General features: G+C 36.2%; 7 protein-coding genes and 3 long non-coding RNA genes across 12 annotated transcripts; 4 read left to right on the forward strand and 6 right to left on the reverse strand.

Moving 5' to 3' along the window:
- Positions 1–7,690: 7,690 nt before the first annotated feature.
- Positions 7,691–21,143, reverse strand: LOC126812377 (RWD domain-containing protein 1). 2 transcript variants are annotated; one of them, XM_056098707.1, is made up of 7 exons: positions 20,942–21,143; positions 16,331–16,408; positions 15,968–16,095; positions 15,224–15,367; positions 11,688–11,814; positions 8,746–8,808; positions 7,691–7,836 (listed from the first exon to the last, which is right to left on the reverse strand). In XM_056098707.1, exons 1-7 carry the CDS (start codon positions 21,012–21,014, stop codon positions 7,745–7,747), a joined length of 705 nt encoding a protein of 234 aa, XP_055954682.1. In that variant the 5' UTR covers positions 21,015–21,143; the 3' UTR covers positions 7,691–7,744. The 2 variants fall into 2 exon arrangements, with proteins under 2 accessions (XP_055954682.1, XP_050394700.1); XM_050538743.2 differs by having other exon boundaries at positions 7,691–7,839.
- Positions 21,144–21,659: 516 nt separating this feature from the next.
- LOC126812376 (trafficking protein particle complex subunit 3) lies at positions 21,660–34,607 on the forward strand. The gene is made up of 5 exons (XM_050538742.1): positions 21,660–21,773; positions 27,106–27,203; positions 30,240–30,339; positions 32,386–32,568; positions 33,194–34,607. The coding sequence occupies exons 1-5, from the start codon at positions 21,732–21,734 to the stop codon at positions 33,311–33,313; spliced, it is 543 nt and encodes a 180-aa protein (XP_050394699.1). The 5' UTR covers positions 21,660–21,731; the 3' UTR covers positions 33,314–34,607.
- An 8,596-nt stretch (positions 34,608–43,203) lies between these two features.
- Positions 43,204–46,250, reverse strand: LOC126809481 (sialate O-acetylesterase-like). The gene is made up of 5 exons (XM_050534088.1): positions 46,177–46,250; positions 45,215–45,381; positions 44,482–44,664; positions 43,930–44,068; positions 43,204–43,445 (listed from the first exon to the last, which is right to left on the reverse strand). The coding sequence occupies exons 1-5, from the start codon at positions 46,238–46,240 to the stop codon at positions 43,204–43,206; spliced, it is 795 nt and encodes a 264-aa protein (XP_050390045.1). The 5' UTR covers positions 46,241–46,250.
- Positions 46,251–47,116: 866 nt separating this feature from the next.
- On the reverse strand, positions 47,117–56,400 carry LOC126809480 (sialate O-acetylesterase). Its single transcript, XM_050534087.2, has 10 exons — positions 56,379–56,400; positions 54,579–54,769; positions 52,510–52,692; positions 51,851–51,989; positions 51,000–51,186; positions 49,033–49,127; positions 48,417–48,544; positions 48,104–48,261; positions 47,783–47,978; positions 47,117–47,408 (listed from the first exon to the last, which is right to left on the reverse strand). The coding sequence occupies exons 1-10, from the start codon at positions 56,398–56,400 to the stop codon at positions 47,166–47,168; spliced, it is 1,542 nt and encodes a 513-aa protein (XP_050390044.1). The 3' UTR covers positions 47,117–47,165.
- LOC126812369 (sialate O-acetylesterase) lies at positions 56,387–66,819 on the reverse strand. 2 transcript variants are annotated; one of them, XM_050538741.2, is made up of 9 exons: positions 66,640–66,819; positions 62,649–62,824; positions 60,318–60,500; positions 58,906–59,044; positions 58,481–58,679; positions 58,067–58,155; positions 57,834–57,961; positions 57,226–57,579; positions 56,387–56,675 (listed from the first exon to the last, which is right to left on the reverse strand). In XM_050538741.2, exons 1-9 carry the CDS (start codon positions 66,662–66,664, stop codon positions 56,424–56,426), a joined length of 1,545 nt encoding a protein of 514 aa, XP_050394698.1. In that variant the 5' UTR covers positions 66,665–66,819; the 3' UTR covers positions 56,387–56,423. The 2 variants fall into 2 exon arrangements, with proteins under 2 accessions (XP_050394698.1, XP_050394697.1); XM_050538740.2 differs by lacking the exon at positions 66,640–66,819 and adding an exon at positions 62,965–63,043.
- Positions 66,820–70,332: 3,513 nt separating this feature from the next.
- On the reverse strand, positions 70,333–78,315 carry LOC126812368 (sialate O-acetylesterase). The gene is made up of 10 exons (XM_050538739.2): positions 78,231–78,315; positions 77,310–77,476; positions 76,978–77,157; positions 76,401–76,539; positions 74,270–74,438; positions 73,837–73,946; positions 73,275–73,405; positions 72,079–72,233; positions 71,110–71,308; positions 70,333–70,608 (listed from the first exon to the last, which is right to left on the reverse strand). Exons 1-10 carry the CDS (start codon positions 78,298–78,300, stop codon positions 70,333–70,335), a joined length of 1,596 nt encoding a protein of 531 aa, XP_050394696.1. The 5' UTR covers positions 78,301–78,315.
- A 6,010-nt stretch (positions 78,316–84,325) lies between these two features.
- On the reverse strand, positions 84,326–91,718 carry LOC126812367 (sialate O-acetylesterase). The gene is made up of 9 exons (XM_050538738.1): positions 91,635–91,718; positions 91,014–91,351; positions 90,771–90,909; positions 90,311–90,497; positions 89,946–90,055; positions 89,581–89,729; positions 87,796–87,953; positions 86,956–87,148; positions 84,326–84,623 (listed from the first exon to the last, which is right to left on the reverse strand). The coding sequence occupies exons 1-9, from the start codon at positions 91,690–91,692 to the stop codon at positions 84,351–84,353; spliced, it is 1,605 nt and encodes a 534-aa protein (XP_050394695.1). The 5' UTR covers positions 91,693–91,718; the 3' UTR covers positions 84,326–84,350.
- Positions 91,719–97,921: 6,203 nt separating this feature from the next.
- Positions 97,922–99,958, forward strand: LOC126812370 (uncharacterized). Its single transcript, XR_007675897.2, has 5 exons — positions 97,922–98,004; positions 98,367–98,486; positions 99,020–99,098; positions 99,333–99,500; positions 99,857–99,958. It is a non-coding gene; the product is annotated as an uncharacterized LOC126812370 (long non-coding RNA).
- A 2,514-nt stretch (positions 99,959–102,472) lies between these two features.
- Positions 102,473–105,577, forward strand: LOC126812375 (uncharacterized). Its single transcript, XR_007675902.2, has 5 exons — positions 102,473–102,604; positions 102,781–102,897; positions 103,191–103,269; positions 104,755–104,919; positions 105,468–105,577. It is a non-coding gene; the product is annotated as an uncharacterized LOC126812375 (long non-coding RNA).
- Positions 105,578–111,670: 6,093 nt separating this feature from the next.
- Positions 111,671–116,952, forward strand: LOC126812374 (uncharacterized). Its single transcript, XR_007675901.2, has 4 exons — positions 111,671–111,738; positions 112,204–112,282; positions 116,511–116,675; positions 116,835–116,952. It is a non-coding gene; the product is annotated as an uncharacterized LOC126812374 (long non-coding RNA).
- The last annotated feature ends 27,227 nt before the right edge of the window (positions 116,953–144,179 follow it).

The raw sequence follows: 144,179 nt of genomic DNA on the forward strand, positions 1-144,179 counted from the left end.
AATCACTAGATTTCGAAGTGGGGTTTCTTGAGAACTTCACAAGACTTAAAATTACTGGGCGCATGCATGAACTGACTGTCGTTTCAACAGAATATAATAGCTCTAGCGTCCAAAGTCATAGAAAATGAGACCATCCCAGAAATGACATGCTTCTTTCTGACAAAGAATTAAACATGTGAGCTGTCATTGGTAAATGGCTATACGAACACTACAACGTTCACTTAAGGTTTTCTTTTTAAATTACAGATTCAGTTGGTCATTTGTGATACGGCTGGTCAAAAGGAATACGATTCATTACGGCCATCTTTGTATTTTCATAGTGACGTAATCGTCGTCTGTTTTTCTATGGACAATCCCAACAGCCTTGCCAATATTCGTGATCGATGGAAGGCGGAGATATGCCGATTTTGTGATGATGTACCAATTCTTTTGGTAGGCACGAAATCCGACTTAGCCTCTGAAACAACCAACACCAATATAAAGCGATGCTGTGAAAAATGCCGCCTCGTTTCAAGATTTGGAGATGCAATGGCGACTTTAATAGGCGCTGAGAAGTACATTGAATGTTCGGCATTGGCAGATAATGGAGTGACAGATATATTCGAGGAAGCACTTAGTTTAGCCCTAGCAAATGACGTAAAATTAAGACGAAAATCTAGTTTCAAACGCAGAGGCAGTTTGTTTGACACCTTGGCTCTTCTTGTGAAATAACATTTCCATCTTTAACGAATATCCACGAAGAGAATAACAACTAAGATGGCTTAAAGTTGCAATTTCATATTTTTACGTTATATTTTTAAAATTTATTAAAATAAAGCCTTAAAATAGATGGTATCTATAAACAGTCCTACCTTGTTAAAGAATAATCCTATAATTCACTATTGCCAGTTGAGAAATTGGCAAAAATATCATTTTCCTCTTCAAATTCAAACGTTTGAGGATAGCTACTCCATGGTAGAGAATAGAAAACAAGGGGGTAATTGTGTTATTATTTTCGGTGTAAATGAGTTTTAAGTGTGAGAATGACACCTATGATCGTATAATAGTGAGTTGACAACCTATTGAGCAAAAGACATATAAATAATTATGTTTTGACTTTCTTAGAAAATATGAAAATCGAGCAATATGTGGGTTTGTGTACAGCCATTGTAAAAATAAACTTCTTCGTCTCAAGCATGTGGCATGTTTTAAGCACGATAGGTACATAATTAAGTTGAGTGGTATTTTGATGTACGGTACGAGTTACATATATTTTGTACATAATTTCCGTATTTCTTACACCAGTGTACACAATTGTGATATTTTATGTACCACTTATAAAATAACGCTGTGCATAATATGTCGTATTTTTTATACCAGTTATAACAACGTTGTACATAATTGTCGTATTTTACGTTCCAGTTACGATAACGTTGTACATGTACATTGTCGTATTTTACGTTCCAGTTACGATAATGTTGTACATGTACATAATTGTCTTATATAAGTACAAGAGGGCCTACTATAAATAACACGTTTTGTGGTATTTCATATACCAGTTATAATAATAGTGTATGAATTATGTTTTTGCGATATTCTATGATAATACTGTAGTTACACAATTAGAATGTGTGTAATAAACCAACGTGTTCATTGGCAGATATCAGATTTTGTACAGAATACAAAGTAAGACTAAAGAGGGCAGACATTATATTTATGTAAATAATAATAAAACTAACCAGTTTATGATATTATATGCCGAACACTCATTAAAACTCCACTTTTTATATTTTTGAATCTTATTAATCATTAATGCATCATTTTAACAATTCATTCTTAAAATGTACATTATTGAATCTCAACCTACTCATATAAGCAATAAAACAGATTTCATGAGCGTTTCAATTTATGTATGTATTTTAACACACTCACGAGGCGAAATGGTTAGGTATTGGATGTATTATCACTTTCCTTTGTTAAAAGAGCCAGAAAAAGCTTTGGTGAATTTTTATTAAAACCACTCTTCCTTTTTCTGTCGATCCGTAAACCTTTGGGTCAGTTCATTTCTAGGGTTAAGGCAAGGGCGCACAAACATATTTTCCCAGGGTGGTGCGCCATCAAAAAATCGGCCCACTCAGCATTTGAAAATTAATTATAACCCCCAATTAGGTCGAAAAGTAGTTAATAAGTATAGCATTATGTGATTTTTAAATGACTCAGTTGAATATTTATTTGTACGTCTCATTTTGGTTTTATTGAATGTTTTAGAGACCATTTTCCCGGAAAAAAAACCCGACCCACTCAGCAAAAAATTTACGCATTTGCCTATCTGGACTAAGCTCACGGGGATGCCGCACAAATACTTTAATACTAAACTTTAGTGTTTAATAAATATTTCAGTTCAAGTCATTTGTGAAACAGATATCAGACGACAAAAACTAACATATTTTGAATACTTTCAAATTTCATTTTTAAAGCTAAAGATATGTTGATCAAAGGCTTTCCTATTGACTCCCCCTCCTGCCATTATCTTTACTTCTAAACACTTTTAGCATCGAAAATTAAAAACAAATGTCCAAATCAATTTCATTTTTAAAGCTAAAGATATGTTGATCAAAGGCTTTCCTATTGACTCCCCCTCCTGCCATTATCTTTACTTCTAAACACTTTTAGCATCGAAAATTAAAAACAAATGTGCAAATCAATTCTTGGTATTGGATGACTCTTTTATAGTTCCTTCCTTTAATTTTCTACTATCGATACAAAACATAAACTGTTGTCCTTTTTTCGGAAAAGTACAACTGGAGAACGCCATGGGCTAACCGCGGACCCAATAATTCCCTTATGTTCCTTTTCTATATCAGACTTCTAAAGATACATTATGGGAGATTAGATAAAGAGCTGGCAGTTCTCACTATAATAGTTAAAAACTAGATAATGTAAAGGGAATTTGCTGAAAATTTTAGTGATTGAATTGGGTCTAGCCTCAATTATTATTACTAAAGTCGGTACGATTAAAAAACATAGCCTCGATTATCCATTTTTTTAATTTAATTATCAATGAGCTTTAAGCAGCAGATAGGATTCTAATCCAGAAAATATCGCAGGCTAGCGATGACATCGAGAGTTGATTATGGTCTGGATAAGTTAATTAAATACATTATGCAAGAGCTAGATCTGTCTATTGCAGGTCTTTCTTGAGGCATGAAATGTTATCTAAATTATTAATTAAGACTTTAATTAACTTATCCAGGCCATAATCAACTCTCGGTAGCATCGTTCATTGGATTAGGTTCCGATTTGCTGTTCGACTTCCATTCATAATTTAATCATGAAATGGTTAATCGAGACTGTTTTTTTTATCCTACCGACTGTAGTAATGATGATCGAGGCTAGGCCGAAAATTCAATTGCTAAAATCTCGGTTCATAGTGGATCAATTTGACTGAAATTTTCAGCAAATTCCCTTTACAATATCTAGTTTTTAACTAGTATAGTGAGAACTGTCAGCTCTTTATCTAATCTCCCATAATGTATCTTTAATGTCTAATTAATAATTTAGATAACATTTCAGGCCTAAAGAAAGGCGCGCAATTGGCAGATTTAGCTCTTGCATTTAGCTCTTGTTTTATTCATTCTACACTTAATAAAAACATGGTTCTATCACATATGTAACTAGAACTGCGATGCAGTAATGACGGGTTTCACCGGTGCCACGTTACCCTAAACATATGTCACTTCCGGTACCAATGAAACCATTAAACAGGTTTCCACCTTATCATTGCACACATCAAATAAAATGGAAGCCGAATCAACCAAATCCAGCAATGTCAATTCATTTTATACATTTGTTACATGTAAGTGTACAGTACTTCCGGTGATAATGAAAATATTAATTAGTTTTATGAAATCAGAAATGGCATAAGGCATCACATGGTGAAAATTTTATGTAAATCGAATAATAATTGCCACTTTTATAGACCAAAAACCTTGAAAAGTGACTTGTAGAAAACCGTCTATTCCTTTGCAACCGTACAAGTTAGAAACCATTTTCTGGTATCTGTATGATCGTATTGGTTCATTCTATTTGTTGATTGGAATCAAATATCATAATTTTAAAAACATAACTCAGATTCATTTGAATAAAATATCTGTTTTGAAGGCTAAAAATACAGTTTTTGCCAAAATGACGTTACTTCCGGTGATAATGAAAATCTTAAATTACTTGTATGAAATCGTAAATGGCATTATGTATCACATAGTGACAATTTCATGAAAATCGAATATTAATTGACACTTTTATGGACAAAAAACCTTGAAAAGTGACCTGTTGAAAATTTCCTATTTCTCCGCAACTGAACAAGTTAGAAACCATTTTGTGATATCTATATGATCGTATGGGTTCATTCTATTAGTTGATTAGAATCAAATATCAAAATTTTTAAACAAACAACAAATACGACTCATTTGAATAAATTATTTGTTTTGAAGGCTATAAATACAGTTTTTGCCCAAATTTCGTCATTTCCGGTGACATTGAAAATGTTAAATTGAGTTGAACTAGTCACAATTGACATTACGCATCGAATGGTGTCACTTTTATGAAAATCCAATAGTAAGTGACTCATGCATTATTGACCATTTCTCGACAACTGCTCATATAACAAACTAATTTTGAGATAGATTCTCTTCGTATGGATTAATGCTACAAGTTTATGAAAGTTGCGAAGAAATATTTTAAAATATGAAAAGCCTGAATGGGTTGTAAATAGCTCATTTTTTCATCTTTTTTCACCTTTAAATCAAAATGACCCGAAAACGAAATTAAAAAATCTGAGCCCGATGTTTTACAGGGCACACACTTTCAGTCATACCAGATTTGAAAAAAATAATATTTGCTTTCAAAAAGTGGTACCGAACTGTTAAAATGGGATTTTGGATCACGGAGCATATGAACTTTGTTTTATACAAATCGAGCAATAAATAATTAATCCATACTGAAAAACTGAATTAGCCAATGGCGGCCAAGGAAAATTACAATGACAAAAAATGGTGCCATTTTTGGTCAAATCAGATGACTCTTTAACCCTGGGTAAAATACCACATTAAAATATTCATAAATAAAAAAGTTTTTTGTAAAAATTTAAATTTTCAAAATTTGGCGCCTAATATCTCCGACGATTCGTGGAAAATCAAAAATCTTAAGAACCATGGCTATGTGCCTTGTCTCTGGCTATGTCAAAATGTATCCAATTTTAAAATCCGACGATTATTGTTAATATTACGGCAATATTTCAAAAATCGACAAATTCGACGATTTCGGACATTTCGCATTGTCGCAGAACGTTCGAAATAGCTTTAATCTCTAAATCACACCCACTTTTCCAGTAAAACCGAAGACATCGAATCAATCTGACAAGTAGTTTCTGAGATACAATCAAGAGAGAGAGAGAAATGGGGTTTAACGTCCACTCGACACAAACTAGGTCATTTCAGGACTAACATATGGTTTAATTTTATTTACATAATTCGCTTGCGCGTAGGGGTCTTTAGCAGTGGGAGGAACCGGAGGACCCGGAGAAAACCCACGAGGTTGGACAGGCGACCCTACTCCTTGCGAGATACAATCAAATTGGAAAAAAATAAATAATAAGAATAATAATAAGAATAATTTTAACAAAAACAATAGTGTTTCACACAAGCTACGCAGTGTGAAACCCTAATAATGACTGACACCAATATTGTCCTTTAACAATGATTACCTTGTATGGACAGGTTTTGCAAAAAAGGGGCATAACTCTAAAAACATATTTCGATTTTGAAGACAAGAAATAGTATTAGATCAATATGATAAGGAATACTTCAAGTTTGGTCAAAGTCACAAGATGTAAACAGGGCTAGCTCTAATCCCAACCCTAAATTTAACCCTGGACCTAGCCCAAGTCTTACCCTAACCTACAATCTCGCCAACAATCATGTGCCCTAGCCTTATTTACATCTCATTTACATTACATTGACGAAAATTGAGTTGGCCTTAACAAATAGATCTAGCCCATGAAAATGAGTTACCATCTTGTTATAATACAAGTTTCCTAAAATCTGATAAAACTTGTGTGGACGTACCAACGGATGAAAAGAGTGATTACAATATACGTCCACATTAACATGTGGGCATATATACTATTCAAAAAAAGTAGGGGATATTTGATTTTGGGGGCATAATACTAAAATATGCAAATGACTACGAAAAAAGTCACTATAGAACCTAACAGAAGAAACATTTCCAGTTACATGTGACGCCCAAACGCACCAATAGCTACCGCATGGAATGCAGGTGATGCTTGGGATCATCATGGGGGTCCAACCCAAGATTTGCACGACTCTGACTTTGAATGTTACAGTCATTGTGGCATTGAATTCCAGGGTGGAAACATCAGTTTAATTGTTTTAGTGACCAGAAAACAAATTTTGATATGCGTCGGCTTACCCAAAATGAAAGGTTACGTGCCCTTGGCATGCTACAGATCGGCACAACACAGGCGGTTGTGGCGCGGACGATGAATGTTTCTCAGTCTGTCATAAGCAGGCTATGGTCCAGATACCGTGATACACAATCTGTACAGGACAGACCACGCTCAGGTCGACCAAGGGCGACAACTCAAGCCCAGGATCGATTTATCCGTACCTTGGCCTTGAGAAATCGTGTCATCACAGCAAATCAGATCAGCGCTCGTCTTCAAACAGACACTGGTGTGAGAGTGAGTGGCCAGACGATTCGGAATCGACTGCATAGGGGTCACCTTCGCGCCCGACGCCCTCGCGTGATCCCTTGTTTGAGAGATCATCACATTCAGGCAAGACGTCGTTGGTGTAGGGATCGTCAACACTGGGATAATCGACGCTGGAGCAATGTGATGTTTTCAGATGAGTCAAGGTTCACTGTTGATTTTTTGGACAGACGTAGGAGGGTGTGGCGTCGTCGAAACGAGCGCTTCCAAGACGTTAACGTCATCAGACATGATCGATTTGGGGGTTGTTCTGTTATGGTGTGGGGAGGCATCACTGTTGCTGGAAGAACGGCTTTACATGTTGTTGCAGGGCGTGTTACAGGCCAGTACTACCGGGACAACATCTTGGCAGTCCATGTTGTGCCGTTCGCACGACGTCATGGCCGCCGTTTCATCTTCCAGGATGACAACGCAAGATGTCATAGGGCCAGGATCGTTACAGGTTACCTCCAACAACAGAACATCACCACATTACCTTGGCCAGCACTGAGTCCCGACCTCTCCCCCATCGAGCATGTCTGGGACATGCTTGGACAGAGGTTACGTCAACGTCAACAACGTCCTGCCAATGTCCAAGAACTTGCTGCTGCGTTGCAACAGGAATGGGACAATCTGGACCAAAATGACCTTAGACGTCTCATTAGGAGTATGCCACGTCGGATCAATGCTTGTTTGGCAAACAGAGGAGGATTTACCCATTACTGACTTGGTTGTGATGCTGTGGTAACTTTGCTGTTTGACCCCGGGTATCATTTTACCCTTATAATGGTCAGTCTGTGATCATTTGGAATAAATCGATGAATGTGAACTTCATTTCATTTTGTCATTTGTTCTTCGTCAGTTTCATTAGGTGACTTTAATAACACTTAAAAATCAAATATCCCCTACTTTTTTTGAATAGTATAGAAATGAACAACAAAAAAATCAGCAATAAAATAACGTTTATTTACAGAGATTAACTTAAAAGGACGGTTAGCATCAATCATCATCATCATCAATATCTAATTCTTCATCAAGATCTAAATCATCCAAATCTTGAAATAATGATTCATCAACTTCAACAGCATTTTCTTCTAGAAAGTATTTAAAACATGTACTAGTATAGAAATAATCAAGATTTCAACAAAGGAAAGAAACAGAAGATACCTTTTACTGATAACAATAGTTAAACATATCAATTACGATAAAATTACTTAAGATCTGTCAGATAGGAGAATATGCTTTTTCGATCACCGACTTTTAATGTCTCATATATAGGCCCTTAAGATGATTATATTTAAACTGGTATTATTCAAGACAACTTAAACTGTACAAATTTCTACATTCATCTGCATATTCAACAATTAGTATGATTTAAATCTGATTTACGACGACAAATAATTCTGGCTTGGGTTGTTGACTTATTACTACTTTGAAGGTTAGCATTTATTAACATGGGCACATGCATATGTCATCATTTTTTCAGGAAGATAATTTACTACTAGAGCCCACGTTTTCAAGCCAACCAGTTCATGATCAACATAAACCAGTTTTTTAAAGAAAAGCCTGCTCGAAGACCGGTAGAGCTGGGGAACCTTGGAGTAATAATGTGTTTTTACTACCATCGAGATCTGGTAGTAAGGTTGAGTTAGGTTGATTTGTGATATATGACAGTAGGTCAGCCCTCGTTAACTGCACCTTATCTCTTTTGACAATTCATGTGATTAGGACATTGAATTCAGTAATCATTATGTGTCTAGACACACAAATTGTTTTTTTTATTAGTTTGCAGTGATACAAACATTATCCCAGTCACATTTTGTCAAATCAAATGATACACATTTTTTTCAGGATCATTTCAAGCTGAAAAATTCAGACACTGTATAGGGACTATTACTTCACATTTTGTATTTTGATTTTCATACATGATTACACTGGGAAGTTTTCTTTAACAAAGAAATAAATATTAATTATTTCTTCAACTTTTAACTTTAACGTACCTGAAGGTAAGAAATTGATATCTGATTCGTTGAGTGATTGATCCTCTAAAAATAACTGTCGACCTATAAATCAATATATATATAAAAGTTATAACAACTTCATAGCTATAGTAAATCTCTGCACTTAAACAGTGCAGCATAGATCTATCATTTTAAGACACTAGATCATGGCCAGTTGATTCTACATCTGCACGCAAAGAATAGTTTTCCAAGTAACTAATTGTATACAAAATTCTATGGGGGGGGGGGGGGGGAAGATAACAGATACATTGATCATAATTTATTTCTAACATTCAATATCTATAGTAAGTACATTGTGTTTTATAATAATCAGTAATGAAATCCAGTGCGTTATATGTAACTAGAACAAGTCAACAGTGAGGCTGATATACCCTGCCCAATTGAAAAAGTAATTAGATGACACACATTTTTTAATTGCATGTTTATCTTTTTATAAAGCATCCTAATATTGCTTATCAAAGTTTAATGTGAGCATTTTCACCGAATTAGAATCAGTAGTGTTGAGCTCCAAAGTCTCGACCAATCAAATCGCTCATCATCGAACTTTGTCATGGTATTAATGTACTGAAACTATACTCCAAGTTTGATGTACTGAAAGTATACTCCAAGTTTCACCACTCTTACACAATTGGAATCAAGGTTATCATGTCCCAAAACATTGATGCAGAAAATGTTCATTATTGAACTCAGTGGAGGTTCTGATGTAATGAAACTATAGGAAATGTGCATTATCGAACTAAGTCAAGGTATTGATGTAATAATATATGCCAATTCTCAATCAGAATCAAAGTTGTCGAGCTCCAAAGTCTCGACCAATCAAATTGCTTATTACTCTACTTAACTTGAGCTCAAAATTCTCATTATCGAACTTAGTCAAGGTGACCAAAACTCCCCAAAGCATAGCCCAATCAAATTGTTTATCCTAAGCCGAAAATGTTCACTAACAAGTGAAATGTTTGCAGGGTTGCAAATCTTTCCATTCTGTTTGCCAGATTACTATGTCTTCTACATCACAGTTGCATAATATTTAGAGGTGGAACACCCAATATTCCTCTAAGAGTTTTTAAGATTTTAATTTGAAACTAGATGGGATTATATAGCTAACTACTGATAATGAGGAACCCTATCAAAATTCAGTCATAGATAGGTTTTATATAGTATCTTGGATATGCCATTGACACACTGCCCTATTGCACTTATTAATTTGGTGTTCCAAAGATACTATACTAAGCAGCAAAAGAAATGTCACTCTGAATAGACGCATGCATAAAACTTGCCAAATGTTTTTATTGTATATTTGTGAGCACATCTCCAACTTCACCTGAGTACTAAGGCTCCTTCTCAAACACAGAATTGAACCCAGGAAATGTTCTCAAAAACGCAACCTGACTTCTGAGATGGTAATGTGTTCTCCATGATTTTCATTTAACTCATGCTGCACGTGCTGTTCACCGGGACCAACCGTATAAAATGCACCCTCATACCTGGTTGAATCATTCACACTACAACGTCAGCAGCATGTCACAACTCTTGGTAGCTCAGAGGAATCAGGTGCTTGGAAGACTTGACGCTGGCCACACTGCCCAAGCCGTTGCCAATCACTTCCAGGTCAATGTTCGGACCATCTACAGGCTTCAGCAACGCTTTCGAGCCACCAACACCATTGATGATCGCCCCCGAACTGTTGGACCAAGGGCTACCACAAGGCGACAAGACTGCCATGTTGTGCAACAACATGTGCAGAATCCCTTCACACAGGCATCTGAGACAGCACGGCAGACAGTGGGAACACACAGAAGACTCATAAGTACCGATACAGTGCGCTGACGTCTCATCAGAGAGAACATCTATTGTCATAGATCTTACCGTGGACCGATCCTCACCATCGACGTGAATGTCTACAGTTTGCCCAACAACACTAGAACTGGCGACACAGTCAATGGAGAACTGTTCCGTTCACAGATTAGTCGGTATTGCGTATCAACTGCAGATGGCAGGACCACAATATGGCGTCGACGTGGCCAGCGCTATTCTGACCAATGTGTCATGGAACGAGACTCATGGTTTGGGGTAGAATCGGCATGAACCAAAGAGGGTTTCCTGTGGTGTTCCAAAATCTTGGTCCAGGGAGACGGCAGCATCACAGCAAAGCGCTACATCGATCAAACTCTCAGACCCCATGTCATACCCCATTTTGCACGTCATCGAAACATCGTTTTCCAGCATGACAATGCCCGTGCCCACACTGCCAGAGTTACTCGGGACTTTCTACAGCAGAACGGTGTCAACATTATGCACTGGCCGGCCCTTAGTCCGGACTTAAACCCCATTGAACATCTTTGGGATGAAATTCAGAGGAGACTTAATAACGTCGTACTGAGACCAAACACAGCCGATGGATTGCGCCAGGCTTTTCTGAGAGTATGGTTCCAGGTGCCAATGACGTTCATCAATCGCCTGGTCAACTCCATGTACAGACGCTGCGCTGCTTTTATTGACACTCGCGGTGGTCACGCCAGATACTGATGTATAGACTGTGTACATACTCTAAACCTTCTCGTAATGTCTTGGAATTGTGATAAATAAATCACTTATGTGTCAACATACTGTTCACAAAAAATTGCTTTGATCCATTAGTATTAGCTTACGCATTACTAGCTTAGGAATTAGAATTATGAAGGATATTCCACTCCATAGTTTTCTAGAATGATTTGATTAAAGTGCCTCTCTGATTTTGAAATTGTACGGACTTTTTTTTCGCTGTTTAGTATATATGTTTGTTCGGCTACAGGCTCCTTTTATAGTGGCTCCTCCTCCAACACACCTACCACTCTTCTAAATGACCAATTGATTTATTACACTGGTTTGAACAATCTGTAATAATGTCAAGAGAGAAATAATAATGCCAGTTTTCGGTATACCTGTTTTCTTCTTTGATGATGATTCTTTACTTTGTTTTTTCTGCTTTAATTCAGCCATCTCTGCATCAAACTTTGCTTTCCATGCTAAAAAATTTTCTATCGTAACCCGAGTTCCTTGAAACTTTTTCTGAAACATACAAAAAAAACATTTAGTGCAGATGTAAATTATAACTATGAGAGTGACATAGTAGGAATATTGTTATTTTGAGTGTTATCCTGAAGGTTACAAAATAAGATTAACATATGGTACTGTAAAGAAAGAAAACTTTACATGCATTCACATTTACATGTTTTATTTTATATGTAAATATAAAAGCCAATAGTGAGGCTGATGTCTAATGCCGAAATCCCAAAATAAATAGATGACACATTTTAATTTATCGCACATTTATTTTTTCAAAAGTATCAAGCAATCAAACTGATTATCAACTATACACTAAGTTTCATCACTCTATCAGATAGAATCAAAGTTATCTTGTCCTAAAGCATCGACCATTGAAATTGCTTAGCTCTGCTTAGCTTTAGCTCGAAATGTTAATCATTGAACTCAGTCAAGACTTTCACCTAATGAACATCTACATCAAGTTTAAACATTTTACCTCAATAAAAAGCAGAGTTGTTATGTTCCAAAGTCTTGACCAATCAAATTGCTTATCACTCCTTGGCTTAAGCAGAAAATTCTCATCATCGAACTTAGTCAAGGTAATGATATAATGAATCTATACTCGGGAGTTTCATCACTCTCACTTAATTATAACAAAAGTTATCGTGCCCCAAAGCATCAGCCAATCAGATTGCTTATCTCTGCTTACTGTAAGCAGACAAATGTTTATTATGGAACTAGATCAAGGCATTCACCTAACGAACACCTACACCAAGTTTGAACATTCTACCTCAATTAGAAGGAGAGTTACTGTGTTCCAAAGTCTTGGCCAATCAAACTGCTTATCGCTCTGCTTACCCTGAGCAGAAAGTGCTCATTATCGAATTTATAGTCAAGGTATTGATGTAATAAAACTATACACCAAGTTTCATCACTAAAGTTATCGTGTCCCAAAGCATCAAACAATCAAATTGCCTATCTCTGCTTACCCTAAGCAGAAAATGCTCATCTTGGAACTCCACCAAGGCATTGACCTAATAAACCCCTACACCAAGTTTAAACATTCTAGTCCAATTAGAAAGAGAGTTATTGTGTTCCAAAGTCTCGGCCAATGAAATTGCTTATCGCTCTCCTTACGCTGAGCAGAAAATGCTCATTGTCGAATTTATAGTCAAGGTATTGATGTAATAAAACTATACACCAAGTTTCATCACTCTCACTTAAATAGAACTAAGTTATCGTGTCCCAAAGCATCAACCTATCAAATTGCTTATCTCTGCTTACCCTAAGCAGAAAATGCTCATCTTTGAACTCCATCAAGGCATCGACCTAATAAACACCTACACAAAGTTTGAACATTCTAGCTCAATTAGAACGTGAGTTATTGTGTTCCAAAGTCTCGACCAATCAAATTGCTTATCACTCTGCTTACCATGAGCAGAAAATGCTCATTATCGAACTTAGTCAAGGTATTGATGTAATGAAACTATACACCAAGTTTCATCACTCTCACTTAATTTGAATTAGAGTTATCGTGTCCCAAAGCATCAACCAATCAAATTGCTTATCTCCTTTTTCCCTAAGCCGAAAATGCTCATCTTCGAACTCCATCAAGGCATTGACCTAATAAACACCTACACCAAGTTTGAACATTCTAGCTCAATTAGAAGGAGAGGTATTGTGTCAAAAAAAGTGTCACGGACAGACAGACAGACAGACGAACCCATTTTAATAGTACTCTGCTTTCTTCGAAAGGTGGGGGACAATTAGTATTCTGAGAGTATTACTAAGTTCCAACAAATTTATACAATCTGTAAAAGGCTGATTCTGTGAAAATATTTCTTTGAATATATAATCCAAATATATATAGATGGAATAAATTTTGAAAAACTGATTTTCACAGAAATGTTTAATTCTGCTATGAGTGTACCAACCCTCAATAAAACAGCTCAAAGTTAAACTTAAAATAATTCTGGAAAAAAGAGTTTTATTTTAAGCAAAAATATAAAGGAATCCCACCAAGAAAAGCAAATTTGATCTGTAACTCTGCTATATACAAGAGTGTACCCTTGATCAAATACCTCAAAACTTTATAGAAGAAATGTCTATATAGACGAATTTTCCTTGTTTTTAAATCAACAAAGGAACCTAACTTTGACGGAATCCCAAGAACTTGATCTGTAAATTTGCAATACCGGGTATACAGCACTCTACTAAAATTCAATCAAATATCTCAATGTTAAATTTTAAAAAATTCCAAGAAACAAAATGACAGGACGGTGAGAAAACCTATAGTCTCCCCCCTATTTCACAGGTACATGTAAGGACTGAAAATGATTGTTTACATAATGGAGTTTCTTCCCTTGCAATTGATCACAAAACTGAGTTCTTCCATTCATGCTTATTATTAGATAGTAATTTGAGCATTGATTGTATTTATCTATTAATTTTATTTTGATAACGGCATGGCTTTGAAATTAAAAGCATTTAGTATGCAATCTGATTAAAACAAAGATCCTATTTCGTTTTTTATAGTTCAAAATTTTGTTTTACTGGTCTTCAAGGATCTGGAAGTGTTGCAATCTGATTAAAATACAGATCTATATTCCGTTTCGTTTTTTATACTTTCGATGGCCTACGCTACATGAAGATCTGACCAGTTGTTTTGGGAGGTCGCGTCAGAGGTTATACGAGCGGCTTTTGACCTTATGACGTCAGACACTTGATTAACCAATCAGCATTGATGTTTCTAGTGGATAACTCACAGTTTCGTTTACAGTTTCGTGCACCACACGCCAAAGGCTCGCTGTAACAGACCGTTTCCTTGGCTAATCCCTCACATCATCCAGAACACGTCAATGATAATAACTCTTGCAGATCCTAGTGTAGTAAAGACAAGTAAAACGAAATTTTGAACTATAAAAAACGAAACGAAATCTGTGTTTTAATCAGATCGGAAGTGTTGTTAAATAACCCACGTTCTCTGTGATGTGATGGATTAGCCAATCAAGGGGTTTATTGAATCGACTTCTTATGTGGCACGCAGAACTGTGGTTTGACATTCACAAAAAAGAAAACAAAGCGTCTGGTGAATGCCATCGAAAGTATAAACATGATACAAAATACAGATCTGTATTTTAATCCAATTGTTATAGTATAGTTGACTGTACAACATTCAAGCCACTGGTAATATTGTCCAGCTTTCTCTACTTAATTAGTTGGCTTCTCTGTTGATCCTACCTCATTTCCAAATTAATGAACATCACTGGTTACAGCCAATAGCAATAATTTCATGTCATATTTATGTTTACACATTGTCTATTGCAATAATTTCATGCAGTTATCTTGTCTCACAATTTATCTTTACTTTTACCTCTCCAGCAGTGAGAGGAAACTTTCAATCATGCAAAAAAAAAGAAAGAAGAAATCTTACAAAAGCTATCTCTTCCTCTTCTTTTAATTTTCTTTCTTTTTCCTGCAGTATTTTCTCTTTAGCTTCTTCAATAAGATTTCCTAATTTTTCTTGTACAGCAGAAACAATTGTGAAAACCATAACCATACCCAGATTTTCTTCAGCCTATAAATGGAGTAGAAATAGTCACTATGGTTGGTCAACATTATCAGTGATGTGATACTATCACATGAGGTCAATGTTATTTAAAGGCATTTTAATACTGTGTTTTACAAATCTCACTCCAATGATTAAGTTTAAGAATAATTTGTCAAAATTTATGACAACTGTCTTATTGTACTCCTTTATTATAGAGCTAAAGTTATATCTATTTATGATGTTCAATGATCAACATTAAGTCTGCTAAATGTGTACTGTTAGTGTTACTGATATTTATTTTAAAAAAATTGGCACAACCATACTATCAAGTGAAAAAGCAAATACATAAAAAATTGACATTAAAGTTTTGAACAATGGTAGTGAAATTCATGTCTCAAAATATTCAGGTGACTGATGGATTGACCAATAGATAGGTATGGCACGTAAATGTATCTAAGAGATATGTTCATGCAAAGAAATCACAACAACCAGGCTAGCATATCCTGATACTACCAAACATCTGAATTGCTGTTGCATTAAAGTTAAATATATGTTAACCTTAAAACTCTTTATTTTAATTACCAGTATTTTTGATTAATTAGAAATAATATGGTAGTAAAATCTTACTGTTTCTCTCATAAATCTATTTAATTCTTTTGTCTGATCAAAATCTAAATTTTCACTTTCTGTTATTTCTATCTGAGGAGCCTCATCAGGGTATTTTGGGGTATATGTAAATTGTAGAGTACAGGTAACTAGATGAAATAATACACAAACATTAATTAGTATATCATTTACAAAGATACTGACTCAAAAAGTACATAGCTTTTCCAATAATCAATAATGCTTTGCAAATCATTCATAAATGGTAGACAACTTCCTTTAAGAAATAAATTTTGATTATTCATACACAATGCATAAAGTTTATGGTTGATCATTCTGTTACAATTAACATGGGAAAATGAATAAATGTCTAAGTCTTAGACCTACTTGTATCATCTTGGGGTTCTTCTCCAGCAGCTGAGGATAACTCTAATGCAAATACATAGTATGGTTCTATTTCTATCACTGGAAATATAGGAAAAGAAAATATCGATCATAAACAACATTTAATTATCTTACACGTTTGCAGTTGATCTTTTTTTTCCATATTTAATGTAAAAACAATAATGTTTGTTCTGACCAGATTCCATACTAATTTGTACAGATATCCATCCACAGGCACTTGAAATGATTAAAATTTCTTACATTATCTTGTCTGGCACACTACAATAAGGTATATCACGTGCCATATTGTTTTGACTCGCTGAAGATATTTCTTCGTTAATTATCTCACAATACTCACTACATGTAACACTCTCCTTCCGTTTTATGGCAGACTACACTTTATTTAATTCTTATACAACCTCCAATATTACTAATTTCATAGCGTTATTGTTTATAAATCCAACTTTATGTTTGGTTCTACATGTACATGTATGTCCCAACGAATTCACTGCAACTTTATATAAAATCATATTTTGTTCTGATTTAAAATTTTTGAGACATCATGATGTACATGTAGGCCAACCTATTGAAACAGGGTGTAGGAAAATGTTATTTTCGATAAACTTGTTTTACTGGACAAATTTTGTTTGTCAATGTCAGTGTGTTTTATTGTTGTTCAATAATGGCTCACTGAATAAGCTCTGACATGCATGTTTAATTATTTACCGATTGACGCCTTTCATCTTGCATTTAATATGCTAAAATTTCAGTCGCACTTTGTGTGCTGGTAAACCTACTAGAGCGAAGTATGTTACGTGTGAACTTAGTGTGGGTCAGTTCATCCCACGACCGTTTAATACTGGGCTGTTTCATACCAACCTCATTTCTTATGGAGCTGTTTCATCCCCCTTGTTATTATAATATAATTAAATACTTGAGTTGTACATCAAACTTATTGTTAAATAAACTGCTAAACACTTACTTATTGTTAAATAAACACTCAATTAATCATTTATTGTTAATTAAACATGTAATTAATTGTTATGGATTAATAATAAAAATACGCAAATAACTGGAGTGAGAGAGTTGAGTTGTATTTACACATAAATAGGAAGCATGGGAAACAGACACAAATGAAAAGATATTTAATGCATCAGCAGAATGTATAATTATAAATAAAATATTAAAAAATCATGTAATACAGTTGTTTTTTTTAATTTGTGGGATGAAACCACCCCTGTAAATTTGGGATGAAAGGTAAACCGGTCGCGCGATGAAAGACACCCCCCCCCCCACACACACACAGATTACATGTCATTTGGGACTCGCGTCATTTGGGACTCAAAAAAATATGACCACGACATTTGGGACTTTGGTATACGTCGTTTGGGACTCGGGTATACAACGTTTGGGACTCGGGTATACAACGTTTGGGACTCGGGATAATTTATTAGAAATAGGCCAATTCAAAACACGAAAGAAAATATTTATTAACATGAAACATGTGGTTAGTAAAAGGCTCAACCAAACGATAAGAAATGGCAACGATCAAAGCGGGATAATTAAAGCTGATTAACTGATAATCCCGATGTTATTGCAGAATGTTCAAAGAAACCTAACGGTTCTTTGGTGGATGAAAAAAAACGTGATTGTCAATCATCGAGAATGGCGGCCATGTGTTGATTGTAGTTATACCGTTTCACGAAAAAAACATTAGCAGTGGTCGGTCAATCAAGCTCGTTTACTATTTGATAAAAGAGAAACAACGAAGTATTACTAAATATACACAAATTTTCAACAATATATTATATTATTGTCAAGTTTTATACTCGCAGATAAAACAAAACAAAGGAGAAGTTTTATACTCGCAGATAAAACAAATCAAAGGAGAACTAGCAGTGTTAATCGCGGTCTCAACAATCGCCGATCAACTAAATAAAACGAAAGACAACTAAGACAGCTGTTATTATATATCATATATCTCATAAATAAATAGTCCCAACTGTCGTTTATATTGAGTCTCAAATGTCGTTTGTGTTGAGTCCCAATTGACGCCAATCAAGTCCCAAACGTCGTCAACTGAGTCCCAAATGTCGTTTATGTTGAGTCCCAAATGACAGGGGTCCAAAATGTCGTGAGTGCCCCCACACACACACAATGTGTGAAAGGTATGCCTACTGTCTGATTCATCGTAAATTTTAAACGGATTTCTTCGATTATGAACAAACTACTTAACGTTGGTTATTATAAACTTACCTGTGTGTTTGTAATGAACTCCCATTCGATAAAATCCATTGCACAACTAATTATCACAACGATGAAAACAAGTTCTCTCTTGAAAAATTGAAATATCACAAACTTTTCCCAGAGAAAAATACCAATATGGAAGATGGTTACGTCACTCTGCGGAAGATATCATTTCGTATTAGGGGTGACAGTATAGGAAATTCAAGTACAATTACGACAAGAATCCATGACCACTCGGACCAAAGATCACTCGGTTCAAGACCAGTCGGACCAAGTGATAGACCACTCAGCCCAAACAAATAGACTACTCTGACCATACAAAAAGACTATTCGGACCCAACAGAAAGACGACTCGGACCAATAATAAAATGTTGTTTTAATAAATTGATAATTGCGTTTGTTTTAATATAATTACTCGAACCAATAATAAAGTGTTATTTTAATAAATTGATAATTGTGTTTATTTTAATATGACTACTCGAACCAATAATAAAGTTTTATTTGAATAAATTGATAACTGTGTGTGTTTTAATATGACTACTCGAACTAATAATAACGTGTTGTTTGAATAAATTGATAATTGTATTCCAAATCGCAAAATATCGAGAACCACACTTGTAGTCACGATTAAAAAGGGGCATATAAACGTCCGGTCTTCGTATTATTATGTGCTGTTTATATTAACGCATCAAGGGCGGATAACTTGAAAACGTGTCTCCACCCCCCCCCCCATATATAGTAACCCAGGGGTTAGTGGGGTAGAACGGAATGAAACCACTGGGGATACAGCGAATGTGGAAAAAGTAAAATTAGGCTATCAGACAAGAACAGTATACCCGTATATGTAGAAACTGTCAAAAGTCTGGAAATACCGAGTCTCATTGCAAGAGTAAAGAAAAATTAGATTGATATTTTTTTTTTGCACCATTATTAATTAATTTTAAAACTAATCGTTGATTTATTTACGTACACAAAATTGAACCAAACAACTCTAAATATAAGAATTCCGTATAAGAATTATTTGCTTCTTTGTATTGTGATTTAATAATAAATAAATAGCATATTGTCTAGCCTTATAATATAATTTAATTGGTCCGACTGGTCTTGTTTTGGTCCGACTGGTCTTAGTCCGAGTAGTCTTTGGTCCGAGTGGTCTGGATACCTACGACAATTGGCATTGAGTTTGAGCGTTCGCACACATAACTACCCGCATTCCTGTATTTAGTTACCGTCTTTTACATTCTAGTAAAATCTCTGCAAATTTTATAGCTTTACTTTTTGAAATATTTTGTTCTAATTATTTGATTAGCGACTCGGATGGGATTATTTACTTTTGAACACGCATGCCGCACAAACACAACTATACATTCGTTTTACGGGCTTTATCACACTTCGATCAAAACTGTCGAATCGAGAATTAATGTTCCGCTTCTTACGGGGTCATACGGGCTTAGTAGCATTATATACCCACCCGGGCACCCAATACGGCAATAGACACGCTGAGGGCTGCCGCAACACGCTTAAAGATGTTACTGAAGCGGTTATTATTCGATCGAAAGAATGCGTATAAAATTAAAAATACACTCAGAGAATTCGGAGGTAAGCTTCATGATCCTAATTGTTAAATTATTTATAACATAAAGAAGATAGGATATTTATAGTTTATTCATGACTTTATTTTTACGAGTATCCGTGCAATCAGTGATATTTTAATTGTGAAGAAAATTTGATAGACTGGCGATCAATGGTTTCCATATAAATCTCCTATGTAATTGCCTTCAATTGATATTTTTCGTCGCCCAAACCCATATACGATCAAAATGATCGCGCTGTCAAACTATCTTTCAATGTTAACCAACCCCCGCAACAGGTATATTGGATTCGACCAATACGTCACGAAGACATTGGTGACATCGCCTCTGTCGAAATTACAAGTAAATTTTCAAATTTTTCAAGAGAGAAATTGTTCTCATCGTTGTGATAATTAGTTGTGCAATGGATTTTATCGAATGGGAGTTCATTACAAACACACAGGTAAGTTTATAATAACCAAAGTTAAGTAGTTTGTTCATAATCGAAGAAATCCGTTTAAAATTTACGATGAATCAGACAGTAAACTATAAATAAAGTCAGACCATGGACCTTATAATGTCAGACTTCTGTATTCTGTATGCAGCGTGGTCAATTTTTTCAATTAAGTTGAGCTAAATCATAAGGTCGTAATGAATATAATTTAGAAAAAATTACACGGAATGGCTTGCCCTCTGATGAAAATCTCGGTTCCCGAAACGTTCTCGGTCAGTACAAACTACAACAAAACATTCTTTTTTAGGCGATATCTGAATACTGAAAATTAATAATAATTACCCTCTAATTCTTCCGAGTATATTGACTGCAATGCTTCTATCTCATTATTCTGTTCTTCTTTGTAGTCTGTCATTTCTACAGAGTGGTGTTGAACTGTTAATTACTCTAGTTAATTAGCTGTCAAGTTTATTTAGTTCGCGTGATGAACATGTGCACTATTTTTCATCGTCGTCGCCATGCCACTTCCGGCTAAATGGCGATCTTATGGCTACAGATCACCAATGATTTCCCCATTGACTTTAGTGTTAATTCTCGTCTCTTAGATCGGCTCTAAATTTTTCCCAAATTTTCGTTGGGTAGAACGCTTTCTACCACAGATGGAGCAACATGTGGTCACCTCTTGTCCAAAAGCACGTATGAGGTTCATCATGAAAAACTTGAGATACACAACCTGGAAGTAGAGATAATTAAACATGCAATTTTCCGCCCTACATTTCAACCTAACCAACTTCTTAACTCTTGTATCCTTCCGCCTCAAAATCATGAATATTCACCAAAACCTGACAGAAAATGTATATTCAAACCCTTTTCTTCAATTCTACACCAAAATGTCAACAAAGACCGCCATGCAAAAGGGAGAAAAAGCGAAAGGGTGTGTGTTTTGGGAAAGTGGGTGGGGGAGGGAACTAAACATAGCTTTAGCCCTTGATTTTTGAACCAATCAAATTTAATATGTTTAACGCTAAGGAAAATAAAAGTAGCACATCCGATATCTGTACTTCCGGCTTGGCATCTCACTTCCGATCAAAATAATAAATTCGTAGGAGGTGTTTTAGGATCTGAAGCAAAAATGTCAAGACAGGCAGCCAGAGGCACAGATATCAGAAAAGTTGTAAGTATAAAAATACCGTTATCCTGTAGACCAATCTTATTTAGAATGATATCATTAAAATGATATCATTCTAAGTAAGATTGCTCTACACTTATTCATTGCAATATATAAACACTGTAACCCAGGTATCATTTAATCTTCATCTTGTGTATGTAGCATTAATTTCTTTGACATTCTTTAATATCAACTCTTTGTTTAAAAATGGTAAAAATCGTTTAAAAAACACCAACAATCATCTAAATTGTACTTGCGTCCAGTTTAAAGCTGACTGATTAATTTTGATTATGAGTGTCCAATTTACAAGTTTTTAATTTCCTATTGTTAACGATTCTGAATAACTGTAGATATTTACTAGGGCTGTGTCGATACAGTTCATTTTCGATACGATACGTATTGACGATACGACAACCCGATACACGATACGTGTCGCGATATGATGACATCACGAATTATGCCCAAAATAATCTCAAACTACATTCTGTTTCAATATGTTGGAGATGGGTAAGCATCAGGGTTCTTAATCCATTTTGAAACAAACCGGCCAGATTGGGTCAATTGAGGTCCCATAAGATATGGGTTAATTATAAGCTCCATTCCCTTTAATATAACTAGACTTCAACAAAAATAATTCTTGGTAATTTGTTGTGGAGAATGTCGTATTTAAATGTATGTGATTACCACAAAAATAACAACAGGTACACCTTTTGAAAATTTTCCTTATTTAATTCACATACTATCTTGAAGTTCGAGTAATATTCCAGAATAAATTAATTACTGTCTTCGTTTATTCGATGAAACGTTCACTTTTCATAAGTCGATGATCTAAAATATTAGCATTTTTCAACTATTGCCAGTATCAGAAAATGTCGTACGTACACAAAATAAGCTGATATGGCACCATGGCAATTCTTCATAACACAATTTGTAGTCTTTGTCTATCAGTTAACTAGCCACGTAACTTGGCAAAAGTTTTTATTCATTCGTCAATTGATAGACACACGTACGGCACAATTGTCACATGACAATCATACTTGAAATTGCTTTAAAATAAAACTTCCGTACGATTATGATATAGCCTTCAATAAAAACAATATTTTTTAAATTAAGCCTTTGTCAGAATGTGTATAAAAAAAAAAAAAATCATAACGGTAAGCGCTATTTAGAACTGGTTTGTTGACGTAAAGCGATATTCTATCAGGAAAATATATTATTAAATGACTGTTTCTGGTGTATTCAGTGTTCTGTCAGGGGATTATATTCAATGAAGATTTAAATTTACCTAACAACTGTTCAGTGAATCCATCAATGTATGATCCAGTTACTATCTTAATATCTGCCGGTACCTGGAATTCATAACAGAGCGCGGAAGACGCTCAATTGGCAAACCATGCTGAGATCGTCTTCTTTCGCCACTTGGGTTTCTTGGTCTTTCTTAACTGAAGAATTTTTTCAACGATACGGCTATATTACGTATTGATATAAATATCGCTGGAACGTATCGATACATATCGGTGTATCGATATATCGACACAGCCCTAATATTTACCTATTTAGTTGTTACAGCAGCTTTAGAAAATTAAATTCATTTTGTTTTTTAATTTGCTTTAATATTAACTATGCCATTAGGAGCAACATCTTTTGGTTTAGTACAATTTAATATCTCCGAAACACTGGGGTTCGACAACAACAGGATACTAGACAGTTACTAGTAGTATTTTCCTTTTGGTTTTACAAGGTTCCCAAAACAATCGTTGAGTTGCCTAACTGATCACTTGTTACTAAATTAGATTTCTTGATCTACCTGTCTGTAATGTTTCGGAGAAAATAGCCTTGGTTATTCAGACCTGTCAATTAGTCAGAAAACGACCAGTAGACTGGTTTAGCTTAACCTAAAATACATTTTGTAATATTACAAATTTTGTAATATTGTAACATGATATTGTAATTTGTAATTATAACTTTCAACACAATACATGTTTTTTTCTCTTTCGAAGAAAGCAGGGGACTATTAAAATGAGTTCGACTGTCTGTCGATCCGCCTGTCTGTCTGTCCGTCACACTTTTTGGGACACAATAACTCTCTTTCTAATTGAGCTAGAATGTAGGTGTTTATTAGGTCAATGCCTTGATGGCGTTTGAAGATGAGCATTTTCTGCTTAGGGTAAGCAGAGATAAGCAATTAGATTGGTTGATGCTTTGGGACACGATAACTTTAGTTCTAATTAAGTGAAAGTGAGGGCACTTGGTGTATAGCTTTATTATATCAATATCTTGACTAAGTTCGATAATGAACATTTTTTGCTAAGGGTAAGCAGAGTGATAAGCAATTTGATTGGTCGAGACTTTGGAACACAATAACTCTCCTTCTAATTGAGGTAGAATGTTCAAACTTGGCGTAGGTGTCTATAGGTGAATGTTTAAACTTGATGTAGATGTTCATTAGGTGAATGTCTTGACTGAGTTCAATGATTAACATTTCGAGCTGAAGCTAAGCAGAGCTAATCGATTTCATTAGTCGATGGTTTGGGACAAGATAATCTTGATTCTATCTGATAGAGAGTGATGAAACTTAGTGAAAAAAATAAATGTGCAATTAATTTAGTTACAACAATAAATGAATATTTTTTCACTGTAGATTGTGAAATAGTACCATCAGTTAGAAAAGGCATCCAATAGTATAAGGAACAAATACACAAAACCTAGCGAACTGGGATAAATTTCTGTTTGGTCATGTTTTAGATAAATGTAATCTTGTAAAATACCTTTCCTACATCATCGCACATGCTATTTTTTCGCACATGGTTAGTTTGTTCTGTGGCTGACAATTCGTGAATGTAAAACATATTCCAGTCAATGCAGCATATCCCACTCACACCAAATTGATATTTATTACATTATTCATTGGCCTGTTGTGGATTTTAAAGATTGATTGCCAGGCGACGAAACATACGCCCACAGTAGCTAAGTCGTCTGCGCAGTCAATAAGGGGTGTCACATATTTATTTCCTTTGTCGGTAAGGAGAGAGAAATGGGGTTTAACGTCAGATTGACATAAACTAGGTCATTTCGGGACATGGTTCAATTTAATTTCAAAAATTCGCCTGCGCATAGGGGTCTTTAGCAGTGGGAGGAAACCGGAGGACCCGGAGATAACCCACGAGGTTGGACGGGCTACCCAACTCCTTGTCACGTACAAACTACAACCAGGAAATCGAAACCACGTGTCACGTACAAACTACAACCAGGAAATCGAAACCACGCCAGTTGACTCATTGACAGACCTTATGATACAACACGCACGTGCTAACCATTCGGCCATCGAACCCCCCTTGTCGGTAAGGAAAACATTTACAACACACACAAATATAATTACGAATAACAAACCCATTAAGTAATTGTCATAATTGTTTGGCCTCTAATTCTGCCCTATACATGTACTGACGTTGAGTACTAAAAACATTAAATATCAAGGTCCATAAATCTGGAAGTCATTATGGAAAATCATTGAAAATCAATAGGATTCTTCGTCTCATGACCACAATTGTAAGCCTCCAGAGCATGGACACCGGACGGGAGCGACGACAATATACGACATGTTGGCGTATAAAAAGTGCCGAAAACCGGAAATCAGCAAATAGGCTTAAAATACATTTACCAATCCACATTTCTTAAAATTGTATTTCAAAAATCTGACATTGGAATGATCTGATTCGTATGCATCGTAAATAAACAGGTATATTCAGCTATATTCATTTTAATGACCCACTCCCCAATCTGCTGAGTAAACAACAATATATTATGACGGCAAAATAAAGTATTGATACCTGTTACAGACGAATCGGTAAAATTATTTTGTGTGATAAAGTGCCTGTGATAAACTTGCGTCTCTCTTGTATCTGCCCATTTTCATTGATTCATTCAACTTCTTACACAGAGAATCCAGTGTGTAAGTCAGTTATTGACCTTCGACCCTCGGGGTCAAGTTAGATGAACACCCGAGCTAGCGCAATTGAACACTTCGAACGCTGATGCGTTCTCAGTGTACAACCTTGCATGAGCTCGGGTGTTCATCTAACTTGAACCCCTCTGTCTCAGTCGATAACCCTTACATGATGTTTATCTCATATATCACCTAATCTAATCAGAGGATGTGAAGTACCTAATTAGGGATTATCCAATCAGTTGATTAATTAGTACGCACCTCTTTCCCTTGAATTACAATTACACTTTACAGCATGTAATTTTCCGGGTTGGCTTGGGTTGTTATGCCTCCAGGACACATGGTTTGTATAACTGTAGCACCACATCGATGTTTTGTTTAAATATATTATTTTTCATTAAATTAAAAATGTTTGGCCATTACGACTAAAATTTTTGGCCATTATGACCAAATTTATTGGCTGTTATTACCAAATTGTTTTGACCAAACCTATTTTTGGCCGTCATGGCATTGGGCCATTATGACCACATCCCTTTAGGTGCGACTAATTTCAAACCAAGGGCATGTAACCTATTTTGTACTCACAAATGCCTCGATATAATGTCTACATGTTGTTTACCTTTTCAGTCTATTGAAGTTTAAATAATTATAACTTGTTAAATACAACATGAATGTTTATTTAGTGACGATAAACATAAGAAACTAAATTAAGACTTTTTGAATATTGTGGTACCGGTATATGTATAATTGTCGGTATGTTAGGAGATAATTATGTATTGGGGGACACACACATGGAATCTGAACACAGACCTACTTTGTTACAGAATAATCCTATATATGTATCTTTATAATTCACTATTGTCATTATTGGGCCTAATAAAAATTACCTGATGACTTTTTGAGTATGCAACTGCAACTTTAGGTTCACACTGAACATATTCAACTCTAACAATTAATGCCTTGAATATGTTCAGTGTGACAATTAATGTCTTTGAAGCAGGAAAAATTTGGCAGGTGACATAGAACCGAAATGTTTTTTATACCAGTATCCTGATCCTCCATATACATGTAAGTCTATCAAGACTGATTGGTGCAGAGAAGTAGGGTGTTAAACCCCATTTCATTTCTAAAGCAGGGCTGGGTTAAAACATTCATGGTTGCCTTTTTAATGTCTGTTGAACAGGTTTATATAGGTAATCGGGAATGGTAATTAATCGCTTTCAATGTAATGGTGTAATTAATCACTTTCAATGTAATAGTGTAAATAATGAGCCTACATGGCCAAACATGGAAAACTATTATTGACTAAGCTTAACATATATCAATACCCAATATACTTTGAGAAGAAACTTTGCAGACAGTGACACTAATTCTTTGTTTTTGTTTTAATAGAATGGGGAATTATTTACTTTGACATATGGGGCACTGGTTTCACAACTTATGAAGGATTATGAAAATGATGAAGAAGTTAATAAACAGCTGGAGAAAATGTAAGACTATATTAGGTTACGTACATGTACATGCTGTTACAGGGTAGATCAGTGGTTCTCAACCTTTTTTGGCCGACGACACACCTTGGAACACATGACAAATTAGCGACACACCTGGCTAAATATATATGAAACATATTTGAATTTTGCAAAGTCAGACGACATACAACTGTAGACAGAGAGTAGTCATAGAAACATAGAATGACTCAAACTAAATATCAGTAGACACCAGTGAATACTCAATTGGGATCACATGGTTTTTCGCATTTTGCGACACACTTAGGGTGTGCCGCGGCACACTGGTTGAGAATCACTGGGGTAGATAAACAATGTGGTATTCATACTGGCATAAAACAATATGGTACATGTATCCATATTTAAATAAGTACACAAGTTATGTCAATGATTTTTCAGGTAAAATGTTGAAATGTGGTGTACATGTATGTGTTTGTTAGGACAATGTCTTTTCTGAGTTTAATTAGGAGCATCTTCTCCTGAGGCTAACCAGCTGTCTTTGTGTCTGTCTATCACATCTTTCGGAACACAAAAACTCTGCAATTTAATCAAGTTAGAATGTTCAAACTTGGTGTAGATGTTAGTTACATGTAGGTGAATCTCTTAACTCATTTCAATGATGAGCATTTTTTGCTTAGATATAAAGCAGGGATAAACAGTGTGAATTAGCGAGATTTTAGAACACGATAACTTTACTTCAAATTAAATTGAGGAAGTACATGTATGTTCAAATTTTGAAGTAGATGTTCATTATGGTAAACACTGTCTCTGATTTGGAACAAACTGATTCTAACTTAGTGTATAGTTTCATTACAGCAGATATAAACAATTTGATTGATCAGATACCTTGAATAAGTTTGGTATTCAGCTTAGGCATATTTATAATAATAATAAAATAAAACCAAGTACGAACAATCCAAACCATAAGACAGAATTCAAAGTCCTAAAAAACGTTATAGGCAAAATAGTGTATTCGAGCTAAATAGTGTAATCAGCAAATGGACTGCTCCTCGTGTACAAAATACACGACAAACAGTGGTAACAGGTGTCCGGAAGAGTAAGCTTACCCTGCCTGGCGCCACACCCGCCATAGCTGCATCCAAACTATTAGGCGAAATGTCGGTAAAATAGCGTGATTGGCCAATGAACTATCGGTATGCAAAATGCACGCGATGAAATGTGTTAACGATGTAATAGACATTATCAGGGAGATAGTAATAGTATACGTGTCAATTAAATATATCTAGAATAACGAATTAGCTGAGATACAAACACTCCATAATTTGATTATTCAAAGCTTTACAAAAAGACAAATATGCAAGTAATGATAAGTGCCATCTATCTATACTCAGCCAAATTAAAAACTTGACACTCGGAATTTTTGGGACTAGATTTTTAATATTTGGTTTAAGGCAACTATTTTAGTGTTATGTTGTGCACAGACGACCTTGACATCAACAGAAAGCAAGAATACGTCTCGCCGAAAGTCCTTGACATTGATAACGTTCGTGATGTCACAGTACCCCCCAAAATGAAATTCACAGACTTGTAGAACAATCGGAATAAAGTGTTTAGTAACGGTTGTGGCCTCCTCTAGCGTCTCATACTGCCACACAACGTCTTCTCATGGATCTCAGAACATTAGTAAACACTACCCGAGGAAGACGTCGCCACTGCTCAGCAAGAGCATGTTGAAGGTCCTGCAACGTCAGTGGTGGATTCACTTGCTGACGAACACGTCGACCCAGTTCGTCCCAGATGTGTTCAATAGGATTAAGGTCGGGCCTAAGCGACGGCCAATCCAGGACTTGGACACCGGTATTTCTTAAAAAATTCTTTGTAGCAATTGCTGTATGGGGTCGAGCATTATCTTGTTGAAACGTTAGTCCAGGCCCATGTCTCTGCATAAACGGAAGAACAGGTTGCAAAATCTGATCCCTGTACTGGACAGCATTTAAGTTCCCTTGGACAACAACAAGAGGAGAACGTCCATGTGCACAAAAAGAACCCCAAACCATGACGCTGCCGCCACCAAATCGGTCAACTTCTTTGACGCATACTTGAGCGTAGCGTTCACCTCGTCTGCGGTACACTCGGGCCCTGCTATCGGCAAATCTGAAATTGAATCGAGATTCGTCACTAAAGACAACAGAATTCCACTGTCTTTGAGTAAATCTTATGTGTCTTGTGGTCCACACAAGTCGGTTAGGGCGATGAAGAGGTGTCAATATTGGTCCATTATAGGGCCTCCGAGCTCGAAGACCAGCAGCCTGCAAGCGATTTCGAACAGTTTGTGCAGTTACCCTTCCACCAAACATCTCTCTACTTGTGGAGGTTGCAGTGACAAATCTGTTTCTAAGATGACGTAATCGTATTGCTTGATCTTCCTGAAGTGACGTCACACGTGGCGCTCCCGCCCTTGGGCGGTCGGCAATAGTTCCAGTTTGAAGCACTCTCATTCTAAGATTAATTATTGTCTGGCGTGAACAATTAAAGGCTCTTGCAACAGTGACCACAGACTGACCAGCATAGAGCCTACCTATAGCACGTAGACGTTCTACATTTGAAAGGCGCAGCAGTTTCTAACAAAGATGAAAATAACAATTTTAATTTGTTTTTCCAGTTCAAGTTACGTGTGCGTGTTCAGTTTAAGCAAACTTGCATCGATTGACCTCATGAGTTTGTGTTTGCACATGTTTTTCATCTTTATATGCTCAAAAGTCACGTGATTCACGTGACTTTACAATTTTATGAAATTAAAGGCTTCTTACTACTTACTATCGTTAGAAACACTTTAAAATTTATTTGACTTAGCAGAAAAAAAAATTTGTTGAAATTCATCAGTGTCAAGTTTTTAATTTGGCTGAGTATATTTATTTTGGGATTGAGGTGACTTGTTAACACTATGTAGAGACTCCAATTAACATACAATACTTTTGAAATATTTTATAAGGTTATATAATGAGGGGATCACAGTGCTACTGGGTGTATGTTTTGTTGTCTATATTTGTTTATTTTTAGGGGATACAATATCGGTGTTCGATTGATAGAAGATTTTCTAGCCAGAGCTAATATCGGAAGATGTAACGACTTTAGAGAGACAGCAGATATTATATCCAAGGTCAGTTTTAGCAAGTATTTACTTTTGTAATAAGGATTGGGGGGGGGGGGGGTGCTGGGGGTGGTGTGGAATTCTGATTTTAACTCAAATCAGCTTATTTGATGCGACACAATAATAGAATTTTCCTGGAAAATTTGAAACTTGTTGTCTGCTGTACAAGAAAATTTAGATCATTGTTCAAAGATGGCGACAAAACGGAAGTTATCTACTTGCACCAAAACAGAAGTTGTCTATTCCACGAACTAGAGCTTGAAATGTGCCTTTGAATCAATTATTACCTGTCTCTTGCAGTTTATTTCTAACTGAGCTAAGATTGAATTTGGGTCTTCGGCTTACTCGGATCTTCGCTTAACTCGGATAAAATTTGTCAGTCCACTTAGATCCGACTTATGCGAAGTTTACTGTAGTAAATGATCTGCAATTTCTTCACTAGAGCGTAATGACTAGAGTGATGTTTTGACAAATCTGCGTAATCCCCAATCGTCATGCTTTCCAGTACAATAGTTATAATAATTAAAAATTTTAGAAACTTTTTCCAATTTCCATGTTTGTGGGAAGTGGCACATTGTTCATCAGCCAGAGGTCCCAAGTACTCCCTTTAAATGAGCTAAATCGCTTATATTTGGGACCTAGATATTGACACAAATGGGTCGCAACGCATGCTACGAAAACATAGCTAAAAACGTTGAGATATACTGATGTGCTTGTTTTTAGCTACGATTGGGTGCCTTTGGTTTCACCTGGCAAAATTAATTTCTTTATTAATGCATGTAACATCTTAAACATAAGTTAATTTTATACTATTAGAACTTATTAGACATACATGTACGCAGCCCAATCTACTGAAACAACTTTCATTTATCAGCAAATATTGTCACTAATATTGGCATGTATCGGATCGAAATTTCATGGATTATGGCCCCTGAAGGTACGAAAATTCACATTTTTAGCTTGTGGACACTCTAGACGTCACAATTTCCATCTGATTTTGATGAAACTTGAAATGCTTGTTTATAACCTAAAGATATTGGTTCATTTTGATATTTGCGCATGTTGGATTGTAACTTCCTGAATTATGGCCCCTGATTGTACGGAAAATAACTGAATTTCGTGAAAATCGGACCAAAACTGCCGGACAAATTGGCCGCCCCTCGTACGCAAATAATGTAAATATATGGTATATCAAGGTTGTGGACCCTCTAGAGGACACAATTTTGATCCGATTTTGATGAAACCTGAAATACATCTTTATAACCGAAAGATCTTGGTTCCTTTCGATATTCGCGCATAGCAGATCTTAACTTCCTGAATTATGGCCCTTGATTGTACGAATAATCACGTTTTTAGCTTGTGGTCCCTCTAGAGGTCACAATTTTTATATCACAGTTACACCCTAATGATGGTTGAGTTCGAATTTTGTGAAAATCGAACTGAAGCTGCCCAAAAAATGGCCGCTTCTTGCAATCAAATTGTATAGAAGTATGTAATACGAAGGTTGTGGACCCTATAGAAGTCACAATTTTTGTCTGATCTTGATGAAACTTAAAATATATCTTTATAACCCAAAGATCTCAGTCCCTTTCAATATCCGCGTATTTCAGACCATAACTTCTTGGATTATGGCCCCTGATTGTATGAAAAATCGTGTGGTTACACCCTAATGATGGTTGAGTTCGAATCTTGTGAAAATCGAACTGAAGCTGCCCGACAAAATGGCCGCTTCTTGCAATTAAATTGTATAGAAGTATGTAATACGAAGGTTGTGGACCCTATAGAAGTCACAATTTTTGTCTGATTTTGATAAAACTTAAAATATATCTTTATATCCCAAAGATCTCAGTCCCTTTCAATATCCGCATATTTCAGACCATAACTTCTTGGATTATGGCTCCTGATTGTATGAAAAATCGTGTGGTTTTTATTTTTTAGCTTGCTCTCTATCCATCTCTTGCAAAATGTGGGCGTATCTTGCCTGACAGCTGCTGGTTTAGTCTATACTCTTACACCCCTGGGTAATTTATTTACTATGAAAGTTTTGTATTTCAGGTAGCGTTTAAAATGTATCTTGGTATAACACCTGTTATTAGTAACTGGAGTCCATCTGGAGATGAATTCTCTCTATTAATAGAAAATAATCCACTTATAGATTTTGTAGAACTACCTGATGGTCACAATGCATTGAATTATTCCAATCTTTTAACTGGTGTTTTAAAAGGAGCATTAGAAATGGTATGTAGAATTCTGTTGCATACCCGGAATATATGTTACACTGTTAAAAGCATAGAATTTCCTGAATTCAAAATCTGTTGCGGATTGAAAGAACCATTTTCATTCATCATGCCTACAGTTAGTTTGTACTGGTCAGGGGTAATGACTGCAAGGCTGACAGTACGTGTACGGTAGTACCTGTAGTTCCACTTGTTAAAAATCAGAGGTCTGGTGTCAGATTGGTACATGTAGTTCTGATACATGTAAGTTGTCAGTGGCATAGTAAGCGAGGCAAAATTATACTCCCTTGCATAGATATAATTGTTACCATATGTTAGGCTTAAAATGATAGAAATATTGTGTTGACAGTAAATCCTATTCCATTCCTATTAAGAGAATAAACTATTTTATGATGAGTTAACAGGGGCGAATGATTGCGAATCTAAGTGAACCCAAACCCATTGTCTCCATTGTGGCTTTTTTTTATTCAGACCTCCTAAAAATGAGAGTATCTAAACCCCAAATTAACAACATATTTACTAGAAATCTATCATCTCATTCAGCTCACCTGATGACCTTTTGGGACATTTCTATGTTTATTTTGTCACATAAATATTTGATTCTTATAATTTTTTTTTGTGCTCAGGTGCAGATGGATGTAGATGTACGATTTGTTCAAGATCAGTTAAAGGGGGATAATTTAACTGAATTACGGTTAAAGTTTGTAAAAAGATTAGAAGATGCAATACCTGCAGGAGAAGATTAATGAATTATACATATATATGTCAGTGTGTTTTATTCTATGTATTATAGGTTGTAAATATTGATTATTTATCATACATAATCTATGTGTCATTCATAAATATCATGCAGTATGTACTTTAATAGACATGGAATGCTATATACTCTAAAACAAAATATCTTAGTTGGTTTTACATAGGCTTTAGTCTTCCTAAAAGGGTTTTTTTTTTTCCTTGAAAAGTGTGACAGGGCAGCAGACTTGAGAACCAACTCGGGTGGCACAAACTCGAGCTATGCCATTGCACATTAGCTATCTATGGTCCTTAGTCTGAAAAAAATATGTATAATATGTATTCTTTTTTTTGTAATTATATACAAAAAATCTTTAGTGTGTGAAAGGCCAAAAAGAGCAAAATATACATGTATGGAAGTAACATTGTTTTTATAATTCGGTTTATAATACAGTAAAATTGAGAACTACTATAACACCTACCTACAACCATTCCAGAATAAAAGTTAGACATATTGGTTAAGATCACACACAATCAAAAGTAATGTAAAAAGTTCTCCAAGTTATGGCCATTTAAAGTTGACATCGGTTTCTATTGATTTCTCATCAACATCTTAGTATGTGTCTTAGGCATATAAAGTAATAACAATTTTGCTTTCTCTTTCGTCCAAGCTAGGCCATTCTTAATAAAGTATTTTTTTCATACTACTAGATGTACTTTATTATTGATTATATAACAATAAGATTATTCACATAAAAATAGTACATATTTTGACTTTCAAGATTTGTGAAATTTCAGTCTTTTTTTTGTGTCTTTACTGTCAGTTACAAGGCACATATAGTTGAAGTTCTGGTCCTTCATCATTCAAAAACATTAAAAATTTTAACCTATGTGATCAATCCAGGTATTTTAGGATAAGAAATGTAAGGTAAGAGAATTATCAGAGAATAGTTTTGTACTGTTGTTTTTTAATGGATTGATCTTTATTAATATAGAATGTGGTTCTCTTAAAGGTTTATTAAGTTTATGGATATTACTGTTGACTTCATTTCAGTTATAGGGCTGTTAAATACTAAGTTACAGAATATGTGCAATATAGATCCTTATTACTGTATTTTAATTCACTGTAGGGGTTTTTTTTTTGCTGAAATTATAACAAGTAGGCTGTAAAATTTTCCACTTTTTGACTGAAATTATTGTAAAAGCATTATGATTAGTTAAACATATTATGTTAATAAACTAATTGTTTTAAAGCTCATTATGTCTCCATTGTTAAAAAAATAAATCTTACCTAGATTTAGAAATTTACTTGTGGTGTTATTTTATAGGAATTCTGTATTGAATATTCATGGTTTACAGGTGGCAACTAAGGTTTATCACTAAAAATACATAATTAAAATAGTCTTTTTCATACTCATTACAGGGATATGGTTCTGGACATGTACAAATGACAAACAAAGTAATAAGTATAAGGACTTTATCTGTTAATCAGGATCCATCCACAGGATTTTCAGTGTGTTTTTTAATACGCTCACATTTTCATGTGGACGTATATTGTCGTCTCCCCTGTCCGTCCGGACATCCGTCCGTCCACAATTTGTTTGTGGACACTCAACAGGTCACAATTATAGTCTATCTCCGAAAGATCTTGGTTCCTGTCGATATTGGCATATATTGGACCATAACTTCATGGATAATGGCCCCTGATTGTACGAAAATCACATTTTTAGCTTGTGGACACTCTAGAGGTCACAATTTTCATCTGATTTTGATGAAACTTGAAATGCATGTTTATAACCCAAAGATCTTGGTTCCTTTCCCTGATCCGCCCTTGATTAGGTTCATGTCTTGATGGTTCGGTAATGAGCATTTTCTTCTTAGACTAAGCAGCGATAAGCTATTTGATTGGTTGATGGTTTAGGACAAAATAACTTTGATTCTAATTAAGTGAGAATAACAAAATTGGTGTATTGTTTCATTACACCAATACTTGAGGTTCGATAATGAGCATCTTCTACCCATGTTTAGCATAGTGATAAGTAGTTGGATTGGCCCAGACGTTGGAGCACGATGACTTTGATTCTAATTGAGTGATACTGGGTGTATAGTGTAGTTTCATTACCTTGACTAAGTTCGATGATGAGCATTTTCTGATAAGGTTAAATAATGGTAAGCAATTTGATTGGTCAAGATTATGGCACACAATAACTCTAACTTTGCTTGTAGAATATTCATACTTGGTGTAGATGTTCATTCGGTGAATGTCTTGACCGAGTTCGATGATTAACATTTTGTGCCAAGGCTAAGCAGAAATAAGCAAATTGATTGGCCAATCCTTTAGGATACGATAACTTTGTTTCTAATTGGATAAGAGTCGCGAGGTTAGCCTAGCTGAAAAGTGTACCAATTTTCACATATATGGTATCAAAGCATTCATATCTGGTATTATCAGAATGTAAGTCTGCCGAGTATCTGGTGGTGGGTGTGGCTGTGAGGGCTGGGATTCTGGGCATGAATTCTTGATGCCACCCTGGGGAAATTTTAATATTCAAGATGGCCGTCATGAGACATTTTCTGGTTATTTACTTTAATTTAGTGGGGTAAAATTCGGGAGAGATTCTCTCGAACCTTGATATGAAGGTAGTTTCTATAAGAATTTGACCCATTGAATACGACGAGCTTGGGTGTTCCTCCTAAAAGTGACTGCTAATTCCACTAGGAAGCCAAATTCACAGTGGGGGCTCATTTTTGAAGGAAACTCATAATGTTCCCTAAAACGGCGTGTAATATATTGAAATATAGGGTTTCGTTGTCAATTACTTCAAATATAAACATAAAAAACATGTTTCGACCAAAAGGTATTCCAATCCGATGATATCCTTTCCCTTGTATTCTTATAAGGACACAAATTATACACGGTCAAACAGAATCAACCATCGGGCGATGCATCGTGAGTCGAAAGCAAATGTCTATAAAAGCTAACTGGGGCTTGTCCAACCTCATGTAAAAGTCTATCTTACGCTCGCTTGAATCACTTGAATACTCGCAATCAGTATAACAGTCTGATTCTTCCGCTTTCATCAGTATAATGCAACGGGGTGAACCTTGTCTTGACAGTTATAAGGTCACTCATACGCGCCTGTAAAGCTGAGGTTGGCAAACATTTTCCACCCCTTCTTCCCCTCAGTGACCGCGACTGGTGTCATAGTGGATCATAATGTATGCTTGACAATTCGCTCTATGAATTCGGCGAATCAGAAAACCTATAGTTTAAAACATTACTAACATCGTTATGTCTCGCCAAAATTGACCGCCATTTTGAATATGACCTCAACCTGGAATACCCTTTGGTCGGAACATGTTTTTATGTTTATATCTGAAGTAACTGACACTGAAAACCTATATTTTAATATACTGCACACCTTTGTTAGGGGACTATGGGTTTTCCTCCAAAATAAGCCTCCATTTTGAATTTGGCCCCCTAGCGGAATTAGCCATCACTTTTAGGAGGAATAGCAAAATTCATTGGATTCAGCGGGTCAAATTACGATAGAAACCAGCTTCATACCGAGGTCCGAGAGAATCTGTCCCGACTTTTACCCCACTAAATTAAAGTAAATAACCAGAAAATATCTCATGTCGGCCATCTTGAATATTTAAATTTTCCTAAGGGTTCCAGGGTGGCATTACCCAGATTCTGAATCTACACATATTAAAGACATATAATCCACTCAAAACCTACATTTCAATATATTGCACATCTTTTTAGTGAACTTTATGAGTTTCCCTCTAAAATGAGCCTCCATTTTGCATTTGGCCCTCTAGCGAAATTAGCCATCACTTTCAGGAGGAATACCCTAGCTCATTGGATTCAGCGGGTCGAATTCTTCTATAAACATATTCAAACCGAGGTCCGAGAGCAGCTGTCGCATATTTTACCCCACTAAATAACCAGAAACCGCCTCATGTCGGCCATCTTGAATATATAAAATTTCCCCAATTCTGAATCAACAAATATAGACATTAGGTGGACTATATTTCCATGTCAAGGCTTAAAATGGGGTTTGGCAACCGGACTTTATGGTTCGTATGTCAGTGGTCACTGAGTTGAACCACTACTTATTATTCATCATACGATTACTTAATCTTTAATAGATATTACATACTCATGAAAATATGTAATACCCAGAATTCTCAATAAGTCTGACCCAGCTGATAAAGCCGAATTTTTGGGAGGGGGCGCTTGGCTGTCGTGTCTTATGGGAGAACCCCACCAAACAAACTCTAGCAATGGGCAGTGTGATCCCTGGGGTGCTGAACAATTTCCAAGCAGTTTTAAGTGGTGCACACTTCAGCTACTCTAGCCTAATTGCGAGGCGTGTCATTTTAGGCGTGTCTGTTAGGGGTAACCCACCGTACAATCGGTTTGACAGTGATCATTCATGATTCCTGCGATGGTGCTGAACAACACCAAAGCAGTTATAAGTGGTACATATTTCAGCTAATCTAGCCTAGTTGCGGGACGGGGCATTTTGGGCGTTTCTTTCAGGGGTACCCAACCGCAATATCTGTCTGGCAGTGGTAATTCATGATCCCTGTGGTGGTGCTGAACAACATCCAAGCACTTTTAGGTGGTACGGACTTCAGCTTATCTAGCCTAGTTGGGGGTGGGGGGGGGGGCGTGGTATTTTCGTCGTGCCTGTCAGTTTAACCCACCGCACAAATTGTCTGGCAGTAATCATTCATGGTTCCTGTGGTGGTGCTGAACAACTTCCAAGCAGTTTTAAGTGGTACAGATTTCAGCTAATCTAGCCTAGCTGTGGTCTGGCAATTACATAACTCTGTCGGGGGTACCCCACCACTAGATATGTCTGTCAGAGTGTTTTTGTAATATTTGAAGATGTAAGGTACACTGCTGTACCATTTTCATGTAGTACACTTTTGAGCTAATCTAGCTCCAGAATTCATACCCAGAATCGCAGCCCTCACAACCACACCCACCACCAGATACCCGGCAGACTTACATTCTGATGATACCAGATATGCATGCATTAATACTATACTATTCAAAAAAAGTAGGGGATATTTGATTTTTAAGTGTTATTAAAGTCACTGACGAAGAAACAAATGACAAAATGAAATGAAGTTCACATTCATCGATTTATTCCAAATGATCGTTAGACTAAGTAAGACACAGACTGACCATTATAAGGGTAAAATGATACCCGGGGTCAAACAGCAAAGTTACCACAGCATCACAACCAAGTCAGTAACGGGTAAATCCTCCTCTGTTTGCCAAACAAGCATTGATCCGACGTGGCATACTCCTAATGAGACGTCTAAGGTCATTTTGGTCCAGATTGTCCCATTCCTGTTGCAACGCAGCAGCAAGTTCTTGGACATTGGCAGGACGTTGTTGACGTTGACGTAACCTCTGTCCAAGCATGTCCCAGACATGCTCGATGGGGGAGAGGTCGGGACTCAGTGCTGGCCAAGGTAATGTGGTGATGTTCTGTTGTTGGAGGTAACCTGTAACGATCCTGGCCCTGTGACATCTTGCGTTGTCATCCTGGAAGATGAAACGGCGGCCATGACGTCGTGCGAACGGCACAACATGGACTGCCAAGATGTTGTCCCGGTAGTACTGGCCTGTAACACGCCCTGCAACAACATGTAAAGCCGTTCTTCCAGCAACAGCGATGCCTCCCCACACCATAACAGAACCACCCCCAAATCGATCATGTCTGATGACGTTAACGTCTTGGAAGCGCTCGTTTCGACGACGCCACACCCTCCTACGTCTGTCCAAAAAATCAACAGTGAACCTTGACTCATCTGAAAACATCACATTGCTCCAGCGTCGATTATCCCAGTGTTGACGATCCCTACACCAACGACGTCTTGCCTGAATGTGATGATCTCTCAAACAAGGAATCACGCGAGGACGTCGGGCGCGAAGGTGACCCCTATGCAGTCGATTCCGAATCGTCTGGCCACTCACTCTCACACCAGTGTCTGTTTGAAGACGAGCGCTGATCTGATTTGCTGTGATGACACGATTTCTCAAGGCCAAGGTACGGATAAATCGATCCTGGGCTTGAGTTGTCGCCCTTGGTCGACCTGAGCGTGGTCTGTCCTGTACAGATTGTGTATCACGGTATCTGGACCATAGCCTGCTTATGACAGACTGAGAAACATTCATCGTCCGCGCCACAACCGCCTGTTTTGTGCCGATCTGTAGCATGCCAAGGGCACGTAACCTTTCATTTTGGCTAAGCCGACGCATATCAAAATTTGTTTTCTGGTCACTAAAACAATTAAACTGATGTTTCCACCCTGGAATTCAATGCCACAATGACTGTAACATTCAAAGTCAGAGTCGTGCAAATCTTGGGTTGGACCCCCATGATGATCCCAAGCATCACCTGCATTCCATGCGGTAGCTATTGGTGCGTTTGGGCGTCACATGTAACTGGAAATGTTTCTTCTGTTAGGTTCTATAGTGACTTTTTTCGTAGTCATTTGCATATTTTAGTATTATGCCCCCAAAATCAAATATCCCCTACTTTTTTTGAATAGTATATATAGGTGAACATTGGTACAATTTTCAGCTAGGTTGACCCCCTGGGCTCCTGCTCTATCTAGGTGACTGGTCACCTCTGGCTTGCGGTTGTGGTTTTCGATCCCAGGTGTGAGCTATGTGGCTTGAAGATAGGCGTGCCTTCTCAACCTCGTGGGTTTACGTCGGGTACTCCGGTTTCCTCCTACAGGAAAGACCCCTGTGCGTGTGCTAAGATAATCAAAATAATACAACTTGTCTGCGATATCACTTGGGGAAAGCGGATATTAAACACTAAAAACAACATCATTTTCTGTTTAGGTTAAATTTGATTGCGGGATGTTTTACAAAAAGATAATTTTGCAATTAATAAATATGTGTCATCTATTTATTACGGGATTCTGGCCAGGGACTCACTTTTGGCTTGTTTTTTTGGCAAAACAAATGTTATTACAAACACAGATGTTAAAACAACATGAACCAACTGTTATAAATGTATATTTCACTTTCTACAGTTACTTGGATAACATCATTTTAAAAGGTGGCCCAGGCAGTTCATTAACTACACTATAAACAGCACATTGTTTATATGGACAGGGAGATTCTCTCCAAGCATATCTTAACATATGCATTTGTTGATTACTGCAAGATGTTGGAACATTTAACGTCACAGATGTTGATGAACTTGTTAAAGACGTTACAGGAAACCACGACGTTAATGATGCTGTTTCACAGACAGCAACATCACTTGATGCACTGCAACAAAACTGAAAGAAAGAAAAACGGTGTTAAAAAAAAATCAGAGCGATTGACGTGTAAATTCTTAATAAATCATATTTGTTGTGGTACTATTAGTCAGCTACAGTTACAGACCCTATATGTGTTGGTGTTATCTAAGACCAATCTTAAACGCTTTGAAGTTCACATATATTTTGGTGCTACCCACTGGGGCCAGGACAATTATTATTGTCAACAACAATAGAGATGTCTACACATTTTAACGCAGCCACCGTTATATAGTATTTTATTTGCAAGACGAATAATGGATGAGTCACAAGTGGGTAATATGAAAGCAGACTCATTGCTTGACGTTCTGCAATAATTAACTTGGCTTATTAGGCAATCCAATCTATAATTCAATCTATATTAGGCCTGTTCATCACAGATAAATACTTTCAGATAAAATAAAAAGAGTTGAGAGGGTAGGCCCAAGCATTCCCCAGGAAATATTTCTGTAAAACAGTTACTAGTATTTATGGATAAGAGCTAAATAAATAATATCTCTTGTCTCGTAATTTATAACATGCAATCGAGATACTTACCTCAAATCCGTTCTGAGATCTTGTTGTTATAACTGTTTGTCCCATGTCGTATGTAATAATTAACTTCGTATTTTGTTCATCAAAAGCTACATTGGACGGAAAAGGTCCCTGGAACTTTTCGGGTATGCTATAAGCAACAGCAAGTCCGGATAGAGTCAAACGGGTAGCTACTGTTTGTTTATCTCGTGGATGGACACTGGTTAAAATAATTATTGAACATAAAATGGCGGATTTCGTCAATTAAACATAATACAATAATGATACATCTGATTTAAATGATAATTAGTGTCGCCTATGCCCCATACCCAACCCGGTGGTTTCACTCGTAGTTCCCCGGTTTCATCCCATTACTAAAAAGCCTTGTCATATTTTGGTTCCGAAATGACGTAGTTTCTCTCTATCATTAACATTATTTTATCCAAACACCGACCCAGTAGGTATTTTGTATATCTGGAATACTACAGATAATCAAACGAGGGACGCGTGTGCTAATTCAAAATACTTTTCATTGAAGCCCAATTATGACGATGACCACCTTCTTGGTGAAGTGGACGATGGTTTGAACGGTCATTAAAATCACCACTTGTACTTAAGCGGTTGATGCAAGATACGCCCACAGTTTGCAAGAGATGGACGGATAATACGGAAAATCGATATGACTCTGGCATTTCCCAATGCTTCACATCGAATATGAAAAAAAAAACCCGTTAATATGAAAATGTAGCCTCTATTTTCAGGCAATCATAGACACTAATCTAGAAAGTGACGGACTGATATGTGTAAAAATCTAATACTACCGACATCCCGGTTATGTACCCGATTTTCTTGCAATCGAGGGCAAACAAATATGAACGTCGACGTCCGCGACGGCATATTAATGTGATAATTGAATGGGATTACCAGATAAAAGGTGATTTAAATTCTGGAAGATCTATAGCAATTACGCCAAGAAAGTTCAGGGCCGTCCTTCCGGTCCGATTTATATAAAATACAACCAATTACCTGCCAAAAGGTGATTTATAATCTGGAAGATCCATAGCAACTGCCATAAATACATTTTCCATTGTAGGATTTGGCACCATTCCATAACTTGCTGTTTGAGACCATCTTATTCCTGGAAATCCTGTTGAGATTGAAGCATCATCACGGTCTGCAGCCAACTGTAATAGTGTATAATTGTAGAAGTGGGTGAAATACGTGTACCGTCGTTATATATCAAGATAAACGGAAATAAAATGTAATTTTTAACGTGAACAAACAGAAAAATGTCTAATTTCAAATTTGAGGATTCGTGTACAGTATAATATATCCCTATCCCCATCGTTACATCCGTCAGTGAATTCCTTTAAAGGTTGAAAACACGATTGTACTTTCTACTCATTTCACTCCAAGTTGACAAGATTTTATCACCCTTAGTGAATGTATTATATTTTCAATTGTCCTTTACGGTCGACAATACTTTATTGTTTGTTGACATACATGCGCCATACATTTGTATCGTTGAAAAAAAGTAATATTTACCTGTACAAACCCAAATGGGAAGTTACTGGACGTTTGTGCTTTATTTTCGCTAAACTTCACTCTCCAGTCATCAATCATGGCGGGGAAAGTACAGTTATAAAGAGATGGATTCCCAGCATTGGCTTCACCTTTATAATGACAATAAAACAATTCTATAACTACCTGGATAGTCTGGTCAAATACTCAGGGGTTGATTTACATAATAAAATTCTATTAACCTTATTGAAGCATATATAGTATTACCTTGATACCAAATAGCTCCATATATAGTGTAATTTAAAAAAGGATGGATCATCGCATTCCATAATTGAGAGTGGCCTGTTGGTACTGCATTAACTTGCTCGCTAAAACACAAAAAATAACATACAGAAAGGGTAGTAATTACTGTACAATCGTTGTACATACAAATACAACTTAGACTTAAAAGGGGGCGCGTCTTTATTCTGAGATATCTGAACTCCACCCCCTTTCTTTCTTGACTATTTATTTTATCTGACACAAATTATGCACGTCTTTGAATATAGTTCTGTAATACATTAACATACTCCGGGTCGGGGTCTGTGTTTGAGTCTTCTGTAAGTCCACATTTTTCAAGCGCATCCGTTGAAGACCAAGTTTCTATTGGAGTTCCTCCCCAATCAGAAGCAACCAGACCAATAGGATAGTTGAGTTTCTGGTACAGATATTTACCATATAACCAACAAACAGCAGAGAAATATGTCCAGTTACCATGTCCTACACTGGCTGAAATTAAACCAAAGTTCTAGTTTGATAGACCTTAACAATTTACTTTTATGGTTGATCCAAGGTCCGGTTTCCCCTGTTATCCAATCAGGTCATCGTGTGATGTAACCAATGGACTAATATTCTCAGGTACGTAATTTTATCTATCAATATTCTGAGTTGAAAATTGCGGACAAGTTAATAGAGTACTTCTTTACAGCTTGATTTGAACCCTCTGAATTCCCCTTAAGTGCCATTCCTACTGACATATTTCGTTTGGAGATTGATGTATTTTTTTTTCGATCGCCTTATAATCTTTTTGGTGTACTGAAACGATAATTGTCTTATATTATTACTAATAGCAGCGAACTGTTGTCGAGAAATACTTAGAAATGGCCTCAAACGATCAAAATTTTGTTTAAACTAGCGTGATTGGCTCAGTCTACTCATTATGTCCGACTGATATGGTCTTTAGAATAAAACATACATGATAATTGTGACTCACCAGGACTAGCTACTGACCATGGTTCTTCCACACTTATAAAATCATACTGGGGAACAGTAGCAGTTTCCATAGCAACAGTAAACACTCTTATATTAGGAAAAGATGCTGCGTCGGCTATTTCAGCAGTTGCATTGAAGGCCTGTTGTAGAGAAAAAGTATGTTTACACACATTTGTACAAATATTTTGCGCACTTACTATTGTCACAGGAATAAAATGTGCGCATTATAGTAATTTTGCAATAAAAAAAATAGAGGGAGCATTGCCTGTTATCTATGCAAGTAATTGGTTCTATTTTAGGTTTGTATTGCCTAACGTTGCCAGTGTCCTCCCACTTCTAAAGAACCAAGCTCGTAAGCGTTGTATTGTAATACAAAATATATTAGTTCCGGAGTTGGTAAACCCCATTCTCCGTCACACCAACCAGGTGGTATACATATTTCCTAATTCCCCAAACAGATTTGAGGATTCACAATGCTTTTAGAAACAATTTTGGAGGACGTTTTAATGATTTTAGTAACCTTATTAACATGTAAATGGTAATATATATATACCCCAGCAACAGTAAACTGCATATTACTTTGACCAGAACAGACCCATACATCACCAAACAGTACATCATTAATGGTTATACTATCACCATGGCTGTTATAAATTTTGATAGAATAAGGACCACCAGCGCCAACAGGCGACAGCAATACCTTCCACACACCTTTACCTTCTGGTCCCATCCTTACCTAGAATTTTTTAAAAAAGGAAAATCAAAATCAGAACATAAAACCTCTATTTATTTTAGATACCCAATGTACAACAAGAAATATTTATCTTCGCCGCACAAAGCGTCAATTATTTTTAACCATAAAACTTTTCCCGTTAAGTAGATTTTGTTTTTTCTTAGTCCTTACTGGGAGTAGGTGATACGTTTCCTCGTATTCTTTCTCAACTCCAATTTGCAAGTGTGTACAAGGGCGGACTTGTGTTTTCGGTATCGAACGACCGTTAATGGAGCTAAGCCTCTATGTTTTAGATGAAAATGAAATATTTAATTTCATTTTAATCAATGATGGAGCAAGCTCTATACAATCATGTACTTTCCTTGTTCACATCTTAAACGGTCATTTCGAGAAGTGGTAACCGGGATTGAAACGCGCCCTATGTTCTAGTTGGCGTGTCAGTGGTCTAACTTAGGACTAGTTAAGACTTGAGATGAATATAGGGATAATAATAATACTATAAATATTATGGTTTGAAATTATGACAATAATACTGTTGCTATTGCTACTCAACTGTTGTTTGTATTTGCTGCATAATTTTAGTATTAAGCAGTTGGACGGTTATAACATCGCCCACGTTAGAAGAGTATCCCCAGATACCAGGAAATGCTGGTGCTTTCTGAAGAACCATGTGATCACCGTAGGATGATGCCAGTGATAAGGTGGCATCTTTAATGGAACCTGTTAAAATAAAATAAATCAACATTAATGGAGATTGTAAAGAAATGATACAGGTGTGAAAATGACAAATCAGATTACGATTCTGTTTCTTCCTTTTCCTTCCAATTTTTACCATACAGTAAGCCAACATGCTTTCAATCAGGGGCAGTTCTGGGTCGTGTTCTAAATGGTTTCGTACACTCATCCAATATGATTCATTCTCATACCCATAAATACCCATAGTTCACAGCAATACGAAATGTGTCAGCAATGCTGTACAACATTAAAAATAAAACGAAACGTGCAAGCGTTTAAAGCGAAACCTAATTGACTCGGATTTTAATCACATTGGCGAAAAATATGCTTGCTTTTGGCATCATGTAGAAAAACATCAAAAAAAAAATAAAACGACACGTAATTGAAATGTTTATTGACACTCGTTATTTTTTCATTGTTGAATGGAAACTTAATTTAGACTATACCAGGTTTACATCGTCGTAACGATTTTCTGACTGAAAGTCAATAGTCTAAACGGTGAATTTGGATTGAATTACCATACAATCTGAGTCCTACCCAGATCAAACAGGGGAATTAAACCTTTATGATGCAAATTCGATAGTGTAAATTCCCCATAAGATTTCAGAAGTCAGTGATATTGGGAACCAGTGGTCACCAGCTGAGTCACCCATCAAGTTGTTAAAGTACAATAAACAGAAGTGTTGTATGTATGTATCAGACATAATTTTCAAGTGTAAGCATATATAAACTATACTATAGTATGATACTTTGATTGCTATTAATTAAGTTGTGTATTACCTTTTTGTCCCTGGCTACCTTTAAAATACAAAAAAATGAAGCACACAGTAAATAGCACCTTCATTATGGGATTTGTAGACCTCTGCCGAGGATAAAAATAACACTAAGATATAGTCGGCGAAATATGTGTTTCAGGTCATGGTCCTTTTTAGATAAGATATTGAGAAGAGTGGAAAGTAGGCAAATAAGTGCCACGTTTTACAAGTTCAATCTTGTTTTTATTCTACATAATAGCACCATAGCCACGACACGTCGCCATGACTAACCTATATAATTTTCACTTGATATAGAAACGACACGTCGCCATGACTAACCTATATAATTTTCACTTGATAATACTGTACAGATTATTGTCAAGAATAATGCTGTTAGTAATATAATTCTATCCAGTTAAATCCATGTATCTCTTTTTAAAAGGTTTACTATTTTAAAGCTAATAATATAAATAATACTTGCTTCATTTCATGCTACGGCACATTAAATAGGGCCGGATCCAGGAATTTTTGCAGGAGGGGTTTGTCCGATTCTTGTTAAACATACATTATGCATGAGGTAAATCTGCCTATTGCAAATCTTTATTTAGGTTTCAGAATGATCACGTACAATTGTTGATCATAGTGAATCGCCTATAAACTGTTATGTGCAATGCGTCATCTATTTATTTTGGAATTCAGGCGGTGGACACCAACCTCATTGTTGTCTTGTTTTGCTTTCATGGTAACAAGTCAAAATGAATTCCTTTAGTCTTAGTATGCATTTTCGACATTTGGGTAAGTCTAGGGTTAATTCAAATACAAAAATAATATAATTTCATATAAACTGCATTTATTGTCTAAGGGAGAGTGATATTACACCTTTAACATATACACATATATTCCTAACAATGCTATTTTAAAAAAATTGCATGATAACCGAAATGGAAAGTCTCTTTATATTTGGTATAAATGAAGTTATATTCATGTTTATGTCTAATTGCAAGCTAGCCAGTATTAAATAAGAGATATTTGAAAAGGTGGCCCAGGTAATTCATTGACTGAACCATAAACAGCACATTGTTTATATGGACAGGGTGATTCTCTCCAAGCATATCTTACAACTTGAACAGTTTTATTATTACAAGATGTTGGTACTTCTAGTGTCACCGTTGTCGATGTACTTGTCATGGTTGTAACAGCATACCATGACGTCAGCGATGGCAGATCACAAACAGCCAATGATAAACTACAACAGAACTGAAATAAAGCAAAAGAAAATTTTAATACCCGTAACTAATTGATTTACATTGATTTAAAAGATGGATGTATATTAATCTGAATTATTTTTAACGCTACCATGGAAGTAATACAATTTTGAGATAATTATAACCAATTTTACTCCCAGGAATCAACAGGTTTAGCTACAAACTAAACGTACCCTACTCACTTTGAAATATAACCGTATGATGCTTACCCAATGACTAAAGAATTAACACAAACAGATCAAAACACTCCAATGATTTATTTTTGCTCTACGCCCTTTAAACTGAGTAAGTATCCTTTATATAGAGGGTTGTTTTTAGTTTAAAATAGTGAGATATAGAGGAAGATTCCATCTATTCTTATCTTACCTCGAAGCCATTTTGAGATTTTATGAGTAGATTCGCTTGTCCCATATCATAAATAATAGATAACTGATTGTTAAGTCGGGAAAAGATCACATGAGAAGGAAATGGACCCTGGTATTTTTCTGCTTTCCCATAAGCAACAGCAAGTCCGGATAACGCTAAACGGCTAGCCACTGTCTCTTTGTCTCTCGGGTGAACGCTAAAAAGTAAGTTTAATTCTTTTAAGATTGGTATTGAACGATGTACCTCAAATGTATCTGGTTCACAGAATAGTGGTTTCTTTAATCTTTAAAAACCACCCCGTAAAATCATGAGGAAACATACCTATAAAAAGGAGAAGTATAATCCGGCAGATCCATAGCAACTGCCATGAAAACATTTTTCTGACGTGGATTCGGCACTGACCCGTAGCCAGTTGTTTGAGACCACCTGATCCCTGGGTAGCCAGTAGAAATAGAAGGGTCGTTTCTGTTGGCTGCTAACTGAATTATAAAATAATTCATTGATTGGTAGATTTTGGATACTACTCCGCTTTTTCTTCACATAAACACCCGGCCCTGTATTCAGAAAATATTTTGAAGGTAGTTCGCTTTCATTAATTGCAATGGATATACATGTACATGCAGTATTTCTTTACCTGAACGAATCCAAAAGGGAATGAACTTGAGGTCTGGGGGTTGCTTTCACTGAACTTCACTCTCCAATCATCAATCATAGCAGGAAAACTACAGTTATAACCCAAAGGATTCCCAGCATTGGCTTCCCCTATTAAACCAAGAAGTATATTTACAGATACATTACGTAAGATTTAGATAAAGAGCTGACCATTCTTATAATAGCTCAAAAATAGATAATGTCAAATGAAAATATTGAAAATTTCATTCAAATTACTTCATTCTGAACCAAGTTATCACTGTGTGTAGTTTTGACAAGATGTGTGCATAGTGGTAACCAGGCGCTGGTAAATTCGAGACTTAGCCTCGCTTTCCCATTTTTAAATTAAATTTTTAAATGGCGAACCGTTCTAATCTAGTTAAAATCTCGAGTATCCGATGCCACCGAGAGTTGATTATGGTCTTGTTTTGTTAATAAATGTCAAATTAATAGTTTATATAAAGAAAGACCTGCAATAGGCCGATTTAGCTCTTGCATAATGCATATTTAAAGCTGTTCAGTCATGTCATTACAAATCTGCTGAACACTCCATTTACAGTGACTTTATATTTTGAATGCTGTTGAAGGCATTTCATTACCTTGATACCATATTACTCCATATATCGTGTAGTTTAAAAACGGATGCATCATCGCATTCCAAAGTACAGAATATGCTGTAGGCCACGGAACGTCACTGAAAACATAAATTAGGTCCATTGTAATAGACAAAATACGGCCCTAAGACCATTGTAACCTTACTGATCTAATGTATCTGGTTACGACGATATGAGTTTTAGATCTGACTCTATTGATTCGTCGTTGTTATCGTAATTGTCTATTTACAAACATATTTATACAGACACTATTTCCGTACATTGCAAAACACTATATATTCATATTTCATTGTTCGAGTTTATTAGATTTTAATTAGTCTTTATGGCAAAACATTTAACTATTAAGAAATTTGTAGATCCGCTTTTAATGTACTATTCAAAAAAAGTAGGGGATATTTGATTTTTAAGTGTTATTAAAGTCACCTAATGAAACTGACGAAGAAACAAATGACAAAATGAAATGAAGTTCACATTCATCGATTTATTCCAAATGATCGTTAGACTAAGTAAGGCACAGACTGACCATTATAAGGGTAAAATGATACCCGGGGTCAAACAGCAAAGTTACCACAGCATCACAACCAAGTCAGTAACGGGTAAATCCTCCTCTGTTTGCCAAACAAGCATTGATCCGACGTGGCATACTCCTAATGAGACGTCTAAGGTCATTTTGGTCCAGACTGTCCCATTCCTGTTGCAACGCAGCAGCAAGTTCTTGGACATTGGCAGGACGTTGTTGACGTTGACGTAACCTCTGTCCAAGCATGTCCCAGACATGCTCGATGGGGGAGAGGTCGGGACTCAGTGCTGGCCAAGGTAATGCGGTGATGTTCTGTTGTTGGAGGTAACCTGTAACGATCCTGGCCCTGTGACATACTGGAAGATGAAACGGCGGCCATGACGTCGTGCGAACGGCACAACATGGACTGCCAAGATGTTGTCCCGGTAGTACTGGCCTGTAACACGCCCTGCAACAACATGTAAAGCCGTTCTTCCAGCAACAGTGATGCCTCCCCACACCATAACAGAACCACCTCCAAATCGATCATGTCTGATGACGTTAACGTCTTGGAAGCGCTCGTTTCGACGACACCACACCCTCCTACGTCTGTCCAAAAAATCAACAGTGAACCTTGACTCATCTGAAAACATCACATTGCTCCAGCGTCGATTATCCCAGTGTTGACAATCCCTACACCAACGACGTCTTGCCTGAATGTGATGATCTCTCAAACAAGGGATCACGCGAGGACGTCGGGCGCGAAGGTGACCCCTATGCAGTCGATTCCGAATCGTCTGGCCACTCACTCTCACACCAGTGTCTGTTTGAAGACGAGCGCTGATCTGATTTGCTGTGATGACACGATTTCTCAAGGCCAAGGTACGGATAAATCGATCCTGGGCTTGAGTTGTCGCCCTTGGTCGACCTGAGCGTGGTCTGTCCTGTACAGATTGTGTATCACGGTATCTGGACCATAGCCTGCTTATGACAGACTGAGAAACATTCATCGTCCGCGCCACAACCGCCTGTTTTGTGCCGATCTGTAGCATGCCAAGGGCACGTAACCTTTCATTTTGGCTAAGCCGACGCATATCAAAATTTGTTTTCTGGTCACTAAAACAATTAAACTGATGTTTCCACCCTGGAATTCAATGCCACAATGACTGTAACATTCAAAGTCAGAGTCGTGCAAATCTTGGGTTGGACCCCCATGATGATCCCAAGCATCACCTGCATTCCATGCGGTAGCTATTGGTGCGTTTGGGCGTCACATGTAACTGGAAATGTTTCTTCTGTTAGGTTCTATAGCGACTTTTTTCGTAGTCATTTGCATATTTTAGTATTATGCCCCCAAAATCAAATATCCCCTACTTTTTTTGAATAGTATATTTCAAAATAAAGCCATAATTTAGTAATAAGAGATTATTTTAGGAGGTAGATAAAATATTACCTTGTCTTCGGTTTTTCGGATATTCCACATCTTTCTAGAGCATCTGGGGAAGACCATGTTTCAATAGCAGTTCCTCCCCAATCTGATGCAACCAGACCAATAGGATATTTGAGTTTCTGGTATAGATATTTACCATATAACCAACAAACAGCAGAGAAATATGTCCAATTACCATTTCCCACACTTCCTAGAAAATTGGCATCGAAATTATTATTGGATGAATCTCTTTTTCTGTCGGAGCTCATATAGCAATATATACTCTTCAAAAAAAAAGTAAGGGATATTGAAATGCAAATACCTATGCAGGTTGTGATATGATAAATAGTCATGGACACTTGACATGCTTTGAGAGTATGTTCACAGATAAAGAACTTATCGCCCCGACAGAACCACTGAGCTGCATGTGCGACACGCAATAGCGCCATACACGTGGGAGGGGTTCATTGTCAAATTTGATACTTCTAGGAAAGGTTGATGAAAACTGCCGCTTGCTGGTTTATCCTATCCATGTTTGCTTACCTATCGGTTCTTGCATAAGATTTACTGTTTAGCGTATCTTTGCTTTAGTGTGTTACGTTTAATTTATTATTTTTAACAGTGTACGATATTAAATAATCATAGCACACATCTTGTTTAAACAGTGATAACCTGGCTCAGAATAAAGTAATTTGAATGAAATTTTCAATATATTCATTTTCCTTTATGTAGTTTTTAACTATTATAGCAAAAACGAATAGCACTTTATCTAAATCTTACATACTGTATCTTTAAAAAGCATGGTCACTCGGCACTTACAATATTACCACATTTGCGATGGAAAATCGACCACTGATAACAATGACATTACTTACGTGGCGATGCTACTGACCAAGGTTGCTCTACACTTATAAAATCGTACTGTGGTTCATGGGCTGTTTCCATAGCTACGGTAAACAATCTTATATCAGGATAGTAAGAAGATTCAGCTATTTCTTCAGATGAGTTGAAGGCCTGAAAAATAAAATGTGGATATGCATTACACCGTTCTTATTCTTGTTGGATCATTAACCGTTGCTACATCATAGATAATGGGTGTTTGTTTTCATTGGTTTCCTAATCATGGCCTACCGATTGTTAAGGAGTTATTAATACTCTTGATATCACTTGGGGGGGGGGGGGGCGAATGGTTAGCACGTGCGCGCTGTATCATAAGTCCTGTCATTGAGTCAACTGGCGTGGTTTCGAATCCCCGGTTGTACGTGACAAGGAGTAGGGTCGCCTGTCCAACCTCGTGGGTTTTCTTCTGGTCCTCCGGTTTCTTCCCACTGCTAAAGACCCCTACGCGCAAGCGAATTATTGAAATAAAATTAAACCATATGTTAGTCCCGAAATGACCTAGTTTGTGTCGAGTGGAGTTAAACCCCATTTCTCCCTCTATCTCTCTAATATCACTGCTTCAGTAATCTGGACATAACTATACAGCTAATCAATATGGCGTTGTTCATAATAAAATTAAATGTCGAAAACTCACCATAGGAAGAGTAAACTGCATATTACTTTGACCTGAACAGATCCACACATCACCAAAGAGTACATCATTAATTGTGATCATGTTTCCAAAACTGTTAGAAATATTGATAGAATAAGGACCACCAGCTTCATTCGGTGGCAGCAACACGCTCCACACACCTTTACCTTCTGGTCCCATCCATACCTGTAGTAATAGTAAGTACACAATCCTCAAATTTATCCATGTATCCAAACAGTCACATCATTAAAGCTGTTTAGATTTAATTACGCTAGTATGAATAAAATAAAACCAAGTACGAACAATCCAAACCATAAGACAGAATTCGAAGTCCTAAAAAACGTTAAAGGCAAAATAGTGTATTCAAGCAAAATAGTGTAATCAGCAAATGGACTGCTCCTCGTGTACAAAATACACGACAAACAGTGGTAACAGGTGTCCGGAAGAGTAAGCTTACCCTGCCTGGCGCCACACCCGCCATAGCTGCATCCAAACTATTAGGCGAAATCTCGGTAAAATAGCGTGATTGGCCAATGGGCTAACGTCAATGTAAATGGAAGGGGTTTAGCGTTCTTCTTTCAACACCAACCGGGATAATGAGAGAGGTTTTCCTTGCCAGGCCCTCGATCCTACTTCATTGAGAAGAGGAAACAAGGCTGGAAAATGCCGCAGTTCTTTCCGTACAAACACCGAGATTGTGAACCAGGATTTCTTGGTTAATAAGCCTCCGCGACTCCAAAATATGAGCATCTATATACACAAGAAAGATTTATATCACCCAAATAATTAAATTTGTCAATGAAGAGACTCTCAATAATTGGAGCGATTTTCTCATTAACAGATTTCCCAACAGTTGTAGAAATCACATAATCCTTAACGAGGCTCTCCTCAAAATCAAGATTATCTTCACCCCCATTTTCCTGAGCCATGGCCGGTAAATCATCTAGTATTTCGTCAATTTGAGCAGTGACATCATTGTCTGCCTTATCCGATAACTTCGGAATCTTAAAACGTGTTTGAGTGAGTTCCATAATCGGTTCGTTATCCTCCGACTCATCTCCTGAATCATAAACACCGGTAGTATTAGATGAAGTTTGTTTACTTCCGTCTGAATGACGTCGCTTCCTGTAATTTGGAGACGAAGAACTATTCAGCATCCCCGACAGCATATATCTAATTTCGTCCTTGAAGTTATCCATTTCAGACCTGAAGTTACCCAATTCATCGGCTTTCTTTGAAAAAGAATTTTCTCCCGTAACCGGCAAAGTTTGACAAGCCGATGTCAGCTCAGATGTATGGCTATTTTTAGTAACATCAACTGGGTCATCTCTCTTCCGAGTTAGACTAGCAGACGCCTTTTTGTCGTAGGGAGAGGAAGCAGTTTTATCTTTGCTATTACCTCGCTTCTTTCTCGAATTTTCCTTTTCCGGCTTTGTTTTGTCAAAAATCATTCCAGCGAAGTTAAAATCTTCAACCTCACTACTTGTACTTGGTCTGCTGGGCTTCGATTTTGAGCTAATACTATTAGTATTAGTGACCATGGACTCAGCCATTTTATTTGAGTGATTCGTCTGATTTCAATGACGAGAAAAGCACAAAAACCTTGAGAGCTGAGCTCTATTTCTTTACGTTATCACAAACCAACGTAAGAAGTTGCCTTAGGAATAAATTCCTATCTGTTTAAGAAACAGTCAAAAGAGGCGACAAATTTTTAAATTTGTAGATTGAATGGTGAACGATGTTACTCGTTCAAAAGCTAGCACGCTAATGGTAAAATGTGGCGCGCGCATCTCAAAGGACCGCCAAGATTACGTCATAGAGAAAGGTAAAATTCTTGGTTAATAAGCCTCCGCGACTCCAAAATATGAGCATCTATATACACAAGAAAAATTTATATCACCCAAAAAATTAAATTTGTCAAAAATTATTTAACTCGACCAAATCTAACGTCGTGTTCCCACTTCAACATCAGACATTATTGTTTTAGTGCCCTTCCCTTCAGTTTGATAACAACTCACATGAAAAATAACTTTTCAGTGTTTTATTTTCAAAAAGAGAAAATACCACTCAACTATTCCCTGTTCTTGTTGAATTTCTTGGGTGTTTATGAGTTTAACCAGGATAACGTCACCGATATTGGAAGAGTATCCCCATAAACTAGCTGCGGCAGGTGCTTTCTGTAGAACCATGTGATCACCGTAGTATGACGCCACTGATAAAGGGACATCTCTGCTTAAATTGAATGCGTTTCCGGCATTAACATCTACTGAAAAATATACATTTATATACACCAATGTGCCTTAAATTTTCAAGCCATCGGACCCATAAATAACCCAAATTATGATTTTCACATCTAAAAGGCGCCCTTAGTCTTTATGTGTAAAGCTATGCTAAATTTGTGTAAAATCCCGACTGTGCTATGAGGGAAATTTTGCCCGGACAGCCGCTCTTCGGCCTACTCTTACATCGAATTCCAACTGCCAATGGTTCTTTTACGTGCACGTCAATTTGTACACGGGATCTCGGTATTTCGTCCCATCCGACCGACTTTACGTTGCCCCTTGCCAGGTCCTCCGTCCTGCACCACTGACAGGGGAACCGCGCCGGAAAATCCCGATGAACTTTCTCGGTCAACACAGGGATCGAGCATGGGACCGCAGGTTAGCGAGCCAACGTCTTACTCGCTGAGCCTCCGTGGCACCGAAATTTATCTTCGGATGAGCTTAACAACACACAGTAATTCAATAATGGTCAGATTATGATGGAAATGAAAATGATCTACGTTTTTGCACCGACTGGGCTAATGAAGATAGGTTAGACCTGAACGGCTAGACAATGTCCTTGTCATGCCCTCCGTCCTGCACCACTCACAATCGGGAAACACGTCGGAAAATCCCGAGGAACTTCCTCGGCCAACACCCGGAGAGAACCCGAGACCTCAGCATACTGGCTAGCGAGCCAGCGTCTTTCTCACTGAACCATCGCGGTCCTCGAATTATAATTGAACCATTTAAAATGCTAACAAAATATTGCAGCCTATAGTGTGTTAAAACTAGATTTCGCAATAAAGTGGCATATCTAAAAATGGACCAACAGCGATAACGACAATTAAAATGTGGACGTGTACAAATTGTGTCCTACGGATAGTCGTTGTGTTAGCTATGAGATTACCGTCAATCTGTGCATAAAATATACGAAGTTGATCATAAAAACCTAAAAAATAGCATATTCTCAATACCTGACCGCCCATCTGATGTTTTTAAATACAGTAAAACGAGAAGCAGAAAATATTTCCCCTTCATTTTGACTACAAGCTGAATAAGTTATGATAAGCCCTCGTAAATTTGCATAGCTTCTTATTAGTGATAAGAAGTTACAAAAATAGGTCGCCCTTGTTTGTAAAGTGTTCATATTATCATTTTAAAACGAGTAATGGGTGCGAACAAATTACACCCACATTGGCATTCAATCAAACAAGGACAATCGCCTAATGAAAGTTGCCAGATGATCATTTATTTTCTTTATGACCTTAAATCAACAAATCTCACTTAAAGTGTGCAAAAACTTTAAAATTATTACTGTTTATTTATTCAGCTTCCTTTTCATGAAATCTCAGTTGTAAAGGGTTCTCTTCCGACGAATCTCGGTGTTTCAACATCAGCTACTTATGAAATGATGCAATTGGGTTCGAACAGTTCCGTAACCTTCGGTGTGGGATACTTAGCTAGCGACCAATGCATTTTAAAGCTCGGACCTCGTCGGTTTAGGGAAGGCCAGTTCATGTGATCAGGAAACAATTGTTTCATGATTTGAGCAACGATATTCTTTCTATATATTCCCAAATGAATATTCACCTTTAATAAAACACTCACTAGTCACACCACACAAACACATTACAGCCGATAAGTTTATTGACATTATACAATAAGAGATATTTTAAAGGGGGGCCCAGGGAGTTCATTGACCACACTATAAACAGCACATTGTTTATACGGACAAGGAGATTCTCTCCAAGCATATCTAATCAAAAGAATGTGTTGGTTAGTGCAAGATGCAGGTACATCTAGTATTAGGGTTGTTGGTGTACTGGCCAATGTTGTAACAGGAAACCACGAATTAAGAGATGGTTGATCACAGACAGTTTTATCTTGGGACGAACTACAACAAAACTGAAAAAAATACACAGTAGTTATTATAACATAACCTTGATAGGTACATCAAGTATTCGTATAATTCATGGTACCCAAAGAAAGAATAAGGGTTGTCTACAGATAGCAATATTGTATATTGAGGTAATTGACTTCTGAGAAGGATACCTCTGCAGTATATGGAATGAAATGGGATTTAACGTCCTACTGTTCCGAATCGACTGGGCTAATGAAGACGGGCATATTATGTTATGCAATGTGCTATACGGGGCAGTTTTGCCCAGACAGCGGCACTTCAGCCTACTGTTATTTCAAATTCCCAATAACAAATAACGAAACACGATTTAACTTCACACTGTCGACACTGATACTAGAACTACGGTGGTGCACAGCCTTTGCCTACTATTATTGGGTATATTTTGAGGAGAAATTTGTGGTGTCTTTCATCAATCTAAATCACAAGGCAACTATATAATACAGTTCTGCAGACCGACACTTAAATTCAATGGTTTAATAACTTATAATGATTTTACCGCACCGCAGTTGAAAACCTAAAAAATAAAATTATTACCTCAAATCCCTTAGCCGATCTTACTTCAATGTTTGTCAAACCCATATCATAAGTAATGGTCAACTGTTTGTTCCCTTGCGAAAATTTTACATCCGATGGATAAGGTCCTTGAAATTTTTCGACCTTTCCATAAGCAACCGCAAGTCCCGATAAAGTTAATCGACTTGCCACTGTCTCTTTATCTCGTGGATGAACACTTTGGAAAGGTGAAGTAAAATCTGGAAGATCCATAGCAAGTGCCATAAAGACGTCTTTCATTCTAGGGTTCGGTACTGTGCCATAGCCAGCTGTTTGGGACCATCGAATATCTGGATATCCCGTTGTAATTGAAGAGTCGTTTAGTCTAGGTGCTAACTAAAACGAACAATATTATTTTATATAATTAAAGGTTATGTCGATACGGGGTGTCGCTCATCACTTTGTTTGACTTTCACAGATCTCTGTTAATCATAATATTATATGCTTTGGTGACAGTTGTTCTGCATGGGGTGGGATGTACTTACTCTTGTTAAAGCGCCTGACACGGAGCATAACAAGGTTTTATTATACGCCTGTACCAAAACAGCTATTGGATATTTGGATATGAAATGATATTCCTTAACGCTAACCTGAACGAATCCAAACGGGAATGAACTTGAGGTCTGGGGGTTGCTTTCACTGAACTTCAATCTCCAATCATCAATCATAGCAGGAAAACTACAGTTATAACCCAGGGGGTTGCCCGAGTTCAACTCTCCTTTAAAATTAAAATAAAATCACATAAGTGGCGAAATTTTCATATTCATGTCAGTTTTTGTCATGGTTACCATTTAGAAATAAAGCAAAGTGCATCGCAACTTACCTTGATACCAAATAGTCCCATATATTGTATAGTTTAAAAATGGGTGAATCATCGCATTCCATAAAACTGAATGAGCTGTGGGTGCAACACTGAAAAACACAAATTAGCGTGTAATGTATGTTCATATTTATGTTTCATCATATTTAACTTTTATTTAAATATTAAAATATTTCCTATACGTTATTAAATGATATGGTATAGGTATCATTAAAGTCCATTCCACTTCATGCTCGTTCCGGATAGTTAGATTTTCGACGGCCATCTTGAGGTACGTAGCATACATTATAATATTTAGGTACCAACATACTACAATACTTCACCCCACGCTCTTTATTTTATTCAACCTCTCAATTCAACTTCTTCTACAGTATATTTTTTTTGGAAAATATGAGTATGTATTATTTGCGTAATCACTTTAAATCTGACTTAGTTGTAGAGTTATCTTTTATCTGGCATTTTTTCAAGGCATCGGGTGATGACCAAACTTCAATAGCAGTACCTCCCCAATCAGAAGCAACCAGACCAATAGGATATTTGAGTTTCTGGTACAGATCTTTACCATATAAATAACAGACAGCAGAGAAATATGTCCAGTTACCATTGCCTACACTACCTTAAACACAAGGGAATTTGAGATTATATGTATGTATCAAATCTGGATACCACCTCTAGAAATAATTAAAGGGTCCCCGACTAAAAATAAGTAAAGCTAATGATCATCCATCTATTCCAATACTTCTTACATGAGGACTGAATTAATACAAATGATGTATGGTTTACTAAATTTCTGGAATGTACGTCTAATACAATTAATCTGTAACATACATGAAGAGTCTTACTTGGTGAAGCTACAGACCAGGTCTCCTCGACACTGATGAAATCATATTGTGGAGTATCTGCTGTTTTCAAAGATGCAGTAAACAATCGTATATCTGGATATGCTGCTGCTTCAGCTACTTCTTTAGATCCGTTGTAAGCCTATTATTGTAGTACACAATTATGTTAGGACAGCGTCTTAATTCGTTCTTTAACTTACCGTTTTTTTAAATTGTGTTCTATGACGAGATCATTTGTTGGCTTAGTTTTGTATTTGCGTTGGCGTTCCTATTTAATCTTGATAGGTGTCTATGAATATAACGTGTACTTTTGCCCCGGCTTTATCAGACAGTTTGGTTACATTGTCTGGTAGAATTCACAACATTATTGTTTCATTCAATCTCATACGCCTTGGGGCTTATAGATATAGATACAAATATAAGAATTCGGGATGACATTCACGCCACAGGTGATTAAAACAGAAATATGAAATTAAGTGAAATGGGGTTTAACGTTTTACACCAATCGGGCTAATAAAGAGCAGGTGGTTAAATCAGAGGGCTTATGAAAGTAAAAAAGTTTGAAAAGAGAAGAATTATGTTAACTGCAAATTTTGCAATAAAATACTTTAATCATGATTAATTACCCAGCAAAGGAATCGACAGTTTGGTTACATTGTCTGGTAGAATTCACAACATTATTGTTTCATTCAATCTCATACGCCTTGGGGCTTATAGATATAGATACAAATATAAGAATTCGGGATGACATTCACGCCACAGGTGATTAAAACAGAAATATGAAATTAAGTGAAATGGGGTTTAACGTTTTACACCAATCGGGCTAATAAAGAGCAGGTGGTTAAATCAGAGGGCTTATGAAAGTAAAAAAGTTTGAAAAGAGAAGAATTATGTTAACTGCAAATTTTGCAATAAAATACTTTAATCATGATTAATTACCCAGCAAAGGAATCGACACTTTGGTGTGAGGATTGTGTCTTTTAATATAAATATTATATATAATATAGTTGATCCACGTCTTAACAGCTCTGCTAATTATTATTTTCATAGATATATGTAAGTATTGTGGACCCCCACGTAAAATGGACCAGCTAACGTGTACGTGTTTAACTTTTAATTGGCTTTAAATTACAAATATATCGCCATATCTAAATAATGTGTCATTTGGCAATATAAACCACAATTTACAGTGTACGGATCCTGTTATGTTCTTCACGTGGGGAATCACGCCAGCGGGCGGCCAGCAGGCGGCCAGCAGGCGGGGCTTTTGCTACGAGACAACTGCCTCAGTGAATATTTTGTTGAACATATCATTGATATCACTTCGGCTACATTATGTTTCTGACTAGGCGCTAATTGAATATTACGTGTTCGAGTGTTACTAAATACAACAATATTTTTGTAATAACATGTACCATAGGAAGAGTAAATTGCATGTTACTTTGGCCTGAACAGACCCACACATCCCCAAACAGAACATCGTTGATTGTAAGAGCAGAACCATGATCGCTTTCAACTACAACACTGTAAGGACCACCGGCTTTGACAGGTTCTAGGAAGACTTTCCACACCGCTTTATTTTCCGGTCCAATATAAACCTGTAAAGTGAGAAAAGTTAAAATCATAAATAATATGATTTGGTTCTGCATTTTGTTGAACCAAGTACTAAAACTTTATACTTACACTTGCGTAACCCTGTCAATAACGTGCGAATCTGCAATGATTCGGCGATGTTAGTTTCATCAAAAATGCAAGTTACCCCCCTCGCCCACTGGCTTTTTATTTATGATTGTATTTGACTGGTCGATAAAAATAGCACAATTATCAAGGGCGGATTAATGGAGTAGAACGGCGATGCCACTAGGAATACCAAGAATGTGATACGTGAGGCAACTCGCTCTTACTACAACCAGAAAGACTGAAATGTTTTTCTTTGTTTATTACAAATGGCGCCTGAGACAATAGCATACACGACCCGTGTAGTTTTAAAAATATTTTATTCACAAACGAATGGGATTGAGCAACCTATATCATCTCTTTCCATAGATACAAAAGTAATAAAGAGGAATATGTTTAAAGAATGTACAAACATTAGAATTAATAAACATATAACATACAAAAGTTGTGTGGAAGTGTATTTTGCACTGATTTTGAAATTAAAATCTATGACTTTGTTTGATACAACAATATTAACTACGGAAGCGTATAGGGGTCATACAAAATTTTGTAGAAGACCTCGAGATCCTAATTTAATGTTCTCGAGATCCCCTAAAAACTTTCTCGAGATTCTCCCATCCTGTGTTAACGATCTCGAGAATTCAAGTTAATTTTCTCGGGATCTTGACATCCTGTGTAAATTTTACCGAGATTTTGAGTATTTTTATACTCTCGACTTACAGCGCCCGCATCGTTCTGGAGTTACCCCCCCACCCCTTTTCCCGAAAACCCTGTTAACGCAATAGAGGCTGTAGTTTTTTAAAACTGATTTTGTTTTTCAAATGTGTTGTGATTTTCAGTACTCCACGAACTTTTGTTACAAACGTTTGCTGCGTGAGCGTCTTTTGAAGCATTGGTATCATGAGTACGGATAGAAGCTAGATTTCTGGAGGGATTGTCGCAACTAGAGAATGGACCTTATTGATTTGCAGCGCTCTCCGACTTTTCGTTATAGCGTTATTCATATTTTTCCGTTTGGTGAACGCGAGAGTTTTTCAAGATTTTTGTTTTAAAATCCACCGCGAAGCATTTGGGCCACAAAACAATAAACCATGTGTCTAGCTATATTCTAAAAGAAATATGACCAGAAAACCATGCAAATTACGACATTTTCAATAAACTTCGCCCACACATTAAATTGAAATAATTTAACAAGCAAGTCTGTAATTCCATGCTTCACACATTCCAAGCTAACGCAGTAAGGTTTTGATTTTCATGGTATGAAAATAAAGCATTGGGACAATAAGAGAATGGATGGACCTAATCGATTGTCTGTTTATTCTTTCATTAGTTAGCAGTGCGTCACATTTGAAAAACAAAATCAGTTAAAAAAAAAAATTAGCCTCTATCGCGGTAACAGGGTATTCGGAAAAAAAGGGGTGGGGGAGGGGTAACTCCAGAACGATGCGGGCGCTGTAAGTCGAGAGTATAAAAATACTCATGATCTCTGGAAATTTACACAGGATGTCAAGGTCCCGAGTATATTAACTTGAATTCTTGAGATCGTTAACACAGGATGGGAGAATCTCAAGAAATTTTTTAGGGGATCTCGAGAACATCTCGAGGTCTTCTACAAAACTTTGCATGAACCCTATACGCTTCCGTAGCCTTGCCTGTTGTTCAATCCTTTTAAAATGAATACAATATTGTTTAAACTAAACTAGCCTTATAAAATGAATTACTAGAGCTAAATTTCAAGCTTTTAGCAATGCTACGCTTCTACTTCTAAGTGCCACAGCCCACTATTGTGTGTTTGTCAAATTATGTTCATAAGAAATGTATTTTTATAATCTATTGTCAAGATAATCTATTATTCTGCGTGTGTATAAAATTGTATGGCTTATGATTTGATATATTAGTGACTGGCATTTTTAATTTGGCATATATTTTATTTATGTATTTATCTACGGTAAACATAGAAGTACTATGACTTATCTACTTTTGATATACATATAAGAACAAGGGTCGATAAATCAAACAGTATTGTGTTATTAAAAGTCTGTATTTTAAATAGTACAATAATACTTTACCACTGTTGCTGAAAACTGGACAACTCTTGCACCCGTATCCAGGAGTGAAACAACTATGACGTCATCACCAATGGTAGAATATCCCCATATACTGGCGTAAGCCGGGGCCTTTTGTAAAACCATGTGGTCATCAAAATACGAAGGAAGAGATAACGTACCGTTCGATTTTCTTGTACCTGTAAAAACGTTGAAAGAGAACAACAACAGATTAGCCCAAACATTTAAACACATAGAGCAGTTGTGCTTGTCAATTCAAATAAATGTTCCTTACATATATTCCCTATTTTTTATTCATTACATTGAAATATTCTAATACCTGAAAATGCTTTAATACACACAAACTGCAGAAAAATAACACACACTATGAGTATCTTCATGTTGCCACATTTGTCGGATACCCAGTCTGTAGTAGGTTATAGGTCACGTGACGTTTGAAGAGATTAAGGCCAAGGTAATCAGATAAGACTCTTAATAAATAAATTGTTTCAATGACATTTAGTAATTGAACTAGTGTATACAGGTCACAATTCGATGGAATACAATTACTTCTTATTACTGAGCGACGTTTCGACTAGGCTTCTCTAGTCAATATCAAGCATTGCTTGATTGCTTGTATACTCTTAAGGGCAAGGTAAAGTGACAAAAATTGTCACAACACCTGAAATGGGGGGGGGGGGGGTCCTAAAAAAATCATTCACAACACCTTTAGTGCCTTTATTTTGGTGTCTAAACGTGCTTGAGATGAAACTGAACAATAAAAAATGGATGACAATCAAAAATAATGACTTTGGAATTTGTAACTTTGGAAAATATAAAACAAATATACCATTCAGCACTGCGCAGCTACAGGGTAAACAACTCAGCATGGGAAATCACAGAGATACCTGAATATATACACTACAACCATCAAGACTTCAAATTTCGAAAACTATGTTTGTTTTAGCACACAACGTCCATATAATTAAACTTTTTTTTTTCAAGGGATTACTTTCAGACTTTTTTGTATGGAGTACCATCATAAACATCATTTGGATTAAATGTTTCGGGTCTGTATGGAAAATTGAAACTGCTTTTGGTTTTCAGCAATTTTTTGTAATGAATACACATTGTTATCATTTGTATTACTTCTTAATTTACCCCTTGAAGATGCACTGACAATTAAACATTGAACATTTTTACCAAGTTTTACAGTAAAATAATTTGTTATAAATTTTATTCAATATTTATTCACACTCAACATATTGTTTAATCTTAGATTGTACACTATTGAATGTGGAAATGTCCAGCCGAATGACTGATTGGAAAATATGATGGGTTTCAAATGGTACTCCATAGAAATGAATTTGCCCCATAAAAATTATATCTAGGGAACAAATTCTATATCAGACCCTCAAAATGATTATTATTCTAACATAAATGAATAACAATCTATCCAAAATTTAGAAACAAGCCTTTTTGCTAACATTTACCAACACTTGACAACGGAAGCCATGATAGCTTAGATTTTGACAGTTCTGTTTTCATCAATTTACAGAACGGTCCATATGAAAAATGTTGATATTAAAAGATGTGACAGTTCTTGCAAATGAAGCGCAATAGTCTATAATATTACGATTTACCACCTGATGTAAGGATAATTGTGATAGTATAAGTCAAAATGTATTTCCTGCATTTTTGTTTACCTTTCTGCGTCGAATTACCGCCCAAAGGAAGTGTTGCTCGCATCAATGAGTTCATGCATGACATATTTTTTTCATATTAACAAATCCCGTACATGACACCTTTTTTGTATTTTGATATGAATTAATCGTATTCCCCGCAGTTGTTTTAATTAAAAAATTAAAAATTTGTATTTTAAATTAACGCTTTGCTCATTGATATTCGCATAAGGTCAAGATTGAAAAAGAAAATGGCGGATCCTAACCCCGTGGTAGTAAGGCCGTGCAAATTTCACACTACAAGGAAATGGGAAAGCAACCAGAAAATCTAAGACTCGACTACTGTACTACATTGATCAGAGTATAAATAGAGAGATAATAGCTGTCCCCAAGTTTTATCGTTTTGTCTGTAGGTGTAACCGCGATTGGACACGATGAAACTGAAATTTTCGTTTACGTGATAACACGCGGATGTACGAATTAAAGGGATATTGACAGTGAAATAGTGTATTGTGAGTAACAGAGTTTATTTTGGACGATTGTATCCAAGGGCCACTATTCTGTGTTGGGAAATAATATCTTCAGCCTTGTTGGTGTTGAGACTACTATGGTGTCACTTTACCTTGCCCTTAATAAATAGATGAAATATTGTCTTATCCTGTATTCAAATGGGTCAAATATTGTCTTATTCTGTATTCAGTAGTAAATAAACCATCTGTCTTAAGAAACACTTAAACGTTTTTCCTTAAACCCCTGTCACACTCACCCTCGATAACGCCCCCAAAGTATGAAAGCAAGAGACAAAGGACAGTAAATTTTTGGGGATTAAACGAATTTGTGGAAACGGTCAAAACAAGCGCAGTGGGTCGACGCTCTGACGAGAACGGTGTAAAGGCCCGTTTATACTGAGCGGAAACGCGACCGCGACGACAGAATTCGATTGCTTAAATGCTATTTCAATGCAGTCGTTTATACCGACGGTGAACGCGAACGCGATCAAATTTTTGTTCGCGCGGAAAACTGCAGAGATTGCCCCCAGAGCGACTTTTTAAAGAAAATTCGCGCGAACGATTGTCATTAGCCAATCAGAGTACGAGGTCAAAAGTCATACATGTGACGTATCTGTGGCAGCTGATTCGAGACGGCTTCGCGACCACTTTCAGTACGATCGATGAATCGCGCGGAAAATCGCAGAGGTCACAGTTCGCTCATGGATCTGTGAATCACATTAAGTTGTTGTGTTTTGTATTTGATCGATGCTAGCCTCTATCTCACACTGAACTGGAAAATAATCAGAGTCATCAAACTGTCCAACCTTAAAGGACAATATTGACGCCAGTCATTATCACATATGTGATAGAGCTGGTTAAACACATTCCAAATACAATTTTAACACAGAGATCATTGCTAGGATAGCTGAGTAATACAGGTTTCCTGAATCGGAAGTGACGAACGCCAAAGGAAAACACGAGTCATGCCTCTATATAACTGACTGATGTGACGAGTGATAACAGATACACGGCCGAATTTCTGCTCACTAATAATTCCTTCGAAGACCAAAAGTTGTTATACGGGACTGTAAGAGGATACCTGACAATTCAATAAAGTAATTGGATGTCATTAGATAAGAGAACACGAGAAAAAATAGAAAAAGTCCATACATTCCCATGTTTATATTCATTCTATACCTTATAAAAACATGGTAATGCACGGACTTTTTCTGTTTTTCTTTCGTGTTCTCTTATCTAGTGGCAGTCAATTCTGTCCGTCTGTCTGTCCGTCACACCTTTTGGGACACAACAACTCTCTTTCTAATTAAGCTACAATGTTTAAACTTGGTGGAGGTGTTTATTAGGCCAATGCCTTGATGAAGTTCGAAGATGAGCATTTTCGGCTTAGGATAAGCAGAGATAAGCAATTTGATTGGTTGATGCTTTGGGAACGATAACTTTAGTTCTAATTAAGTGAGAGTGATGAAACTTGGTGCATAGTTTCATTACACCAGTACCTTGACTAAGTTTGATAATGAGCATTTTCTGCTCAGGGTAAGCAGAGCGATAAGCAATTTGATTGGTCGAGACTTTGGAACACAATAACTCTCATTCTAATTGAGTTAGAATATTCACACTTGGCATAGGTGTCTATTAGGTGAATGCATTGATGGAATCTTTGAATGGCATTTAGCGATTGAACATAATATAACACAACACAGTTCTATGGATAACAATCACTATATTATATACACACGACGTTTCGACAAGAATTCACTGGTCGTTATCAAGCATACAAATTACAAATGAGGAAAAAATTGTGACAGTGTTATATATACGTACCTTGAACAATGATAAGAGAAACCATAAGTTAGCAATCATGAAACCCTAGCTTAATTGGGTTATCAAAGTAAGTATGCTAAGATTAATTATGATAGCACATAGTATAGTAAAAACTATCCCGCTCTCTAATCCCGCACAGTTCGTCCTTCCGTCATAAACCGTCCACGATATACCTATGAAACATTGGTGCCTTTTGTTAATAAGAAATTTCTCCGTTGAATAGCAACATAATTCTACCAACAATATATACTTAAAAGATTTAAAGCTATTTGTGTTCTTGGCAACCGGATATCAATCACGTGCGTGGGTGTGGGGTCCGTTCTGTCCTATTTTCGAAAATCGTATTAACTTGAAGATGACGATAACATCCGGTTCATCGAATATCAAAATACTGAGTGCTGTGAACGAAAATAGGCTTATCAGTGTTAAAGTAATCTGTACATTACTATGTCCAGAACAAATCCAAACATCACCAAACAAAACATCTTTAAGGATTAGGTTATCTAAATACATGTATGAAGTGGCTGTTACAGTGTATGATCCTCTTGCAGGTACTGCTCGTAAAGCTACTTTCCAAACCCCTTTCCTTTGTTACCTTTATAGACCTACGCTGGGTATGAAATGAAGAACGTATCAAAGTGACATATGCCTCCACTATGTTAACACTTCAAAAATAAATGAAATGAAATGGGGTTTAACGTCCCACTATTCTGCTCGGACTGGGCTAATGAAGACGGGCTTAGCCATACAGTGTGCTATGAGGGAAATTTTGCCCGGACAACGGCGCTACGGCCCACTCTAACATCGAATTCCAACTGCCAATGTGTACATTGGACCTCGTTTTCGTCCCATCCGAACGACTATACGTCTGAAAATACCGATGAACGTCCTCGGCCCACGCGGTAATCGAAAACGGGACCAACGTCCGTAGATTATATATAGAATTGCAAGAAAAACACATTCAAGGAAAGGTGGGATCACAGTCAACGACCTAGATAACAAACCTTAATCTCTCAACCCTCCGTGTTTCGAGTTAAGAACTGAGGCCATGACCTATAACGTTGCAGCTGCCGGAGCGATTCACACCCGGCATTTTTAAACAAAATTGACAATAGTTTTAATCAAAACAACGATTGATTATTGTTATTTATAATATTTCTACAACACCCAACTACAATTAAGCATATAATCCTACCTGAAACGTGTACAAATCGTCGTTTTTAAAATCGAGGCGTTAAACCGTTACTAAGACCGTCATCATGAAGGCGGGGCTAAATATAAGGCTTTTATAACAGCCAATCAAAAGGACAATCGAAAGCACAGTAACTATGAATGGATTTCGATGGCGGTGAAATGTCAGACAAAAACAAAGCTTCATTAATTTAAACGCGAATATTTGGAGTTAGGCGACAGTTGTGCCACTACATTGGCCTCTGTAAGTTTAATTAATAATAATATCATAAACTTATCTATTTTAAAGATGTTACATGCATTAATAAAGAAATTGAGTTTGCCACTTGGAACTAAAGGCATCCAATAGTAGCTAAAAACAAACACATCAGTATATCTCAACGTTTTTAGCTACGTTCTCGTAGCTATCAACGACCCTACATTCCGTCTACCAGTAACAATACCACCTTATTCTCAGTAGTTGAGTCTGCAACGTACATTAGAAAATCAAGTCTATGACTTTTTTAATATACGTCTTAGATTCGATTGTCTAGTATTAATTAGAGACTTGCCCTGTTATAGGCGTCTGTGCTGCTGAGCTGTTTCAACTGATAAAACTTAAAGAACTAACCTATGTTTGAACGGTACGAGTTACACAACTGCCTTGAATAATATCATGAACTACGTCGTATACTTAGGTAGAACAACGCCATATATTAGATTTTTGTGGAGCTTTCTGTAAAACCGTATTATGATCATTGTAGTAGGAAGCAAAGGAAAACCCATTTTGACCAGTTGGTGTTGAAATTGATGTGGTGTCAACGCATGTATACAATTAGAAACATTTATGCTTGTACCGTGTAACTATTTGAATCTCTGTGATATTTCTCGAGGAAGTACAAACTTTTAAGTTTCCACGTGAGGCTGACCATATTAAGTGATTGCCGCGATTATCAAATCACTTATACAGTTGAAGACCCCCAAGCGATCATTTCTTAACCGCAAAATATTTTGATTGTCAGGCAGATAAATGAAATGTAATGGGGTTTAAAGTCCTACTGTTCTGCTCCGAATTGGGCTAATGAAAACAGGCATACGCCATACAGTGTGCTTTGAGGGAAATTTTGTCCGGACAGCACAACTGACAAGGGGGAACCACGCTGGAAAATGCACGGATCGAACACCCAATCTCCAGGCTAGCGAGCCAACGTCTTACCAACTTAGCCACTGTGACCCCCAAGATAAATAGCTAAATCATCACATGTAAACTTTTGAGTCAGATGTCTTGTAAAATTTTAGTCCCCAGTGCGACTGAATCGTGACAAATGGGTTAAATGCGATTTGCAGTAGAAAAGAGTCTGAATTTACTAAGAACCGAATCAACAACACTATGTTGTCCATAAACAATCAAACGTGCTACAATCCTATTCATCCCAAACTCGAAAACTTTCATATAAAAAGAATACTAAACGCCCCCCCCACCCACCCCAAATATTATGGTCGTTCCTTTATTAAGAGAGATAATTTACTTAGATATAAATTCCCCATACCTGGAATAACCAATCGAGTAGCAAATATAGTTATTATAAAAGCAGTTGATAAAACATGTGACAAAACCATTTTTACCAGTCTTGTGTGAAATTACATCTCTTACTCCTAGTAAATTATGCATGTTTTTTAGACTATCATTTATGTCAAGGTTTTTTACCATACAAATTGAAGAGATTAAATGGGTAATTTCTCAACAATTTTATCTACAGTAGCATGGAAACGGTACACGTTGCGTGATGTAATTAGGTGTGTTCTTTGAATGGCATTTTGTAATTCGGACATAATCAAATAACACACTTTTTATGGAATAACAATTAGTATGGTTTATTTCACCACGACGTTTCAACAAGATTTCAAGGTGTGTTTGATTTAGCAGCATGTCTAGCCTGAAAGTAGTGTCAGAAAGTAGTTCTACTCATAATGTACAGATGTATACGGGATCCTGTATCACTTACCAAATCACCCAAAATAGGCTACTTCAATAACGTTGGACGATACATATCCTATGTCACCATTTTGAAAGGTTTCAGTACACACGGAACGACCGAAGACGCATACTCCCGGCGTTAGCCGAGACCATTTTTCAAGCCTGTCAGAGGTTGCACCTGCGAGGATGGCACTGAAAGTATCCCGGCACATTTCTCCAATAATAATTTGTTTCTCTCAAAATGACTAAAGTATTGTATTTGCCTAGATCTCTGGAGATGTATCTTTTGATATAGACTGATGGTATTCCAAACAACAAAATATATCAGGGAGACAGACACCCCACTAGAAAGTGACAAATCAGAATAAGCACGCCCTTTAGATTTTAATTTTGATATAGTTAATGTAGTGTGTTTATTTGTATAATGAAGTTTCTCAGAATATCCCACTGTAGAATAACATCGGAATAAATTAATACGACCAACAATTTTACAAGTTCCATTTTATTTAATACTACGAATAACAAATCATAGAAGCAATGTCATATTAGCCTATGATATGAACATCACCAAGATCTGGAAAATGGTACAAAAATGGTGGTGCTGGTAGTTGATTTTCTACACTGTAAACTGGACATTTCAGAAATATGCATGGCGATTCTCTCCAAAGGTATCTCAAAGCTTTGACAGTAAGGTTTTGGTTACACGAATCCGGATAGTGTGTTGTAACACTGGTTTTGGTTGACTTGGAAACAGGAGCCGCATGCCAATCTTTATCATAAGTATTGCATCCACTTGTTTGTGTTTTACTCACACAACACACCTGTAGATACAAAGGTGGGTCACTGATCAATCATGGGAGTGAAAGGAAAATGCAAACGTATCTAAGTTGTATTTGTGAACACACGAGATTCCTATCCATTTGTATGGAAAAATATATTGCCTTAGAGTGCCACTGCTTGTATGTCTCATAGTGATTTATCAAATGAATCAAGTTCTTTAATTTGGGCAAAAAATTTGAAAGCGCCGATTTAATTAAATTTGACGTGGGTTTCATTTTAGGCCCATAGATAGAGTCGATCATGAGATATAACCGATTTTGAGATATAACCGTTTTTATGTTCCACTGTCGAAAGTGATAGTTGCAAGTCAATAATTAAACTACAGATCAAAACACTTCAATGTTTAATGTTACCATGCTCCTTTAAATCTAAACCAGTTAGTACAGGGGGATCTCACTTTGATACAAAATTGGGTTTTATGGCACTATTTGGGATTATTTCTTTTATTATTCCCCTGAAAATCAATCAGCATTAAAGAATACCTCAAATCCATCCTGGGCCCTTACATCTAGTGGTGAGTTACCATGGTCAAACTCAACAGTTACAGTAGAATCTGTCTTGTGATTGGTTATTTTAGATGGATAAGGTCCTTGAAACTTCTTTCCTGTTTTATGATAAGCTACTGACAAACCTGCCAGGGCCAAACGATCACAAACTATTTTCTTATGTCGAGGATGAATACTGTAAATGCAAAAGGGGGATACTAGAATATGACAAAGAATCTTCAAAATATATAGGAGGCTGATCTCTATTAAATTCCACCATCTCAGTACCCACGAATGAAGCTCCTTCAATTAATAGTTTTTCTTTCTTTGGTAAATATTAATGGTTTAGAGGGGGTAAGGAGTTAAGATATTGGTTACGGTGATATGTTCGGCAGATAGTGGCGTGTTTATAGTATCCTACTTCAAAGTTGTGTATCTCAAACTTTCAGTCGTCAACGTGATACAAACTTTGGAGCAAAACGTTCAGCCCAACAAAAATTTTGGGATTGAGCCGGGAAAAGGGACCAAGGTTGACATTCAAGTCAATGGGATAATTAATGGTTGTCTGCTTCATGAAATTGGGGTCGGGTATTCCTGTCTGATTTATAGCAACCCAATTATATAGACTATGGATGCCTTAAAATCTAGTAGTTAGTGAACTATTACCTGTATGACATTTCACTGGGCTAATAAAGACGGGATCTTTTATGAGCACGCCAATGTGCACACAGAACCTTGGATTTTCATACCGTCCGAAGGACAAGACAGCTGTCCTTGTCAGGCCCCGGCCCTGCACCACTGATAAGAGGAAACCACACCGGAAAACCCCGATGACCTTTCTCGGCTAACACCGGGAGCGAACCCGCGACCTCCAGACTAGCGAACCAGCGTCATACTCACTTAGCCACCGTGGCTACATGATTCCGTATATAATTATACCCAGTTATATAAACGATGTTACCATACCTGCCCATTGGAGAGTTATAGTCGGGAAGATCTAATGATACTGCCATGAAAACGTCATGCATTCGAGCGTTGGGAACGTAACCGAAACTAGCAGTTTGGGCCCATCGTATACCAGTCATCCCAAGTGATTTCGGGTTGTTGCTATTTGCCGCCAACTGAAAATATATTGTTGGGGTTAACATCCAATTAAATATGATAAAACTGAAGCTTTCATGATTGGATCAAAACACTCACTATCAAAATCAGATATACCAACTTTGAAAATAGCTGAATCAGAAATTAAACCAGTCAACAAAGTTAAAAATCTGGGTGTTTACATCGATTCAGAACTCTCCGTGGAAGGTTAGATTAATTATATCTGTAAAACCTACTTTTTCCACCTAGGCTCTATCAGAAACATTCGGCATCTCATATCGAAGGACGCAGCTCATACTCGATCGCTCATCTTAACAAGATTAGACTCTATTGCAATAGCTTGTTATCTGGAATATCCCATAAACTGATATCAAAACTCCAAACCGTTCAAAATACGGCAGCTCGAATCATTAGTCGATTAAATAGGAACTCACACATTACACCAGCACTCAAAGAACTTCATTGGCTACCAATTTAATCAAGAATAGATTTTAAGCTCTTGTGCCTTGCGTATAGTGTTTACGTGGAAATGGACCTTCCTATCTAGCAGATCTTTTATTACCATATTTTCCTGGGCGTGCATTCCGTTCTCAACAAGAACATGTTCTTTTAATTCCAAACTATAAACTAAAATCATTTGGATACAGATCGTTTGTTCATATTGTGCCTGTTCTGTGGAATTCATTACCGCTAAACATTAAATTGTCATCCAGCCTAGAAAAATTCAAATCTAATTTAAAACTCATCTATTTACGGCCTATTATGGCACCCATATTGTGTAGCGCCTTGTGTATGCATACTAGCATGGAACTGTGTGCGGTATAAATTTACATATTATTATTATATAGTATTTCGCTTTTCTGGATATCCCCTCTGCAGTCCATTGGGTATTGAGGTTAACCCTGCATTTCCAATAATGTTACACGTCCAAAAGATTTCAGCTCGTAAGCTACTGCACATCTCTCGTCCTTCTGTTTCTGCTATAAATCATTACGAGGCGAAGGAATGCAGCAAAATATCACTTGACAAATAACGACGAATTGATATACAAAAGAATATACCTGTACGAAGCCAAATGGAAAGTTTCGAGAAGTTTGTCCACCAGATTCCTTGTTAAAGTTATCTCGCCAATCATCAATCATAGCAGGGAAGCTACAGTTGTATCTATCCCCGTGGCCACCGTTACTTTCTCCTTCAAATAATATGATTTGAATTAGGATATAATTCTTTCGACCAACAAACAATTTGGATAATCTTAAAAAGGTATGCACGGAATTTTATCATATTCATATAATAAACAGTATTCATAAACTGAAAAAAAAAGTTGCTTCGGAGCGAATATATGCCCACCACGAGAGTCTTGAAGGGTAGCTTGCAAGGTCAGAGATATTAATTAACCTGTAGACCGTTTATAAGATTACGGTGACCGGGACAGCTACGCATGACTCAGAATTTCGATGGGGTTCCTCCTCAAAGTCTGACCAGTATTTACCAGGTTACGGTAACAGTACAAGTAACCCGTATTAAACTTATATGTGGCTCTGAAATTCGTGTAATCCATGCTGTAATGCATATACATTGGAAGGATTTAGTACAACATAATAATAATTTTCCACAACGTACCTTGATACCAAATAGCACCATAAATTGTAAACGGAAGGAATGGACTAATCATAGTATTCCACAAAACACTGGGATCTCTGGGAAATCCTGGTTGTGGTCCGTATGTGATTCTAGAAGTTACAGGAGAAAATGAGAATAAAGTTATTTATTATGTTTACGTGGTTAACATGGCATACAATATCAGAATCACCGGGATAACGTTTGGTTATTTTATTCTTTCAAAGAATTAATCTTTTATTGTCGCTAACAGTTCTTATCAGCACAGGCGCCCATCGATCCATTATTCAGATGGCACTTGATTGCACAATTTGTATAGAAAATAATATTTTAAACGGCACACTGTCGGGAAATAATATAATTTGTCAAATCAATGGGTGTAATCTTTTAGACGTAACCCTTAAAGGTGCACCCAGAATAGAGTGAATAGACTTACGGTGCTCCACATTTACTCATCGCTTCTGGTGACGACCAAGATTCTATCAATGTTCCTCCCCAAGACGATGCTATCAAGCCAATAGGATATTTGAGTTCATTATATAGGTCTTTGCCATAAAACCAGCACACAGATGAAAAATGAGACCACGGTGATCCACCAAGCGATGCTTGAAAAAGTTGTGAAGATAATCATGAAATTTTTTAAAAATGAAATGTGGTTTAACGTTCTATTGTTCTGCTCCGACTTGGTTAATGAAGATGGGAAAATATTTTAAAGAAAAATACCTTATACATTATCAATAAAATGAAGTTTTGTGGCACGTCAGCCCCAACGGGCTATATTGCGCCAAACATGTGTTGTGATACGACAAAATCAAACCACAAACATCAAATCAAACCAGTAATTTATACGGTTTAAAATTTTTATATGCTATTACAAATTGGGCTATGAAATCTAAAGCAGACTAGGCCATTCCCTTTTATATCCATATTACTGGGGAGATAACACAGGACGATGTCTTTGCTGATGAACTCGTATGCTATAGCAGACGATAAATGTCCGCTACTAATGCTTATTACGTATTGCTTGTAAACAGGAAAAAGAATCAGAAATTGTGTTTTAAATCTGATGATGACTAAAAGAACTCCAAGTAAGCACAAAGTCATGCTTCACTTTTTCTTACGTAAGAAACTTATAAAATACCGTCCCTAGAAAATTCTCAAGACCATTCTTACGAAAGCACAAGTCAAGTATAAGTCTAAGCACATTGTGACTGATAAAGTTTACCATAAACTGAGACTACGATGCTCTTTAACGTAGAAGCGAATTTTTCTTAATTTCTTCTGGAGAAGGATTTTCTCTGTCTTATAATGTCTCTTTGGTATCAAAAGGTGTCGGAAATGCCGTCGAATAACTCTACGATCAGCCATCTTTTTTTGAAGCAGAAACAGACTTAAGGTTGGTAAGCAAGCCGTAGGCTATACCTTGCTTGGGACTTGTGCTTAGACTGACTATGTTTAAGAACGAAGTTGTGCTTAAGTTTTTTCTTGGAACGCATAATAACGTTCTTGTGCTTACAATGAAGTCTACTTAAAATCTAAGCACAAGAACGTTCTTAAGAATTTTCTGGGAACACAAAATAAGGTAAGTTTACTTAAATGCAAAGTCTATTTAAATCTAAGCACAAGAACGTGCTTAAGAATTTTCTAGGAATCGGGCCCTGGAGCTCAGCTATCCGATCACCAAATTATTTAGACCCATCTGTGTAAAAAGGAGCATAATTATCATATATATTTAGACCTATCACTTGGCTAAGTGGGTAAGACGCTGGCTCGCTAGCCTGAAGGTCGGGTGTTCGATCCCTGCATTGGCCGAGAAAGTTCATCCAGATTTTCCGGCGTGGTTCCCCCTTGTCAGTGATGCAGGACGGAGGGCCTGACAAGGACAGCTGTCTAGTCCTTTGGATGAGACGAAAAACCGAGTTCCCGTGTATACATTGGAATGCACGTAAAAGATCCCTTGTCAGTTGGAATTCGATATAAGAGTAGGCGATAGTGCCGCTGACCGGGCAAAATTTCCCTCATAGCACACTGTATGGCGTATGCCCGTCTTCATTAGCCCAGCAAAGGAGCAGAACAGTAGGACGTTAAACCCCATTTCATTTCATTTCATTTTTATGTTGTGTAAGATTGAAATCGATCTTTGGATTGGATTTAGCCCACGATGCACAATACTGCCTGGCTGATACCAGACAAAATGGGGCGAATGCGAATACAGTATACAGAATCTGCTTTAGCAGATATAAGTTCTCATTTTAGGCAATAAATATGGTGTTACATGAAAAATAATTTGGCAAAATATGAAATATAATTTGGCAAGATATGAAATATAATTTGGCAAAATATGAAAAATAATTTGGCAAAATATGAAATATAATTAATTGGCAAAAATGAAATATAATTTGGTAAAGATGCAATTTCCGTATTATGGAATATGAGTCATTTTAATGCCAAAATAGTAAAATTTAAAATAATGAAACGTACAAATTATGACAAATGCTTACTATTATGATGGCATCGTAATAAATCAGCTGATGATTAAATGATTTATGTCGTACAGAGCTACTTACTTTTACTGGGAAGAGACCAGTTTTGTTCAATATCTATCAGATCGTACTGACGGGTTTTAGATTCTTTCCTTCTTACAGTAAACAGTCTTATGTTTGGATAATTAACCCCATCTGCTATTTCTGCCGAAGTGTTCAGCCCCTAAATATATTATGTAAGGAAAGAGAAACGGCAAACATTCAAGTCTGTTTTGTCTATAAATACATGGTTATATTTTAAGACTGGATCTCAAATATACAAGATAAATGTTTTACTTCTAATCCCGCAACTCCGCCCCGGTTTTATTTCCGGTGTATATCTCATAAACCAGTTGTTCATTAGAAATGTCTCCGTTGAATAATCAATAGTAAAGTATTAATGGGAGCTGACTTAGTCACTGTCGACTGCCATATAGCTGTTTATGACTACATACTGCACCAAACTATGTTTATACATAAAATCTTAACAGTTATTTGTAATCTTTGCAACTCGATTGAAGGCACGAGGCGGAACGGATCTGACACATAATAACCGTGAAGATGATTGCAACAACAACCAGTTCTTAGAATATCAAAACACAGTAAACTAAAAATAACTTACCATTGTTAAGGTAAACTGCATATTACTCTGTCCAGAACAAATCCAAACATCACCAAACAAAACATCTTCAAGGATAAGGTTAGCTAGAGATGAAGTGGCTGTTACAGTAAATGGTCCTCCTGCAGGTACTGCTGGTAAAGCTATTTTCCAAACCCCCTTTCCTTCGCTACCTTTATAGACCTACAGAATATATGAGATGGAGGGTCGTCTCAAAAGCGATAGTAAGTCATACTTCAGAAAAGTTATATAATTTTGAATTACTGTATAGCAACTGAATAAAATAAGAATACAACTGCTGACCTGTGTCAACCGGAATACCTTGCAGAACTAACCTTTGTTTGAACGGTATGGGTTATACCACTGCCTTTAATAGTAACATGCACTATGTCGTTTAGTTTGGTAGAATATCCCCATATATTCGATTTTTGTGGAGCTTTCTGTAAAACCATATGGTCATTGTAGTAGGAAGCAAAGGAAAACCCATTCTGTGCAGTTGGTGCTGAAATTGATGTATGGCGTAATAATAGAAAGATTCTCCGATGTCTTGTAAAACATGGGACTACCCCTTTCAATCCCCAGCACCACGTAAAGGTGACAAAGTAGGTAACTCCGATTTGCGCCAGAAAAAAGTCTGACTTTACAAATCACAAAATTAATAACTCAATATGGTCAAATTTATGCATTTGTATAGGTTTCTACCTGATGCACCAACCACGTGTAATAACGCTCATACGAGTTTGAATCACATCGAGCGCAAACTCGAAATTCCCGTCTTCATTAGCCAAGTTCGGAGCAGAACAGTAGGACGTTAAACACCATTTCATTTCATTTCATTTTGCAAACTCGAAAACTGTCAATACCCCTAATTCCCGACTCTCTCTCTCTCTCTCTCACACACACACACACATCGTCTGATTTAAGTTGGTGAGCCGGTGCCCCTTTCTATTACAGGTCGAATTTGGGAAAATCGGTCAAATGTGCTCAGAACCGATACTCAATACCCCTAATTCCCGACTCTCTCTCTCTCTCTCTCTCTCTCTCTCTCTCTCACACACACATCGTCTGATTTAAGTTGGTGAGCCGGTGCCCCTTTCTATTACAGGTCGAATTTGGGAAAATCGGTCAAATGTGCTCAGAACCGATACTGCTCCATATCAAATCTGGTCAAAGATAAGTGCTGAGATAACAAAAAAAAAATGGTTGTTCGTATTATTATTTGAAAATTAATGTACTCAAAAATAAATTAACTCTACCTGGAATAACCAGCCGGGTAGCAAATGCGGTTATTATAAACGCTGTTGACAAAATATGTGACCCTGCCATTTCGCCAGTCTTGTGTGAAGTTATATCGCTTATTTCTGGTAACTAGGCTTGGTTTCCATACTATTATTTATGTCAAGGTTTTTATCATACGATTTGAAGAGATTAAAAGGTGTGTTTTCTCAACAATGTAATCTGGACACGGGACACGTTGCATGATATATTTTGGTGTGTTTGATTTAGTGGCATATCTAGCCTGAGAGTCGATTACTAAATCATCCACAATAACCTACTTCAATATCGTAGATTATCCGAAAAAACAACAAATGCCTACATTATGAGATCATTTTGTAAGGTTTCGGTAAGGTGGCGCCTGCGAGGATGACAAAGAAAGTGTGCCTGCCATGGTCGTTCGGATGGCACCCGGGTACACATCCGGCAGGCTTGTAAAAATACTCTCTAAGTATTAAACTCCATTGCATTTCATTCCGAAGACATGTATCTCTACTCTAGCACCCTGTGTACTGTTTGTTCAATACTTAGACTTATACGACACCCATAGCAGTGTAATAGAGTGATAATCTGCCAATCGCTAATGTTTGTTAAATTAATCACTTTAAGACTAACTGCCTAGTAAGTCGTTAAACTGTTATCCTTTCAAGCCAGCCATGGCCTGGTTAATCCCATCTATTGTTTTTGCTCATTTCTTATATTTATTTATATTTTATGTCCTGTTTATCTAACGCAATGTCAGTTTTAATTACAGCATTTACTTTTATCCTGTTATCCGATTTTCCTGAAATATAACAAATTTGTGCATTGATGGATGTCACTAGTTAGGAGCTCTTATCGGAAGAGAGAAAACACGCTTCAAAAACAGCACATGTTCGTCTCGAGTCACCCGGAAAGACACACCATGTATTGTTTGTTAAATATTTCAATCAATAGGTTTATTGAAGTTAAAGTTATCCAATAATATGGACATCACCATAATCTTTAAGAAAATATTGAAATGGTGGTGCTGGTAGTTGATTTTCTACTCTATAAACGGAGCATTTCTGAAATTCGCATGGTGGCTCATGCCATAAATATCGGACAGCTTTCACTACTTTCAGACCTTATCTACAATGGTCAGGATATTGTATAGTAACATCATGTGGCAGTGTGAAGTTAGCTCGATTTTCGTTTTTCGTTTTTCGATATTGGCGAATAACGAAAAACAACTAGCTCGTTTTTCGATATTGGCGAATGTCGAAAAACGAGCCACTCGTTTTTGGATATTCAAACTTGAATCTCAAAAAACAGATTTGATGGATGTATATCTACAGAATGTTTCCAAAACACATTTGATTAAATACGTTTTCTAAAACGAACTAAAGATATCATAATTGAGAATGCCTGAGCAGTGGATTCACATAAAACTGATATTTCTCCTTGTTTTTTGATATTTTCGAATCTCGAAAAACAAGCTACTCGTTTTTCGATATTCAAACTTGAATCTCAAAAAAGTAGATTTAATGGATGTACATCGACAGAATGTCTCCAAAACACATGTGATTAAATCAGTTTTGTAAAATCGTAATAGAGGATGCCTGAGCAGTGTATTCACAGAGTGTCTCCAAAACACATTTTATTAAATAAGTATTCTAAAACGAACTAAAAATATCATAAATGAGGATGCCTGAGCAGTGGAATCACATAAAACTGCTCTTTCTCCTTGTTTTTTTTTATATTGGCGAACTCGTTTTTCGATATTCAAACTTGAGTCTCAAAAAAGCAGATTTAATGGAGTGACATCTACAGAATATCTCCAAAATACATTTGATTAAATCAGTTTTGTAAAACAAACTAAATATATCGTAATAGAGGATGCCTGAGCAGTGTATTCACATAAAAACTGCTCTTTCTCCTTGTTTTTTGAGATTGGCGAATCTCGAAAAACGAGCTTTTCGATATTTAGGCTTGAATGTCAAAAATACAAAATTTAATCATGTATATACAGAATATCTCCAAAACACATTTGATTATATAAGTCTCAAAAACACATTTGATTAAATCAGTTTTGTAAAACGAACTAAAGATATCATTAACGAGGATGCCTGAGCAGTGGATTCACATAAAAATTACTCTTTCTACTTGTTTTTTGATATTGGCGAATGTCGAAAAACTTGTAGCTCTTTTTTTCCGACATTCGCCAATATAAAAAAAAACAAGAATCCTCTATTACGATATATTTAGTTTGTTTTACAAAACTGATTTAATCAAATGTGTTTTGGAGACATTTTGTCGATGTATATCCATTAAATCTACTTTTTTGAGATTCAAGTTTGAATATCGAAAAACGAGCAGCTCGTTTTTCGAGATTCGCCAATATAAAAAACAAGGAGAAATATCAGTTTTATGTGAATCCACTGCTCGGGCATCCTCATTTATGATATTTTTAGTTCGATTTTGAATACTTATATAATCAAATGTGTTTTGGAGACATTCTGTATATATACATGATTGAAATCTGTATTTTTGACATTCAAGCCTGAATATCGAAAAAGATTCGCCAATATCAAAAAACAAGGAGAACTAGAACTGCGATGCAGTAATGACGGGTTTCACCGGTGCCACGTTACCCTAAACATATGTCACTTCCGGTACCAATGAAACCATTAAACAGGTTTCCACCTCATCATTGCACACATCAAATAAAATGGACGCCGAATCAACCAAATCCAGCAATATCAATTCATTTTATATATTTGTTACATGTAAGTGTACAGTACTTCCGGTGATAATGAAAATATTCAATTAGTTTTATGAAATCAGAAATGGCATAAGGCATCACATGGTGAAAATTTTATGTAAATCGAATAATAATTGCCACTTTTATAGACCAAAAACCTTAAAAAGTGACTTGTAGAAAACCGTCAATTCCTCTGCAACCATACAAGTTAGAAACCATTTTCTGGAATCTGTATGATCGTATGGGTTTATTCTATTTGTTGATTGGAATCAAATATCATAATTTTAAAAACATAACAACTCAGACTCATTTGAATAAAATATCTGTTTTGAAAGCTAAAAATACAGTTTTTGCCAAAATGACGTTACTTCCGGTGATAATGAAAATCTTAAATTACTTGTATGAAATCGTAAATGGCATTAGGTATCACATAGTGAAAATTTCATGAAAATCGAATAATAATTGACACTTTTATGGACAAAAAACCTTGAAAAGTGACCTGTTGAAAATTACCTATTTCTCTACAACTGAACAAGTTAGAAACCATTTTGTGATACCTATATGATCGTATGGGTTCATTCTATTAGTTGATTAGAATCAAATATCAAAATATTAAACAAACAACAAATACGACTCATTTCAATAAATTATTTGTTTCTAAGGCTATAAATACAGTTTTTACCCAAATTTCGTCATTTCCGGTGACATGGAAAATGTTAAATTGAGTTGAACTAGTCACACTTGACATTATGCATCAAATGGTGTCACTTTTATGAAAATCCAATAATAATTGACTCTTTTACAGACACAATAGCGTAAAGAGTGACTCATGCAAAATTGACCATTTCTCGGCAACTGCTCATATTACAAACTAATTTTGAGATAGATTCTCTTCGTATGGATTAATGCTACAAGTTTATGAAAGTTGTGAAGAAATATTTTAAAATATGAAAAGCCTGAATGGGTTGTAAATAGCTCATTTTTTCACCTTTTTTCACCTTTTTTCACCTTTAAATCAAAATGACCCGAAAACGAAATCGAAATTAAAAAAACTGAGCCCGATGTTTTCTGCGCCTTTACAGGGCACACACTTTCAGTCATACCAGATTTGAAAAAAATAATATTTGCTTTCAAAAAGTGGTACCGAACTGTCAAAATTGTAGTTTTTGCTAAATTTACGTCACTTCCGTTGCCGAAAGGTAACTTTACCGGTAACAAAAAAAATGACATTTTGGATTACGGAGCATATGAACTTTGTTTTATACAAATCGAGCAATAAATAATTAATCCAGGACTGAAAAACTGAATTAGCCAATGGGGGTCAAGGAAATTTACGATGACAAAAAATGGTGCCATTTTTGGTCAAATCAGATGACTCTTTAACCCTGGGTAAAATACCAGTTTAAAATATTCATGAATAAAAAAGTTTTTTGTAAAAATTTAAATTTCCAAAATTTGGCGCCTAATATCTCCGACGATTCGTGGAAAATCAAAAATCTAAAGAACCATGGCTATGTGCCTTGTCTCTGGCTATGTCAAAATGTATCCAATGTTAAAATCCGACGATTATTGTTAATATTACGGCAATATTTCAAAAATCGACAAATTCGACGATTTCGGACATTTCGCATTGTCGCAGAACGTTCGAAATAGCTTTAATCTCTAAGTCACACCCACTTTTCCAGTAAAACCGAAGACATCGAATCAATCCGACAAGTAGTTTCTGAGATACAATCAAATTGGAAAAAAAAAATAATAATAAGAAGAATAATAAGAATAATTTTAACAAAAACAATAGTGTTTCACACAAGCTACGCAGTGTGAAACCCTAAAGAGCAGTTTTTATGTGAATACACTGCTCAGGCATCCTCTATTTAGTTCGTTTTACAAAACTGATTTAATCAAATGTGTTTTGGAGACATTCTGTCGATGTACATCCATTAAATCTACTTTTTTGAGATTCAAGTTTGAATATCGTAAAACGAGCAGCTCGTTTTTCGAGATTCGCCAATATAAAAAACAAGGAGAAATATCAGTTTTATGTGAATCCACTGCTCAGGCATCCTCATTTATGATATTTTTAGTTCGTTTTAGAATACTTATATAATCAAATGTGTTTTGGAAACATTCTGTAGATATACGTACATGATTAAAATCTGTATTTTTGACATTAAAGTCTGACTATCGAAAAACGAGTATTTGCCAATATCAAAAAACAAGGAGAAAGAGCACTTTTTATGTGAATACACTGCTCAGGCATCCTCTATTACGATATTTTAGTTCGTTTTACAAAACTGATTTAATCAAATGTGTTTTGGAGACATTCTGTCGATGTATATCCACTAAATCTACTTTTTTGAGATTCAAGTTTGAATATCGAAAAACGAGTAGCTTAAGTTTAAATGATGTCCGAATGATCTCTATTTCCCAGCCTCTCAGCCAAAGCGGCTGTGGGTATGATGTTCCCCTCTCCGACTGCTCCATGATGTCTGAAGGTAAATCAAACCAGCTCAGTTATTAGGGCGGGACAATTACCATTTTTGGGTAAGTGTTTCGTATTGGCACCGTTTTACGCCAACACTATTCTAGTTAATTGGACTAATCTGTGCACGAGATGACTGGACGATAGTACCCTACTATCCAGAAATGGATACTGGCATAACTGTCGGTGAGTTAGTCTAAGAAAGTAGTAGATTAATGCAAGCTACTTCATTACCCTATTTTTCGTAACACATCATGTAGGTAAAGAATTTCTATAATAAACAGAACACCTTTCTTAGAACTAAAATAACCCCCATAGTATTACACTCCTTGTCCCGTACAATCAAGGAATCGAATCCATTCCAGTTGACTCAATGACAGACCTTATGATACAGCGCGCACGTGCTTACCATTCAGCCATCTACTAGATGTTGAAATTAATGTATAAGTATATGATTGGGTTGTAAAAAAAAACTATCAAACCTGTTCGAGAACAGGTCTAGTTATTATTATTATATGGATAGAATCTGGGTTATCCAATAATGTTATCCTTTAATGAAAAATCAATATGAATCAAACACTGAAAGTGGCAGAGAGAGAAACGGGGTTTAACGTCCACCTGACTAGGGACTAACACATGGTACAATTTTATTTCAATAATTCGCCTGCGCATAGGGGTGTTTAGCAGTGGAAGGAAACCGGAGAACCCGGAGAAAACCAACTGGTTAGGGCAGGCTATCTTAATACTCCTGATCACGTACAATTTTGGGATCGAAACCACGCTACATGACTCAAAGCGCACGCGTTAGACCACTATTATCATCCAACCATTCAGATCACATGTTGAAGACGAGAATACAATAAACAACGCAGTTTCGTTTTAATATTACTTGTAATTTCAGTGGTAAACAAATACACTGGGATCCAGCATGACTTCAATAAATGGAGGACCCGGTAAATCATTCAATTTGGTATACACAGCACAAGCTTTAAACGGACACGGTGATTCCCGCCATGCATACCGTATCGAGCTGACCAGTGCTACACCACATACACCACCATAGCCGATGGTAACAGATGAATTATCACTTGCATTAATTGGTGCAGGATACCACTTAGCATTATCGTCAGCACACTTTATACGACTGGGTGATTCATCTAGACAGCATACCTGCAAATATACAAACAATCGATCATTAAGGGTCATGATTTTTTTTACATTATATTCCCAGCTTTGGCATGTAAATGTAAGTGTGCCAGATATATTATATTATTTAAAGGTGCATTATATCAGATTTAGATAAAGAGCTGGTCGTTTTTTCTATGACAGTTTAAAATCTAAATAATAATTTTAAGCCCAAAAAGAAACCAGCAACAGGCAGATTTAAATCTTACATAATGCATCCTTAAATCAATCACTTATATACCAAATCTCTATGGTTACATTCCATTAGAGATAAAAAAAACATACCATATTTATGGTTCAAAATACAATTTTTCAAAAGTTATAACACTTTGAGTACTTGAAACCATTGACAAACCAGCGGCTACCAGACAGGATACGCACACATTTTGCAAGAGGTGGATAGAGAACAAGCTAAAAACAAAAACGATTTTTTGTACAATCAGGGGCCATAATCCAGAAAGTCTGCGCAAATATCAAAAGTAACTCAGATTTTTGGAATCTAAACATATGTTTTAAGTTTCATCAAAATCGGATACAAATTGTGACCTCTAGAGGGTCCATAACCTTTGTATTACATACTTATACACAACTTGCGTACAAAGAGCCGTCATTTTGTCGGGAACTTTCATTTCGATTTTCCCGGAATTCCAATTCAACCTTCATTATGGGGGAATTGGGATATATCTAAACGGTTTTTAAAATCGGAAAATCCACAAGTTAAAAATGCGATTTTTTGACCAATCAGGGGCTATAATCCAGGAAGTTACGTTCGGATATGTGTGATTATCAAAAGGAACCAAGATCTTTATGATAAAAACATATATTTAAAGTTTCATCCAAATCGGATAAAAACTGTGGTCTCTAGAGGGTCATATTTTTAGACTATTTGCGTATAGGGGGCGGCCATTATGTCCGTCAGTTTTTGTCCGATTTTCATGAAATTCGAACTCAACCATCATTAGGATGTAGCGGTGAAATATTAAAACGTTTCTTTTAAATTGGATAAAAATTGTGACCTCTAAAGTGTCCACAAGCTAAAAACGTGATTTTTCGTACATTCAGGGGCCATAATCCATAAAGTTATTGTCAGATACATGCCAATATTGAAAGGAACCGAGATCTTTGGGAGATGGACCTATATTTCAAGTTTCGTCAAAATCGGATAAAAATTGTGTCCTGTAGTGTGTCCACAAACAAATTGTGGACGGACGCCCGGACAGACAGACGACAGGGGCGACGACATTTTACGTCCACATGAAAATATGGGCGTATAAAAATGACATATTTGATTCCTTTTCATCCTGATATCTTAGTGAACATATTCTTATATGTAACGGACCAATTGCCACTGCGAAACTACCACGATAGCTATAAGTTTAGTCTAATTAGCACAAAGTTTATTGTCGATGTAGACAACATAGTTTTAAAACCCATTATTAATAGTTAAATTTATACTTATTCATATTCAATAAACGAAATACTCATTCCTTCTGGTCAACCCATTACACGCACTAGAACGACACGACGCTTCGCGCTATACATAATGCCCCCGTCAGACCGGGTGGCATCCTTACTGCGCTGCTGCGACTAGAAAATGCACAAGGTCGCCGGCAAACTTAAACACAACGCGAGAAATTGTCCCAAAAAAATTACAAACTTGAAAAAAGTCTCGTTTTGAGCATGTTCAAAACAAACGCCAAGGTTCTGCGATCTGCCCTGGAAAGATGTGAAAACGCAAATTTTTTTTCAAGTTTGTAATATTTTGGAACGTTTTCGTAGGTCGCCGTACGGTCGCTGCAGCGCAGTAAGGACGCCACCCTGGTCTGACTGGGGCCTTACAACTTTCCAGGTTACATCGCAAAGCCTTGGCGTTTGTTTTGAACATGCTTAAAACAAACGCGGTGACTAGGCGATCATTCACGACCATGGAGACCACAGCACGATACCAGGCGTTTCCACCACGCGTTTACCGCGCTTATGGCGATCTTGACGCGCTCTGCGACCATTTTCCGTCGCCGTAGCGTCACAGTAAGGACGCCACACCAGTCTGACGGGGGTATCACGTATTGAATCCACCACAGCTACTAATAAAGCTATTAGACACTGGATACCACTTAGCATTAGAGCATATATTTGACAAACATTATTTATTGTGCTTTAACGACGTCCTTCAGGTTTATAAAGACCACGATAATAATGTGCTTCTTATCGTCTTTTTGTGTAACTATTGAATATTCTTGTGAGGATTACAGAATGATAGATATTGACAAGAAGTAGGGATTCGTAGCATGCCGTTTTACTAACAAAACCTACTTACTTCAAACCCATCCTTTGACCGGATATCCAAATGTTGGTCATCATAAGTTATCTGAGTGGTATTCTGGGCTACAAATATCTCGAATTTCGTAGGAAAAGGGCCCGTATAACGATTATCGATGTGATTATATGCCACCCCTAGTCCCGCAAGTGAAAGCCGTTTGCCAACATCTTCTTTGTCTCTTGGGTGAATTCTATAATATATAATAGATTGAAGTTTATCAGATTACTAGTCAACCAACATAAACACATAAGAACCTTAGACAAATTGAGCATCGTTATGACTAATGAGCAATCCCGAGCAATCACACAATTTCGATTTAAGGCACTTGGCGAATTTCAAACAGATTGACCAATATTTTGTTGGGATCTTGGCTTATAAGTGCTTATAAGAAATCATTAATACATTGATAGGCTAATACAACCCATTGATTGGCGATTAAGAAGAGTTTTCTTTATTGGGTCAAAACTTAATCGAGCAGGTCAATTCCTTGATATGCATAATCCAAATTTTCATGTCAAGAAGGCAGTTATAAATTTGAAATGAAATGAAATGAAGTTTAACTCACACTTTTCTGCACCGACAGCGTTAATGAAAACGGGCATACGCCATGCAGTGAGCTATAGGGAATTTTATCCGGGCAGCGGCGCTATGGCCCAATCCTATTTCGAATTCCAACTGTCAAGGATTCTTTTACCCGCACGACAATAACCTATATCCGAACGACTAGACACCGACGTTGCCAATCCCTCCATCCTGCATTACTGACAAAGCGGAATAAATATGGTATACACCTCTTCTAACATTTCTCTCTTGTGAACTAAAATCATTGTATCTTACCCAGTAAAGGGAGAAGTATAATCAGGTAGATCTAGGGCTACAGCCATAAATACATTCTTCATTCTTTCATTTGGAACATATCCATAATCTGCTGTTTGATGCCATCTAATATCAGGAAAACCAACTGTAATAGTAGCGTTATTACGCCATGGTGCCAGCTAAGTATCAATGTAAACAAACACAAATACTATTCAAAAAAAGTAGGGGATATTTGATTTTTAAGTGTTATTAAAGTCACCTAATGAAACTGACGAAGAAACAAATGACAAAATGAAATGAAGTTCACATTCATCGATTTATTCCAAATGATCGTTAGACTAAGTAAGGCACAGACTGACCATTATAAGGGTAAAATGATACCCGGGGTCAAACAGCAAAGTTACCACAGCATCACAACCAAGTCAGTAACGGGTAAATCCTCCTCTGTTTGCCAAACAAGCATTGATCCGACGTGGCATACTCCTAATGAGACGTCTAAGGTCATTTTGGTCCAGATTGTCCCATTCCTGTTGCAACGCAGCAGCAAGTTCTTGGACATTGGCAGGACGTTGTTGACGTTGACGTAACCTCTGTCCAAGCATGTCCCAGACATGCTCGATGGGGGAGAGGTCGGGACTCAGTGCTGGCCAAGGTAATGTGGTGATGTTCTGTTGTTGGAGGTAACCTGTAACGATCCTGGCCCTGTGACATCTTGCGTTGTCATCCTGGAAGATGAAACGGCGGCCATGACGTCGTGCGAACGGCACAACATGGACTGCCAAGATGTTGTCCCGGTAGTACTGGCCTGTAACACGCCCTGCAACAACATGTAAAGCCGTTCTTCCAGCAACAGTGATGCCTCCCCACACCATAACAGAACCACCCCCAAATTGATCATGTCTGATGACGTTAACGTCTTAGAAGCACTCGTTTCCACGACGCCACACCCTCCTACGTCTGTCCAAAAAATCAACAGTGAACCTTGACTCATCTGAAAACATCACATTGCTCCAGCGTCGATTATCCCAGTGTTGACGATCCCTACACCAACGACGTCTTGCCTGAATGTGATGATCTCTCAAACAAGGGATCACGCGAGGACGTCGGGCGCGAAGGTGACCCCTATGCAGTCGATTCCGAATCGTCTGGCCACTCACTCGCACACCAGTGTCTGTTTGAAGACGAGCGCTGATCTGATTTGCTGTGATGACACGATTTCTCAAGGCCAAGGTACGGATAAATCGATCCTGGGCTTGAGTTGTCGCCCTTGGTCGACCTGAGCGTGGTCTGTCCTGTACAGATTGTGTATCACGGTATCTGGACCATAGCCTGCTTATGACAGACTGAGAAACATTCATCGTCCGCGCCACAACCGCCTGTGTTGTGCCGATCTGTAGCATGCCAAGGGCACGTAACCTTTCATTTTGGGTAAGCCGACGCATATCAAAATTTGTTTTCTGGTCACTAAAACAATTAAACTGATGTTTCCACCCTGGAATTCAATGCCACAATGACTGTAACATTCAAAGTCAGAGTCGTGCAAATCTTGGGTTGGACCCCCATGATGATCCCAAGCATCACCTGCATTCCATGCGGTAGCTATTGGTGCGTTTGGGCGTCACATGTAACTGGAAATGTTTCTTCTGTTAGGTTCTATAGTGACTTTTTTCGTAGTCATTTGCATATTTTAGTATTATGACCCCAAAATCAAATATCCCCTACTTTTTTTGAATAGTATATTAGATAGGTGTTCTAGAAAGAAAAGCTATTGCAGACACATAAAGTCACTACAATCTATTTATTTACCTGGACAAATCCAAAAGGAAATATGGCATTTGTTTCACCATTTGATCCTTCATTGAACTGACGTCTCCAGCCATCAATCATTGCTGGGAAGGTACAGTTATACCTGTTCATCATGGCAGGTGTACCTGTCGGTGCGGCATTGGCTTCACCTATAAAATATTTATATTTGGATAGCAACACGACATTATTGTCTTTCAACACGAAACCTTTAACCTGTAGTCAAGCTGCTGATGGGAGTATGTAAATTTAAATCAAGAATAACTGTCTAGAAGTAGAAACACACAGCGGCATACATTCTAACACATGGCGTAACTTCACAATAGTAGTCAGTACTGACTTCAGCATCCCAAAACATATAATATTACCTTGATACCAAATAGCACCATATATGGTATAATTAACAAATGGGTGCACCATTGAATTCCATAAAAGAGCAGGATATTTAGGAAATCCGACGTAGGTGCGATTTCTGGGTCTAAAGATTAAGAAAAAATCAAAATTTAAATCTCAGTGCCTTATAAAGTGTATTCCAAAGAAATATACATATTATACATGTATATTATAATGAAGGTTATTACTTGAAATTGTACATAATTGGTTAATGAAGGATAATAAATTTTTAAACGCCTACATGTCTGCAATGCCCCCCTTGTCACCGCAATCCATTTATTTGCACACTATTGCTCAGAAGAAATTACATTTATGAAAATCACAATATATAAGTACTTACGGGGGTTTAAGTCCACATTTAGCCAATGATTCATCATCTGACCAGGATTCTACCATAGTACCACCCCAGGCTGACTCAATCAACCCAATAGGATAGCCCAGCTTCTCGTAAAGATGTTTACCATATAGCCAACATACGGCAGAAAAATAAAACCATTGTGAAGGTGAACCTGTATTTGCCAATGTTTCTATAGAAATCAAAAGAAAATACAGACAGGTAGGACAAACCCAACTAAACTTGATATGCTGTCTTTGAAAACATATTTATTAAAAAAGAAAATTAAATAAAGTTAAAAATTGGATTTACATACCATTTTGAACTTGCCATTCACTAATTTACATATCGCTTGGCGTGTCTAGCGAATATAAGTAAATGATCAACCAGGTGTGATCCTAATAAATGAATTAAGAAATGCTTATACATGTATCATTAACTCAGTATATTTGACAAACTAACATACTGTTATTTGGTAGACTCCACCTTTCTTCAACAGATGAAAACTCGAACTGTTGATATCCACTCTCCGAATGGTTAACGGTGAATATTCTAATATTCTGGTAGTTGATTGCTTCAGCAAATTCTAAAGATGCATTGAATTCCTTTAACAGTAGATTTTATAGTTATTTTCTTTTAATATACAATGAAAGTAAAAAATAATATTTCACAAAAACAAGTTATTAAAAAAATCAAAAAAGAAACTTACGTTTCTTAATGTAAATTCCATTTTACTCTGACCAGAGCATACCCACACATCTCCAAATAATATATCTTTTATTGTGATTGAACTACCGTCGACCAGTTCCGCAGTGAGCACATAAGGGCCACCTTGGAATACTGCTGGAAGCTTAATACTCCATACACCACGATCCAGGAAAGGACCCTCAACAACAGACGTTTGGTATTGTCCCACACCTTCAATACTGACTGTAACTGTGACATTTATGTCAGAGGCATATCCCCATACGTTGGCTCTTTGTGGCCCTCGTTGTAGTACCATGTGATCGCCATAGTAAGATGCAAATGCAAACTTGGAGTCGAGAGCTGGAAAAATTAAATAAATACCGGAGAGTAATAATAACTTCTTACAAGAGAGCTGGTAACGGCTCTCGGTTTGGGCCAATAATTGTACGTCTATACAATGTTGTTTTTAATTGTATAGTTAAAGCAAACAAGCCGAAACCCGGTCAATCCTTCGACACAAATATTTAATTCGAAAAAGCATGTCACGTGGCTTCGACAGCTAATCAGACCAACTCAATTCAACATATAAACATATACCCCCCCCCCTTTCCCCCTAACACAGCGTTATTATTCTAAATCTTACCTTCTAGTTTTGTAGTAAATAAGACTAATAACAGAAATCCTTTACATATTACAGACATGATCACATATTATGGATTGAAAGTAGAACACACATGAAAGCTATCGAAATGTTTAATCTATGTTATCACATGAATATTTATTCTTATCTGTAATGGTATATATTATAAATTGAGATAGCGAGTCCATTAATCATATTCGTTGAATTTGAAGGGAAAATGTTTTCAGAAAATCATTGGTTTTCTTATTGGATTCAATTATGATCATTTAAATTTATTCCTGTAAATTTATGAATCCGGAATATACTTTAGACTCAAAGAACTAGATAAATAATTTTACTTACATGTAAATTGATGTGTAATTATTTAACAGGAACTAGATTTTGTCGGGCACTTTCATTTTGATTTTCCCGAAATTCCAAGTCAACCTTCATTATGGCGGAATGGTGATATATCTAAACGGTTTTTAAAATCGGAAAATCCACAAGTTAAAAATGTGATTTTTCGACCAATCAGGGCCCATAATCCAGGAAGTTACGTTCGGGTATGTGTGATTATCAAAAGGAACCGAGATCTTTATGATAAAAACATATATTTAAAGTTTCATCCAAATCGGATATAAACTATGGTCTCTAAGAGGGTCCACAACCGTGATATACCATATTTTTTAAGACTATTTGCGTACAGGGGGCGGCCATTATGTCCGTCCGTTTTTGTCCGATTTTCACGAAATTCGAACTCAACCATCATTAGGATGTAACGGTGAAATATTAAAACGTTTTTTTTTTTAAATTGGATAAAAATTGTGAACTCTAGAGGGCAAAAAAGCTAAAAGCGTGATTTTTCGTACAATCAGGGGCCATAAATTAGGAGGCTACAATCCGATACGCACGAATATCGAAAGGAACCAAGATCTGTGTAATATAAACATGCATTCCGAGTTTCATCAAAATCGGATGAAAATTGTTACCTCTAGAGGGTCCACAACCTTGATATACCATATTTTATACTATTTGCGTACAATGGGCGGCCATTTTGTCCGTCAGTGTTTTGGTCCGATTTTGACGAAATTCGAACTCAACTATCATTAGGGTGTAACGGTGATATAATAAAACGTTTTTTTTAAATCGGATAAAAAAATGTGACCTCTAGACGGACCACAAGCTAAAAACGTGATTTTTCGTACAATCAGGGGTCACAATTTAGGAAGTTACGATCCGATATGCGCGAATATCGAAAGGAAACAAGATATTCGGGTTATAAACATACATTTCATGTTTCATCAAAATCGGATCAAAGCTGTGGCCTCTAGAGTGTCAACAAGCTAAAAACGTGATTTTTTTGTACAATATAATCCATGAGTTATTGTCTTAAATATTGGATATCAGAAGCCCACGTTTTCACAGTAAGATAACAACATCTGTGTTGATTTAAATTGACCAACACTTTTCATATTTATTACTTATAACCTAAGGATGACCTCTATTATTTTTGGCGCATGCCCAAGGTACAGAGCCACGCCCAGGTTTTTTTTTGTGTGTGTCGTGTGTCTCCTAAAGGGCGAAATTCTTAACAGATCAGGGAGACACTGTGGTTCAGCGGTTAAGACATTGGCTAGCTAACCTAGAGGTCGCGTGTTCGATCACTGCATTGGCCGAGATCGTATATCAGGATTTTCCGTCGTGGTTCCTCCTTGTCCATGATGCAGGACATAGTGCCTGACAAGGGACAACATATAGAAACGAAAAACGAAGGTACACATTGGAGGGCACGTAAAAGATTCCTTGGTAGATTGAATTTGATATAAGGGTAGGTTGTAGTGCAGCAGGCCGGGTACAATTTTCATCATAGCGCACTGTATGGCGTATGTCCGTCTTCATTAGCCCAGTCGGAGCAGAACCGTAGGACGTTAAACCCCATTTCATTTCATTTTCTTCCAGAATGCTTAAAATGTAGAATTTTGGTAAAGTTAGGTTAACGTTAGTTTTATAACTAATAATCCATATGTCATTATTATGTCTGAATTCCGACTAAATATCAATTATTGAAATGTACACACACTGATTTGGTTATTTAATCCACAAGTATTCAAAGCGAACAAATTTGGTTAGAATAAGGTCATTTTCTGGCATTAAAGTAACATAACCATTCTGACGTAAAAGTAACGTAAATTTAACCGTAAAATTTTATCATTTTTGGACGCTAACCAAAATCTAACCAAAATGACGTAAACTTTACGTAAATCTAACGTTCCTGTTAACTGGGGACTGAGACCAAATGAAATGAAATGAAATGGATTTTAACGTCCTACTGTTCTGCTCCTATGCTGGGCTAAAGAAGACGGGCATAAGCCATACAGTGTGCTATGAGGCGAATTTTGCCCGGGCAGCGGCACTATCGCCTACTCTTATATCGAATTCCAACTGCCAAGGGATCTTTTACGTGCATTCCAATGTATACACGGGACCTCGATTTTTCGTCTCATCCGAAGGACTAGACAGCTGACTGAGTCCAATATTGTCCTTTAACAATATATATTTTTTTACGGCTTTAAAGCTGAACTAAGATTATAAAACTACAGAAATAATTAAATAAAAAAAAAGGTTACGCCCAATACAACCGCCATACTTGTTTTCAATTTCTTGAACTAACATGGCGATCGATTTGGGCGGACAAACACATAAGCAGGTCACGCCCCTTTCCAGTATTTGCCGTGTCAACCGAAGACTTTTTTTAGTGTCCACATCCGGTGAGATATAGTCAACTACTAATTACCTCCTGACTGATTGAAGTCTTTCCACTATCAGCTCACAGAAAATATTATTTGAACACTGAAATCATAATCTATAAATCTTATACCGAACAGTTTTTCGAGTGATATGACACCCCGAGATTCTTGTTCGGCTGCCATTTTAAAATGAACAGAAATTTCGCATAGCAGTTGGGTTTAATCAAATCAATGGGAATTGGTTTATTATATGTTAAGCTATGTACAGTACATTTTGGGGTCAGTGTTATTGGAAATTAAGGGAGTTATAGGCCAGTAACTTTTTTGTAGTAGAATGACTATAAAACGTGCTCAAAGGAAGGCCTTGGGACGGTCCACTACTGTAACTGGAGCAAGACGGAAGACATCAGTAGTGGAACCATTTCTAATGCACGTACGGCAAGTGAATTTGAACCACGTGCACCATATTGTATAGTCTCTGATCAACAATTCCAAAATATTTGAATAAAATTAATTGTAAAAATAATACATTGGTTTTCTTTTCTTTCTTTCTTTGTTCTGGTCTCGGGTTATCATTATAGACTTCCAAGTCATCCTCAAATATATCTAAGTTATCTCTTTGAAGAAACAAATTTACAAGGAGCCTTGTGCAAGTACACAAAAACATGTTAGATAATAATAGCTTGATAAAAGTTATTATCTTGTTAAAACTCTTAAAGGAGCTAAATCGCTAATATTTGAGACCTAGAAATTGACACAAATGGGCAACGCATATATTAATGTAATATGAATGTATATAAACTGATTTACATTCAATCGTTTTCGTTTGTACTCTAATCTCAAATCAGTTATGTTCGGCGAAATACGCCAAAGGTCTCAATTGAATGACAGTCTCTAGCGTCTGGTTATTCCAGTCTACACCGATAGTGTTTATTGCGCAAGCTCTTCAGATAAGAATATGGCGTCGCCGTTTGACATGACTTGTGGAATATGTCTAGCCTCGTTCTTCGAGTCCCTTGTTACTGAAACGCATTATGGTACACGATTCGTGTACCAATGGTAAAATGTTTATTTTGTCATAAATATTGGATATCAGGAGTCCATCTTTTCCCAGCAAGATCACAGCATGAATGTTGATTTAAATTCACAATGTCGAAGACTATGAATGCTTTTGTGTTAGCGACTTAGCTACTTTACCACTACCCCCAGGGGTTAAAAAAGATCTCAGTTCAAGTCATTTATTACAACAAAAAGGGATATTTTTTAAAACTTCCAGATTTAGTTCTCATGCTTAAAATGATGTTTTACCCAGAAAGGCACGTATTATAGTCAGCCAGGAGTACTGGGATAAACAGATTCATAAAATGTCCTCAACAAATTGACCGTGCCAAACTTAGAGATCCAATCCAGTTGGTCGATGGCAGAAATATCTTTGCAGTAATGTACATTCATGGTATAATTGTTAAATTAAAACACCCATCTCATGCTGGGGTTGCTTTCTTTTCTGGCCGAAGTGGTAAATCGTGTGATGCCCTGAATGTCCAATATAGGAGCAGAACAGTAGGACGTTAAACCCCATTTCATTTCATTTCATTTACAACACAAAGATTTCAGAAATCAAAACGGGGTCATCATTGTGAAAATTGAAAACGAAACGATGGTACAATGCAGTTAAATGGATGTTGAAGATGTTGACTGGGTTAAAGTGGCTTCAGACTCTTCCATCTCTTCTTGTATCGACAAAGTGAACCAAACAGAAAAAAACCCATATAGTATTTGACATTTCAGGCCATATTAATTACCGTGCATTCTGAATCAAAACCATCAATATTCATAAATCCACATAACGTGCCTAGCTGCCTGGAAATATAATTAATGATTAAAACATTCGCAAGAAATAAGCCTCCCTCTGTGCTGCACACAATTTGTTTTACGTGTAGATAACATTAAAAGTTTCGCTTAACTTCACTCGACATATCTATTTTATACAATAAGTGTCAATGGTGTCATGGAAACAAATTGTTCGGTCTCACTTCGCTCCATAATACTTCTAATTTACCCGAAGAGCTTTGCTCGAAAACAAAAATTTAGTTCTTCATCCCTCGCTGTTAAACTGACCAATAAAAAATAATAAAACTGATCGTCTTCCCCAACCCTCTTTTTTTGTTATTCTCTACCTCAGATTACTACCTCTGTTTCGGTGGTATTAAAAATCTTGTATTAGATACTAAAGAAAATCAAAATGTTTTAGGTATTGTGAGTATTCTGCTCTGAAAATTATAGCTACTTTAGATTAAAGAATCTACTGACGTGAATAGATCACCCCCCTACTTCAATCTCTTACTGATTGCAATGTTGAACTCTACTATAAAATTGCGATATTAATTAACCATCCATGCAGCAATAAACCACACACTTCAGGTTATAGGGTATAAATTTCTCAGTTGAGCCGATATTTCAGGGCCTGTACATTCTATGACGATTTGTTGGCAGGAGGTACATTGTTTTAAAAAATTTAAAAAATTAAAGAAGCCGGATCTGGTTATACACAAGCCAGTTGATGTGCGTGAATTCAAGGAATTTTATAGTTGTCACCTACTTGATATATATAATAACCTGTGACTGCTATCATTGTAAATCTGTTTCGTTCACACGAAGTGTTATTATCTGGCCAAAATTCTTGTTATTTGCATGGGGTCAAGTACCACACTTTCTGATTTGAATAGGTTCCAGCAGTTCCAATTTTAATTTATTTCGCACATACAACTCAATATCGCCGTTCAAACAAAGTTTAGCAGGAAATAATCACGTGGTGTAAATAAAGGAATATATCGTTCTAAAGACAGGGGCGCGGATGGTTAGCGCGTGCGCGCTGTATCATACGGTCTGTCTGTTGTACGTGATGAAAGAAGTAGGGTCGCCTGTCCAAATTTAACCATATGTTAGTCCCGAAATGTCCTAGTTTGTGTCGAGTGGACGGTAAACCCCATTTCTCTCTCTCATTCTGAAGACCACAAGAGGGTGACCATATGTTAGTCCCGAAATGTCCTAGTTTGTGTCGAGTGGACGGTAAACCCCATTTCTCTCTCTCATTCTGAAGACCACAAGAGGGTGACCCCACAAGATTCAATAGTGAGATTTCCCCCAAATAAACAAGTTCAACATTTTCTCGCCTCGATGACATCTGCTTTAATACGACGTCGATTGCTTTCAAGGGTATATTGATGATAATTTTTTAACATTTTTGTAAGGTACATGTATACATATTCGCAGTCCGGGTGACAAACCAATTTATCGAAAAGCACTGTATTACCCCGTATGTCCTGTCAGGTATCCACCAAAACAAATTTCTTATAACTGATATATATATTTCTACAAACGTTACAATGATTACATACCAGAGTAGTTGGGGAATTATTTGAAGGTGACATATATAGAGGTAAGCCTATTGCCCAGCTATTTAATCTGATTGCATTTTGTTCGACAGAACTACGGATTCATTTAATGTAAAGACAAATAAGATGATTCAGCTTATTCTAGTTCTGAGTTTAATTGCAGCAATCAGTGCTGCACCAACGCGATGTTGTGTGGATAAAAAGTTTACAGTCATCATGACAGATGTAAGATCTGTAACAAAAGGATTATACGTAAGTATATAAGAAATAATTTTTTTTAATAGTTTTCTGCTTAAATACCCCTTTCTTGCTAAAGCTCGTAAATTCAATGTATGTAATTTTTGTTAACTTCCTTATCCCATGACATATTTTTAGTCGAATACTTTTTCTTCCATTATCATATAAATTGTTTCTCCCTTGAATTAACTTTTCTCTTTTTTAAAAAATCAAAAATTGGCAGTCTAATTATATGTTAACCGATAACCCACGGATAATAATACTAGGTGAAGAGAGCAAGAATTCTTACTTAATGTGACCAGTGAACTTTGCTCGACTCTTAAATTACCCTCGCCTGGTGGCATTTTTGGTATGTTTACGTTCTTATATGTTTTTAGGTTTACAACGTGATGTCCGAGGATTTTGATGCAAAACTTATAGGAATAAATACACTTCTGTTCAACCCAGGGCAGAGTAGTGTACCAACAGGATATCGACAGGTCCAAGACTTTAATACGGTATGCTATTTTTGATATAACTAAAAGACTACTAGTATGGCTATCGTTAGCATTAACTTTGTGGCATAGATAACGTTTTTTTTTTAATATTATGTCTATGCATGAAATGCCGCTATATCCAACAAGGTTTCATCAAAATATTAGGAATATAAATTTCCATTATTTCTTTTAAAAATTGTTCTATACATATGATCAATCTGATGAAAGTAATTTAGTAACTTTATTGCATAGAAACACCCATAGACAGCAGCATAAAATTACAAAGTACATTTGAAATTAATTACAAATAACACACATTCATAATAAGACAACAGCAGGCCCGGCGGAGTGCCCCCCCCCCCCCCCCCAATAATTTGGCCGCAAGTACTCTTTTCTCCAGGTTATTGCGGCCCCTGGACCCACGCCTATAGGACCTAGGATGGAAGCCCCCCCTCCCCCCAATCAAGAATTGCTTCCGCCGGCCCTGAACAGCAATTGGCGTTGGAGAACACAAACACGCGTTCATTAATAAACGTGTTTTTATTTTGTTTTAGAAAAAGCAGTACAGTATTACGCCACAAGGCTGTAATGTATCGGATATAGTATTTGATCTTCAAGGACCTTGTGTACCTGGTACGTCATGTTATTCATGTATGTAGATATAAGTAACCGTATAACCGATCGAGTAATACTTACGTATCAATCTCGCATTATCGTGTGGCTATCTGCACATAATATAGCCTACATGTATATAAGAATATATAGGAATAAAGTATATGTTTATCTCTTTCTCGTGGGGCCCACCTACACATAATACAGAACAAGAGGACGTTAAACCCCATTAAATTCAATTTCATTTATATTTAGATACTGCTGAATATCTAGGCTCCAATTATTTTGGATATGGTGTTGGCAGTTTAAAGTATGATGCCTACAGATTTACTTTAGAGAAAACCGACGCCAATATTACTGTTATCTTTACTCAAGGAGATTGCATACCAGTACTAGAGGGAGTATCTGGCGTAATAAATGGAGGTATGTTAAAGAAATTTTCTGATATAATGTCATATACACACCCCCACCTAACCGCCCATGTCCGACTGACAATTGAGCTGCTGACCAACGTATGTTGTGTTGCATGGCAATCAGTCTGATATTTATTATCCTGATCTATGCAAGTCTGTTCTGTTTTTCATTTTTAGAGAAACACAACACCAACAAAGAAGTAAAACTGGTGATTGCACCCTATTGTTCCAACTTGGTATTAAGAGAAAAGTCGGCATTTCCATTACACCAGATTTAATTGAAAGATTTCAATGAACTGATGAATAGTAAGAATCTATTAGTAGGCAAATAAACAAAAAATGATAGTTCTTTGTTCAATATTTCAGTTGCGGTTGATTCGACCTACACATTCACAACCTATGAAAAAGAAATTCAAGATCGATCTATTTTCAACATACCATCAAGTTGTCAACAGCCTTAAAACAAATCTACACAATCTTAATAAAAACATAGATATGCAATCAATGTTGGTTATTTTTAATGGGTCTATATTTTCGTCGCCCTCCACGTACACAATTCTAAAACTGGCTGTGATCGTCACTAAGTACAGGTACAGAACCTATCAACTGAATGAAACAATGCACACTCTCAACGAGCCTGAGGATTTGTTTCATAACACAACATACTATGACGTTCGTACCATCACAAATCTTCATAAATAATGCCAAATGGAGGCTGGATTACCGAAATGTCTAACGTTATGGTCATGGAGTCAGTAAGAAAGGTCGCTTGCCCAACCTTGTGAGTTTCCTCTGGGTGTTCTTCCACTGGTAAGGAGCCCTACGCGCAATCGAATTATTGAAAAACAAATTGAGCCATATATTAAGTCCCAATATAACATAGTTGGTGTTGGAGTGGAGGTTAAACTGACGTCCATTTTAACGTTTAGCGATTATACGGCGGGGATGGTCTAATCCATTGGAATACAGTAAAAGACCTGCAATAGGCAGATTTAGCTTTTGTATAATGCATCTTTAATTCTTTAATATTTTAGACGATCTGGGGGGTCCAGTTGCTCAAAACTATGTTATTTTAACGATCCGTTAAACTGTAACAGATCGTTATTTTACTAACGTATCGTTTGTTAACGGTCGGTTAAATTTCTGTTGCTGGAAAGTTAATTTCACTATCTGTTAGCTAACAGCAGATTGATTAAAGTTAATCCAAGAGAAGACTGTTTGTTCATTGGCTGAATTTAAAATTTTTACTTTCATTGCACTTGTATAACAACTTCATATAAGTTACTATTAACAAGAAACTGAAGACAGTGGGACAACTGTGCAGTCTGTTCACAAAACTTGATTAAAGACAAAAGGATAACTTCCTACAGGCCCCAAAATGTCTATAGAATACTATAGAATTTCATCCTATAGAAAATGGAATAGCCCCACCTCCCATAGCCCAACCCTCTAGAATGTTCTATAGAAAATTACACTGGTAATCTATAACTTTTTGCTAAGGGTATACTTCGACTGACAGCCGACTAATGGCAATGCCATCGTTAAACAGATAACAGAGCCCAACATCTCTGTTAAATATAACGGCAAGTTAACGACATGTTAAAGTTAACGGGACTTCCAGCAACAGGCTTTCTCTTCGTTAAAGATAACGATCCATTAACTCCATATTAACGAGTCGTTGTTATTGGAGCTATGAACAACCGGCCCCCGGTGTTACTACTGTTTACTTGAGAAGTTGGCTTAACATTTTGTTTTACATTTAGTATACTTGAAGCGGTATTTGAAGTATTCGGGAACATCCTATGCAAATTGTTTATAATGGTATCTTTCTAAGCCAAAAGAATATTTCAAGGTTTAGTCTATAGTTTTTTTTTAAATCAAAATGTTTAAAATGCTTATTTATAGGCATAGAACGAAAACTAATAAAAACCTTTCGCAGATGGCGCTTGGTTTTTGCGAGAAAAAAGCTTTTTTTAATAAGAAATCTGACATACTTTTGTACATGGCTGTGTATACTTAAGCACACTTATGTAAAGGGTGAACATTTCTAGGGCGCTTGCCTTAAATAACTGTTAGAATTCGTTAAATATTAAAAGTACTTAGAAAATGCAACATGCGTAGTTTAAAGTGAAAATAATTCGCCGCAGTAAGTTATGGGATGGGTTAAAATGGAAATATATATACTTCTGTTATGGAACTCATGCGTATGACAAGATAAAGACATCTCTAAATTAAAGCATATCTAGTCCTCACTCTGATTTAAACATTTCACCAATCATTTTAACTTCTCTATATTCTTTGTCTCTAGTCTTCGTGGAAAATAGCATTCCATTTTTTAAATACGCAAACTAATACTATAAGGATTGTCAAGAGTTCACTCATATCTTTGGGCCTGCATATATCATTCTGCTACTTTGTCCCGTAATTTCAAACCATAATATTATATAGTCTTTTTACCTAGAACTATATTCCTTTTTAAAAGTAAACTATCATCGCCAAGTGGAAGGAAAGTTGTGATATGGCATGAGGTTTAGCAGGCGAACCTGCTCCAGGTGACGTAAAAGCCCAGGATGGAAACCACGACACTTCACGCAATAACCCCATACGGTCCATGGTAAATGAAATATTGCGAACTATGCAAACATTTAACAAGTAGTAACACACGAGAAATCGTGTTACAGAAGGGTTGTACTCCGTTTCTGGAATATGTTATACCAGAAAGATGTCTTCATATGACAATAAGTTAAAGTAGGTTCGAATTTGGCATTGTATTGCTTTTCTACTAACATCCAAATGTTTTTCGTAGGATAAGCCATACCCGACCACTTTAAAAAACATTAACCGCACTTACTTACATTGATATCGGGATTTAGCAGTTCAAGAATCTGGATTAAATGTCATTTAATTCCCTGTGACAGACTCTGGTCCTATATAAAGTGTATAACATTGCTCTAAGCCCCACATAAGGTGAACTAATTTATTACCAAGATGCTGGGTATCGTATATTCCTTGTTATTCATCTCTTCAGTAATAGCTTCAAAAGAACAATGTTGTGTTCACCAAAAGTTTTCTGCGATCATGGCGGAACCCGGTTTAATTGCCAGAGGAACAAATGTAAGTTTTTGGTGTACGTTTGAGAACAATTTTGCAAAACGACCAGGGCGCCATCTAGACATTTATTTTAAAACACCGACAGGCTCGACAGATAGATTTTACGGTTTTGAAATAGAATTCAACATTATGAAATTTTTTGCGAATAATACTTATTCTCGATATAATTATGTTTTCAGCAATTCACTAAATTGGCGGAAGATTTTGAAGCAAAACGTTTGGCAACTCATACATTTAATTTTGTACCTGGTACCAGTAGTACATCATTGCATCGAGTCGTACAAGACTTCAATCAGGTAAAGCCAAATTCCAACAGCCATCGGTCGAATTTAATATCACACAGTCACGCACGATTTTATATCATGCCCCTTTCTCTTTAGTTTTCTCCAATATGAACCCCGTCTAAGAATGTTGGATCGACAGAATGTATGGTAATGCACTTACATAAACAGGCGTAAGTCTATGTCAATAACGCAAAAGTGACTATTTTTACCCACATGCTGTCAGACATGGCGGTAGGGAGAAGGGGCGACGACAATAAAAATAAATCACTACATTGATAGATGGACGTATGTATTTCTTTTTCAAGTTAAAGCAGTATACCATTTACGATAGCACCTGTACTGTGAAGAATATAGAATATGAGATGCAGGGACCATGCATACCAGGTAATGTAAATAATGTTATTTTTTATGAAGATATTACATCGTTTAGCCACCACCCATAACATTATAAAATATCCAGCTTCGCCCTTACAGTTTTCACATTTAGAGCTGGTACTGTCTATCGTAACATAAGTTCACGTCAATTTGAATTTTCGTTCTTCGGAAACACCCTTAAAATGTTGCTTCCATTTGTTTTCAGGAGAAAAAGAAACGAATTAATTATTTCGTTTGAACGAATTAAGTATTTCGTTTGAACGAATTAAGTATTTCGTTTGAACGAATTAAGTATTTCGTTTGAACGAATTAAGTATTTCGTTTGAACGAATTAAGTATTTCGTTTAAACGAATTAAATATTTCGTTTAAACGAATTAAATATTTCGTTTAAACGAATTAAGTGTTTCGTTTAAACGAATTCAGTATTTCGTTTAAACGAATTAAGTATTTCGTTTAAACGAATTAAGTATTTCGTTTAAACAAATTAAGTGTTTCGTTTAAACAAATTAAGTATTTCGTTAAAACGAATTAAGTATTTCGTTCAAACGAATTAAGTATTTAGTTCAAACGAATTAAATATTTCGTTCAAACGAATTAAGTATTTCGTTCAAACGAATTAAGTATTTCGTTTCGTTAGAACGAATTAAGTATTTCGTTTCGTTAGAACGAATTAAGTATTTCGTTTAAACAAATTAAGTATTTCGTTAAAACGAATTAAGTATTTCGTTAAAACGAATTAAGTATTTCGTTAAAACGAATTAAGTATTTCGTTAAAACGAATTAAGTATTTCGTTCAAACGAATTAAGTATTTCGTTCAAACGAATTAAGTATTTCGTTCAAACGAATTAAGTATTTCGTTCAAACGAATTAAGTATTTCGTTCAAACGAATTAAGTATTTCGTTCAAACGAATTAAGTATTTCGTTCAAACGAATTAAGTATTTCGTTTCGTTAGAACGAATTAAATATTAGGTACGTCGTTAAAACGAGTTAAGTATATCGTTAAAACGAGTTAATTATTTCGTTTAAACGAAAATGGAGAAGACGAGAGTATCGTCTTAGAAACGTTGCATATTAATAAATTAAGTAATTGTGTATGCATAAAACTGTACTTTATTAAAAGACAATATTGGTGTTAGTCATTATCACATGTGATAAAACTGGTTAAACACGTTCCAAATATAATTTTAAAAGGAAAACATGAGTTATCATTCTATATAACTTACTGAAGCACCGAGTAATAACAAATACAATGGCGAGTTTCTGCTCACTAATAATTCCTTCGAAGTCCAAAAGTCGTTTTTTGAGACTGTGGGAGGATATCTGACAATTCAAAAAAATAATTAATTGTTACTAGATAAGAGAAAAAGAAAAAAAGAAAGAGTCATGTTTTTATTAAGTATAGAATGAATAAAAACAACGGAATATGCCAAAGTTAAGTTAGCTTAACTAAAGCCATTTGATTAATGACATAGGAAACTAAAATATTTCAGGAGATGCCGTCGTTTTGGGATCAAGTAAAATGGGGTTTCAATCAGATACCATCAACATTACATCATATAGCTGGTCATTTGCCAACCAAAATGCTACTTTGGTTATGATTTTCACTGATGATTGTGTTCCGTTGGTGCAAGCTATAGGAGGAACTTTAAATGGAGGTATGTGCATGTATGTAAATTGCATATTCTTGTTGGCTGGCTTAACTTTCTCAAATTTTAAGAGGTATTATTAATTTTAACAAGATAATCGCTTGTTTAAATTAATTTTCTGTATCATCATATTCAAAGCGGCTCTAAAATATGTACTACTGGTATCTTTGAAGGGCGTTAAGATCGTCACACAGTGCTGAAATGTAGGGTCCATGAGGTTTATTCTGATCAACAGCGTCCAGGAGGCTTTGATGTGAAAAACTATTGCTTAAAGTAGCTAATTATCTAACTCAATATCATCCAAAGTCTTGGACATTTAAAACACGAATTATTTGTTATCAAATAATACCGGTCCTTGGATTTTTAACATCCTTTTAATGTCAACGAATCAAATTAAGGGTTACAATTTGAGCTGGAAACTTTAATGTTATATTCCAAATGCATCTCAATATATTATATTTGTATTGTTGTCGATATTTCAAACGACATGTGTAGCAAACAACCAGTACTGGCACCATATATTACATTAATATTAGATATCTCTTATTATATTGCAGCACCCGTTGACACTACTTATGTGTTTACTCAGTACAGCGATACAATTGAGGACATGTCCATATTCGATATTCCAGCTAACTGCCTTTCTCCTTCCTCTTAAACAGACGAGTGTTGTCATAAAATATCTAAATATATCTGTATACACGATAAATAAATGATACTAACTTTTCAAAAATTTCAGTTTCATACATGTTGTTTTTTTTATACTCCGTGTTACTAGGTACCGAATGTGTGCCTACTAGCAGTTCTTTGAAGGGCGTTAAGATCGTCACACAGTGCTGAAATGTGGGGTCCATGAGGTTTATTCTGATCAACAGCGTCCAGGAGGCTTTGATGTGAAAAACTATTGCTTAAAGTAGCTAATTATCTAACTCAATATCATCCAAAGTCTTGGACATTTAAAACACGAATTATTTGTTATCAAATAATACCGGTCTTACCGGGAAAAGATGGGCTTCTGATATCCAATATTGAAGTCAAAATAAACATTTTACCATTGGTACACATATTCCACAAGTCATGTCAAACGGTGACGCCATATTATTATCTATAGACCATGCACCATAAATACTATCCGTGTAGATTGGAATAACCAGACGCTAGAGAATGCTATTCGATTAAGACTCCTGGCGTATTTCGCCGAACATAACTGATTTGAAATTAAGAGTAATAACGACAACGATTGACTGTAAATCAGTTTATATACATTCATATTACATTATTATGCGTTGCGGCCCATTTGACTCAATTTCTAGGTCCCAAATATTGGCGATTTAGCTCCTTTAACGAAACTATTGTGGCCCTTTTCTTTGAAAATCGTAAATATTCCGATCGGAACAGATTTATTATCGCAATAATCATGTACAGTTTCAATGTAGAAAAAAAAGAAAAAAAGTTTCGGACTGAAACAAGTACTATGGGCAATTTAAGGAATCATCCATGTCCTATATTAGGATATCTATAATCGAACAAGATGTGTGGCGCTTGGGGTCAAGTTCCTGGCCTAAAAATGGATTAAAAATACTTTCCAAAGATAGCAGAACATTAACACTTCCACCAGCATTGGTCTCTGTTCCATTTACGGAAAAATACTTAATATAATAATACATTGCTGATTTTTAGGGGTTCTGCAATTTCGAGTTAATTTCGGGTAAATAGTTAATTATTTCTGTGATACCGTTTGGTCTGCCTCTTAATATGTACACATGTTTGGTACCATTTAAACATAACTTCACATCAATTAATTTGACTTTCATTGTAAATGATGAAAGGTAGCTTGTCAGATTTCCGACCCAAAGATACTACCAAATAGGCCTAATATGATTGTGGGAAATCTTTTAATAACCCTGCCAGATCCATGTCCAAAAATAAAACACTCGAGATCACAGTGTATGATTGTTCCGTGTTATTTGCAACTTTGTATACTCCACCTATTTTTTCTAATAGACAAATAGTCTATTATTTCTTCTCTTTATGTTTCCAAATAACACTGACAGTGTCGCTAACATACAGAACCAGTAATCATTTTTATACGCCCACATTTTTATGTGGACGTATATTGTCGTCGCCACTGTCCGTCCGTTCACATTTGTTTGTGGACACTCTACAGGTCACAATTTTTATCCGATTTTGACGAAACTTGAAATGTAGATCTATCTCACAAAGATCTCGGTCCTTACGATATTGGCATGTTTCGGACGATTTTGATGAAACTTGAAATACATGTTTATAACCCAACGATCTTGGTTCCTTTCGATATTCCCGCATATCGGATCGTAACTTCCTGAATTATGGCTTTTGATTGGACAAAAAATCGCGTTTTTAGCTTGTGGTCTCCCTAGAGGTCACAATTATTATCCGATTTAACAAAAAACGTTACACCGTAATGTTGGTTGAGTTCGAATTTCGTGAAAATCGGACCAAAACTACCGGACAAAATGGCCTCCCCTCATATGCAAATAGTGTAAACATGGTATATCAAGATTGTGGATCCTCTAGAGGTCACAATTTTTATGAAACTTGAAATACATGTTTATAACCCAAAGATTTTGGTTCCTTTCGATATTCGCGAATTTCGGATCGTAACTTCGTGAATTATGGCCCTTGATTGTAGGAAAAATCGCGTTTTAGCTTGTGGTCCCTCTAGAGGTCACAATTATTATCCGATTTAAGAAAACCCGTTACACCGTAATGTTGTTGAGGTCGAATTTCGTGAAAATCGGACCAAAACTACCGGACAAAATGACTGCCCATCGTATACAAATAGTGTAAACATATGGTATATCAAGGTTGTGGATCCTCTAGAGGTTACAATCTTGATGAAACTTGAAATACATGTTTATAACCCAAAGATCTTGGTTCCTTTCGAATTTCGCGCATTTTGGATCGCAACTCACTGAATTATGGCCCTCGATTGTACGAAAAATTGCGTTTTTACCTTGTGGTTCCTCTAGCCAGAGGTCACAATTTTTATCCGATTTAAAGAAAAAGCGAGTGAAATATCAGTTACACACTAATGATGGTTGTGTTCAAATTTCGTGAAAATCGGACCAAAACTGCCGGACAAAGTGGCCGCCCTTCGTTCGCAAATAGTGTAAAAATAAAGTATATCAATGTTGTGGAAACTCTAGAGGACACAATTTTTATCCGATTTTGATTAAACTTTAATTTTATGCTTATATCACAAAGATCTTAGTTCTTGTCCATAATCGCGCATATCCGAACCTAACTTCCTGGATTATGGCCCCTGGTTCGAAAAATTGCATTTTTAGCTTGTGGACCCTCTTGAGGTCACAATTTGTATTCAATTTTAAAACCGTTTAAATATATCCGCGTTACACATCAATGAAGATTGAGTTCGAATTTCGTAAAAATCTGACGGAAACTGCCAGACAAAAGTCACAATTTCTATCCGATTTTGATGAAACTTGAAATGTTCGTTTATAATTCAAAGACATTGATATTTGTGTATAAGGCGTGTGATAAGGCTGTGACTGATATGCCTTAGTTTTGAAAATATGAAGAGAAAATATGAATAAAATATTTTGACTACAGAAAAACTAAAAAAAGTTATTTTCTTTTTAAAAAAATCAAAGTTTGGAGAAAAATTGTGATTTTACTGCAAATGTCTCAATATTCAGTTTTTATTTAATTGTCCAATTTTGGCTTATTCAGCCTCAGAAAGCACAGATAAAGTGAACAGTATTGTAATTTCACCAAATTTTGTCTCAAAATCAGGAATATTCATAGAAAATCTCCAGATTCTCCTATTTCGATGTAGAAATGGGATCTTTAAGTTTGTCAGGTTTAGAAATAGCTCCAGCTTTACTACAGAAAATTGAAAATTTGTAATACTGAGTTAATAATGTACAGCAGATGGGTTTGTACAAAATGTTCAAGACAGGGGTTGGTTCAATTTTGCCACTATTTTACCCAGAACAAGCATTTTTTTCTTCTTTGAAACATAAAATTCTTGCATTTCCGTCAATAGTCCAGTCTTTCTAGACATTTTTCACTCCGTCATTCCGTTAAGAGGGGCTATAAATGCCCCACCCAACCCTTTTTTATTAATGTGTTTTGAGAGATTTAATTGCACCTGTGTTGACAATTAAATGATAGTAATTGGAATTTGTGGTTGAAATACAGTTAGGAATGTTATTTTTCACCAATAAATGATTATTTTGTACATTTCAAGGATTTCTAGCCTTTTTTGTTTAAAGTCAAACTTAGAACCCTGAGACATGTCAGGCCAATGAGACCAAACCCCCACACAAAACTGGTGTAGATGTGTAAATGTCAGCTTAATGTTCAATATTTTCTTATCAAAATCTAGGATTTGTGGTGTTTGTTGCATTTATGTTGCTTATAGAACAATAAAATGTTAATTTTGCTCCTTTTCAGGCCTCCTTTATGTTGTTGCCAACTCTGTCATAACTACGTTTTTGACTTCATTTTTTCAGGAAATTGATGTAAATGTCCAGACATCTTGATTCAGCACAAGAATTGCGATAAAGATTTGTATGATGCCTCTGAGTGAGATGTTGAAAACATTGAAATATTTCCAAATTTGTGAAAATTGTGTATTCTGTGATCCTTTTGTTAGAGGGGGCTGATCATAGACCAAATATAGCATACTATTTCATTCATCAAGGCCTATTTTTAACCATAATTCATATTTATTACATATACATTAGCTTGTATGTACATATGTTAGCCAGGAATGGTAAAACATAGCTGTTAGACAGATTCCTTTGGTAATCTTAGTTCTGCAACCAAAGATTAGATTGATTCAAACAGTGACATGTTTAGGGGGTAGGGATATAGATCTCTGATATTACAATCAATGAAACTAATTTGCAACTTTTCTGTTTGCATATTGTCCAAAGTTTCTAAAAATATATTTCTAAACAGTGGAAAATTATTGGCATTTTGAAATATGCTACATGTAAATTTTAAACATTTTTCATTACATGGAGGTAAAAAAATATATTTTTGAAAAAAAAATCCAAATTATGAGTTTTTTCTTTGTAGTTTTTGTAACTTGTCTAGTTTTTTCACGGAACTCAAATACTGCCTTTCATAAGAAAACTTTTTAATTTTTAGCACACAGGATCCATGGACCTGAAATGCGCCGCTGTACGTAAAGCAGCATGTATACTTAAGTGGGTAAAACGCTGGCTCACTAGCGTTCGATCCCTGCATGCGCCAAGAAAGTTCATCAGGATTTTCCGACGTGGTTCGCCTTGTCAGGGGTGCAGGAAAGCTGTAAAGTCCTTCGTAGGGGATGAGAAACCGAGGTCCTGTGCACACATTGGCATACACGTAAAAGATACCTTGGCAGTTTGAATTCGATATAAGAGTAGGTCATAGTGCCGTTGCCATGGCAAAATTTCCCCCCAATGCACACTGTATGGCGTATGCCCGTCTTCATTAGCCGTTAAACCCCATTTCATTTCATTTTCACCGGCAGGTTGCCAAACACATGGGAAGCAAATAAAAAAGGTCTTTTAGTGATACAGCTCACCCTTTGCCTTGTTCCCCCTTTTGCATGGCGATTTTTGTTGAATTTTTGATGTAGAATCGAAGAAAAGGGTTTGAAAATACATTTCCTGCCAGGTTTTGGTGAATATTCATGATTTTGAGGCGGAAGGATACGAGAGTTGAGAGGTTGGTTAGATTGAAATGTAAGGCGGAAAATTGCGTGTTTATTGGTCTTTACTTCCAGGTCGCCACATGTTGCTCCATCTGTGGTAGAAACCGTTCTACCCAACGAAAATTTGGGAAAAAATTAGGGCCGGTCTAAGACATGAGAATTAACATTAAAGTCAATGGGAGAAATCATTAGTGATCTATGGTCATTTAATTTTTCGAATCTCAATGCTGTTGATATCGATGACACGAGACTTTTAATATCACCCATACATATTATACCGGTCATTTGAACTTCGAGATAACGGGAATACAATACCTAATTTAACATCTGACCTAGGTTTAATTTTCGGTATGTTTATCAGCAATACCTGGGTGTGTACGCAATAACTTTCAGATAACATAATCTAGATAAATATACGTGGTATAAAAATATTTCTTAAGGATTTTTAAAGATCGTTTAGTACGTGGATTATATGTGAAGACTCTAATTATGTTGGCCTTAATTTTTTTGTATGCACTGTTGGTTTCATCAAGCCATAGTCAGAAACGATGTTGTGTTGACAAACAGTTTTCTGCCATTTTATCAGACCCGTCGGATATTGCAAGGGGATCTTATGTAAGTATAGTCTATTTAGATAAAATATTAAGTTTAACTAACCAACAATTAATGCTTTTATTCAAAATTATTTACCCTTTCTGTTCTTGCTGTAAGTGATAATTATTCTTTAAACGGGCGTTTACATTATTGTTTTACACAAAGTATAAAAAAAATACTCATTGTTTTAAATAAATGTGTTTTAAATTTTAACATGTCGTCTAGTCAATACTTCGACCTTTCGGGGACTTTCTAACTATGGTAAGCATACTTGTGCCATGCAAAGGAGAAAAAATTGTGTTCTGCCAGAGGTGTTTCCACAATTTGCAACAGGCAATATATGCACTGGACAAACAGCCATCTGCTGCTAAAAGAACATTGAATAAGATTTGTCAGGTGTTTTTCAGCAATTCTCCAATTTAGCAGAAGATTTTGAAGCTAAGCTTTTAGCCACCGCGACATTTCAATTTTCGCCTGGAAATAGCAGTATACCATTGTCTAGAGTCGTACAGGATTTTAATAAGGTATTTGTTGAAACATATTTCCGATATCATTTTAGATTTCTCGGTTATGATATGTTAAGGTTAACAATTGAACGAAATGTTATTCAAGACTTTACATAAAGGCATTCTTGGACCTCCTGGTACCCTTTTTTGTTAAGAGACGTATTGACAGAACAAAAGACATTTTAGCCATAGCTATGACGTATTAATTATTATGCCCCCCCCCCATAAAACAGTACCCATAAGTAATTTATTAAAATCTACAAAGGTCGAGCAAATTTCAAGAAATGTCTTTTCCTTAAATGTTGATGAAGACTATTGTTCCAATATTTCATGAAAAAGAAAAGAAGAAAAATTATATTTAACAGTTTTATTCAAAGATTTGTAGGTTCTTTTTTTAAAATTTGGTGGGGCGGGATGGCTTGATGAAACCAACAGTGCATACAAAAAAATTAAGGCTAACATATTATTTATTTTGTTTTATAGGGGATTCAATATGTGATTTATGATGGTAAATGCACGCCCCAAACACTACAATACACTATGCAAGGCCCATGTGTACCAGGTATTGTTATTCATAATTATAATATATCTCAATCAATGAGCAATCGGACAGTGTTTTGATTAGTCTTGTGTTTTTGTGAAGCGCTTAGGAAAATTTTGATATGTAGTGTAATGCTATTACATAAATGAAACAATGATAATAATAATAACAATTACTGGACTTAAAGGCAGCTCTGAACCGGCTTCAGGAAGCATATAGGAGTGTCATACAATAGCCCATTCGTCAAGCTATCCAACGATACTTTAGTTGTTTTGATCCTGTGACATACGACTGAGAAATCGCGTTTTTGGCAGAAGTACCAAATTATTACGGTGGTTTTTTTTTAAAAAAAATATTGAATATTTGTTCGACTACATCCAGTTTACAGATCAATGTCGGGATAGTTTTAACAAGTGGTCTGGATACTTTATCTCCCTGTAACAGATGTAATTAGATGAGGCCCTTTTTTCACTCTTATATCATTTCGAAGTTTAAGAAAAAGAGGAAAAGTAGTTTTCGAGATAAAATTTTTGGCGTCCCATAATTTATTTCCCATAATTTTTCGGGCTATCCAACGACACTTTAGTTGTTTTGATCCGGTGACATTTGGGGTAGAAAACACGGTTTTTGAAACAGCGTAATTTTTCTACTTTTTTACGTTTTTTTAAAAACATCAGATATTTAAAATGCCGTATCAAGCCGTAGATCCATTTAAGCGTCATTTGTTTAAAAAGGCCACGTGACAAATGAAGACGACCCAAGCAATTCGCGCATTTACCGGTAATTTGGATAACCCCGTAATACTTGATATCCCAAACTATTCTCTATAAGAACAGAAATACAAATGGTGCCAATTATTTGTCGATATATTCATTATTAGCTATATATAATAATAATAACCATTTCTATACACAAAGAACAACTTTTATCGTAACTCCATTTGAAATTCACAACGAATATGGAATTTTCCGATGACTATACATAACCATAGATCGCCCTCATTTCTCAGTCAATCAACGCTGGGAATCTTATTACCATCTACGGTTCCATGCATACTACAAGCGTAGTAACTGAGGTTAAACTTTGGCGCGAAAATCGCATGGGATTCATGGACATGAATATCAAATACACTTGATCATACGTGGAGTTCCTGGTGCCATTTGGTGAGTGATTAAACTGTCAATGTAATTGTAAAATACCTTTATTATAAAGAAGTTAAACGATGTTAGACATTATAACCCAATCTTATCACAAACATTTGCCCATCGAACAATTTATATTCAGATTCGTATCAAGTCAATTATATGTTGTTTAAACGCCAATCAACAAATAATACGAGGCTACTTTATTACAAAAGCATCGGTGGGCAAAGCTAATTGATTATAGGGTAAATAATAATTATAAACAACTGATGAGTAAAACGTAATTATTTTATACAATTAACGTGTGTACGATTCTACGATTAGTTCGTTCGTGGGGTATTACACACACGTTCCACCTTGAGTAAAAAAAGACATCGAGTGGTAAATTAATTTATGACCCCATGTCTGTGCAACTTTAGTCGGATTGATTAATTGATGACATATTAACGACACTACACTTGCCATATTATTATCAATACACAAAGATAGTTAGATGACCCTTCTCAATCTGTAATTCCATTTAGATGGTTACCAACAAAATTTATCTGTACTGTTTATTCTAAAGTATATTGAGATATTTTTCTTATTTCATTTTTTACGGCCTATTTCAGAGTAATGAAGTCAAATCCGCATGCAGAAAGAAAGGCGTCGTACGATGGCCACAGGAAAACGAGAAACAGTTGGCTACTCTGATAACGGATCGTCATATACAAATCGCGTTTCAATCATGTTTGACTTTTATGATTCATTTTGCATGACCATATCTTTTTACTCCTGTACTCTTTTACTCGGGATATTACAACCACAATACTTCTGACGAAAATGTATCTGAAATCGTTAGGACTGCACATGATGGTAAAGGGGCTCAATCAAAAAGTCACTTTAAAACACAGTATTAAAATCGCTGTCGTGAGAAGAGAGGGTGGGACATTATAAAACAATCTAAATTACAAAACAAATTATTCCGTAATCAATTGTTTTATTTAATTAGGGGATGAAGGAATCAGTCAAGCGTTAAGGAATACACACGCCGGTGTATATAGGTAATTAAGGAATAGACATTCTGAATAGGCATTCGGTCACTATGACGTCACTGACGTCTGAGGGATTAAGAGTGTTTTCGATAATTGGCAAAGTCGTTTTTACGGGAGATTCTATTTTTCCGACTTTGGGTGAAGATAGCTAAATTAATTTCAATCAGATTGGTGTGAACTTGCCGTAGTAAAGTGGAAATAGTAACCATTGGCTACACGTACCGGAAAAAATCCTCGTCCATCTTATGTGCACTTTAACAAGGTGTTTGGATATTTAATTTCCTGTACCAGAAGTTTCCTTAACATCCATTGAGCAGTTTTGAAAAAAACCCAGATGAGCATTTTTAAAAGGCTCCAAATCGGATAATACTAGATTTCGGCGTTCCATAAACTATTTCCTATCTATGGAATTGGTATAATCAATTACACCCCCCCCCCCCCCTTGAGAACTTGTATGTTCAAAAGTGCCAAAATATCGAAAATTAAATTGTACTCTCATTATGCATCATTAGAATCGTAATAGAGCATTTTCCAAAACTTCACGATTTTTGGACTTTTTTCGATTTTCAGTCCAGTTTCTATCCTACTCCAGTTATTTCAAAGTCTTATTGGATGGCTTCATGCACAAGACTACCGAAGGAACTAAAGGCGTCAAGAAAAGCTCTAAATCGAAAAAATCTTGATATTTGGTGTCATATAGTTGTTTTGCGAAATATAGGGTGTGTATCAATTTGGTATCATGTGATAGATCGTTATTGGGGCTATCTAATGGTACTTTGATTAATTTGATCTGGTAACATCTCGCGCTAAAATCACGGTTTTTCGTGAGTCCCTATTTTTTCACTTTCATTTTGAGATCCGGACATTTTTTCGACTACTTCCGGTTTATAGGTCAGTGTTTGGATAGCGTTATGGATAGATTTGGACATAAATATATGTCTTCATGGTCCAGAAGTTTCCGAAACACCGACAGGATCGTTTAAACAAAGGGGGGGGGGGGGATTTTAATTTTTCAAATAAAATAGCTCAAAAAACACAAAGTTACGACGTTTTGAAATTAGTTTTTATCCACAGCCATGGTTAGATTCTGAGATATAAGAGTTGTGGGAAAATAACAAGAACAACTAAAAAAAGAATAATAATAATTAGATCTGCCAGGCAGATATGAAAATTTTCATATTTATCGTCACAAGTCATGGATATTGTCAAGAATCTTAAAAAGAAAAAAAGAATTATTAAGATCGGCCAAAAATTAATAAAATAGGTTAAAAAAAAATACTTCACAAAGTGACGAATATGCATTGTTAGTTTTTCTCCTTCGTAAAATTGGGTGATTTCGGATTCGTAAAAAGTTTTGAAAATAGTTTTACTCCACAGCGACGAATTTTCGAGATTCGAAAATCGGAAATTGCAGGTGAAAATGATTTTCTTCATGTTAGTGGGAGAAAAAAGAATTAATAAAATAGGTAAAATAAACCCCCACAAAGTTACGACTATGCATTGGTTAGATTTTTTCCTTCGTAAAATTCGGTGATTTTGGATTCGTAAAACGTTTTGAAAATAGTTTTAATCCACAGCCACCACTATTCTTGGGTGGGTTTGGGTGTGTGTGTGTGTGTGTGTGGGGGGGGGGGGTAAAGTTTTAGAAAGACCCCCATGGTTAGATTTTGGAATATAAGATTTGTGGGAAAATATGAAAGCTTAGTAATCTTAGTAATAACAATAATCTTTCCTTTTGCGTTCGTCACTTCCTATTGTTGAAACATTGATTACTCATCTATTGTAGCAATGATCTCTGTGATAAAATAATATTTGGAATGTGTTTAACCAGTTCTATCGCATATGTGATAATGACTGGCACCAATATTGTCCTTTAACACGCCCAAAATGTCCTATGCTTTAAGACCACAATCAAAATATAGACTTCGCTTTTCGTCAGATTTGAGCATTGGTATCTAAATTGACAGGATTTTTTGAATTCGCGAGGATTGTTCGTTGGGTCATAGTGTAGAGAATAAGCATGTAAATCTAAGATTGAAACGTTACGGGATTTTAACCTTGTGAATATTTCAGACGATGCCGAGTTCCTTGGTTCTAATACTATTGGATACCAACCAAAGACCCTAAATATAAATGGCTATAGATGGAAGTTTGCTAATCAGGAGGCTTATATTGCTATGACTTTTAGTGACGACTGTACTCCTTTGGTAGAATCTATCGTAGGCACCATAAATGGAGGTTTGTAAAACTGTTTCTGCAAAATCCATCTCTATTCTGGATTTTAAATTCTACTGTTACCAGATATTTTTAATTTCTTTCAAATTTTTTATAAGATTGCATTTTTAAAATAGAAATGATGAGCCATATAACTCAATCATGAATATTACTATTTCACAGGCCCTATTGACAGAACCTACATCTTCAGCCGGTACGAGAAGACAATATCCGATCGTTCGATCTTCAATATCCCTGCCACGTGTACCACGTCTACTTAGGTTTTCCAACCACAATGACAATAAAGATAGAATTTAAAAGCTTGTCTTATCTTTCTATAGCCTATACGGTACACAATTTATCCAAATTTTAGTACTGCGGGGTGTGGATATAAAAGGTAAATGGAAGAGAGAGCGAGAGAGAGAGAGAGAGAGAGAGAGAGTTTAAAATCAACTCGACACAAACTAGGTCATTTCGGGACTAACATATGGTTCAATTTTATTTCATTAATTCGCTTGCGCGTAGGGGTCTTTAGCAGTGAGAGGAAACCGGAGGACCCGGAGAAAACCCACGAGGTTGGACAGGCGACCCTACTCCTTGTCACGTACAACCGTGGAATCGAAACCACACCAGTTGACTCAATGACACCCTTATGATACAGCGCACACGCGCTAACCATTCGGTCATCCACCCCCTCCCCCTACGGAAAATGATGACATGCCAAGGTAAAAATACGTTTAAAGTGACTCTTTGTGCAGAAGGACAGATCCATATTGAAACCACACAGCTTCAGTATCAGAGCGACACAATATTCTCTAAGATGCACACAACCATTTTTTGTTACACCAAATTTGAAAACAAATCCGCTAAAACCTGTAGTCGCGGTTTTCGCAAGAGATACTGTATGTCGCGGGTCGCTGAAAATCGACAGGGATCCTACTCCCATGACCTGAATGCTTTGCGAAATCCCTAAAAACTGTAGCCCTTATCCTGTTAGGCTGTATACATTTGAAAAGGAAGTGCACATTCTTTATTCAAATGTAATAAGATTGTAATAATTTGCTCAATGGAACCGGTTGACGTAGCAATTTCATATAAAGGGAAGTAATTATAGTTTTTCATATCTGGATTCAGACCACCCAAAACATTTCCCATCGACTTTAAATAAATCCTTGTGTCTTTGCTCCACACAAACTTTGCCCAAATTTTCGTTGAGCTGAAAAACCTCTAACAGAACCTACATCTTCATCCGGTACGAAAAGACAATACAGATCGTTCGGTCTTCAACATCCCTGCCACGTGTACCTCATCTACTTAGGTTTCCTACCACAATGATAATAAAGATAGAAATCCATGTATCTGTATTTAGTATTCCCACCCCCCTGCTCACTTTTCTGAAAACCTAGAAAACGGTTTTACTTCAAATTTTCAAACTTGCGAAGAGTTGGATTACGAAAGGGCGAATTCTGTTGATCTTCAGCATTCCAGGAATTTCTGTATGTGAGATATATTATGTATCCGGAAAAGCATGTGAACACAATATAGATCAGACTTCTTGGAGGCATCCTTTGTTGGGTTCCTTGACAGCAAGTCCACTTTATGCGCTTTTGATCCAATTCTTCTGAACATAACACATCAAACCATTCTTTTACCTTAAAATTATAATAACATGGATAGGCCAAACCAACTACAGATCTGTATGAACAATGATTCATACAAGTTATTAATCCCTACTATCTTTTGAATATGTATTGACGTCATGCATTAAAAGAAAACATAGAACAGAGATGGAAATGGCAGTTAAAAGTTACTACAGAATGGAAGCTGTTGGTAACTTTATTATATAGAAAAATACTTTATTTCAACAAATAAAAAAAATTATCACATAAAAACATGTTTTATCCCATATATCATTTATTTGAAACCATCAACATGCAATTATCAGTAGACACCTTTATTGCAGACAGTTTTATGACCACTTCATATTGAATTTCTATCAACTTTATTTAGTTCGAGATAATATGGCCACTTTTGCACATATTATTAAAATTAAAGTCGTTTTATATAAAAAAAACCACAGCTTATTTAGGTCATTTATTATCGGTAGGCCCTATACATATTCAAAACTACAATATATATTAATTTACTCTAAGCAGTCATTAGCTAATATTTAGTGAGTAAATGTATAAAATTCGAATGAAAATAAGTACATACATTTATAGGCCGCATTTAAAAGAAGAAATAAAAATGAAATTAAGATTTACCTCCCTTTATATATAATTCATATAGGCCAGTTTCGAGGTTATTTGCTAGATATCCTATTTGAGTCAAACCAGATAGAGGTGCATTTCTATGACCAAGCATAATGTTAGCCCTATTACCTGCAAAAAGGCGACTATATACCAAGTTCTGCTCTACTTAATCCATTGTATATTTCGATTCACAAATATTATAAATAGATATAGCTAAAAAAAAATGTCATCTTTTTTCAATGAACAACATACAAATTCTAGGGTGATTCTAAAACAGTTTTTATATCTCGATGAACCGCATGATCAAACGCCAATTATAAAACTATTTTTTTCACATCTATAATTGTTGAAAATATATTAGCGAATACTCTTATCGACTATAATGTTCCGAGTAGTGAATAGTAATAAATGAACATACATAATGGATCTTAACGCTTTAGGGAATTTCACGAACTCATAATCGGGATGCTTATAGGCTTTTGGAATCATTACATGTAAGCTGTTTTAATCTCGCATGTTTATAGAGATTTCCGCAGTAAATGGTACGCAGTCAGACAAATCGTATTATTTAATAGAAGCGGTTGCCAAGATCGATATATTCTGTATAGAAAAGATAAGCAGTGTATGTAGGGTAGAATTTATAGTAGATGACTCAGATTCTTAAAATAACACCGTTACTATGGAAATATGTAAAATCTTATTAACTTCAAATGCAATAAAGTTACTTTCTATTTTGGCCTATAAGAAATTACATACTCGTGGCGGAAGAGGGGATGTAGAAACTGAATTTGTTTTCTGTATTACTGTACATAAATTTTAATTTTCTTGCATTTGAGCGTTTTTCATTTTTCTCTTGTTCCATTTTACTCCATTCGCTTTCAATTGTGTACATTGTAGTGAAATAAAGCAAAGAGTAAGAGTTTCGCATCATTTTATCCCTGAATTACAATGAATGATACATTTGACAGACTGCAAACGGCAAAGAACATAATTCCTGATCTCGCATTTTTGAGAGCAATGAATGATGGTCAAGTACATGTATTCCCAATCTCGCATATTAGTCTGTCCCCACTATGACGGCCTTCTTCTGTTCACGTGCTTTCCAATGATCTATAAATTTTAATAACCTAGTGCTTCTACAGTACATTTATGAGTAGCCTAAACACGTGACTAAGTGCAACTTTCGATTTGCTGGGTGTTTGACATATCAGGGTGGCTAAGACATTATTTGAAGATAAAATCAGGGAAGAATTTTTAGATAACGATTCAGGAGACTCAGATCTCGAGACAAATGACGATGAATTCTGACTACGAACCAATTTCGGACAGCTGAAATGGAAGTGACCGCTAGTCAAAATCGGAAGACAATGACAATGCCAATGTACGTAGGATGGATGAACTTGCTCATTTTATGGAGACGACGCCTGATAACAAAGGCCAGATTGTGCAGTTTGTACTATTTGAGTAAATAACAAGTATGTGCACCGAAAACAGACCCAGAGACGATGCAAATCTTGCGTGCCAAACAGACCCAGAGACGATGCAAATCTTGCGTGACAAACATCTCGCTCTGCGATATTCCATGTTTTGAAGTAAGTAGACTATAAAGGGACAATATATATAATGTATATTTCTATGAAAGGGTATTAGAAAGACAATTTCATATAAAACTAGTACAGAGGTAATATTGCAAATACTTCATGAAATTTCCAGAAAAAAAAAGTTTTGAGGGTAAAAATCGTGAAATCTGGTTGTTTTCGTGAAAAACACACTTTTCCCCCCAAATATGTTACATGTTTGAAAATTAACAATTGCCAATGTATAGTTTTAGAAATATGGTAGATAAGTTTCAATTATTCTAAAACTGTATCTCCATAAACAAGAGTCACAGGCCTTCAAAAATGTTATACCTCATTATCATATTTATAAACAAAAATTGACGGGCAGGCCGGTGACCATCTTAAACAAAATGGTGGACATTCTCAACTGTTTTTGCTCAGTTCAAAGGGAAAATTTGGTGGGCACCAAAGGATTAAACATGCCGATTACAATAATACTGTGAAAATGGTTACCGGGGAACAATACGTACTATTTCGTGTACCTAGACCAATTAACAAGACATTTGGAACCGACTGCGTTCAAAGTCTTCTCAACGAAGCTTAATGTTTGCAGTCAGATTAAAAATGCGTATTTTTGATCGGGATTGGAAGCTTTGTAAAAAACAGCCCAGAGTAACTGCCTGTCCAAGCCAAGATAGTCAGCAATATTTTATCATCATTTTTGTTTTCTTTTTTAGCATGAGAATACAATTTCATAAAACGTTCCGTCTTGCCCCTTCCTGGATGCTATCATTTTTACCAGGACATAATCGGTCAGTTATTATTGATGGAGTTCGGTCCCAACAGTTTCAACTCAAGTTTAGGGTACCATAAGGTTCTGTATTAGGCCCTGTTTGTTCACTTTTACATTCCATAAATAAGATATATATCCAGACCCGAAAACCCCATTTCATTTCATTTCATTTCCACTTGGCATTGAAAACATGTAGGCAGAAATGCCTATTTTCTGACCAGTAAAATCAAAATATACATGTGACTTTATATAACCTTGTCCAACTTAAAACATTTACAGGGATGTATTGACATTTCTGTTTAATCGAAAATTATTCAACAGTAAAGACCTTCAAAGCATCTTTAAAGTCATGGAACGATTAAAGTTATACTTGTCTTAAAATACAGATGTTTTATATAAATTACTAATAAACACGACTTATGTCATGTTTTCATGCCTAAAGGTTCTAACCATAAAGATTGATATTGAGATCTAAGTCAGTTAAGTCTATCGGCACTTCAAATAAAAAAATATTTGTTATCTGTTATCATCTAAATAAACAGAATCATGATTGGATGCAAATGAGTGAACCAGTTTTGTCCAAAAAAGTGGTGTATATTTACAAAAATACAAATGGTTTTAACCTTTCTATTCACAATAACCAAATACTGCCGTTCTGTCGAAACCTTCCGATTGTTGTAAAAGAAATTGCTTGGATCGTCGTAAATATGAATCCTTGAATCCTATTGAAATGCAAGTGTCAGTTACTTGAAGATGACAAATCTGGCGATGGCGCATTTCTTTATCTTGAAAACGTTTTTCCAAATCTACAAAGTGGGTTATGTTTTGTTTGCCTTGCAAAGATGGATATAATATACAGGTGGAATTTCCGATAAATCTTACTTAATGCTTATATGGATTAATCGACATATACTTGCTTCAATGCATAATTCAAAAACATGTGCATTAATTTGACGACTTATGCCTTGATCAATATTGTCTTTTGCCGGGGCTCATCTACAACAGCGTTACAATCACGCCCCCAGAAATCAACTGTAAACTCACCGATATATTAGACTATTATTGTAGATAACCTGTTTCTCTATTACACCTATAATGAAAGCTTGTGTTTTTCTCGGTTAATACAGATGGTCTCCGTTTAAACCGTACAAGGTTAACTTGGTGGGTATATAATAGTTTGTGAAGCTATCTTATCATTATATAAAGTAACGTCGATTTGATCCCACCATTTTCAGTGTAATTTGCAAAATTAAGCACTGCAAAGCTCTCTATTGCACTTCATGCTAAAATGATACCTTTATACTTTCGACTTTATGGCACCACGGGTTTGTATAAAAGCAATTGGAAACAAAAATGATAAATAATGGAAGATTATTAAATGCAAAAATATACATTTACATAGCACAGAAGTTCCTCGGCTATGTGTTTACGAGATATTTACAAAATAATGTACAGAAATTAAATAAACAAATAAAATAAATAAACTAAAACACAAATAAGACATGGAGGTGGACATTGAAATCAACTTAAAATTATATAAGTATAGGTAACCAATGCAGATAATACAATATGAGACATGATAGTTTTGTTTAAGTTATTAATCTAGCTGCAGAATTTTGAAGTTTATAAATCATCAATCCGTGAGGCACACCGGAAAGCAAAGAATTTATATAATTATCTAATTCTTGACGTGACATACGTATTGTGAAAAATTACTAAGCTGCCAAGTGGTTTACTATAAACCCTACAGACACAACAGGGTGGGACCTAAAATAGATCCTTAAAACAGTTCGCCTTTTTTGATGTGGAATAACGAATGTCAGTGCATTATCCGCGGTTTTTAATGTGTGGTTGAAATAGTTTTACAGCAGAGTCAGCGATACCAAATTCAGTCGGAAGGTCAATTTAATAGAATTTTGTGGTCTATTGTGTCAAGCAGCTGATTTAAAGAGAATAAGAACACGAGAATAATGTCATTCTGACCTCACTCTGGAAAGCGTGGTTTGTGTTCGGTGACACTTTCTAGAAGCACCTTGGTATTTTTCCATCAAACAGTTCTCGCTGTTAATTGGTGGTGAATGTATTTTTCCAAGATTTTACATTTAAAACTGTCCTTTAATCACAGCCATGATGTAACTTCTTTATCAAAGGATTAGTTATTTTAAACCCATCGAAAAGTTGATTATAGAAGTTATTGATGGCAAGGTTTCAGTCAGGACTACTGACGATCAGTAGGTGTAGGAAATGAATCGAAGGAGCAGGACTTCCGACGAGATGTTATTATTTTTTTCTTTATTGGCTGGAAGCAAGACAAACGAACACTGGATGATACCGGTAACGAGAACCCATTAGTAGCCCTCGGAAATAATGGTATAGAGTATCATGGATAATTGTAATTTGGTTTATAAAGAAGTCTGAAAATTCATTTACGAATTCACGAGAAGGAGTAATTGGCTGATGATAGTATCAGTTAATGGATTAACTACCGTAAAAAGTTAGTTTTGTTTATTACTGGTTGTTTCAATCCTATTTGAATAATAGTATTTTTTTGATTAAGTTATTAACCTGATTTTTTTTTCATTTGTATATAAATTTGCTTATGTATGTCTAGTTCAGGGTACGCCATACAGATTCTTTTTTTTTTCTTATTCTTTTAATTTATTTCCACATGAAACCATTGTTTTGGGATAGCCTTATATTTTAACGAAGAATTAAAATGTTCAACCTTGTCATTCTCATGGGTTTATTCGGCACATCACTTAAACATGCATTATGCAAGAGGTAAATCTACTTGACTAAGTTCGAGGATGAGAATTTTCTGCTAAGGTTAAGCAATTTGCTTTTTGTATGTAGATAAAAGCAACTATTGACATAATTATTGTCCTAAAAACATATAAGACAGAGAACGTTTAAATAACGACCACCGCCATAGTTATTCATTTCGGTTAACAATAACGGCGCTAGTTTCATACCCAACTATCACATGACGACAGTAAGCACTTCAGATCAAATTGGATTATATATTAGCTGTTATTTTAAGCGATTAATTTCCTTCTCAAGTCCCATTATTCCTATAAACCTGTTATGTCTTTGTAATTTGAGAGTATTTGTTTTATTCACTAGATGAAAAGACGAGGTAGTATATAGGTGGTATTATTCTGACATGGGTATTAAGTATTTTAGCCAGTTACTTAAGTTGCTTATTCTTGTAACTACAGATATATGCCCGCATGATACATTATACCAGTACGTTTCTTGTAAGTTTGTTTTCATTTTAATAGAGTGAAGTCTGTATCACTGAGACCCTGGACTGCACAGCGCAGGCTGACACCCGTAACCATTCAATTTATTTGTTAGTACTTCTAATTATATATTACTCGTTGTATCACGTGTCTTTCTTCTGGTTTCCTGGGATTTTTTTTTTGTTTATGTGCAGTGCGATTCTCCTGCATTTTGTATTATTACGGATAGCTGGAATAAATAAACTGATGTTCGTTTTCGCATTCGCATGGACAATGCGTTCGGGATATTTGCATTCTGCATCTTTGTATTAGATTATGTTTTCGGAACGAATTCATAAAAAGATAACAGATGCTCCGATAAGGATCAGAATAATATAATTTATGTCGTCGAATCGATATACACGAGTGTTTTAGTTTGGAGTTCAGAAAGTGCCAGGGCATCTAGTTCGTTAGAAGCCATGGTAGGTATTGCGTGTTTGTTCCCAAGAAGTGGGTACAATACCAACTTTCCAGCAAAATACAGTTACATAAGACAATCCAAACATCAACTACATAATAAAATATCATAAATATAACTAATATAATACAACTATAATGTAGTGCCTTGTATAAAGATGCCTCTTAGACACAAACTCTCTATACGATTATGATGGAGAATAGACGAGTATCGTGATTCCTCAACATCAGACTTTTAAAGTTGTAGTCTGTCACTCTTGTTACTCAACCTAGCTAGGTTAAGGATGAGATTGCACAGAAATATCACTGATAGCTTTTGAATCTGGTCTCACAATGAGGTACATGATGTGTATCGGACCAGGGACAGTTTTAAAAGATGTCCTGCATGCCACCCAACTAAGCGCGTTAATAACTCTGATTCAGCAACGCCCTTTTTTATGTTATTTTTCAAAAATTGCATTTCAGCATAAGGTCATATCTGTAATCTTTGTTGAAATTAATGGGATCAGTCGGTTCATTGCTGAATCAGAAAGAAGTCACATTTTTTATGAAATGAGTGTAAATCACAGCGCAATGAGATATATAATAAAACACACAGTGAGTACATCAAGCATCAGTTCTCAAAAGATATGTAAAAACTGTTTAACAATTTGCATGGAACAAGGTTTATGTTTCAGCAAAAGCATCCCTGATAAAGAGATTATAATTACTTATAATAAACGTATGTTCCTCTTAAATAGTTATTTGAACTACATCCTCTTTAAAAATAGCTAATGAGGTGTAAACTGGGCGCCTTATAAAAACCTTGCACTCAAATATATAATTATCTTTAAGTGAAAAGGACCTAAGTAAATCAGCTGATTGAAGATGTCACCGAGTACATTAATTTGATGTATTATAAAGATATATATATTCTTGTGGGATGGTTTCATAGGTAATATATATAGGTAATGCGATTACTTTGATCAGGTGTCACATATTGGTACATAAATAAACCTAACAGGTACGTTATCACAAATCGAAGGATGTGGAATTATTTCAAGGCCAAATGCCTGCCGTTACAATACAGTTGTCTATTCCTTGCCCATTGTGTCATGTATAAAGTGTTCAGATATATATGAAATTTCATATGTTTTCAGTAATGGATTTAGGAGAATCACTGAAATATTCGTGATAAACTATTTAAAATGAAATAGCATGTAATTGAATGAAAATAATCCTATAATGTTAATCGGGGTTCACGGAAATATTAGTTACTGTTCAATATGTATATATGTATGTATGTATGTATGTATGTATATATGTATGTATCTATCTATCCAACCATCTATATATGTTTACGAGTTTTAATAATATCTATATGTTACTAGTTTCCATACTTGTTCATTGAATAGATTAAAGCATACATAAAATGTAAAATTATGCAAACTATTAAATATGACAAGTTTGTTAAAGAGGTATTATCACTTTCAACTATTAAATTTAATCAATTTTATTCAAATAATCTTTACATATAGAGTCACTTAAAGATACATTATGGGAGATTAGATAACGAGTTGGCAGTTCTCACTATAATAGTTAAAAACTAGATAATGTAAAGGCAATTTGCTGAAAATTTCATTCAAATTGATCCACTATGAACCGAGAATTAAGCAATTGAAATTTCCGCCTAGCCTCGATCATCACTACTAAAGTCAGTACGATAAATAGCATAGTCTCGATTATCCATTTAATCATTAAATCGTAAAGGAAAGTTATGCAGTAAATCGGCTCATAATCCACTAACGATGGCAGGCTAGCGATGCCATCAAGAGTTGATTATGGTCTGGATAGGTTAACTAATGTCTAATTAATATTTCGGATAACATTCAGGCCTAAAGAAATATTCCTGCAATAGACAGATTTAGCTCTTGCATAATGTATGTTTAAATAACAAAACATCCATGCCCTGCAAAGTATTTGGCACGATCGTCCTCCTTTGAAATCAATATCATTTATAATGACAATGTGTACTCTACCCGTAATTCCTCCCAATAAGTTTATTAGCATTCAGACCATAATGTTATACGTGCCGTCCTGGGATATTAACGAATCTTTAAGATTCAAAACAGGATGTATTTGGTGCTACATTACATTTTAAATACCGTTTCCTTTGATCAGTTGCCAGTCTGTATTGGTTATATTATAATGGATGACACACTATTTATTCGTTTGTTTAACGTCCGCTTCAAAGATCGACGTTGATGGAAGAGGATTCAAACTATCAATCCCTTTTCACTTTCATATACGGATAAATATATCCCATTTTCTGTTCCACTCAGATATGTTTCACAAGCTTCGAACTTTTCAGTGTTCACAATCTGTATAATAGGGTGTTTCACTTTTCACTTTTTTTGGTATTTCTAAGGTTTCTACCCGTCACCGAAGTCCACTCGGGGTCAAACTTACACCGTAATATTTTCAGAATTTTCTTGCCGAAAATGGCTGCCGGCGGCCATTTCTTCCAAAATTGCGACTATTTTCTGGATTTTTGGACGTTTTGAGCTTGACAGATCACTTAGAAAGGCCAGGTATGGCTTGTAATGTGTCTATTTTATGCTTTTCAGGTATGTAGAGTCCATTCCCACTATCTTAAATAAGATTGTCAGAATTCAAGATGGTGGAAATCCAAGATGGTGCCCCAAATTCCCTATTTTCGTGACATGGAAAAGCATTTTTCAAAGACTATGTCATTGTGAACATTATTTTGGCCCTGATAATAAATTTTGCACTCATAAAATTCATTATCAGGGCCAAAATGATGTTCAGAATGACACTGATCCACCTTTGGTTGAAAATGGCGGAAGGTAATGACTGAAGGTGAAGTTCCGATGGAGTATATTCACAACACTATTAATCTGGCAGAACTATGACTGAACCTGGAAATTGTTTACAAAGTTTTTTTATGATTGATTTAAGTAGCCTAAGGTGTCCTCTTTCAGAATGTGCCGGGTGAACCTCGGTAACGCTTGAGCGTTTTGAGAAATTCAAAATGGCATCCAAGACGGCCGGCATTTCTCTAAATACACTAAAATCGTTCATTATGTTGTGGGGTGATTAGATGATAGTAAAATCCAAAATACCAGATAATATGGCCCTTTAACTCGTTAGCGACGGTTGGGGGCGATTATTTCACCAAACCAAATGATATCTAGAGACAAACTATATTTCTGGACATAGGAGCATATGAGTAATATGATAACACCACATACATGCCTATCATTAGCTCCAGGGCCACATGACAGACCCTGGAGCATGTTGGCCGGTTGTAATGTTCTCACTGTAGTAACCTTCACCCAGCAAAACAGTTCCGGGTCAAGTTCCCTGCAAATGCATCATTCGTTGAGCAAGACTACATGGTTTGGGTGGGGGGGGGGGGGATGCTGACCATACATTTCAGTTTTGGATGTCCAATTGTGCATACCCTCCAGCGTGTTTCGGACATCGATTTGCTAGAACTTTGTCCATAACAGTGGCCTGTACAAGCACAGATTCTATTAGAGCGTCTGGGGAGAGAATACAATCAAGCTCTCACCACTTTCAAAGCTATTTCTTTCCCCAAGACGTAACAGCAAGTAACTGTGTCACATTCAGTAAGAACATGAGCTGACAGGATTTCAATGGTACTGGACATGTTTCTCAGAAGTTGAACCAATGTCAACGGTTGTTCTTTCCTCGATTGGTGATTCCATTGTAAGAAGCTTGTTATAGACAGAGCTATTGCAAATCGCTGTCTGAAACACGTTGGAGGGTATAGGCATCCAAAACGGGAAATCTGTCGTCATCATCCCCACCTAAACCATGTAGTCTTGCTCCAAAGAATGATGCATGTGTAGGGAACGTAAAAACATGTCATCACCAAGCTATTGTGTGACCTTGACTGGAAGATCGTAGTCCGCAGGAACTATATTGCTTGGTTAAGGACACTAAATTGAGAACATTACAACCGGTCAACGTGCTCCGGAGTCTGTTACGTGGTTCATCAGATGTGGATGCAAGAGTGACATGTAGTACGCGTGCTTGTAGCTACACTAGGGATGGCTTAGATTATACAGTATTTTGCAGGTTGCAGCCAGAAACATGACTAGACGATTAAACTGAATATTACCTAGTTATTTTCGTGTTTTACGGGTAGAATTTGTTGGGGTTTTTTAAATATTCAAAAAACAGCTTGTGCCCCCCCTTTCCAGGGCCGATCCATGTGGTCCTGGTGCTCCTGATAGGCATGTATGTACTGTTATTGTATCACTCATTTGCTACTCTATCAAGAAATATATAATTTGTCTCTAGATATAGTTTGGTTTGGTGAAATACTCGCCACAACATAATGAACGAGCTCAGTGTATTTAGTGAAATGCCGGCCGTCTTGGATGCCATCTTGAATTTCTCAGAACGCTCAAGGGTTACCGAGGTTCACCCGGCACATTCTGAAAGAGGACACCTTAGGCTACTAAAATCAATCATGAAAAAACACTTTGTAAACAATTTCCAGGTTCAGTCATAGTTCTGCCAGATTAATAGTGTTGTGAATATACTCCATCGGAACTTCACCTTCAGTCATTACCTTGCGCCATTTTCAACCAAAGGTAGATCAGTGTCATTCTGAACATCATTTTGGCCCTGATAATGAATTTTATGAGTGCAAAATTTATTATCAGGGCCAAAATGATGTTCAGAATGACATAGTCTTTGAAAACTGCTTTTCCATGTCACGAAAATAGAAGATTTGGGGCGCCATCTTGGATTTCCACCATCTTGGATTCTGACAATCTTATTTAAGATAGTGGGAATGGACTCTACATACCTGAAAAGCATAAAATAGACACATTACAAGCCATACCTGGCCTTTCTAAGTGATCTGTCAAGCTCAAAACGTCCAAAAATCCAGAAAATAGTCGCAATTTTGGAAGAAATGGCCGCCGGCAGCCATTTTCGGCAAGAAAATTCTGAAAATATTACGGTGTAAGTTTGACCCCGAGTGGACTTCGGTGACGGGTAGAAACCTTAGAAATACCAAAAAAAGTGAAAAGTTAAACACCCTACTGTATAACCAGAGAAATAAAAATGATTGATTTCTTTCAAGTATTTCTATGAGTGGTGATTCTAGAAAGACATCGATTTATATTGAAGAATTGATATTAAAATTTATCTTAAAATTGACCCTGTGTTTAAAAGGTATCTAAAGTAGATCTTTTAAAACCGGTGCAATATGTTTAGATCAGTGGTTCTCAACCCTTTTTTTTTGCTAACGGCACACCTTGGAACACATGAAAAAATAGCGGCACACTTGACTAAATATATACATGAAAAATATTTTAATTTTGCAAAATAAAAACATGGTAAGTCAAACGGAATACAACCGTAGACAGAGACTAGTCATAGACACATAGAATGACTTCAATTAAATAAAGACAGACACCTCCAGCTATGAACGTATCAGTAGACACCAGTGAATACTCAATTAGAATCACGTGGTTATCACATTTTCTTAGTGTGCCGTTCAAAATTTCACGGCACACTTAGGAAGATCTCGCGGCACAGGTGTGCGCTGGTTGAGAATCATTGGTTTAGACAGTTTAGTTCTGGTTACAATATTCTAGCAGCCTTATTCTGTTGTTTTTTTGTAGTTGATAAAGCAGGTATTTTGCAGAGAGTATAATAACGAGTTACAGTAATCAAGAGATGACACAACAATAGCATTAATCAGTAAATTTGTGGCATCGATGTCTATAAATGGTACATCAATTTTTTTCCAATATTATACAGATGAAAGTTTGCATCATTTGCAGATGTTGGACATATGTAATTTCATATTTAGTACTTTGTCAAAATGCACACCAATGGTTTCTGTTGGTGAAATATTTGTGTTTCTAATGGTTACACGTTTTAAATTAATGTTGTTCGTGATTCCCTACGATTTAGAATCATCAGATCTTGGATGAATTCGATTTTGGTTAGATAGGACCTTCTGTTCATGCGTTGTGCCATCTGCCTTACACGCAAAATGTGAAATATGTACCCTAACCTCCCGCCAAATTCGGATTTAGATAACATTTAAAAGAATCTTGGATGAGTTCGATTTTGTTGTAAAAACTTCATGAGTTATGATCTTGAGTTTTACACAAAATGGGTGAATTAGAGGTCGAACCCTATCGATATTCAGCGTTTAACAACCTTCCTTTCCGGAGTTAACCCCCTTCGCCGAAAACATGACGTACGCTATACTGTCTACAATTTTTATTAGATTTATTTCATATTTGGTGGGTAGCATAAGGGTTATGAGAGGATAAACTTCATCGATATTCACTTATCCATGAAATTCCGTTCCGGAGTTACCCCCTTTTCCCAAAACCTTGTGAATGTGATAGATCCTCTAAAATTTGTTAGATTCCTACGACTCCTAATAGTATTCATTCTACAACATCCGGTATTTTCCCAATTAAATGTATGATTAAGATTATGATCATTCTATTCTACCGAAGATTATAGCGACAAATCGACGGCTTTACGACCTTGTTTAAAAATTTCTCATTCTGCTAAAACTGATTGAATGTTATTCAATTACTGAAGCTGAAGTCGTGTATCTGTCAATACCCATATCTCTAAAACAATCACATATAGTTTTCGTTGCTTTTAAAATTCCGTTCCATCTATTCAGAGGGTAGCTCTTCTGGCACGCAAAGACTTGGTTAAGATCAACGTGTTCTGTGCCCATAACAACTAACCGTTGACCTGGATTGAAGAACCAGTCAAATGTCTCAATAATATAAGCTTTTCAGATGTTTTCCTGGATTTTTCTGTGACGCGGGGGGGGGGGGGGGGGTGTTATTGGTGGGTTGACCTGGAGTCCACCAATCACAATATAACCAATACTGAACGCGCCCTATACTATTAGACTAAGATGAAGTATCGCTATCGCTAGAGTGGAAGTTAAACATCAATAATAAGAAGATGATAAGTGGAATTAAAAACAAAATAAAAGTAAGCACCGAACATAAACAACGCATATATACAATACACAGATTTTATGTTCGGAAATAAAACAAAATGTAAATGTATAATGCTGGAAATAAAATAGGTTTTTGCTAGCTTTTCTGCTCGCATTTTCTTGGATAATGCCATTCAACTACAGATTACCGAAATGATTCAAAGATATATTTTACAATAAACATATCCATAGCTTGTCACATCAATTGATTTCAGATAACTTATGGCGGCAATCATTTGACGCAGACAGGCTGTGATGCCCCCTTGGCCCCCATTCATTGGTAGTTAATGATTAATTCAAGGTTACATTATCAATCCATCGCATTGTTTTGAGGAGATAAACAGGCCACTTTTTATTTGTATACTTAATTTAAAATCACGCAATGTTTTACGAAGATTTTATTTCAATCTGCAGGGAGTGGAAGCCACATGAATTAAGTCAAGAGCTTTTGGCATGAATATATACGGATATAAAGGATTGCATGTATTATCCACTAATGATAAATGTAAAAATAACCAGTCTTATATAAATAACAAATGAGATATTTTCAGATTCGGTTAGCTCTTTTGTGAACTAATCATTAGCTTTAAGTTTAGTTAATGTGGAAAGACTACTTTCTAATTGCTTTGGCATTTTCACTGATATTTCGTACGATCTTATTGTAATGACCTTAACATGAGTTATATTTGTTCATAAGAAATGTCATTCTCGAAAACCTACGACTATACGCAAGTGGTATTCCTTACTTTACCAGAGGCATTATATTCACCTATTATTGTCAATACAATAATGTCAAAAGGGGGAGATTATAGAAAGCTTAATAAATATATTTTGTTAATGTAATCTGACTTTTCACAAACACGAAGCCTAACAAAAAAGAACAGATTTAAAATATAATGGGACTTGTTTGAAGTTAACTTATTTCTATATTATACTAAACTAAACGGTAAAATGTCGACTTGAAATAGAACATTCGGTGTACTTTAGCATTACTAATAAAAAACAACAAGGAATATAATAAAGCGGACATTTATTTTAAATTATCTAGGATCCAGGTTAAAGTGCCGACACGTCAGAATAACGGTTAAATAAAGTGTGTAAGACCAAAACACAATCCAAAGGTCTAAAAGATATTTCATTTCTAACTGAAGTTGTTCCCACTTCAAGAGCTCAATTTGCCTGTTGCCTTTCTTTCTTTATGACCTAATTGTTATATAAACTATCAATTAGACATTTATTAATATGACAAGATCATAGTCAACTCTCGATGCCAACGGATGCTCGAGATATTAACTAGATTAGAACGGTTCGACCATTTAATGATTTAATTTAAAAAATGGAGAAGCGAGGCTAAGCCTCGAATATACCAGTACCGTGGTTACAATAATGCACATCTTGTCAAAATTACAACCAGTGATTACATGACTCAGAATAAAGTAATTTGAATAAAATTTTCAATACATTAATTTTGCATTATCTATTTTTGAACCATTGTAGCAACAACGGTCAGCTCTTTATCTAAATCTTACATAATGTATCTTTAAGCGATAAAATGTGTTTCTATTTTATGCACTCTATAGATAAATAAAGTGTTGATATCTCTTTGCACAAGCCTCTCAATTATCCATAAAGATATTATTTATGTTCTTGTCTGTTAAGGTGTTGTACCTTTAAGTACATTGACAAATTGGGAACACGATTTGTTTTTAAAAAATGTATATGACATTCTGCATTTCATGACGATTGACATAATAAAAATAATATTATGAAAATATAAATCTGTCGCCAGGTGTCTCATTAACCATATATATATATATATATATATATATATATATATATATATATAGAGAGAGAGAGAGAGAGAGAGAGAGAGAGAGAGAGAGAGAGATGAATACTATGTACTGTAAATTGTTAAACTAACGACCGAGGTTGTTACGACATTTAGTTAACATGGAAGAAAGAATATACTTTATTTCCTGTGTATTATACCAGAATGCACGTTTAAGCAGGTGTTTGGGGGTGCTCTGGGTCGACAATAAAACATGTTATTGGGTATAAATAAACAAGTAATAATGTGGATGGTTGTTTTGTACAGATTTCTGTCTCATTGAATATTATCCTGGTAGAACATGGTAGAAAGAACAACATATTACATTACAATTTGTTTGTATAAAAAAAACAATTCAATAGGGTTTATGATAAAGGGTCATTCTTTGAGTAGCTTACGTCAAGAGACGTGTGCTTGGAACGTTAAAATGGCTATCATATTTCAAATAACAGTGAGAGAGGGAGAGAGAGAAATAGATAAGGGGGGGGGGGGGCTTAAAGATTATTTAAAATCCAATGTACAATCCCCTAAAATTCTTTGGGGAATTTTGTATAATTATGGAAATCGAATTTTTTGTATATATAAATAGAATAGAGATTAATTAAAACATCAAAGAGATAAAGAGGGTGGACTGTGGCATGATAAAAGATAAATAATGATATACAGAATAAAGGCAGGTGTATTAAAGAGCAAATCAAATCACCCGAATACAGAAAACCATTTATATTAAACATATTGGTCTTTCTAGAAAATATGAGTGCTAATATGTTAGTTTATAGTTGACATTAAAGGGCCAATCCCGGTAATATTTTGGAGAATAAAACTGCTTAATGTTGTTTTAAAATCCCTTAAAATCTTCTACCTAAGGGCCGAGCAACTAACTCAATATTTGTGATACGTTTTCAATCAACTTAAACCCGTCAGTCTTCATCTGGAAACGGAGAACGGTGTCCCAAGCTGTATTATGCTGTATCTGGATAAATCCAGACTTTTATTTTATAAAACTAATGCGTAGGTGAAATTTACCGTTCGTTATCAAGTACAGCACATGAGCCATTTACTGTATACACCTCTAAAGGAAAGGGACTTGATTATCAGGTAACCCAACGAAAAGATTTACCCGAAATTTTAAAAGGGTTACGTGTCCGGTTAAGCATTTTTGACGTTCAAGTAGAAACGACTCAATATTTTGAGCTGAAAATTTGAGACAAGGTAAATACACCATTCATCTATATTTTGGCGCTTAAATTTCATACGAACTCGGACTTTTAATTTTGAGACTTTGTTCAAATCGGGATAGTCCCTTTAAAAATAATTCATCGAATAAATAAACAAATACATAGGATGTACAGTAAATATATTAAATATACAGTAATTATATTTTCTGAAAACTGTAGCACTCGAATAAAATTACACGCATGGGTATAAACATCTCAATGATTTCATTTGAAAAAGCTGTGGTACTTGAATAAAGATGATTTATACAATTTCTAAAAAATGTGGTACTGGAATAAAATTACGCGTGTGGGTATAAGCAGCTTCATAATTATATTTTCAAATAGATGTGGTACAGGAATTTTACTACAAGCTACTGTTCTGGAATAAAATTACTTCTGGGTGCATAAATACCTCTTTATTACATGTTCTGAAAACTGTAGTACGCAAATAAAGATTATTTAACAAAAAATTGGACATATCATTCCAGAAAAAATAAACCAGTGTGAATAGTATTGGAATCAGCCCAAGAATTATTTGCTGACTTTAGATTTATACATGGAATTTATTTCGTTGATTAATATCGTGGAAGTTTTCTTTTTCACGACTGCATCTATCATACTTTGGTAACAAAATAGTTTCGCAAATAAATAGACGCTACTATAATGATCTTTGACAGTGCCTGGTCAGAGAAAGGTATTTATGTGGAACATTTCTATGTGACTGTTACTGTCACTTAACTCTGCATAGATAAATATATATGACGTGATAAGGTTAAAAATAGTATAAAATGTCGTATCATATTGAACGTTTTAAAAATTGATAAGAGATGGTGCTACTTTATTTAATATATTATGACGTGACAGTAATTAAATGACAAGTTCGTGGCCTATATTATCTACAGTAATAGTTAATAGATATTGTAACAACTTTAAATATCTACACCTAAGCCCAATTTCGACAACATATATTTCATTGTGAGTAGAACACTATGTTCTAGGGTAGCAACACAGTTAAAAATAATAAGGTAGTTTACACCAATTCGAGTGGAAACTAGTTGCCACCTAAATAGGGGTAACACCCAATTACACCAATTCAGGTGGAAACTAGTTGCCACTTTCAGTAGTGTAACCTGCCTGTTGCCCTCAGACAGTGTAATGATACGCTTAAATAGTTTACACCCGTGGGCGTAGATTAAGCATTATCCCTCAAGGATGTTTTGTAAATTACACTTCCATTTTAATTATTACACCAACGCGGGTGTAATTTGTTTTGTTGGATATTTATTTCAAGTCAACGACTTCTAAGTTCAGAAAACTTGAAATTGGCTATAGGTCTCTATGATAATTAGTATAGGCGTTTAGCCCGACCCAGATTACATATAGACCGTCGGCTACTTCGCTTCATTTTACAACATTAAATTGACAAATATCCATCAGACTGATTCAAATTCAACTGCTGTTGGGCAATTAGCCAATCTGTATGAATTTACAATGAATATAAATCAACAGGAAAAATCAATACACATATCCTTACAACTTAGCTGAATAATGGGGTTTATTCAATTATGCACACCACCTGAATTATTAATTAATATATTGTACTTTGTAATATTTTGGGACATTTACACGTCTTTAAGTGTATACAAGCTAAAATAATCTATACTTTACTCGTTATGAATAAACACTCTAAAAGTGCAATTAACGCCATATTTTACAACACAAAAAAAAACAACTCAAATTGGAGTACACAAATACTTTTGTAACGCAAGATACGGTGTAAAATTAACATTATTCGGAGGAATGTTCCCCAAAAATAATTACACCTGTTGGTGTAAATGCAACAAAACGCTTGTAGAGGGTTAACTCACCCCAAACACCCTTTAGCGGCTACAATTACACCTATCCTGGTGTTCAGTACTCATGAATATCGATTACACTTTTGCAACCCAATAAACGCTGTGCTGTAAAATTAACGTTTTTCTATGATTTACTCCCCAATAATAGCTACACCCTTTGGTGTAAATGCAGTATAACACTGGTAGTGGTGTAGCTTATCCAAAACACCCCACAATTACACCTATTCAGGTATTCAGTAGTCATGAATATCGGTAGTTCTTTTAGTTGATTGCCCTTGGAAAGGTATACATTTAAAAACGCTAGCTGTGGTGTAAAGTTTACACTTAATTAACACTGCTTATAGTTTTTAATTACACCCATTTTTAACAGTGAGCGGTGGGCGAGTGAGTAAGGCGCTTACATACCCAGTCCCATTTTCGATCGTGGTGATGGCAGAGAACATATCTCGGGATTTACCAACCTGGTTTCCTTTTATAAGTGAGGGCCTGGCAATGAACACCCGAGACCCCGTGTACACGTTAGCGTATACGTAATATAACCCTTGATCAACGGTAGGCGAAAACACGTCAGGGAAAATTGTATCTCCTGGCGTAAGCCTATGCCCGTCTTCATTAGACCGGTTGGTGTATGACGTTACATTGCAGGTCATTTCATGGGTAGTGACGTTGCTTTTTATGGGGCATGGTAAATAACTGAAATCTTTTAGCTCCTCTCAATAACATTTAGTAATTGATCTGAAAATGTGCGTGATATATTTCTGATCACCATTACTTTTTATTATTAAGCAATTTATAAACAGTGATGGGACATTATATACATTTGAACGACAATAAGAACAACTTAGTTAATGATGGCCAATAATTACCTTGACGGTGACCCTAATTAATTAATGTAAAAAACATTTACCAGGTTTTAAAACATGTTACTAGCCTGATATAGTACAATATACTCTGCATAAAAATGAATGTTACCAACCGTACCACAACTTGCAAAGAATCAGTGAGAATTTTGATCATGCTAATCTCCATTTTCTGAAGCAAAGGTTACGCGCATTATCAGTTGTTAGGCTAATAAAACCCTAAAGTGGCTAGAGGATATATCGACTATTTTAATTAGTCGGTTAGTGAGCTTGATAGATTAAAGAAAACAATCACCATTATTATTGGGTGTAAAATTGTTAAGAAACTGATAATGCTCGTTATCAGTGCTTTAAAATTATGGCTGCAACTCGTTGCCGTAAACGAAACCGAACAATAACGGTGATTTGTCTGGCCTTACTCGATCTATTCAAGAATTTAATGTTATAGGGCCACAGATTCAAATGTATTTTGTTTGTAGCGATTCAGTATAACAGTCAATGAAAACACCATTAATGGTGTGTTTCATTGTGATTCTAATAATGTTCAAATTCCCAGTAGACCTACATTATTTTCGAATCAACAATCATGAGTCCCATGACCTTGGTGCACTGCCGCGGCCCCCTTGTCTGGAATAAATAAGAATGCTTGCTTTAACATGCGTAGTCTAAGTTCAGGACTAAACAGAAATCGAGGTTAATCAAGAATGTATGAGTAGCTTAATATGAGTAGATTAAGAAGTGTGGGCTTGATACACATCAAGGACACCGCACAGTGTTAGCCTGCCTTTAAAACAGTCTGTATAATATCTTATGGTGATAGGTTTAGTATTAGTAGCAGACTAAAGATATTCGTAAACTATGCATATGGTACGAATATATGCCACCAAACAGGTAATGTTTGTTCCTGAACACTTGATGACGTCTTATAACTTGACGTTTAAGTAAGATCGACGAAGTCAATTGGTTGATTTTCAAATACGGGCATATTTATGTACCGGAACAAAAGAGGGACTTTAATTTATCTCATCAGATGATAACTCTAGATGTTAATGTTATCGGAAGTCGTGGAATGGGTTCTTGGGTCTCATGAATAACAAAAATGTATACATATTTGTCAGTTTTAGTTTCTAGATTGCCCACAAGGAATTTTGAAAGACGAATGGTCGGACAGGTAAACAGGGGTGACGGCAATATAGATGTGGACGTACAAAAATGTAGAAACTTTAATGACATCGTAAGTTCAGATCATATCGATATATTCTCAAAACTGTTTTTTGAAAATGAGCCAACACTTCGTGGTTGCAAACAAAAAAATGAACATGACCTTTAAAACGACATGGAACACCACAGGTGTTATTAGATCTAACCTACATGTATATAGAAATAATATTTCTCACAACACCCCCCCCCCCCCCCCTGAAAATATGCTTTTTTGATACAACAATAAATCATTAAGGAAATAAAATTGTTTTGAACGTTCGACTTTGTTACTAGACCTTGAAGTGTTTATCTCGCTATAGTCCGGCTTAATCGCATTGTCGCAGCAAAATACTCAACGCGTTTCCAAAACTCTATCTTCCCATAGCAACACATACCTGGTGACGTCAGCATATTTTGTGCCCTTTACCTGGCTGACAAGTTCATGTAACCAATCAAAGCCGGTGTATTATGTCTGGCGGCTAGTGCATATTGTCTAGTAACACGTCGGTTCTAGGGTTGTTTTGTGATTTTCTCACGTACCAGTTTGAATTTAACTCTTGGCGCGTGCTTCTTCGCCTTTTGACACCGATATCTGTGGTATGTAGATAACACTGGGTCTCAATATATTAAAAGCCTATTACTGCACATACAATCATCGACAAAAAGTTTCTATCTCAGATGAACGTGTGCCAAATTTCCATCGCGTGTACGAAAAGCTGTTGTCTAATACTTTTCATTCTAGTGTGGATCCTTGCTTACTGTATTCTTTATTTTTGTCTATGTCGAGAAAAAAAACTGTTGCGTTCTTTGTTTTTTTTCCCTATTTCAAAAGAAAGAAAAAAAACCCAACAAAACAGTTATATTATGGTTCTCGTGTTCAAATCATGATAAAGTCGTGAAACATGAATGTATTACGTGACAGTGGTGGCATTGCCCTATGCAACTAATCAATTTAACATACAAAGAACAAGAAGTTAGTAAAAACAAATTATTTCTTTTAAGAACAGTTAATGTGGAATCATTTTCATGTCTGCATATAGAGCTATACGCAGCCATTTACACGACTGTGTTGTCGCCATCGCTTCCGCACATCCACAACCCAATAAACCCAAACTAATGGCAACGAGCATATGCAATGTGCTATGAGGGAACAGTTGTCCGCACAGGGGCATTTCGGCCTACTCTTCATCGAGATCCAACTGTCGCAAGGCAGTTGGACATCGGGTTGTCGTCTTTTCCTAAATCAGACGGGAAGAATAATGGTTGGTACCTTTTGCTTTCGATAAATAAAGACACCTTTTAATAATTACACAAACTTCTGCTGTTTTAATAACTGCGAGCATACTTAAAGCTATAAAACACCTGTATATTTCTTATCTTGGGGTTATATAATACAAGAGAGAAGGTTGGAAGTGAAATCCATGCTGTTATTTTGATCTTGTTGAGAGATCAATCAGCATAATATACTCAGTAGCTAACAGGTCAGAGTTCAATATCAGATTTTGGCTATTTGGTGGTAAACAGTTGTTAGGTGGTGCCAATAACAATATACTTCCAGAATAATAATAGTAATATATAACGTCTATTATACTAAACTCTAGCTTGAGTGATGGCGGTATACTGGCCAAGTCTAATACAATACCGATGCTATGAAACTCTGCCAATGTCGATTGTGGAAATTTCCCCGATGAAATGAATTCCATCTGCAGGCTAACCAACGATTTGTGTACCTAACATTATAACATATTTAAAGTGAGCACCTTTCTTAAAGTGTCAACCATTTAGAACTCCCATTTAATGTTCGTGGTCGTGAATTTTCTAAGTTCGGAATTCAAAAAGCTAATTATATTTTGAATATCACATACGTTATGTCAACCCCAAATGTATACATAAAGCAATTTTAATAAAGGTGGTTATTTTTATTTAGGGTTGTTTTTTTTAATGCAACAATAAATGTCCACCTTTAATTAAACCCAAATCGAATCTAGATGAATGAAAATGTGTTCTGAAAAGAGTAAGCATATCCTGCCTCGTTCCCGACACACATTTAGCCAAAATGGGTGAAATCCTCGTTGTGTAAAACATAAGGAAAGAAACAACCTATTTTATGTTGCTAAAATTAGTCAACTTTTTTTTCTAAATTTGCGTTAAGATATATAAGTTATGTTTGTTTATCGTATCAACCGAATTATTGTGAAGATTTATAGCATATGTTTCATAGGTTTTTTTGTTTTGTAAATGTATTTCACGGTTAAAGCATAAATCTGCTCTGTACTATAAATAAAACATGTTGCATCAGTTTTTGGTACCCTTCTTAATGATTCCTAAATTGCTTACATGTGCACCAGGGTCAAGATAATATAGAAAGAACGTTTCTGCAGCATGCTCTTCATTGCCTGACACAGCTTTTTATAATGTGGACAAATGAAATTTGAGTTAGAGTTAGCGATTCGATTATCTAATATCTGAATTAAACAAAACATACCATCGTCATATAAAAGTTTGATTTGAAAGGACTATCAAAGGGCAACAATCACTGTCTGATTACCCAACCAAATACCAGAATACTTAAGATGTATGGTAGAAATGTATACTAAACAGCAAAAAAACCAAAAAAAACAAACGATTTCAAAATCAGAGAGGCACTTTAATCAAATCATTCTAGAAAACGACTTACTAAATGGATCAAAGCGATTTTTTTGTGAACAGTATGTTGACACATTAGTGATTAATTCATCACAATTCCAAGACATTACGAGAAGGTTTAGAGTCTGACATAGTCTATACATCAGTATCTGGCGTGACCACCGCGAGTGTCAATAACAGCAGCGCAGCGTCTGTACATGGAGTGGACCAGACGATTGATGAACGCCATTGTCACCTGGAACCACACTCTCAGAAAAGCCTGACGCAATCCATCCGCTGTGTTTGGTCTCCTCTGAATTTCATCCCAAAGATATTCAATTGGTTTAAGTCCGGACTAAGGGCTGGCTAGTGCATAACGTTGACACCATTCTGCTGTAGAAATTCCCTAGTAACTCTGGCGGTGTGGGCACGGACGTTGTTTCGATTACGTGCAAAATGTGGTATGACGTGGGGTCTAAGAGCTTGATCGATGTAGCGCACTGCTGTGATGCCACCTCCTCTCATTGGACCAAGATTTTGGAACACCACAGAACCAACTCTCTGGTTCAGGTCGATTCAATCCCAAACCATTATGCTTGGACCTCCCCATGAGTCTCGTTCCATGACACATTGGTCAGAATAACGCTGGCCACGTCGACGCCATATTCTGGTCCTACCATCTGCAGTTGATACGCACTACCGACTCTTATCTGTGAACAGAGCAGTTCTCCATTGACTGTGTCGCCAGTTCTGGTGTTGTTGGGCAAACTGTAGACGTTCACGCCGATGGCGAGGGGTGAGGATCGGTCCACGGTAAGGTCTACGGCAATAAATGTTCTCTCTGGTGAGACGTCGGCGCACTGTATCGGTCTTCCGTGTGTTCCCACTGTCTGACGTGGTGTCTCAGATGGCTGTGTGAAGGGATTCTGCACGTCCCGTCGCACAATTTGGCGGTCTTGTCGCCTTGTGGTAACCCTTGGTCTACCAGTTCGGGGGCGATCATCCGTGGTGTTGGTGGCCCGAAAGCGTTTCTGAAGCCTGTAGATGGTCCAAACATTGACCTGAAAGTGATTGGCAACGGCTTGGGCGGTGTGCCCAGCGTCGAGTCTCCCAAGCGCCTGGTTCCACTGAGCTGTCGCGAGTCGTGTCATGCTGCTGACGTTGTAGTGTGAATGATTCAACCAGGTATAGGGTGCATTTTACAGTTCTGGCCCTGGTGAACAGCAAGTGCAGCATGGTTTACATGAAAATCATGGAGAACACACTACCATCTCAGAAGTCAGGTTGCGTTTTTGACAACATTTCCTGGGTTTAATTCTGTGTTTGGGAAGGAGCCTTGTTGCTCAGGTAAAGTTGGAGATGTGGTCACAAATATACAATAAAAACATTTGGCAAGTTTTATGCAATGCGTCTATTCAGAGTAATAAAACCTGACGTTTCGTTTGCTGCTAAGTATATAACCAAATATGTGACCTCCTCAAAAATGAAGTGGTGAAAGGTGTTCTAGCTACCTTGATCATTATTATAGAAAACAGAAAAATTGTAGCTGATTATTGAAGTGTCTCTGAACTAATATTATTGAATATCATTAGATTAAATCGAAAAATTAATAGTTAATATTTGATGGTTCCCGGAACTAATGTTATCGAACAACCTTAATTATGATTAGATAGGTTTCCTCTTTGGGTAAGTTACAACTAACTATTTTACCCACCGAAATAAAAAAAAAATACATGCATAGTTCAACAATTCAGATGTATGCAGCGCCAGGATTTGACTTCATGGGTGTAAGACGTGCTATTATATGCATTGTTAATGTAGTATCCCACTTCATTTCAATCTGAAAACATACCGAGAAACCTATTACGTGACTCACAAAGGTATTTGTTTACAAAATACCCAGAACCTTTGATTGCGCATGTGCTCTCTGGTTTGACTCTAGACTGATTTATAAAAAAATACCTTCTAATATATCTTGTTTAATAACGTTTTACTTCATTTCAGCGAATAGTTCGAACTGTTGTTTGGTCATTCATTTAACATAACTAGTCCTGAATAATAAAAGGAATCCAACATAGCACAAGATACCGGGATCTTGGTTGGTATATTTTGCTTCTATATAAATACTGAAGACCTGCATATTATATGACGTGACACCCAGCAACATTATGTATGACATAATGTAACGATGTAGTGATTGGATGTAAAATTTCTATAATGACCCACGACCAAACATTATGTTTCTTTTTCTGATACAGGTAGGAAAGTACAACTAAACCACAAATGGACATATTGCAAAATCATATTTTAATATACCAGGGTGTGTTTCAACTTCCCGTCGATCTTGTCTGCAATATCACTATTGTACAAGCAGAGGTTGTTCAAAAGGCCAGTACATTCCAGGAAGTAACATCTAAAACCATAAAACTTGGCCAAGATATTATAACTGGGTATTGAAGATTCGTAAAAAAAAATTGTGACATCTCCGCAGTAGTAAATTATAAAGACAATTCCAAATAACCACTACTACAGTTAATTTCTAATAATTCCTACGAGCCACCTTTATACATTTCTGTCGAGTAGGTAATGTGTTAGAATTCATCCCGGTAGTAG

Source organism: Patella vulgata, chromosome 2 (assembly GCF_932274485.2).
Source record: "Patella vulgata chromosome 2, xgPatVulg1.2, whole genome shotgun sequence".
Lineage (NCBI taxonomy): Eukaryota > Metazoa > Mollusca > Gastropoda > Patellidae > Patella > Patella vulgata.

Bases quoted from the DNA above. Each gene is read 5' to 3' on its own strand.
- LOC126809481 (XM_050534088.1), bottom strand. From the start codon at position 46,240: ATGAAGGTGCTATTTACTGTGTGCTTCATTTTTTTGTATTTTAAAGGT. The intron at 44,665-45,214 runs GTTGAGTAGCAA...AAAAAATTCTAG, and splicing joins TGCAGCAAATACAAACAACA to GTAAGGATGGGACCAGAAGG. The intron at 43,446-43,929 runs GTGAGTCACAAT...GTTTAATTTCAG, and splicing joins ATGGTCAGTAGCTAGTCCTG to CCAGTGTAGGACATGGTAAC.
- LOC126812368 (XM_050538739.2), bottom strand. From the start codon at position 78,300: ATGGCAGGGTCACATATTTTGTCAACAGCGTTTATAATAACCGCATTT. The intron at 77,158-77,309 runs GTTAGTTCTGCA...TATATTCTGTAG, and splicing joins CCCATACCGTTCAAACAAAG to GTCTATAAAGGTAGCGAAGG. The intron at 73,406-73,836 runs GTACGTTGTGGA...TATTATTTGAAG, and splicing joins TGGTGCTATTTGGTATCAAG to GAGAAAGTAACGGTGGCCAC.
- LOC126812369 (XM_050538740.2), bottom strand. From the start codon at position 63,025: ATGAAGATACTCATAGTGTGTGTTATTTTTCTGCAGTTTGTGTGTATT. The intron at 58,680-58,905 runs GTAAGACTCTTC...CTTGTGTTTAAG, and splicing joins CTGGTCTGTAGCTTCACCAA to GTAGTGTAGGCAATGGTAAC. The intron at 56,676-57,225 runs GTAATAATTTTA...TATTTTTTTCAG, and splicing joins GATCGGCTAAGGGATTTGAG to TTTTGTTGTAGTTCGTCCCA.
- LOC126812376 (XM_050538742.1), top strand. From the start codon at position 21,732: ATGTCAAGACAGGCAGCCAGAGGCACAGATATCAGAAAAGTT. The intron at 27,204-30,239 runs GTAAGACTATAT...GTTTATTTTTAG, and splicing joins AATAAACAGCTGGAGAAAAT to GGGATACAATATCGGTGTTC. The intron at 30,340-32,385 runs GTCAGTTTTAGC...TTTGTATTTCAG, and splicing joins CAGCAGATATTATATCCAAG to GTAGCGTTTAAAATGTATCT.
- LOC126812377 (XM_050538743.2), bottom strand. From the start codon at position 21,014: ATGACAGACTACAAAGAAGAACAGAATAATGAGATAGAAGCATTGCAG. The intron at 15,368-15,967 runs GTAAGATTTTAC...CTCCATTTATAG, and splicing joins ATAGATTTATGAGAGAAACA to GCTGAAGAAAATCTGGGTAT. The intron at 11,815-15,223 runs GTAAGATTTCTT...TGTATGTTTCAG, and splicing joins AAGAGGAAGAGATAGCTTTT to AAAAAGTTTCAAGGAACTCG.
- LOC126809480 (XM_050534087.2), bottom strand. From the start codon at position 56,400: ATGTGTTTGTGTGGTGTGACTA. The intron at 51,990-52,509 runs GTGAGTTTTCGA...TTTATTTTTCAG, and splicing joins TGCAGTTTACTCTTCCTATG to GCCTTCAACTCATCTGAAGA. The intron at 49,128-50,999 runs GTAATATTTTAT...TTATGTTTTCAG, and splicing joins TCCGAAAAACCGAAGACAAG to TGACGTTCCGTGGCCTACAG.
- LOC126812367 (XM_050538738.1), bottom strand. From the start codon at position 91,692: ATGTCTGTAATATGTAAAGGATTTCTGTTATTAGTCTTATTTACTACA. The intron at 90,056-90,310 runs GTAAGTACTTAT...CTTAATCTTTAG, and splicing joins AAATGTGGACTTAAACCCCC to ACCCAGAAATCGCACCTACG. The intron at 87,954-89,580 runs GTAAATAAATAG...ATTGATACTTAG, and splicing joins TTCCTTTTGGATTTGTCCAG to CTGGCACCATGGCGTAATAA.